Genomic DNA, 111,380 nt, shown 5'->3' with positions numbered 1-111,380 from the left:
GAGGACCCAAGTTTGATCCCCCAGTACCAAAAAACAACAAAAAACTAGTCCAGCTCCTCCCAGTGGTTAACATGTTAATACCACTGTAAAGCCATTTCAGTCCTTTGCAGCTGTGTTTATCTGTGCAAATTTGATCCAGGGCCTTTGTACTAAGCTACATTGCCTGTTCTTTTTTATATTTTTAAATTTTGAGATGGGGTCTCAGTTGCCCAGAATGGGCTTGAACTTTCAATCCTCCTGCCTCAGCCTTCCAGAGTGATGATTACACTGCTATTTTTGCTGCTGCTTTTTTACATAAGGAGATGCAGCTAAATGACCATCAAAACAACATGTTTGCCCCCCCCCCCAAATTGATGGGTTGGTATATGCCATTTAAAATGTACTAGTTTTTGGGCTGGGGACTTAGCTCAGTGGTGCCATGCCTGAGTTCGATCCCTGGTACCACCCCCCAAAAAAAGATAGAAAATGTACCTAGTTTTTGTTTCTTGATGGACAATTTGGAAAAAGATTTCCCCCAAAGTTTAGGACTATAGAAAAAATTTATGACCTTGGCCTCATTGGCAATCAGTTAAATCTAGGCCATATCCATAAGAGAATTATAAAATTTGAAAGTTTAAATTTGGATTTGAAATGTACTATGAACTTCCCTTATTAGACCTATTTAAAGAATAAGTATTTGAGTCTCAAAAAAGTGAGCATAGTGAGTATCACTACTTACTGGATGAAGAATCTAAGGCCACGGGTCCACAGACTTAAACTCACATTTCCCAGTTCCAAATTACCAGCTTTTGAGTAGTAGGGAAATCTCATAGAGATTTGCAATGTACTTGAACTACCCACAACATGGATAATTACATGTGGATGATGCAGAATTGGTTGTAATTCATTAATGGAGGACCTCAAAATTGCTGAGTTCTGTGTACAGCATTGTCTTCATTAGGTACTATTTATGTTAAATAGTAACTACTAGAGTAGGCTGAATTCATTCTAAATTCATACTGTGATCCAGAAAAAAAAAACAATTTGTGCTCATACACATTTGGAAACTACTTTGACAGGAAGCAATTGGGAGAAATTATTTTTGTCCTGGACATACACAGATAAGGAAAAGTAGAGAAAGCTATATTATCCCCAGTGTTCCAGAGACTGGTGACTCAAATCCTATTATTAAATATAACATCGTGAGATTTGTTTAGCCATTAGTTTGTTTTATTAAATCCTAATAGAAAATTTATTTAAAAAATCCTACCTTGACTTCTATTAACATTTATTGAGAACCTCCCTACTATAATGTATTAGGTATTGGAAATAAAGGTATGAACACACTTTGGCCTTTATATGGTCTGTAAAATGAATCCAGTGGGAAGAATCAGACAATAAACGTTCCCTTTAAACACTAGGTTAATGTATAAATGCACAAAACTCATGGAGCTTTAGAGAAAGGTGAGCTGTGCCTCTGAATCACATGTAGGAAGAAACATACTAAGGAAAAACTCTTAGCCTAGCTCTCTTAGGCTTTAGCTAGTAGGCTATAGGGTATAATAGAAAAGTAAAATTTGTATGTTCTATAATTATAATGTGCATTCTTCAAAGAACTTTGATTTTTTGTTTAAAAATATTAAAACGTGTCTTGTCTTAAATACACTTATTAGGAAAAGCAATGGTTTGTGGTTTGTAATTTGCTTTACCTTAATCTGCTATACATTATTTTAAAATAACAGTTTTTAGTAATAAGATAAATTTACATATTTTAGTTCTGCAATAAGGTAAGATCTTATGTGGAGTATTTTGCAAAGAACTGCCACTGCAACTTGTATTTTGTGCCTGTCATTAGATAAAAACGAAAGAGTAAAAGCATTTTACTCAGACATTTTCTCAGGCCATATGCAAGGAACCATGTCTCCAGCAACTGATACAGTTTGAGAGGACACCCTTGAGCATATAACTAAAAAGTAACAATAAAAAGTGAAGGTTATAGTCAAAAAGGATATTTGGTAATTTCTCCAGGAGATGGCACTGTTGAGCTGACTTTTCCGACAGTAAGACAATAGACCATTCATCTTTGTGTCGCCCAAACAAAGAAATACTCCTTTATACCGCCCCCCCCCCCCCGCCAGCTTGTCACATGCTACTGGAACTGACTGTCTTGTGATTGACTCCATAGTTGGTATAGATTTTTAAAAAGTAATCTGTATTTTAAGTAACCTGACACATAGTAATTACAGAGTAACACATTGTTCATCAGTTTTCATCAGCTTTGTCTTGTCAGTCCAGTAGTTGAGAACTTCAAAGAACTATTCTGGAAATTTTACTATCCTGCCCAGAACTTTTTACTTCTCCCATCTTACTATCATTGTTTTGGGGAGAAAGTATAAATTTGTAAATCTTTTTGTTTGCAAGTTTACGTGACCAGTATTTTGATGTAAACACCGGGTTAGGTACACTGCACTATTTTAATCTACAATGAATATATTCTCAAGTTTAATACCAGTTTATAGTTAAAGGTAATTTTCAGTTGGTTATGTAACATTTTGAGTATTTTGTCTTTTTTTTTTTTTTTTTTGGTGGTGGTGGTACTAGAAATTGAACTCAGAAAACATATTACACAAGTGCTACTCCACTGAACTATATCCACCGGCCTTTAAAATTTTTTTGTTTGGAGACAGTCTCCCTGAGTTGCCCAGGCTATCTTCAAACTTTCTATCCTGCCTCAGCCTCCCCAGTGGCAGACATTAGGAGTGTCACCAAGCCCGACTATTGGTTACATTTTCTACTGAACAACCTCGAGCAGTGGGAAATGATGGAGTTAGTGAGGTTAAGGATTCAGAACTGGTTTTACCTGTATTGCATGTGCGAAGCTTCTGCAGTAAGTGTCGTAGGGACCTTATTTATTGGAAGCAAGGTGCTAATTTAGGAGACATCATATACTGGAACCAAACTTGTGCGAAGCACTCAGTAGGGTTGAGGCACTTTAGTAAAGATAAATGTGCATCTACAAAATGATCATGTATAAATTAGGTATCGATCAATTCTCTTGCCCCCCTTTACCTGCCCCTAATGCCCAAGCTACATTTGGATTCCAGAAAAACCAGTGAGTTAATTCCTCCTTTGGCCTATTCTCCCTGCAGAAGAGGGCAAACGTGGTGGACAGACTTTTCTTCGGGGTTGTATGAGTCACGGGTGTCCTGGTGTCTATTTGCCTCCGTAGGATCTGCCCCACACCAGGCTGCTTCAGCAGACAATGGATACTCGCTCCGGTGAGCCGGGTTTAAAAACCTGAAGCACCAGTTCGGTTCATGAGGAAGCCCCCTTTTCCAGCTGAGCGAGTTCAGGGACTTCCCCGAAGAGTTTTTTTCCTGCGCTGTCTCAATTAGGAATTTTAGGAGTGTTGGGGGAGGGATTTTGAGGGTGCCAGAAAGAGCAGCGAGGGGGTCCTGAGGCCTCGGAGCCAGGGGGCTCGCGGGAAGGTGGGGAAAGCCCCTCAGACAACTCTGGAAGTCGGGCCCCGGAGACGCTGCGCGAGGGTGGGGAATGACCTCAGCCGTCTCTGCCACGTTCCAGCCAATCAGTCCCGCGTCTTGGCATCCGAATCCAAGACCCCCGAAGCCGGAGGCGACGCGAGCCAATGGGAAGTGGGCCGGGGAAGAAGGACAGGCGGCCGGCCAATGGGGGCGGAGAGGCCCGGCTGCGCGTATCCAAGGAGCGCGGCGCTCGGGCTCGGGGGTGTGGTGCGGCGGGGGCGGGCGGGCGCGCCGGGTGGCAGGTGTCAGCGGCGTCGGCGTTCGGCGACTATGGAGCGGCCCCGGGGAGCTGCGGACGGCCTCTCGCGCCGGCCCCACGGCCTCGGCCTCCTCCTCCTCCTCCTCCTCCTCCTGCTGCAGCTCCTGCAGCCGGTGACCCTCGGCCAGGACCGGCTGGACTCGCCCCCGCCGCCCCCGGCTCGGACGTTGCACTGGCCGGGCCCCGTCGGGGTGAGCTGGGGGCCGCGCGCAGACCCGGGCCCGATCCCCCGCGGCGGCCGTTGGCGCCGCAGCGCGCTCGGCGAGGACGAGGACTGCGGCCAGGTCCGGGACTTCGTCGCCAGGCTGGCCAACAACACTCACCAGGTGAGCGGGCGCCGGGCCCGGGCAACGCCCGGACTGCGCGGTGCGGCCCCAGCCCCTCGCGGCGACCCCTCGCTGTCCCGCGCGCCTCGCGCTTCCCCGCGGGCGACCCGGGCGGCGGCCCCGGAACGGCGGCCGGCGAAGGGGGGGGGGGGGGGGGGGGACGCTGCGGCCCGTGGGCTGTATTCCGTCACAACGGAGACAATCCTACACTCTCACCACATTCTTTTTTTTTTTAAGTTGTCAAAATCTGAGCGTCATTGTTTCCGTCTGTATAAATAATCATGTCCAGTAACGTTACTACCTATCAGGAAGCTGGAGGAATAATTACCTCTTAAGTGCTTGCAGGAGAAGTTGGGCTGCGCAGAAGCAGAGGACTGTCCTCTCTGGGTCAGTACTTCCAGAGTGGTGAGGCTAGTGTTCAGAATGCCCAAGGCAGTGTGGTTCGGTCACAGTGTGTATTTTAATGTTAAAGGAACAAGCACAGAAATGAAATGACATTGAAACAGAGCCATAAAACAACTTCCTTGCCCCCTAAAAACTGTTCAGGCTGATTTACGGGATGGAGGTTGCAGAACCTTAAAACTGGACCCAAAATGACCTTGAGAGGCTGTTAGAACCACAAGTTGCTTAAGAAGAAGCTAAGGAACAGAACAGGGCCTCTGGACCCAGATTATGAGCTAGGGGTGCCAGGGTAATTGCAGGACAGACCAGAATTATCCACAAGTTCCACCTGGGCTCACTGACTGGCTGTTGCACCAGGCCACTTAAATTTTTGTTACTGGCCCATCCAGTAGCCTCCCGTTTTCTGGTCATTTAACTTACAGTAAAGCTCTTTTTCTTTGTAAAACCCCATGCCATAGTATTGGCTTCTGTGAGCCTCCAGCAGCAAGCCCTAGCTTAATCGTAATATTATGTATGTGCTTTCTCTTATTTCTTCAGAATTGACCTTCTGTCTTGGTATTGAGCTCTGACTGGGATGTCTCTATCTTATTGTAACAAGATTTTCAATCGCTAAGAAACACATTGCAGATATTCTGCTTTATGCCAGTTCCTGGTCAAAAGACTTAGAGCAGCTCAACCTTTGGCACACTGCTGGACTGAGAAAATTGTTAGGACCTCTGGCTCCTTGCTTCAGTACAACTTGAGTGTCTTCCTCATGTCTTTTTTCTTAAAATTATTGGACTAACATTTGCGAAATGTATTTTCAATTCAATATGTTTTCTCTCTTGTGTCTTTCCCCCTTTCAAAGAGAACTGCATATGGAGGTGGAGATGGGTGGTTAATATTCTGTACCTGCACTCATCCTTATATAACTACATTTCACTCCAGTATCAGCCAACTCTTACTGTTCCTTTGGACTGTGTGGACCATCCTTATTACCTGTGACTTAATTACTTGGGAACACATGACACTTGAAGTTAAGGGACAAATATTCAAAGAAAACTGCATTATCATGTAGTCCAAGCATTGGCTGTATGAAGGTAGCTAACGGTAGGGTAGGTTGGTTGCAGATAGGGTGGAATAAGCACTAGGACGTCTTTCTGTTTGAGAAAAAAAAAAATTGTGTAGACTTCTTTTCACTGTGGGGAGTTGGGAAAGGGTCTCTAACTGATGCTTAATTTATACAGGGACTACATCTTCTTTGGACCAGCCTAACACTCCATCCATATTTCATTCTCACTCCGTATTTCAGATTCTTCTCTTGCTGGTTGACCTACCTTAGATCTGCTGCTACTTCTGGATTTATTCATTTAGTCAAGTCTTCTTGGTTGGTTTGAATTGATAGTCATTTGTAATATGTTGATTCTAAAACAGGAGGTTGAGAAAACGGGCTCAGGTGGATCTGAAAGTACTCATTCTTTGAAGAACGTATGTAAAGAAACCACCCTCTCTTTCATTTTATTTAGCTTCCATTTCTGATCAATCTTTTTTGCTTTATTTTTCGGTCTTCTTTAATCTTATTTAAGATTTTTGCTGTTGTTACTCATCCAAAGTCTGTTCTTCAGAGATTTCATCCTTTTCATAATTTGTATTCTGGTTTTTTAAAAAGTGCAGCTGTTGTTAATACCTTCGTCTTAGAAAATGATTGAATAAAATACGTAACTCTGAAAGGTTCCGCTTCCTTAACCAAGAATTGTTTCATAGTGGTCTGTTCTGCTTTTTAGTTCTATATTTTTAGAAGTCATAATAAGTAATTTTGAACTTTATTGAAGAGATATAGTATTTGGGGGCCTTTTATAAACAGTGTAAAATGAAAGTATCAGCATGACAAAACAATTTTTTATCATAAATATTGTATATTTTTGTATAGCCAAGGAAGGAAACTGCTATTTAGAGTAGTTTTTCATATATAATATGACAGGAGTCAATTCCCAAGAAAAATCAAAAGTTCTTGGTTCTTTTATTTCTTATAACTCAATGCTGTTCTTTTCAAGCCACATTAATCCATAAAATCATTGTACGTGAATACCCTCCAAAGGCCCAGATCTGGGGAAGAACATTGCCAATTACAAAGAAAAGATAATTCAGACAGGAGAATAAAAAACCTCAAAAGGTTTTAACAAATCTCCTAGACCTGTTTCTGTGGCTTCTGAGAATATATCAGCATTTAACTAATCTTAAGAAAACAAAGTAAAACTAGAGCTGGAGAGTGCTTTTATAGTAAAGTGTTAAGAGACCTGTGCCCCAGTGCTGTAGCTCAGGCTTCTTCACTCGTGAAACCCAACAGGCTCTCTTTGCCCAAGCCTCCCTGCTTCTCTCTAGGGGGGCTTCTTTTATATCCTTTCTTTTCCATCTTGGCTTTAAATCTATTTCAGTTGTATTTGGTCTATTGTGGACAGTACTGTATATATTTTTTTCACATAGAAGTCACATTGATTGAGTGTCCTGTTTTGGGATTTGAGGGAGAAGAGGAAAATAATTTTTCTAACTATAGTATTGTAAATATAATAGACTCATAGAACAGTAGAAATAAAAACGATTGGCTGTAACTAAAAACAGAAAACAAAAGGCATGACAGGAAAACAAAGAAAAATAACTACTTATATCTTAACAAAAATTATGCTTCCTAATTTTGTTCTGAGGGTTTGACATGCCATGGAAAGGAGGGAATGTAGTGCTGTGGGGGCGGGCTCCAAGGCCAGCTTGTCTGGGTTTGAATCCTGTCGTGTTACTTATCAGCTGTGTTATAGTTGATAAATTACTTAAGCCCTCTGTGTCTCAGTTTCTAATCTGTAAAATGGAGATAATAAGGCCACTTAATACATAGGGTTTTTGTGAGAAATAAATGAGTATGTATAATGTATTTACATTAGAACAATGTCTGACACTTAACACTCAATAATTAGCTATCATTTTTATTATTACTGATCATTCATAAATACTGTTTTTTAGACTTGGTAGTCTTCCTTTTGCTTTTAATCCAGACTGTTTTCAGGCACCCTTTTAACTGATTCTTTCCTTCAAGTGGTTGAACTGTTCACACATGTATAAACTTTGTACATGAGAGAAATTGAGCAGGGCCAGAAGATTTTATTAATGTTAGTTGCTAAGTTGGGTTGCTTCAAAATATTTCCCCTATAAGCACCCCTTTGAGGGTAGGCATGAAACTCCGCCTTGAAGAAACAGTTGAATTGCCTTGGCCAGAGTTACAGTGGTGGCTGACATAATTTCCTTACTTCTCATTCCTGTGTACAGACCATTTGACAATTTCCTTAAAACATTTTAAACTTCCGATTAATAAAGCCAGAACTGTTGCTCATTTTCTCTCCTCCTCCTGCTCCTGTCACTGACTACTTCTTTATGCACAGCTTCCCACCTTCTACCCCAACATCAAAGCATATGGTTTCTTAAATAAACAGGCCCTGTAGAGAGGCTGTGTTGTATATGCCGTCAGCTCTGAGAAGAATGTGTGTGTTTGTTTGCGGCACTCGCAGGCCTGAATCCAGGCTGACAGGACTGAATGTGCCTGTTGGAGACTTCAGGGAGCTGCTGCTTACAGCCTGTTGTTGAGGATCACCAGACCTTTTTAACACCCGGAAATCTGAAGGTCACTCAGCGCCTTTAACTGCCCCAGAACTTCCTAACTGCCTCATTTATTCCAGTACTTGGCCTCTCTTCATCCTACCTTCCCCAGCACTGGCTTTCACCCTTTAATTTAATCTTGCATTCGTTTTTGGTCAAGGCATAGGAATTGTGGAGGCTCTGCTTGGTTGAGTAGAGTGAACAAAATCCTCATGAAGAATCCTCTCCTTTGCAGTACATCTTGGTCACACCTTTAATGCCCCAAGGCATGTTAAAATGATCTGAGTACATCAGGGATTCCAGTAAGAACTATCAGCAGATTGGATGAAGTCTAATTTATCTGGGGAGATGTTAGTCTTCATCTGAGGTTTGGTTGGGGTAAAAGTAGAATGCCAGCCAGGTATGACAAATGGCTCAAAGGAAACACAGTGTGACAGTTAGGTAAGCTCTGCTGAGTCAACTATTTGACTGTGTGCATACTGATTTTTAATTAGAAATTTGATTTTTTCTCTGCTGTAAACATTTGGAAGAGAACACATGTTCTGGTCAGTTTCTAATAGCTTTTTTTTTTTCTGTAATAGTGATAATAATAGGCTCTCCACCTTGTTGTGAATAGTTTCTTCCTCACTCTGCCCATTTTCAGTCTCTTGTCTCTTAGTGGGTAACTACAGAGGCAGTGCTTCCCAGCTTGTCCTAGTTGGCCTGGTACCCTCATGTGATCATTGCGTATCACGCAGTGCTCAGCACCCAGTTGTAAGGATCATTGAGAGAGAAGGTTTCCTCCTCTTCTTCCCTTCCTATCTATCCCTCAATTTCTGTCTTTTATGGGCTGGGGATTTAGCTCAGTGGTTCCGCCACCTGACTCGGCAGCGGAGGGACCCGAGTTCAATCCCCGGTACCAAAAAAAACCGAAACAATTTCTGTCTTTTTTTTTTCTGAGACATGGTCTTGCTATGCAGTTTAGGCTGGCTTGAACTCACTAAGTAGCCCAGGCTGGCCTCCAACTCTTGGCCATCCTCCTGCCTCTGCCTCCCAAGTGCTGGGATTACAGGCGTGCACAACCACACCCAGCCTTCAATTTCTGTCTTTACAGAAAGTGAAGTGCATTTTGAGGCTGGAGAAATGTCATAAGTGATGTTTTATATGGTTAAAAGCTAATATTAAGGCAGAAAAAACATCAAATGTGATACATAAGTAGCTCTAGAAAGAGCTACTGCATTTGTAAATTTATGTAAGTTTTCTGTTCCTTTTCTCTGCCTTTATAAGCAGGTTTCAATTACATCCTTTGGTCATAGAAATTCGTTCTTTCTCCTTCTGTGACCTCATGATCTGAAGGTAGGTGGGTTTGAGGAATAATGGTTCTTGAGGAATAAGCCGATCAATTTCAGCCAGCTCTAGGTAACTTTTCTGTTGTTTAATGATGATTACAGTCAAAATTGGACTAGTAATATGTGCTTTGAGCTTGTTAGATTGAAGGAATTGTTATGACAGATCTTCATATCTGTAAAGATTGGTAGGTGAATGTTGGACATGTAGGTTTATTTAAAGATTGAAGCTGTTTTTCCTTCTCTACCCTCAACTAGGAAACCACAGTAAAAACAAAATCCTTCCATTCAGAACCCGTGGTGTTCGCTGAGAAAATTTTCTGTGAACGTGATTTATTTTTTGTTTTGTGTTTCAGTCTCTGGCCTTCAATTCCTCATCTACAACATGAGAAATTTTGGGCTAGCTTTAAAATGTCTTTAAAAAGTTCTATGATTCATATGGAAGAAGAGGAGCCCAGAGGTTGTGATCACAAATGTTTATTGGTTGATTCCAAATTTAGAAGCAAATTGTGGTTGTTCAGCTCCCCAGTCAAACTTGTCTTGTACTCAGCATGGATTTCACATCTGGGGGTAATTTGTTACCACCTCTGGAGCTTGCTTCAGTGAAATATTAGTGTTCTTAAAAGATAGCAGGAATATTTTCTATATAACTATGAAAGACATTTGTCTCATATTTTGGGTTATACTTTATTTTTCCTTGTTAGCTAAAAATATGTAACGCTAATAAAATCTACCTTGTATAGTCCTAAGCAAATCCAGTAGATGTGTAGGATAAATATTGGGGTTTTTTTCCCCTTTCCCTTTTCTAATGTGTTCTGGAGGAGCTTTTTTTTCTTTCCTTTTTGTTTTTCCTGGATGCCTGTGTGTTTGATACATAGATGGTCAGTTTAGTTTATACTCACACGTAGAAGCTTATACGTAATTAATAGACTTGATTTATTTTCATCAGAAGAAAATGTATATTTGTTCCTTCTAAAGCTTACAAATACTATTCCTCTTATGTTTGCTTTTGTTAAGGTTTTTGTTCTTTTGTTTGTTCTAAAACAATAATAATTAATTTCTCATGTTGTACTAGTGCCATTTTGCAGAGCTGGTTCAGTAGTACAATCACTCTGATGAACCAAGAGAAACTGAACTAGGAAGGGGAATTTTAATTTACTTTAATACTTCTCAGAAAAGCTAGTTCAGAACATATTTTCTACCCCCCCCTTTCTTTTTCTTTTTTTTTTTAAACATGTACTAGCATGTTTAAGACAACTCAGAAAAGTATAATGACTAGATGGAATCTACTGTATGATAAAAATGCTACAAACACCATTTAGTTGTCAATAAGAAGTTTACTTGTTTTTAAAAAATCCAAATGCTGGCATTGTACAGAAAAATTTAACAGGTTTATTTATAATTGTTATAAAGTTGAACTGCTGAAACTTGTTCACTGAAACATTTTGACTTACATTAATGCTTTACATCCCCACATTAATATTAAAAATTCACACACAAATGAAAATGGAAAAACTGCCAATACCTGATTTCTGTCCCCTATTTTCCACTCACCATCATGTACTTAGGTACCTTTTGACCCCATGGAAAAAAAATATCTAACATTCAGAACTACAGGAAGAAGAGAAAAAAATTTTTTTGAGAATGAAATGTTTTCCACCATAATGGACTCTTAAGCATGTTCTCCACGTATGTGGCATGCTAGTTGGATATCTTTTGGCATAATTGTTACACGTTTGCCATGGATAGCACACAGGTTGGTGTCTTCAAACAGGCCAGCCAGATAGGCCTCACTTGCCTCCAGCAAAGCACCAGTAGCTGCACTCTGGAAGCGCAGATCTGTTTTGAAGTCCTGAGCAATTTCTCGCACCAGACACTGGAAAGGGAGTTTGCAAATCAGTTCAGTGGACTTCTGATAATGTCTAATTTCACCGAGTGCCACAGTCCCAGGCCTGTGATGATGAGGTTTTTTCACCCCTCCAGTAGAGGGCACACTCTTGCGAGTGGCTTTTGTAGCCAGTTGTTTCCTGGGCGCTTTACCACCAGTGGATTTGCGGGCAGTCTGCTTTGTACGAGCCATGGTACAGGGACCTCCTTACCCCCTTCTCCGGCTGGAGCTCGGGGAGCTAGAGGCGGCGCTGGAGTTGGAGAGCGACGGCGGCGCGGCGGCAGCTGCGAACACAATTCTACCCCCCCTTTTTCTGGTCCCAGGGATCAAACTCAGGACCTTGCACTTGCCAGGCAGATGCAGCACCACTGAGCCACATCCCCACCCCTGGTTCAGATCAAATGTTTATACGGTACTTGCTATTTGTCATAAAGGATTAAAAGCATAGATATGTTGCATACATTATTCAAAAGAGATATCTCAATACCCAGATTAGAGTTCTGGGTCTGCTGGGTCATAACTGTACTATGATGGACAATCACCACTCTGACCTTTATAGTTGTTTCTTTTTTTTTTTTTTTGGTACCAGGGATCAAACTCAGGACCTCGTGCTTTCGAGGCAGGAGGCAGAACCACTGAGCTAAATCCCGGGCCCTATAGTTGTTTCTTAAACTAGAGAATCAGGCATAGGGTTGCTTATCAGAATGTTTTGTTAAATGTGGACTATTATATAGATTCATTCATTTAAACGCTTACTGAGCAAGACATGGCAAACTCCTGTAATCTCAGCACTCTGGAGAGCTGAGATAGGAAGATCGAAAGTTTGAGCTAGGCTGGGCAATTTAGTAAGACTCTATCTCAAAATAAAATGAATAGAAAGGGCTGGTGGAGGGTAGCTAAATGTGAAGTGCTGGGTTCAGTCTTCAGTACTGCAAAAACAAATAAGTAAACAAACACTTAGCTCCCCGCTATGAACTGAGTGGAGTCCAGGCCTGTGTGTAAACAAAGCTAAATACTGCTACCATCTTAAGGATTTATGTGTTCAGAAACTGCTTGCTGGGAGTTTGAAAGAAGATACGATTACTCCCCAGTGTAGTGGTCTAAAAAGGCCTCCTTGATCAAGAGAGAATCAAGGCGGAGATAATTCTTAGGAAGATCTGTGAAGGCATTGAGGTAGGAAGATCCAAGACATGCTCAAATAGCCAGTAGACACTATTTTAGAGAGTTATTTGACAAGAAATATAACTGAAGTTTACATGAAGACATACTGTATAGAGAAGTTTTTAAAAAAGCTCTTTAAGGAAGTGAAAAGAGAGGAGACAGTGTGGATAGGGAGTTAGGCAACGTGGGAGCTAAAAGTGCTTTACTAGATAGTGCTAGACATGTGGCCAGAGCTGGAAAAAAACAGAAGTGGCAATAGGGAACCAAGAGAAGTTGCCCTTTCAGAGGCTGGTCATTGCTCTGGATTTGGAACCATATACCCAACAGAAGAGCAGAATAGAGGGCAGGGCTAACTTGAAATGTCAGAGGTTTTAAGGAACACTCCCAGACTTCTAGACATTGTTGAAGGAGAATGTGAGCCAAGCCATGAGAAACCTAGATGCCTATTATAAACAGAGCTCTCTTTTCTGAACACTTATGAACCAGGATAGGTTGAACAATGGCTAAAAATGTGCTTAACAGCTTGAATCAAATTTGTTAATTTCTTGAACTCTTTAGCTGGTCACATTCCGTACTTTTACTGATGAGGCTAGATGACTTGCTTGTGGGACAAGAGCTAGAAGTAAATCCCAGCTGTCTCAGTGTGGTGCTACATAGAGATGCTTAAATCAATGCATTTGCTCTAGGAATAAGGCAAGCTATAGATCCCCATTATATAATTATGAGTTCTACTCTGCTTCCCAAGGTCATAGGACCCTCAACAGAATTCAGTTAGCCTTTCTAAGCTTCAGTTCCCCATCGTGTAAAATGTAGCATTACTGTGAGGCTTTGAAAAGAAAATGTATATGAAAATATTTTAAAAACCTTGAAGTACCATGTAAGTATGACTTGTGTAATTTCTTAATAAGCCTGTTCATCTGTTATAGCCTCCATAGGGCCCAATTATCCGCCAAATGATCCCGATAAATACAGCCCTTGAACTCACTACCTAGGTACATGTGCGTAAAAGGAGACAGATGCGGCACAAATGCATTGGTTTTATCACTTGGCAGGGTTGGGTGACAGGCCTGGGAGTGGGTGTCAAGAATGAGAGTGAGGGGCTGGGGATTTAGCTCAGTGGTTCCACCGCCTGCCTCACAAGCAGAAGGACCCGAGTTCAATGCCCGGTACCAAAAAAAAAAAAACAAACTCCAACTATCATTTGGGCCGGGGAGTTAGCTCAGTGGTTCCCCTGCCTGCCTCGCAAGCGCAAGGTCCCAAGTTCGATCCCTGGTACCAAAAAAAAAAAAAAAACCTGAAGAATGAGAGTGAGTCAAAACTGGTACAGAAATGTTAGAAGTGTTACGTGGTAGTATTCTTTTTTAAACTTTTGTGATTATATCAAAGTTTTAACTTGTTAATATGATTGTTAGTTCTTTGAGGTAATGGTTTGGGTAAGGGTAGCAGTATCTCAGATATCAGACCTGGATTCAAACTTCACTGATGACTATGGACAAATTAGTTTCTCTGGCTAGCCTGAATTACAGAGCAAGACCCTGTCTCAAAAAAATAAATAAATAAATAATAGTCTCTCAGAGCTTTAAGTGTTTTCATCGATAAAATGGGAGGGAGACTAAGAGTCTGCAGGATTTAGTGTGTATTTATCTTTTATTGAGTGTTTCTTGTGATTACCTCTATAAAGTTTCTGATACATTACCAGTTAGATGCTTAAATATTTGTTTATGTGCCTAAAATTTTTTCATAGCAGTAATATTCCTAGAGAAATAATATGGTTATCCATGGAAACCAAATCTATCTATCTATCTATCTATCTATCTATATATATATACACATACATACATACAGTTGACTCTCAATATCTTTGCCTCACACAGTGCTGGAAAAAGTGTATTTAAGTGTCTCATCTGGTGTTGAACAGACATGAATTCAAAACTCTTAACCAGCTGTGTGACTGAACTTCTCTGGGCTGCCTGCTTCATTTAACAAGTAGCAATGATGCCCTAATATAGAATACTAATTTAATAAGTGCTGATTAAAGGTTGAATACTATTATTATTCTTTAATTCAACAGTGGTTTATTGAGCACTTACATGTGTTAGGTATTGTGTTGGGTCTTTGGTCCTGAGAACTAGTGTGGAACACAACCTCTGCTTTTGTGGAGCTTAATGAACCAATAGAGAAAATAGCCACTAAACAATATTTAATTATAAATATGATAAGTACCAAGCAGAAAGAAGTAACCACTGGAGAATAATTGACAGAGGTCTTTTTCTCTGGGGCATTAGGAGGGATTTGCTAAGAAGTTATTTAAACTGATACTTGAAAATGAATAAAATTGTTCTGGAAGGAGTATCTCAGGCAGAGAACAGTGTGTTCATAAGGCCCAGGTCTAGAAAAAGCTTGGCATATTCAAAGATCTGGAGGAAGGCCAGTGTGGTAGTAGAAGAGGAAGTGAGTCTTCACTCCCAGTGGGTGAGCTTTGTGGTTCTAGCAGCTCATTCTACTGGCAACAGGATCATATCTTTTCCTTGAAATGAGACTAAAGTCTATGACCATACTACCCTGAACACAGCTAATCTCATCTGAAAGGAGACTGAAAAATCAAGTATGAGAGGAGAAAAAATGGTACAGTGGTGATCAGCAATGAAACTCAGCCTCTGCAAGATCTAGAATCCAGATATTGGAAAATAACTTGGCAAAGAAGAAAAAATAGGAGAAGTAGATCACTGGGACTTGAGAAGGAGCTGACAGGAAAATTAATTAGAACTACGGAGAAGTTAGAGAGACAGTCCACAATGCAGAGAAAAGAACAAAACGATCTGGACTCTCTACCCAGCTTGTGGCTCACAAGGAGGGGAAACTGGCTCCTGAGAACCAAGATAAGTGACCAGGGCTAGGAGATCCAGGGAGAAATGGAGGGGGTGGAACCCAGTGCTATTGTGAAATGCAAAAGCAGTGCAGGGTTTTGCACCAAGGAACTCCTTCAACACAGCAGGCAACATCCAGAGAGGGATTCCGGCAGGGGATGTCTGCATATTGCCAAAGAGTATTTAATCAGTTGCCCTTTTGGGAAGGGGTTGATTATTTAAATTGGAACTCAGAACAACTTAAAAACAACTTCTCTTCAGGGCTCCCAGTGTTGCCCTCCCACAGTGACTGGGCAAGAGACAGCCATGGGAGATAGCTGTGGAAAAGCAGCAGGCTAGAAACAGATCCCCTAAGAAGTTTAATATCAGGCCAGGAATGACACTGGGCCCTCTCCCCACAGTAAGAAGGAAGGCTCAGCTGAGTGGTGCTCAGAAGCAGCTGGGCTTGAAAGTGCCCACGTTAAGTATTTGAGTCCTTGCCCTGCTGCCCATATCTAGCACAGAGCTGAGGTCTCAGTGCCTTCCCTATCTATAAACCTGAGCAAGGACACATCTTGGGATGGATATTGCCACAGTCTGGGGTAAATAGAAGGGCCCCTGGAATAAGGGGAGCACCTCACAAACCCACAGCTATAAAAGTAGATGGAGAAAACCATGGCTTGCTGGACTCCAAAACTGGGATTCTGGAAGGAAACTATATATTCAAAAACACAAAGAAATTTTTTTTCTGTTTTGGGGCTCCTCCTCCTTCTCCTTCTCCTCTCCCTCGTTCACCTCCTCCTCCTCCTCCTTTTTCCTTTTTCCTCTTGTTCATTGATTTATTGGGGTTTGGTGAATTTTCCATTCTCCTATTTTTCTTCTTTTTCTTACTCTTTGTCCTTTTAATTTTTTTCTAATTTTTATCCTTCATAGTATTTCTCTTTTTCCTCCCTTTTTATGTTCTATTTCTTGTTCGTTATTTTTCCTACTTCCCTCATCTAATTCTATAAATATCTTTCTATTCTACTCTTAAAAGCATCCTTTATCTCACTTCTCTCTCTTCCTTCTCATCTCCCATTGTTTAATTTTTCAGATTTTTCTCGTATTCTCCCATTCCCCACATCCTATATCTTTAATAGAATAACCATTAAACATTATTAATCATTAATAGTTAATGCTGTGTTGCTACTCTTGAATTCTTTTCTATCATTAGTGGAGGTATAGTTTTCCATTTAGTATGTATTTGTTGTATGCCACTATTTGGTTTGTCTTACTGTTTATACTATAATAAGGCATAAAAAACTTGTTTACAGATATAATAACAAAACTTTCAAAATATAGGGAAAGAATTAAACATACAGATAAGCAAGGCATATAGAAATCCAAATAGCTACAGTCAAACAAGAACGTCCCTACATCACATTATAGTCAAAATCCCAGAAGTCCAGCTCAGGGACAGAATCATAAAAACTGTTTGAGAAAAGCAACAAATCACTTATAAAAGTGAACCCATCAGAATTGCAGTAGACACAATCCTTAAAGGCCAGGAGAGCTTGGAGCGAAGTGTTTCAAGCCCTAAAAGATAATAACTTAAGACCTAGACTTACATATACTACAAAACTTTTTTCTTTCAAAATTGATGAAGTAATGAGGTATTTCCATGACAAAGAACACCTGATGAAATTCACAACCACAAAACCAACACTTCAAGAAATTGTAAAGGATATCCTAGAAAGACACAGTGAAGCCAACAATGCCCCCAAATCCAGTAGAATGAATATACCATGCAGGGTGAGCAGTTAAATAAAAAGGAGGAGAAAAAGAAAGAAATCAGCAACAAGAAAATAATGCAGTGACATTTTATAAGTCCGTACCTATCAGTAATCACTTCCAATATGAATGGTCTCAGTTCCCTGATCAAAAGACATAAATTGACAGAATGGATCAAGAAACAAAACCCAATGATGTGCAGTATATAAGAAACATATTTAACCCAAAAAGAAATACACAGATTAAAAATCAAAGGATAGAAAACAATATCCCATACACTAGAATCCTGGAAAAAAATAGGAATGGCTATGCAAATTTCAGTCAAAGTAGATTTCAAGCCAGAACTAGTCAGAACAGGGAAAAAAACGTCCCTACATACTGATTAAGGGATATTCAACAGGAAGAGATAAGAATTTATAAACATATATGCACCAAATACTGATGTGTCTGATATCATAAAACACTCCTGGACATAAAAAATCAGATAAATGCTAACACAGTTATAATAAGGGACCTCAAGAATCCCACTGTCACAAATAGGTCAATTACACAAAAAAAATCACCAAATCTTTGAACAAATGGACTTAATAGATATCTGGTGTTCCATCCAACAATAGAATATACATTCCTTTCAACAGCACATGAGGTTTTCTCCACATGCTAGTTCATAAAGCAAGTGTAAATAACTGCAAAAGAATCAGAGTTATACCATGCACATTATTACATCATAGGTCAATGGAACTAGAACTCAATGACAAAAGAAGCCACAGAAAGTATGCAAAAACATGGAAATTAAACAGTACACTCTTGAAAAATCAGTGGGTCATAGAAGAAATCCAGGAAGAAATTAGTGCCTAGAATCAAACAATAATGCCAGTACAACATACCAGAATTTATGTGACACAATGAAAGTGATTCTAAAAGAAAAGTTTATATCCCACATCAGAAAACAGAGTGAGTCCAAATAACCTAATTATGTACTTCAAGATCCTAGAGAAACAACAGTCCAAATCCAAACCTGTACTAGGAAAGAAATTATAACGATTAGAGCAAAAATTAATGAAATTGTGACAAAAAAAAATACAAAGAATCAATAAATCAAAAGAGCTGGCTCTTTGGAAGAATAAATAAGACAAACCCCTAACAAATCTTACCAAAAAAGAGAAAGGACCCAAATCAATACAATTAAAAATAAAGGTGAGGGCCAGAGATTTAGCCCAGTGGTTCTGCTGCCTGCCTTGCAAGCACAAGGACCTGAGTTTGATCCCCGGTAACCCCCCAAAAATAAAATAAAGTAAAGATGAAATAACAATGGATTCTGCCAAGATCCAGAGTATTATTAGAAAATCTCTACACTAATGGAGAATTCAGAAGAAATGAGTAGATTCGTAGATACATATTGTTATTGCCTGGCTGATATGCTTTTCTCTCAACCCAGAAAGAATTACAAGGCAGAGAGTCAAGAAAGAAACGAGCAAAGGCATTTATTGGAGAGTGAAACCAGAAAGCTTCCAATACCTAGAAGGGACCTGAGTAGGTTGCCATGAGAACTCTGTCTAGGAATTTTTATACACAAAAATGACTACATCCCAGACCACTGTGGGCCAAGTTGAGGTCAACCTATGGGATGACAAACAGGAAAGTTTGACCAGAAGTGGGCCTATAGGAACTTGGGTTATGTAGCAAGTGTACTTTTGTAAGCCCCATTAATTGTAACTTTTGTAAAATTAGGAACAAAGGCACTCTTCAGAGCGATATGAATAGAGGCCTGGGTGGTACTGGTTATCTATCACCTTGTTTTTATCACATTCCTAGACAGGAAGATCCCACTAGTTTAACATGGCACCCTTGTTTATCAGACCAACGGAGCCCTGGCTTTGGCCATAGGGTCCTCATCCTGGTGTCTGGCCTTTTTTTAGCCCTCAGTCCCAGGATTCATCTCATCTTGTCCTTCACTGAGTCATCTTGACTCCCTCTGGGCTTGGCTTTTTCCTGACTGCCTGTCCTGCCTTCTGAATTACCTCCCCTAGAATATTCTGCTCCCCTCATGTGCCAGCATCACTCTGGAAAGTCTTCTCACCTTCCCACAGGGCTCTGCTCATCCTCAATATCTTTCAGTACACACCATGTTTCACTGGAACTGATTATCTAAACCACTGTTCTGTACCTCTTCTCAGAGAAACAGTACCCAAGTCTTAAGAAAACAAAACCTAAGCCCAGTTGTGCATGGGCAGAGGGCTCTTGGTTTATCTTTTCCAGGTCTATCCACCATTTCCTTGTTTCATATATGAACATCTGAAGCTGAACCAAGAAGATAGAAAAACCTTGAATAATCCAATATCAGGTAATGAGATTGAAGAAGTAATTAAAAAAAAAAAGTAAGGAAAGCCCAGATCTTGATGGATTCACAGCCAAATTCTACAAAAATTTTAGGGAAGCTCTAACACCAATAGTCCTCAAACTCTTTAAATGAAATCAAAAGGGAAGGAGTACTCCCAAAGTCTTTCCTAGAACCTAGCATTACCCTGATTCCAAAACCAGACAAGGATCCAACCAAAGGAGAGAACTATATATAGGCAAATCTCTTCGATGAACATTGATGCAAAAATCCTCAACAAGATACTGGCAGACTGTGCAAAAAATCATCAAAAATATATATCATGACCAAGTAGAATTCATCCCAGGGATGCAGGGATAGTTCAACATATCTAAATCAATACAAGTAATACATCACATAAACAGAAACAAGGACAAAAGTCACATGATCATCTCAATTGATGCAAAAAAAAGCTTTGACAAAATTTAACATTCTTTCATTATAAAAACACTGAATAAAATAGATGTAAAAGGACCTTATCTCAAGCTAATGAAAGCCATTTATGACAAACCAATGACCAGCATCATACTAAATGGGGAGAAGCGGAAATCTTTCCTTCTAAAATTAGGAACAAGACAGTGATGTCCACTGTCACCACTTCTGTTCAATGTAGCTAATGGAACATTATCAGGAAGAAGTTAATTTTTTTTGGTACCGGGGATCAAACTTGGGACCTTGCACTTGTAAGGCAGGCAGCGGAACCACTGAGCTAAATCCCTGGCCCAAGAAGTTAATTTCTTTTTGAGACCAGGTCTCACTGTGTAGTTCAGACTGGCCTTAAACTCACTATGTAGCCTAGGCTAACCTTGAAGTCTCAGCAATCCTCTTGCCTCAGCCTCCCAAGTGCTAGGATCACAGGCATGCAAAAGCACACCCAGCAAGAAGTTCAATTAACATTATGTACAGATGACCTGATCCTCTACATAGAAGACCCAGAAACTCCTAGAATTAATAACCAATTTCATTAGTGTGGTAGGATTCAAAGTCAGCACACAAAAATCAATAGTGTTCCTGTATATCAGTAATAAACTCACCAAGAAATAAATTAGAGAAACAATACCTTAACATAATAGCATCAAGAAAAATTAAATACCTAGGAATTAAGCTAAGAAAGGAGGTGAAAGATCTCTATAACAAAGTCTACAGTACTTTGAAAAAAGATTTTAGAGAACATCAAAAAAAGGAAAGAGGGCTGGGGATTTAGCTCAGTGGTTCCACCACCTGCCCCACAAGCACAAGGACTGGAGTTCGATCCCCAGTACCAAAAAAAAAAAAAAAAAAAGGGAAAGATACCTTCTGTTCTTGGATAGGCAGAAGCAAGATCATCAAAATGGCCATACTCCAAAATTGATAAACAGATTTAACACAATCCCAATCAAAATATCAATAGCATTCCTCACAGAACTAGAGAAAACACCCTTAAATTAAAATGGAACCAGAAGAGACCTAGAATACCAAGCAATCCTGGGCAACAGGAGCAAGGCAGGAGGCATCATAATTCCAGACTTAAGGTGATACTACAAAGCTACAGTAATAAAAATGGCATGGTATTGGGGGGAAAAACACATGTGGATCAGTGGAACAGAGTAGAGTGTGCAGAAACAACACCAGGCACATTCACCTAACTGATCTCTGACAAAGGGGCCATAAACTTAGCTGGAGGAAAGGAGGACCAGGAGATGGAAGGAGGGTGGAGGGAGGGGAGGGGAAGAAGAAAAAAAAAAAAAGATGTGTTATGTACGTGTACCAACTGCCCACAAGGAATATGATCATTATGTAGTAGAAATATGTACCAATGAAAAAAATCAAATGCTAAAAATTTTGAAATTTAGCTCATTTATGGGGCATGATTACAAATTAATTATTTCATGGAAATGAATTTTTCAAAAACTAAGCCTGCCCCTTTAAGTGCCAGATATTTTTGTTGTTGTATTTTTTTTTTTTTTTTTCTGGTACCAGGGATCAAACTCCGGACCTTGCGCTTGCAAGCAGGTGGCGGAACCACTGAGTTAAATCCCCGGCCCTTTGTTGTTGTATTTTAATGGAAATCTTTCTAAAACATTTTTCTTACTTCTTAGTCTACAGTGTGACCCTGGATCACTAAGGAGATTAGGTTTTGCTATTCCATTACTCGCATTATTTTAATATGATATAATATTCAATGGCCACAGGACTATTTAGATATATGGAGCTATTTTTTTCCATTTTCAGTGATTCATATTTATAAGTTTAGTGTCAGTGTCTGCTTGTTTAAGTTTGCTCTTTTTTGTTGTTATTGTTGTTCTCTAGAAGTGATATTCCCTCTGAGGATCTAGTTCATCTTTCCTTCTGTCCCTGTCTGTCTCTAGATATACTCTTCAGCAAATTTGCTTCCTCCGTGAGTTAGGACAGCAGATTTTTAATATTTGGTAATTGTAACAAATTTAGTAAGTTGAAGTAGATTGATGGTGTGCAGATTTTTCATGGAGGTTGAAAGCATAGATTTTTAATGCCTAAATAGTGTTGCATTGGAAGTCTCCGTTGCTTCCTTTCATTAGTGTCTGGGTTGTTATATCTAGATAATGGGGTTGCTATTGTAACGTGGGTCTTGTGGAACAGGGAGCTGGTTTATTGTTCTTTATAGACAGATACATAGCAGTAGAAAGGCAAACTGAGTGGATAAAATATTGATGAACCATAGAGTTTTACAGCTTAGAGGGACTTGAAAAGTCATCATTCCAGACCTGTGCCCCATAGTGATGTTAGGTTGTACTGCCCATGTTTACACAGCTTTTGGCAGAGTTGGAAATAAAATTAAGGATGACTGATTATTAGCCAGTGTTCTCTTCTGTATCATCCTGCCTCTCAGAAAACTCTGAATAATTGAATAGATTTTAAAACTTGTACTTTTTTATGTTTAGCTTTTTCATTTCTGAGAATAGTCTCCATAGAACTGGAACATTTGTGATCTTATTTTTGGCTCATGTTTTATGAGCTTTGAAGTGCCTTATAACAGAACTGTATTCTGTAAAGATTCTCTTCCTGCCTGCAAAAGCATCACCCATGTTGTGTTCCATACCTCTCTTGCACATCACTGTTAGGACCCCTAATCCTAGATTCCCAGTCTTTACAGGATCACCAATAGCCTTGCCTGTATGCTACTTCATTTGATTTGTGTTATTTCCATAAATGAAGGAGCATAATTCATTTTTACCCCTGAGGAAATAAATTGTCAAGAGATAAAATGAGTTGTACTTACTTTCCCTACCAGTTATTTAATAGAAGAGCTCAATGCTTTTTTGTAGGTTCTCCCCCACTCCCACCCCACCCCCATTTTAGGCTGTCTCCTATGTAGATTAAATGCATAGTATTTTTAACCTTAATGTGTAGCCTTCTACAGAAGACTGTTTATAGAATGTATGCTCCATGAGCTCTAATCATCCATCATCATTGCTGTTTCCTCAGTGCCCAGATAGGGTCCAGCATGTGATAAGTGCACAGGGATATAGTTAGACCTTTGCATCTGCAGGTTCTACAGCCACAGATTCAACCCATGTTGAATTGAAAATATTTGGGAAAAATTTGCCTCTGTATTGAATATGTATAGACTTTTTTCTTGTCCCTGTACTCTAAGCAACACAGTACAACTATTTACATAGCATTTATGTTGTATTAGGTATTATAAGTAATCTAGAGATGATATAAAGTATACAGGATTATGTGTTTAGGTTATGGCTTGAACATTATGCCATTGGGTACAGAGGACTTGAGGATTGTGGATTGTGGAATGGGGAGAAGAGAGCAGGAATCAATCCCCCATGGATACAGAGGGAAGACTATTTGTTGAAAGAAGGAATGTTTGTGGTATGCCATCATTGCACTCTTGATTGTCGGGAGAGGCGGCTCCTGATGGTGAGATAGTGGGGCCTTCTGCAGGTGGCTCTTTGCCTGCCATGGGAAACTGACCCTGCTCTGTGTGCCAGGGTTGGTTCTTTCCATACTTTACTTTTAATCAAGTGTGTAACTAAAAATAGGCACAGGTTTCTCATGACTGATTTATTCCCCAAGCTACACAGACTCTTGAGACCAACTTGAAATTTCTTTCTTTTTTTAAAAAATTTCCTACTTTATATTAATAGTAATTAAAATTCCTGTTTAATTAGATGTGAAGATGAAGTTATTTCTGTACAGAATGTTGTGTTTTGAGGCTTTCTTCCTTTCTGGACAAAATGAGGAATTATCTACATGAGAGTAGGTCTGGACATTTGTTGATTAAAAGAGTCTAAAGTGTATAGACCTCCTGTATTAAGATGACAGGAAAGCTAGGCATGATGGTGCAAGCCTGTAATCCCAGTACTTAGGAAGCTGAGGCAGGAGCATCACTGTAGGTTCAAGGCCAGCCTGGGCTACATAGTGCATTCAGGGCCATAGTGAGATCCTGTCTAAACAAAACAAAACAACAGCAGCAGCAACAACAGATGGTAGAGTGGTAAGAGGCAGCAAAATTCAGCCTCCTTGAGATCCTGAGTCTAGACACTGGAAAATAACTTGGGAAAGAAAGAGAAGTAGATCACTGGGAATTGGGACAGAACTGACAGGAAAATTAAAAGCTACAAAGAAGCTAGAGGGATGGACCACAGTGCAGAGAAGGAAATGAAACAGTCTGAACTGTCTACCTGGCTCCTGGCTTGTAGCTCATGGGAAGGGGAGCCTAGCTCTGCAGAAGCAAGGTGAGTACTGGGGGTTCCAGAGAGAAACAGCAGTGGCAGACTGGGCCAGCAACACAGGCTCCATGGGGAGGCCACAGTTGTGATCTGCAGGGACAGCACAAAGTTTAACTCCCAAGGCACTCTCTCAACACAAGAGGAAACAGTCAGATAGGGATCTGAGCACAGTAGCTTGCCATATTGCCAGAGAGTGCATGTTCTAGCACCATTCCAGGAAGGGTTGATTGAATCTGGGACTCAGAACAGCTGGAGGACAGCTTCACTTCAGGGTTCCCAGTGTTACCTTCCCATAGTGACTGGGTGAGAGACAGCTACAAGAGACAGCTGGGGACAGAGCTGGGATGAACATGAGTCCTATACCCATGGTAGCCGGCCAGGCCCAGCCTGAGTTGCACTGGGTCTCTAAGTGCTGGCATTGAGTACTTGAGCCCTCACCCTACTGCCTGCACCCAGCATAGATCTGGGGTCTGATTGCCTTTTTTATCTACCAGTGAAAGCAAGGACACATCTCTGCTTGATTATTGCCATAGCCTGGGGCAACAGAGGGCCCTCTGGAATAGTGGAGGCGCCTTGCAAACCCACACCTCTGCTAACAGCCATGAAGCCACTAATTGGAGGCCAGCCTGGGTTATGTAATTCATAGGTCTAGAATTTTTCTAATCTAACTTTTTTACATTTAAATTTTTGCTATATCTAGAATTCATTTGAGAGTGGGGTTAAGAAAATTATAAATTCAATTTTTCTTTTTCTTTTTCCAAGTAACCTGTTTTTCCAGTGCTCTTGGAAACATTGGAAAGTGCTTCCACTAACTCGAAATGCTAGCTTTGTCATGTGCTAAGGGAAATCTTGTCCATTCTTGGACTCTGTTTTGTTCCATTGATCTGTCATGTTCTAGTCCTATGCCAGTAACTGAGCCAGGGGATTAATAAATTACTCTGGAAGCTGCAGTAGTTTCATGTTCATCTGCTCCTGAAAGACTCAAGTTGATATTTCACCCAAGTCGTCTTAAACTTTTTGGTGTCTGAGCTTCCTATCCTACAGTATGATTCAGTAATATCAATTACTATATTTATGTGTTCACTCTTTGGCCCTTCTGGATACAGGCTTTTAGACTGTTAATCAGAAAAACAGTGTGTTGATGTAGTTTCTTTTCGTTTTGACCTGTTTCTGTTTCATACCTGAGACTGGCTGACCAGATTATGTTCTGTTTGTATACTGAATAATCTGCCTCTTAAGCATTCTACATTAGAGCAATAAGTTGTTGTGTACCAGAAATAAGACATCCTTCAACTCTCCCTACACATTCCATTTTAATAGTCATATATACAACTGATGCATCTTTTTTGTAACAGTCCTTGAAATGTAGACATTCACTCTTCTCTATGCTGACTCCCTATTCCTATTTTTATATGGTTCAGTATTTTAATATTGTAGAATATTTTTAGTAATATTGTATGAGAGATCGCTTCTCAGCCTTTTGTCTAAGATCAAGTGTAATATTGTGTGAGAGACTTTGAGTTCTCCTTTCCTAAGGGGATTATTCTGCCTTTGAGTTCTTTCTAGCCACAAAGCTTTATTGTCTGCTCATATTTCTTTTATTCCTCTTACTTTGCCCTGATTAGAGCAATTGAACCAATTGGTTGATTTTGTTCAACTCTGTGTACTATTGGGAACTGGTTCTGTCAGAGTAAGTGATCCTGTGGCCTCATCTCAGCTTTCTTTGGGTCTTTCAAACAGAAATATTATTTCTAAAGTGTCAAATGTATTTCCTTTTCTCTGTTTTTATTTTCCTTCTATTTCAACCTTAACTTTGTTTATCCTGCTCTTGAAATTCTTATTTTTTTTCTTAAGTTCTTTTATTGGTACATTTTAGGTATACAATTCATTTACATTTATCATTGGGTGTTTGTACCTGTACATGATGTATCTTCTTATTTTTTCCCCATTCCCTGTGCACCCTTCACCCCCTCCACCCTTCCCTATTTACATAGATTTCATTTCCTTTTTTTTTCTTTTCTCATAGTTTTTCCTTTCCCTCCTTTCCTTTCCCCTTCCCCTCCCTTCACCCCTACATCTTTGGACCTTTTTTCCTATTTCAAATTATCAATTATTCATTTTAATCATTTTAACCCTTGTTTACACTATCAGTTTCTCACACTAGAGAAACTATTCAGTATTTACATGTGTGTGTCCTATTTAATGAAATTCTTATTTATTTTAACAATTGCTTAATGGCATCAAAGTACACAGATACTTAACACATTAGTAGTTGGTGACAGCAATAAAATATTATTTGTGTTACCCTTTGAAATTTTTCAAAATACTTACATGTTTGTTTCTATAACTACCTCATACCACCATCTGCTCCAACCTTTGTAAGCTTTGCTTAAGTCTCAGTATATAAGCCTTTATTTCTTTATACTCAGATATTTTAATTTCTCTTCTGTGTAGACTACCCCTGGCCAATGCCTCTAGACACCTTTGTGTTTACACATCTCAACCAATTTTAACTATATGGAGTTGATGTTAACTACAATGGAAAAGAGAGGAGTAAGATCACTAACATATGTGTGAACACCCAAGAATGGATACTAGCGTTTAACAGTGTTTTGGCTGGCTAAAAGTGGAAAGGAATAAACTATTATTTTGGTAACTGAAATAGAAAGATTATATATAGATCAATAATGTTGATAGCAGGATTTGTAGATACTGTAGACTTTTACAGAGATGTTTTTGCAGCACTTAAAATATATAAGACCTTGCACTGGGCCAGGGATTTAGCTCAGTGGCACCACACCTGCCTGGCAAGCGAAAGGTCCTGAGTTCAATTCCCAGTACAAAAAAAAAAAGACCTTGCACTAGGCCCGATGGGTCATAGCAGATCATGTGTTTGTCTTTATGAATTCATAGCATAGAGCTGGGGATGTAGCTCAGCAGGAGAATGCATACCAAGCTTGCACAAGGCTCTGGCTTTGGTCCCCAGTACTGCAAAATGAAAAAAATCATAGCATAATTTGAGAAGATAATCATGTAAATAGTTATAATACAAGGAATTACCATGAGTGCTATGAGAATAATACCTAGGAAGAGAAGATCACTTTGAACTGTGATAATCAGAGACCAGAATGGTTGATTTGGCAGAAAGGTTGGACTACAGCTGTCTTTTAGATCTTTTGCATTGATGTAGTCCCTCCCTTGTGGCTTCAGAAAGAAGCATCCACCATACAATACTGAGGAGCAATAGAAAATGTAGAACAGATTTTTTTCTTTTTGAAACCTGCATTTTTTTTGACAATGATTTAAGACCTTTATTAACAGGTGCTTGCAGTTTGTTGACTTTTTTGAAAAAATCAAGTTGTAAACTTTTATTACAAATTAAAAATGAAGTTCTTAAAAATCTCAACTTGACCAGATACGAAACAGTTTAAAAACCTTTAAAGGTGTATTGAGAAAAACCAGGCTTTTTAAAAAAAAAACACATTTGTTATTACCAAAAAGAGACGTCTTTAGGTAAAAATAATAAAAACCCCATGCTGCATAGATAATGCAGATAATTCTAGTTATCTGGTCAATGGGCTAAAAGCAAGCACTTAAGGTCTTCAGTTCCCATTCTTTTCTTCATTTCTTATTGCTGGAATTTCATATTCCTTTCTTCTTGCTGAATGACTAAACCGGATGATGGTAGAGATGTTAAGCCGGCATTTACTCAGCCCCGCCCTGGTCAGCCTCAGGAGCGGACGAATTCTCAGCTGGTGGATAGGCTGCTTTTTGTCTCTTTGCCATCTTGTGGTTTAAGGTTCTCTGGGCGTTTTGCGTCGGTAATTGAAGTTGCTGAAGTTGAGGTGGCTGCTGACCTTGGGTCTCGTCTCCTTTGATTTTCCTTATCCTCTTCATTGCTGTCCTCTCTAGGCTGTCTTTGGCGAGGAGGGCCCCTGCGAAATCGTGGTCTATAACCTCGATACATACTCTGTCTCACTTGTCTACCTTGTTCTCCTGCACCCTGGTTGTCAGCACCCTCCATCACTTCTCCCTGCACGGGAGGGTTGGAATACTGTGGTTGACGCCCCATAGGGTCTCCGCATGTAGTAAGGTGGGAACCTTCGCCTGCAATTGGGCCGGCGTTGGGCCTGGCCTTCAGGAGCGCCCTCCAATCCCTCATTCTTTTCCCCACTCTCACTATTCTGGTAATTCTGCTGGTAATTGCGTGGAGGACCCCAACCACGTGGATAGCGTCTATAATGGTTACGGTCTGCTGCGTATTTACTGCCTTGAACTGGAGCTGCACCAGGGCCTGTACCATTTGCCGCCTCCGCACCCTTTTCTCCTTCAACAACATCAAACTCCACAGTCTCTCCATCTCCTACACTGCGAAGGTACTTCCTGGGGTTATTCCTCTTTATGGCAGTCTGGTGTACAAATACATCTTCCTTGGTGTCATTCCTGTTGATGAAACCATATCCGTTTCTTACATTGAACCATTTTACTGTTCCCAAAACCTTCGTTGCGATGACTTTCTTGCCACCAATGTGAGGCCGCCCGGGCCTCCGCTCCCTGCGCCGCTGCCCGTGGTGCCGGGCTTGGTGTCGGCAGCGCTGAGGGCAGGGGCGGCGGGCGGCTGCTGGGTCTCGGCCTCGCTCCTTACGGTTGCGGTGATGGTAACTGGGGCGGGCTGCGGCAGTTGCGGCTCCTCCCGGGGTGTGATGGGAACTAGGCCGGTGGCGAGGGTGGGGCTGCTCCCGCCTCTCCGGGGTTTGCTTTCTGCTCCCGCTACAGATCAAGCTGAAACCTGCATTTTTAAAAGGTGTTTTCGGTAGGCATGGACTAAAAAATTGGCAGTTTTTTGCCAATACTTTGAAAATATTGCTCTACTGCTTTCTGGGGTTTTTTTGTTTGTTTGTTTGGTACTGGGGCTCGAACGTGGGTCCTTTCACTTGTGCAGCAGGCGGCTAAACCACTGAGCTAAATTCCCGCCCCTGGTTGGTTTTTGAAACAGGGTCTTACATTGTTGCCCACTCTGACCTTGAACTCATGAACTCATGCAAGCCTCCCAAGATACAGGCATATGCCACTATGCCGCTGTGCTCTGGACTCTCCTGTCCTCTAGATTGTATTGTCTCTGAAAAAAGTCTACTACTATTCTTTGTTCCTTTATATGTAAATGTATTCTGGATATTTTGAGGATTTTTCTCTACCACTAGTTTCAGACAGTTTGAATGTGATAAGCTTTAGGGTAGTTTTCATCATGTTTCTTGAGCTTGGGGTTTATAAATTTCTTGGCTCTCAGGCTTTAGAGTTTTTGTCAAGTTTGGGGAATTGGGCTATTATTTCATCAATGTTTTTTCTGTCTATGCCTGACCCAACCTCCTCCAGAGATTCTGATTGTATATGTAGTAGAATGCTTGAAGCTGTTATACAAATCAATGATGCTCCATTTATTATTTTTCTCTGTTTTCACTTTGCATAGTTTATCTTTTATGTCTTCAAAGTCACTAATCTGTAATGCCTAATCTCATGTTAATCTTATCCCATTGTGGTTTTCATCTCGGACATTGTAATTCTAGTTTCTACAAGTCCTATTTGGGTCTTTTTCACTTTCTTTTTTTTTGCGATGCTGGAGATTGAACCCAGGACATTTACACGTGCTAGGCAAGCACTCTCCACTGTGCTATATCCCAGCCCCAGATTTAGGTCTCTTAAAAATATACCATTTGCATTTAAATTTGGCATATTCAATCTCTTCTCTAATTCTTAAACATATAGAATATAGTTATAACTGTTTCAATGTCCTTGCTACTAATGCTATTATTTGTGCTATTTCTGGGTCAGTTTGATCTTTCTTTTCCTTCTGGGTTTTGTTTTCTTGTTTCTTGCGTGCCTATTTTTTATTTAATGTTGTATATGATAAATTTTATTTTGTTGAGTGCTAGTTATTTTTATATTCTTACAGATATTTTTACTTGGAAATAGGCTGCCTGAAAACAGTTTGATCCTTTTTTGGTCTTGCTTTTCAGCTTTTTAAGGCAAGACCGTAACAGCATTTATTCTAGGGTTAATTTTTCTCTACTACTAGAGTAAACTTTTCTTAATACTTCACTTAAACTATAAGTTTTTTCTACTGTGGTTATTAGGAACAGAAATTACTGCTGGTCCTGTGTAAGATTCAGATACTGTTTTCTCTAGTCCTTGATTCTTTCTTGGCATCAGGTAGTTTCCTCACATCCATGTGCTGACCAGTATTCAGTTGAAGTCTTAGCTAAAAGGTTGGGAAGCACCCCCCAACCTGTCATTTTAGCCAGTTTTCTGTTGCTATAACTGAATACCCAGAGTAGGTATTTTATTAAAAAATAGAGGTTTATTTAGGTCACAGTTCTAGAGACAGAAAGTCTAAGAGGTACTGAGGTCTGACACTGGAATCTAGTGAGGACCTTCTTCTGCATCATAACATGGCTAAGAGTATCATGTGGTAGGACAGAGAAGTGCAGTAGCTGGGGTCTTTCCCCTCTTCCACCTTCTCTCCTCCTCTTTCTCTTCTTCTTCCCCTTCTTTCTCCCATTACCCTTCCCCTCCCTCTCCTCGTGTGTGTGTGTGTGTGTGTGTGTGTGTGTGTGTGTGTGTGTCTAGGGATTGAACTCATGGATCTTTTCCCATTATTTTGAGATAATCTTGCTAAATTTCCTAAGCTGGACTTGAATTTGTGATCTTCCTGCCTCAGCCTCGCAGGGTGATGGGATTACAGTTGTTTGCCCCCAGGCCTTTCTCCCTCTTTTTATAAAATCACTAATGCTAACCTCAGGAACTCATCTAATCCTCATTACTTCCCAAAGACACCCATCTCCAAATACCATTATCATATAAATTTGAGGCTTGGATTTCCAGTACATGAACCCTTGGAAGCCACATTCAAACCCTAATACTCCCTCTGCAGATCTCCAGAATTCTCTTCCTCTGTAGCTTTCTCCTCAGTAGTCCTTTACCCTACAAACTCTGACTTCTTTGGCTTCTGTACACTGCCAGTTTCATTTCTCCTGGGCTCCCTTTCCCCTGCACCGTGGCCTGGAAATTCTTTCCATGTAGAAAGCTGGGGGCAGCAGTTTTAGGGCCCTCATTGTTTCATTGTTCATTTCCTGTTTTTCAGGGATCATCATTTTTCGTTGCCCACTGTCCAGTTCTTGAAAATGGTTGTTTCATATATTCTGTGTTTTTTTAGTTGTTTCAGGTAGGAGTTTAGATCTGATCCCTTCCTACTCCTTCTTGGCCAGAAGCAGAAGTTTTCCCAGAACAGAACTTTTTTATTTCATACTCATTTCTGTCATCAGAAAATTAGTGATTCTGGTCTTAGTTTCTTACTTCATCATCCTCCTTTGCAGAGCTTTACCAATAGTTCTTTTAAAAAATTGATTCAATGAGAAAATAGAGTCATTTATAGCTAAATGGATGCGTATTGAGGCCATACTCTTAAGTGAAATAAATAGGACATGTGTAAATACCAAGTAGTTTCTCTGGTATGAGAAACTGAGAGTATAAATAAGGGTTAAAATGATTAAAATGAATAATTGATAATTTGAAATAGAAAGAAAAGGTCCAAAGGGGTAGGAGAAGTGTGTTGGGAAGTAGAAAGGAAAGAAGGGAAAGGAAAAATTATAAGAAAAGGAAAAAATGGAAACAAAGTCTTTGTAAATAGGGAAGGGAGCACAGGGAATGGAGAAAAATAAGAACCAAGATACATCATGTACAGGTACAAGCACCCAATGATAAATGTAAACGTATTGTACACCTAAAATGTACCAATAAAAGAATTTAAGCAAAAAAAAATTGATTCAATATTTGTTGAGTGCCTACCTATACTACATTATATGTTAGTTGCTAAAATGTATAGCCTCAAATCCCTGGACCAGATAAGTTTCAGGACAGAGTTCTTGTTATAATTAAAAGTAATAAATTTTGAAAGATCAAAAATGCCACTACAGTGTAAAGTAACAAATGTATATTGTGCTAACTATGATAAATGTTCAGACATTAGAATTGATGACCTTTACTAACAGAAATGAATTCTGTCACTAACCACGAGCAGGTTAACCACCCTTTCCTTGCCATCTGTGTTCCTTCTCCCACCATAAAAGTAGCATTGATTTATATCAGTGATGGAGAACCTTTTAGAGCTTTCAGTGATAACAAATAGCCTGCTGTGGCACATGTGCCATAGGTTCGCCACCACTGATCTATACTGTTGGTCCTCTGTCTCTCCCGAATTCCTCTCCTTTCATATGATCTTTTCTTTCCCTTTGAGTACTGTTCATGCTGTTAGACCTGACTTCATTTTCCCATTTACTTTTGGGAGTGTAAGCATGGTAAAGACTGAAATATAGCACATTACCACATTAGTTACATTTTCTGTAGGCAGATACATTTTTCAGGTCGTACATTCTCAAAAGCAAATGTTAATTGGTTAATGTGGGGGGGATAGAAGGTTGAAGGTATCAGAAAACCTCAATTACAGTTAATCTGGTCTGTATTTCCAAAGGAACTCTTTGGATGATGAATGAGGTCAGTTATCATTTCAGTTGTGTAGGTGAAGCTGAAGGTTGCTGGTGACATCCTGTGATCCTTGCCCTGTGACAGAGCAGTAGGAAAATGAGGGAAATGCTAGTGTGCACTGAGAGGGTCAGGTGTATAGAGCATTGCCTGAAAAGTAAAAGGTGCAGGTCCTGATTGGTTCTATGCCAACTATATTGTGGCCTGATCATGAGAACCAAGAATTCCAGAGCCACAGTTGATAGAATTTTTCATTTATTCTGGTTAGTTGTTGTGATCAAAAGCTTTCTTGGAAAAATATCCTATGTTTAGATGACTATGTGGTCTGTCTGGAGCTTGCGGAAGCTCTGGATATTCCTGCTCCTCCTCAAGGAACTCACTGATATAATTTCAGACACTGTCTCCTCCAGAGAACATGTGGTCTTACTTTGTGTGAAACACTGTATCTTACAAGACACTCTGCTGTGTCAGTTTGTAAGCTTCTGGTTCCAGGCGTCTCTAGCAGCCCTACTTTTTCTCAGATGCTTGGCGAGCCTCCATGTATGAATAGCCCTTCTGTCCTGCAGAGGCTTCGAGAAGCTCTGCCTGAGTATTTGACAGTCAACCAGCATTTACTGAGCAAGCACTATGTGAGGCACTAATTTAAAACTTACAGAGGTTGTGCAGGAGGGTCTTTTGACCTCAAAAGTACTTTTAGTCCAGAGGGGAAATAGCATAGGTGAATTTAGAGGCCCATTTAGGAGGACATGAGAAAATTAGAAGATAAGCAAAACTGCATGTTTTGTTTGAGTTCTGTCTCTGCAGTATTCTCTGTCAGCATTGGTGGCTTGAGTAACCAAGTGGCTGGCATACTACCGTTTATAGGCAAGTTCTATTTTGATATTGAATTTGTGGTTTGGGTAGGATACATTATAATCATTTTCAACAAATGATTATTGAGTATGCTAAGTATCCCTGTGGTAGGCACAGGGAGTACCACGAACTACAAAGTTAACATCCTCTGCTTATAATGAGTTTTTCATATTTGGAAAGATATGTTTAATATCTTTTTAAAAACTTAAGATATATCTTCTTCAGAAAAAAAGTATAGTCACATTATGGCTTGTGTTTAGATGTCCCCCCAAAGCCTCCTGGGGATGAGGTGGGTCTTTCTTTTTCAAAGGTGGCTGAATCTAGACTGTATGATGCTGAGATTAAGGGTGTGTCATTACTAAACCACTACACATGAGTGATTGGTTTGGCACCGCCCTGATCCCCGTAGGCTGGATGGGAGAAAAGGGGCAGAAAGATGCTGTTGAGGTCCCTTATTGCTTTTGCTGCTTCCACTGCCATGAACTGTTTCCCTCTGCCACCCTGCCTTAGAGCCAGCCAATTATGGACTGAAACCTCTACAAACTGTAAGCCAAATAAAGCTTTCCCCCTTTAACTTGGGTGTCAGGTATTTTGTCTCAGTAATGAGAGAAAAGTAACTAACACAATCACCAACATTTAATAGAAATATAAACTGTACTAAACTATTAATTGAGCAGTGGGACTTAGGGTGATGGGCATGTGTCAGGAAAAGGGAAGAACCTTCACTTTTTGTTATAGACATTGTGTATAGTATATAATTTCTGTGTTGCTAGAATTTATTTTTATCAACCAAGGGTATTACCTCTTTGGAATTTTTATTTTTTAATCAGTTAAAAATGATATAAACTAAAAGATTGTACAATATTAACCTAAAATATCTATGGTGAGATTATGAATAATTTCATTTTCTTTGTTATACATCCTTATAATTATCTATATTATCTATAATAAATATATATTTTATAAATATGAAAAGAAAGCAGTTGGGGAAACTCCAAGAACACTACAACAATTTAGGGGTTATTTCTTTTGTTTTTTTGAGACAGGGTCTTGGTATGTAGTTCAGGCTGGCCTTGAACACAGTATGTAGGCCAGGCTGCCCTCAAACTCATGGTAATCCTCCTGCATCAGCCTCCCAAGTACTGCACCACTGTGCCTGGCTATAACAATTATAGTAGTAACTGTATTTTAACATGAGTACTGCATTTTGAATATAATATACCAGCTTTCCCATTTTTACTCCCCTCTTCCACCACAGTCTCAGTAGTTTATTATTATTTTATACTATTGTTATTGAATAAAAAGATAAATTAAGGCTGTTTGCTTTCTCGCTTTTGCTTCTTGTCCTTTTCGTGAGTTAGCCTGGAACAAAAGGAATCCAGCTAGTGACTATTCAGCTGTATTGTGAAGAACTGCCTAGAAAAATGTGAATTATGCTGATTGGGTTATAATTATGTCTGTCATTGTGGGCTCTGATCTCTTGTTTTAGAGCACCCTAAGAATACTTTGCTCTATCTTTATATTTAGTCATGTTGGAGAAAGCAATTAGATTATCCCATCTCCCCATATGGTACAGTGAAGAAAATTCATCTGCTTGGCTTACTTTGTGCTAGAGAGAATTTAAATTTCCGAGTTATTTGTGATTCAGGTTAAGTAGTTAAATCTTGTTTCTCCCAAACTTTGTTCTGGGAATCTCTGTTCCCTTATAGTTATGAGCTTAATTACTCAGAACAGTGATAAAGTTCTAAATTATATGAGAAAATCAAAAATTGTAGGAGAGTGGATGACATTTCTAAATGAATTTCATTTGTTCTTCCCATTATAGCATGTGTTTGATGATCTCAGTGGCTCAGTGTCCTTGTCTTGGGTTGGAGATCGCACTGGGGTAAGTAATATTTTGAATCTATTTTAGTCTAGTAAGAAGATGTAGATTGGGGGCAGAAGCACTGAATGTCATTACTTTCTGAAATACTTTTCAACCTCAATTGGAGAAAATGCATGTTTGCAGGACAGACTTTCAGAAAGTTGTAGTTGGTGTGGTTTTGCTTTAGAACTGGGAACACCTTTTGACCACCTTCTATAATAAGAAGTTAGACATTTTTGTTTGTTTGTTTGTTTTTTGAGTCAGAGTCTCACTATGTAGTTCAGGCTGGCCTTGAACTCATTATGTAGCCCAGACTGACCTTAAACTTGCAATGATCCTCCTGCCTCAGCCTCCTGAGAGCTGGGATTACAGGTGTGCACCACCACACCCAGCTAAGGTAGACACTATTTTAGTCTTCAGTGGCTCCTTAGCATCAAATGACCAAGCAGAAGAAAGTGGAAACAGAGTGCTATGTGTTGAGACAATGCTTGGGAAAAACCCCTGTGTAAAAGCAGAAGAGGGTACATCATACATCTTGGTATTTTTTTCCCTCTCAACTGTAGTTTTCCTGTATTCTTTCCTACAGTTGTGTTAAAGGACTGTGGCACCCTGGTTATTCAATTCTATTATCCCTGTCCATTTAAAAAGGAGGTATTGCAAGGACTGGGGGAATGGAAGGGAAGCAGTCAGCTCCTTATCCCTCCTAGTGTGCAGGTGGCACCTTGCTAGGATGGTATGCTGAGGATACATGGATCTCAGGCCTGGAGTGGGGGGTTGGTTCTGTTATGGGCCATTTCATGTGCCTCCTCATAGTCCAGGAATCATAGCTTTGAGGCACATGATAGCTATATTAGAAGCCTAAGGAAATACATTTTGGTTTTGAAAAACAAGTTCTCATTTTAATTACTTTTAAATTTCCAGTAGAATTGCTGTAAGCTTGTCTAAGTTTCTTCTAAAATTTGGGTTATTACCCTAATTTTCACAGTTTACCCATTTGGTTGGTATCTTCAAGATTTCTTGTGATATGGCTTTTTGAGGCTCCTTAGACTCTTAATACTAATCTAACCAAGATCTTTTTCTAATGTCTACTTTTTGTAAACAAGTAATTATTTATAAAATGAATTTCGTGGAGACCTAACAGTAAGAACAAGATAGACAGATACATGTGACACAGTGACTTCTATGAGAACACCCACAGTATTTTAACCTCTGTAGGCAGGAAAATAAAAGAGATTGTTCTTGCCTAAGAATATCTTATGATAATTTGCATACAAAAGTAGTTAAATCCTTCTTTATTATAATGTGTATTTGAGTAGCTCTGTTGCACTGCCTTGGATATAGGGGTATTGGGTTCCATCCCAATGAAGTGAGTTGAGGATATCTGGACATATAACGATAAATCCTAGAAATTTTGTCCTCATCATTTTTTAAAAAATATACTGCAATATAGGCTGCTACAATTAGGGCTGTGACCAGTCTTTCAGGTGTGGTTTAATTTCATCATATGCCATCATGTAATTGGAGTATGTTATTGACAGAATGCTTTTGTTTCTCTCCAGGTTATTCTAGTCCTCACTACCTTCCATGTACCACTGGTAATTATGACCTTTGGACAGTCCAAGTTATATCGAAGGTGAGATCACTGATCTATGTTAGAGATATTTGACCAAGTAATACATTAGAAATATACACTCCCCCTTCTCTGGACACAGTGGAGTCTAATGATTGATTTTAAAATATTCCAGCCATCTTAAATTTTCACCAGACTGTCACAGTCAGCATACTTCTTTTTTTTTTTTGGTATCAGGGATCGAACTCAGGACCTTGGCACTTATGAGGCAGGTGAGGCGCCACTGAGCTAAACCCCCAGCCCCAGCATGCTTCTTAATGTCTGTTTAACAGCCCAAAGGGCCATACTTCCAGGGAAACTAGGTCACCCTGACTGAGGGATAGAACAGTAAAGGAAGGTGAAGGAAGAGTCTATGGGAATGGGTATTAATGTTAATTTACATAGATACTTAATTTATAGGGCAGTAGCATGGATTTTATGCCTCTTTTGATTATGAACACAGATTTTTTTAAATATCCTTGAAATTAACATCTTAATTGCACCTTCCAAACAAATATTATTTATATAAGTTTTTGAGATCTAGACAGATTGTTTCTCTATAAGATGGAGAGTCTCAGGGGATTGTTTTTAGATGAGGAGGTTCTCAGGTCAGACCTACCAGAGTACCCAGTAGTATTCACATTGGTAATGGCAGTGGGAATGTGTTGTCTGTAACATTCATGTTTCAGAGTTGTTTTCTCAGAGGTACAGCTTCATTAAATAGTAAGTCCCTTCCTTACCAATAAGATTCACGACCAGCTAACTCCCCAAAATTACTGATTATCTTTTCAATCTTTGCATCTATCCCATTGCCATTCCCAAGACACCTAAAGAAATGACTTCCTAGTAGCCAGAGTGCCTCCCAGGAGTCATGTTAGTTTATAAGAGTTCTTATTTATTCATCCTGAACTATATCCCTGGCCTGGTTTTTTTTGTTGTTTTTTGAGACAATGTCTTGCTAAGTCACTGAGTTGCCCAGTTGAGCTCTAACTTACAGCCTTCCTGCCTCATCCTCCAGAGTGCTAGCACTGTAGGCATGTACCACCACGCTCAGCTTTTAAGCGTGCTTTATTTGACTGCTGGTCTTGGCCCACATGGGAAGGAACCCATGCTGAAGTTCTGAAATGAATCATCTTACCTTCCCTTCCCAAATAGAGATGATCCTTTACTGCTACTCCTGGGCCTAGAGCCAGAGCTCCCTGCCCTTCAACATGGTGCTGTTGGCTTAAAATAAGCAGATTTTCCTTGAGGCCAAGACAGGACTGCCATCTTGCAATTGCTATAAGTTTGGTGTAGGCAAGGCTGTTTCCTACCTTGGGGTTCTCTAGCATCTAGCCAAATGACTGATACGTAGTAAACTGGCAGTAAATGTTAACTGAATGAATTAATGCTTTGGCTTCTCTATAACTTTAACTTGATAATATATTTTGTTTGTTTTGTATGGAATTGACAATGTATTATAGAATCCTAGTGCTAGAAAGGGCTACAGTAGGTGTTTTGTTTATTCAGTTAGATTCAATTTGTGATTGAATCATTTCAGACATATGAAATCTCTTGTTTTAGAAGGAAAAATGTATTTAAAACTTTGTAACTTTATTTTAGTAACTGTAGTATTTAAGAATCCTTGCTATTTTAAAATGTTTCCTCATGATGCAGTTTTCCTTGCCAATTTATCTTATAAAAGCAATACAATTATATTATAAAACATTTGGAAATTCTGTGGGAAAGAAAAAATTCACTCTACAGCATAGAGTAATCTTAGTTTATTTACAGCTTATTATATTGATTTTCCGCTTTAATGTTATATCATATGGCTGGATAGTTTTGGAGAAGCAACACAGAACAGCAAAAAGCTGCCAAGTTTTCTTGAAAAGTATGCATGGGATTGAACCTCAGCACTGTCATTTGCAAATAGAATGAACTTGGGCAAGTGATTTAACCTCCTAAGTCTTTTCTGTTACCTATAAAAGAACAATAATGCCAGGCTTGGTGGCACAAGTCTAATCTTAGCACTCTGGGAGGCTGAGAGGCAGGAGGATTGCAAGTTCAAGCCTAACCTGGGCAATTTAACGTGGCAAGACCCTCCTGTTTCAAACTAAAAGGTAAAAAAATGGGCTGGAAATATAGTTCAGTGTGAAGGCCCTGGTTTCAGACCCCAGTCCTGAAACCAGGAAGGAAGGATGGAAGGAAAGGAAGGAGGAAAAGAGGGAGGGAGGGAGGAGGAAGAAAGGAAAAGGGAGAGGGAGAAGGAAATAATGTCCATCTCAGAGCTGTTGCTTTAATGTTCTCCAGTGTCTTGGCATGAAGTAAGAGTTGGGTGCTATTAGCTGTGTGTCTTCCCAATTTCAAAGATGGCACACAGCCATTGTATGCCGGCACTGCTACACCGATTGTTAGAATGACACCAGTTGGTAAAAAGTAATTGCCTGCCCCAGAACTCTTCCACAGCTTCTACACCCCCACCCTGTCAACATGCAAGTGTTACTAACACTTGGCATCACATTACACCCATTCTGATGAGTCAGTGCTCATACCGCCCTCTCTACTAGTAACCCCTTGTTTTTGTTAGATTGACATAATTTACTTAATCATCACTCCATTGGACAGTTAGATTATAGCTGAGTTTTTCACTGTAACTACTGTGACTGTGATAACTGTCATAAATATTTATGTCATAAAGGATGCTCATTTCCAGTTAATACTTGGAGTAGCAAATGAAAACCTTCTTCTCTTTGATATCTGCATGTTTTGGAGGCAATTTATTGAACTTTCCTTCCTCTCCAGGTGGACTAATCTATACCTAATGCATAAACCATTTTTGTCTTTGTTTTCTGAATTTACTTATTCTGTACCTTGTTCTTTAGTTACATGGATGGAATTGGACCTAACTTCCTGAGTCAGACTCATGGAAGTGAAAGTTTTTCACAACTTTTTTTTCCAACTTTTTGCTTTTCAACATTGTGCTTAAAACAAACAAAACCATAACAACCAGCATCACTGTTACTGTTTAAATACCTACCGCCATCTGACTCAGCCCCTTTTCATTCTTTGTTCTTTTGAAATTCCTCTTTCCTAACATATATTTTCCTAGAAAGCAATCCTATTTGTTTCTGATACATGTTACAAAAGTTATTTTTCTTCATGTTGCACAGCAGTATTGTTGTTTCAACCACAGTCTCTTTGAATATTAATTATCTCTTCCCTGCTGTGAAAAGAAATCTGATTTTTACCCTCTTTCAGAGTTTAAGTAGAAACCATAAATGTGCCTTGTTGCTTCTTTAGCTGGGCAAAGTTGGCTGAAATGACTCACATTATTGAACACACTAGCCAATGACCACCTGTTGCTTCAGAAATGGAAAAGGGGGCCCGGGGATTTAGCTCAGTGGTTTCTCTGCCAGCTGCGCAAGCGCAAGGACCCAAGTTCGATCCCCGGTATCAAAAAAAAAAAAAAAAAAGTACTAATAGAAACCGAAAAGGGGAGGGGATAGTTTAATTAAGGTCCTTCTTATGCTCCTGTCACCCAATTACAAATAAAACAAAAACTACTAATTCCACTCTGAACACCAAAATAAAAAAATAAAATTTAAAAAAATTCTACCCTGGGGCCAGGGATTTAGCTCAGTGGTTTTGCCACCTGCTGCGCAAGCGCAAGGACCCGAATTCAATCCCTGGTACCAAAAAAAAAAAAAAAATTCTACCCTGGCTTGGTGGCACACCTGTAATCCGAGCACTCAGGAGGCTGAGGTAGGAGGCCACAAGTTCAAGGCCAGCCTAGGCTACATAGTACATTCAAAACCAGCCTAAACTACATAGTGAGCCCCTGTTTCAAAAAACTATAAATATATGCATATATACATACATACACTTTGAAGACTTCTATTTTTCACAGCATTGACTATATTATTTATTGGATTACCTTTGTCTACTAAATCTGATCAAAAGTTTATTTAGGATGCAAATAAAGGATAACTAATCAAGTGCCACCTGCTATGTGTGGTAAGGTCTGAAGGCTCACCAGAATAAATGGAGGTTGTCTCTGTTCCATATACAGAGTTAGAAGAAATATCCTGGTTTAGGTTCTGAAAAACAATTGTCGAAGGATTTAGGAGATAATAGAGTCCTAAGGATATTAATGATTAGATAAATTTGAGAGAATATATTAATACTGTCAATTTAAAGAAATTGTGTTCAGGTCCCAGTATAAATTTTAATTCTCTGTTAAGGAATATTAGTTTGTATAATAGATTATAAAGTATATTTGTCTCTCACTTGCCAGTATGAAGTTTAAGAAAAATAAATTGCTTGTACTTCAGATGATAATTTGATTTTTGGCAAGTAAAAAATATTGCCCATCTTTTTGTTTTATGGTTTCTTGAATCTAACTTTTCAGTGTAAGATGTACTTAGTGATATAAATAGAAGCATTATTCTACACCAGAATTCTGCACCTAATCACTGCAGATCTGGTGGTCATTCCTGGTTTTTATTTTCTGTTAAGAGTTGATCAGATTTTGAAAACTAACAAGCGAATCTCTAAGAGATTTCACATAAAAATTTATTCCATAATCAATATAAATTTTTTAGGATGCTGTTTGAGTTTTTAAAAAAAATAACTTATAGTTGTACAACAGGAAAAAAAAAGAAAGTGGTACAGAAAGTCAGCTTCAGGCATCTGTGTGACAGCAGTGAGGTGCTCAGTTTAGTTTTCACTGTGGTATATTATTAACAATGACTGCATATTTCACATACAAGGTTAGCATAAATTACATTTACAAAATATATTTTCCTGCTTTTTAAAAAAAGTTTAAGTGTATGGTGTTGGCAGATTTCCTTTAATACAACATTTACAAACTGTTGTCAGTCAGAGCAAAATATGTAAGGATCTCAGATGCTCATATTCCTTCTGATTAAAAGTTCTGTGATTTTTATTTGTGTATCTTTATATATTTGTATTCTCTTTATTTTTCACTTGTATTTTTTAAATTTCTATAGAAAACATGTATTTTTTCTAATAATTAAAAAACACAAAATATTAAAATAAAAATGCAAGATGTCACACAGTGAAAAAACAAACCAGAATATTGGGAATTAAGTTTTATGTGACTTCAAAGTCTGTCATTTTTACTTGGCAGGTATTTTAGGTCCATGATTCTTCTGGCACATTTTAGTAAGGTCCATCCTCCTTATTGGCATTTTAACTAGAAACCTCAATACATTTTGTTCTCCTTATTTATGATAGTTATGTTCTACAAAGTTGCCACAAACACTGAATTTGTGAATACTGAACCATTGTTTCTAGGGAAAATACAGGGTTAGTTTTCTGCAAGTCTTTGGTCACATTTGTCAACTGATCAGTACATAACCACGTTTTATGTATATTTCTATTCAAACTCACCATATATGCTTTGTTAAAATTTAGCTCATGGCCAATAGCACTATAACCTTTGCCCAAATGAAGCTTGTCTAAGAAAAGTATTTCCTCTCTGAGGCATATCAAAGTCTTCTTGTGCTTAGAAACACCAAATAGCATGTCAGCACTACATATGGAGGCCATTTTAAACAGCAAAATCACCAGTAAAAACTAAAAAAATGTGAAAATATGATACTAAAATAGGCCATGATAAGGGTGCTTGTTTACAGCATAAAAGCTGAAACAAGAAGACAGAGCACCCTTATTTGACCTCAGCTGGAAATGTATGCATTGAGTGACTCGGGTTTTTCGTTACTTCATGTAGGTCTGCAAACAACTGTGAAACCACCATGGGTATTGGTTTCAGGGTCGCAAATGAATTTAACCAAGTAGGCAAATTCACAAATACAGAATGTGTGAATGGGGCGGGGGGGGGGGGGGTCAACTGTACAAGCTTTCCCAATTAGTGAAAACTACAAAACTTTTTGCTTTTATGTTACACTTTATAGTGGTTTAATCATGGCAAAATAGAATGTAGGAATAGAGAGAATGGGTAGAGGTTGAAAGAGTTTCAAGGTGCTTGCTAGAAAATGCCTAGATTCTATGAATGACATTTTAAAGGTCTATTGAGGACTAAGAAAGAAAAAAGAGCTATAGAAAAAGCTCCTCTTAAAGAATACCTAAGTAATCCAAGACAGTGTGTTAGTAAAACTATGGGCAATAAAGACCTAATTGATGAGGTTTTAGAAGTGTGACACACATTTTTGGACAATGGGGAAAAAAATCTGTGTTATGAAGTGGCAAAGAAGTTGGCTGAATTGTGGTCATACTGTAGTGTTACTTAGAAGGTAGAATTTACAGAGGTTAAAATTGGAAATTTAAACTGGTCATGGTGGCACATGCCTGTAATCCCAACGTTTGGGAGGCTGAGACAGGAAGATCACCGCAAGTTTGAGTCCAACCTGGGTTATATAATAAGTTCAAAGGCGGCCTGAACTATATAGCAAGACCCTGTCTCAAAAAAGAAAGAAAGATAGATAGGTATTGGAAATTTAAACTAGACATGGTGGCACATGCCTGTAATCCCAGCACGAAGCTAAGGCAGAAAGATCACAACTTCAAGCCCAGACTGGGCAATTTAGCAATTTAGTGAGACCCTGTCTCAAAATAAAATAAAAAATGTTTAGAGACATTGCTTGGTGCAGAGCAATCCTCAGTACTGCAAAAAAGAAAAATTGGAAATTTGGTTGAAGAGATTTCTAATCACAGTGTTGAAGTTGCAGCTTGGCTCCTCCTATTAGTAAAATGAAAGAAGAGAGAAATTACTTGAAGACAGAATTGTTAAGCAAAAGAAATACAGAACTTAAAAATTCTCACTCTACCCATTTCACAAAAATTGTGAACACTAAGGATGTGGTCAGGAGACCATTTGATAAACAGGTTAGTATGCTTGTAAGCCACAAATGTAATTAACCACCTAGCAGGAGGGCTGCCAGTTTGAATTTAAGAGAAAGGAGACAGAAAGGAATGAAGGACCCACTGAGCTACATCCCTGGCCCTGAGCTACCACTTTTCTGGAATTTGGTGGGTAGAACCATTGTAAATATGTACTGTTCTTCAAGACAAGGGAAGAATGGTCCCCAAAGCAATTCAGAGATAATCAAGGCTACCTCCTCAGTTTCAAAATGGAGGAAAGTGGGGCTAGGGATTTAGCTCAGTGGTTCCATCGCTTGCCTTGCAAACGCAAGGACCCAAGTTCGATCCCGGGTACCAAAACAAACAAACAAACAAAAACAAAATGGAGGAAAGAGGCATCACCTTGCTTTCAATAGGCCAGGTGGCTTCCACCCAGATATGGGTGCCAGGCCACCCAGAGCTTGGGGGCCCAGTCCCTGCCTGGCAAAGCTGCAGAGGCAGAACCATCAACTTAGTGGATCTGGAGGGCACAGCATTGAATCAGTGAGGATTATTCTCAAGCCTTAATGTCTCATAGAATTTGCCTTGTGGTTTAGACTCTCTTAAGATCCCCTTTCTTCTTTCCCATTTCTCCCTTTTGGAATGGAAATATCTATCCTGTGCCTGACTTACTGTATTTTGGAAGCCCATGGCTTGTTTGGTTTCACAGGTTCGTGGCTAGAGAGGAGTTTGCTTAAGAGAAGAGTTTGCTTCAGGATGAATCATTTCTTGAGTCTCAATTATGTCTGATTCAGATGATATTCAGGTGACACTTTGGATTTTAGATTTCAAAATGATATAAGGATAAGTTAAGACTTTAGGGGCTGTTGGAAGTGCATGTGAGAAGGACATGAGTTTTGTGAGACCAGGGGCAGAATGCTGTAGACTGAATGTGTCCCCCTCAAATTCATGTTAGAATCCAATATGATGGTATTAGTGAGGCCTTTGGTATGTGATTACAACATGAGAGCAGAGCCCTCATAAAATAATATCAGCGCCATTATAACAGAGAACCAAGCGAACTCCCTTGGCCTTTCTGCCTTATAAGGTTGCAGTGATAAGACAGCAATTTGTGAACCAGGAAGTGGCACTCACCAGACACCAAATCTGCCAGTGACCTGATCTTGGATTTCCTAGCCTCCAGAACTGTGAGAAATAAAAATCTGTTGTTTGTACACCACCTACTCTGAGGAATTCTGTTGTTGCAGCCCACATGGATTAATACATGTATATTTGCATTTTAGCATTATTATCTTGAATAATAAATGTGGAAATTCACATTCTTATTTATACCACAAATATATACAGATGTGACATTTATTTTTGGAAACTTCTAGTTGATATTAGGATTGATTCATAGAATTGTTATTAAAAAGACTTATTTCCTTTTGTTAATAATTTATTGTGAGTAAGAAAGACTGGCTAATGGTAGTTTTCAGTAAAAACCTTTACAAGACCATTGCATCACAAATTTACAGACACTATAAAAACTGTGTCATGGTGGTTTTGGTTCTAAACGGGTATGCAGAAGGTCCCCATTACACTTTCCAATAATGAAAAATGTTTATAATTCTAAAATACGGCAACCCATTTAATACATGTGCATGTAACAGATCTTTCCTCTTCCTGTATGTACAGCTAGAAATAAATGATTATAATGAAATGTGTTAATGAAATGTCATACTTCATGGAAAAGAACATATAGTGAAACCCTGGTTATATTAAAATCAGGGTGCTAGATCATGACACACCACCTGAATCCAGCTGGAAACAAATGCACAAAATATCTTGAAAATCTAGTTAAAAATATGAAAATTCAAATCTGTACATAAAATTTACAAAAAAAGAGACAAGAAAAATTAAAACAATCAAATCTATATAAATACAGAAATCATGCTAACAAGATGGTAGGACTGATTTTTGTTTCATTTTAACGCAGACAAATGTAAATACAAAAAGATATTCAGAAATGGCACAGCCAATGAGAATCTCACCCAATTACAGTAGGTTAGGACACTGGAAATGGCTAACATATCAAGAGCCGCGTGATTCAGTGCAACCATGCCCATTTTAGCTCACCGAAAACCACTTACCCACTGCTGCAAAGAACAATGCAGAGTATAATTTCTAGGTTCATTAAATTCCAGGCACTTTAGGGGGGAGTTTGAGCATCAGACTTCTGCATGTTGTTGGGGATCCAGTGGAGGAATTGTCACTTCTGCAAAGTGGCCATTGTCTTCACTCTCATAGTCACTCATCATGACCTCAGACAAAAAGACTTATTTCTGAAACAGATTATTTCACTTGTTAGCTTATCATTTGACTGCTATTTATAATTCTATTAGTTGTCATAAGGAGTTTGAAGAGTAGATTTCATTTTCAAAATGTTTTATTGATTTCCTCTTCCATAATGCATGTTATATCCATGTGTATACTGATAAAAAAAAATAAGGTCATGTTTAAACAGAGCCCTTTGTTAAAATGCTCTATATATCTAGAGCAAAAGCAGCCTTGAAAGAGTCCTGCTTACCTCCCAGCAGGTGATGTGAGTCCTTTTTCTCCGTTTGTTTAACTGGCTAAAGTACCAGAGGTTTGCTGCAGTTGATATTTTGTTCTTCTCATGTTGCTTTTTCTGAAGGGCAGGGATATGTTTGTTGTGCCAAGTTCTTAAAAAGTGTACAGGCTTACCAACAGGTTTGCTGAGTTCCTTGGGGTTGTCATAAAGGAGGGGAGATTTGTAAACCAATGATAATCAAAAAGCTGCAACTCCTTGGAAGTCTGTCTGGTGTGTGCCCCACAGAGGTGGGAATTGTTGATGCACATCTTTTGCTGGTTGTCAGGAAGATAAGAACTAATCTTGTACTCCAAAACCAAAGATAAGGAATATAGGGATCTATTGGGTGGCACCCAAAGCCTATTTTATTTATCTAGGAATTTTCTCTATGCCTGTGCGAAGGGAGGAGAGGAGGCATTCAGACAGCTTAAAGATGTGTAATTTGCTTTGTCATGCTATCAGGGACTTTGGCATACAGACAGGCACCAACATGTCCCTCTTATCTCCAGCTTCTTCTTAGCTAATCTCTATTGCCAGATCACAAACTCTAGCAAGAGAGAGGAAAAACCAGGTTATAAGGGGATAAAAACTCCTCACAAATAGTTGAAAGTAGTCTCTAGTTTAGGGGTGAGAATTAAGAGAATTGGACTGTGGTTTCAGTTTTGTCTTTAATTAACTATTTGACTTTTGCTAAGTTTTCTGCCCTTGCGACTCCTATGACCTAAGGGAGTTGGACAAGATACTCTCCTCAGTTCCTTGTATCTCTCATGTTTTATCATTCTTGATTCTATCTTGAAGCTGCTGCTGAGATTTATATGATCCTTTTAAACCATAAATTCTATCAGTGAAGAACACTTCAGGTTGTCTTTATCACTGGACAACTACTGCAGTGCACAGCAGTCTTCACTGGTGGATACTTAAATTGAATAGATACTAAGATTTAGCATTCTGTGTCATCCTTTGGGATAGGATAGGGAGAGAAAGGGGAAGTAAAAAGTATTAAGATGCATTATGTTTTTGTACCAACTCCCCACAGTGAATGTTCTGTAAACATGTACTAATAAAAATTTTTTAAATAAAAATATTTTTTAAAAAAAGCAACATGTAGTAGTAACCCTGTCGGAGTAAATGGCTGCTGATATTAACTATTATTTCTCAAAATCTAAACAAGGGTTAAAATACCTCTCAAAGATATTGTTGGAATGAACTTTTTGAGAAAAGCTGTGAGAAACCAAGAGTTGAGGTTGTTTGTTTTTCCTCGTTGTATTTTGTGTGCTATGTGCACTAAAAACTTGTGCGTAGGGATGGTAACTTATAGCAGGAAAAACTTCAAGACTTTTTATTAGCTTATAGCTGTATCATAAGTATGATGGATGAACCGGTTAGTTAGGAGGCCTTTGGCTTCATTTAGTGGAGCTCCTAACTCAAGCTGGCTTGAGTTTTATCTCACTGGTTTAACCTAGTCGCTCCTCCTTCCTGAGGCAATCACTAGGGGAGCATTGAGATTCCCTCAGACTAATCAGTTCTCCATTGGATAAAATCAAGAAAAAGGGGACTAGAAGCTGAATGGGGAATCCAACAACATACATGACTAATGTACTCTAAATTTGCCTCTTTTTTTTTCTTCCCTTCAGTGAAGACTATGGAAAAAACTTTAAGGATATTACAAATCTCATCAATAACACCTTCATTCGTACTGAATTTGGCATTGCTATTGGTCCCGAAAATTCTGGAAAGGTGAGACTCTTACACATGGAAAGCTGGTGTTCAGTGGCACATGCCGTGCTGCTGGATGTTACTCCAGTGATGCACAGTATTTTATTTTAGTTTCTTTGTAAATTTGAAATTTATTTGAAAATTAAATATAGTTTATTTAATACTGATCACAAAAGAATGGAATTCAACACACAGATTTTTGTTTTTGGTCCCTGGCCAAGATGTACCAAACCCTTCATACTTATGGGACAGTTATTTAGAATTACAATATTTAGTCCCTATGACAACATTGTAGTCTTCGGGAAACTGACCAGGCTCAAAATTGCAAGTATGATGTACTAGCTCAATTCAGGATGTTATATTTTGTTAAGACCAAGACTTGAGTAGAGTGAAGCAACTAATCTGTATAACTCTTCTTACATTTGGAACTAAAATTCTTGTGACTAATATCTGATAAAAATGATGCAAGAACTTTCTGTGCTGAATCTGATCTTTCTTCTTCCTAATCAGGTGATATTAACGGCAGAGGTATCTGGAGGAAGTCATGGAGGAAGAATCTTCAGGTCATCAGATTTTGCAAAGAATTTTGTACAGACAGATCTCCCTTTTCATCCTCTGACTCAAATGATGTATAGCCCTCAGAATTCTGATTACCTTTTAGCCCTCAGCACTGAAGTAAGTCTAGTTGAGGAATTTGACTTGGCTTTTACTTACTTAAAGTCTTAAATATATTGTTTTAAAAAGATTCTGTAGAGAATGCTTTTATATTGACCTTCTCTCCAGTCTTCTTACACATGAAGTATATTTTTTTTTCATTTTTTTCCCATTTGGTAAAGGTTCCAATTTCTGTATGCTCTCTATTCCAGGTAAGTAGGAGGTATAGTCATAATTTTTTTAAGTGAATAGTTGTGTGCTATTGGAGTAATGAGGTAGAAAACAGTTTAAAGTAATCATACAAGGGACAAGCATAAATTGTCAAATTCCTAATATTGTTATTGTTCCTTTCCTATGAACAAACCATCTTTATTTTTTCTTTTCTGTGAATTCCTCAGTATATAAAGCATATTGGTTTCTGTCTTTGATACTCATGTATTAGATATCCAAAATCTCAAATCCCAGCACTTCTTACCACATTCCAGTACTTTCCCCAGAAATTGGTGTCCCTCCCAAACCATCCTGCCTCTCTAAAAGTTCCTCAAGGAGCACATTTGGCTTTTCCTTTCCTGGAAGACCTGTCTCCTTTTATGGAGTTAGAGGCCCAGAGTGGCTACATGGCTAGACTGTGATAGTCACAATTATCTTTATGTTTATGTGGCTTTTCTCATGAAGATTCTTAGTGTGGTCTGCTGAGCAGCAGCGTCAAATGGAAATACCTGAGAAGCTAGTTGAAATGCAATTCCCTAGGTCCCAATATAGATATAATAAAACATTAACTTCTGTGTAGAGCAGCTGTATTTTTAACAAGCTCCCCAGGTATTTGAAAGCCATTGTTGTACAGACTGTTCTGGGGACAGAAACAACCACCAACTGTGGACCAGTCAGGCCAAGCAAATGGGGCATAGGGAGGGTGAAGGGCATGAGAAGAGAGGTCTGGGTGCTGCACCTTCTGTGGAAAGATGTTTGAGCAGAGGAGTGGCTGGGCACACCACAGTTTATGCCTAGCTAGTGGAGACCAGAAAAAGGAAACTAGCTTGCAGGACAAGGTGGAGAGGGCCTGCTGACAGGTGGTGTTCAGATCTTAGAGAAATTAGTTCTTAGAAGTTTGAGCTGAAAGCTCTACAAAGGGAGCCAAGAGACCTCCACAGAAATAGACAAAACCATATATCTGCCCTTTGACCACCTTATCTCCATTACCAAGTATCCTAAGGTTGTTAAAATAAGGCTATCTTCAACAGTGGACAGATTCAATCCTATAATTTGCTCTTCTACCTGAAAATTTCTTCCAATTAAGGGTAAATTTGAAATATGAATAATTGGAGTGGAGAAGATGGGCCAATTTAGATTAAAATGCAAATAAATGATATCAGACCCTCTCTTGTGCCTGTACATAGAATTAGGTAAATTAGAAATGGTGGAATAAGGGATATTACCAGAGGAGAGGAATTTGAAGGAGAATGGTGGGTGAGAATGGTGAGCACTGCAGAGTAATCCTGCCTAGATTGTGCAGATAAGTGCATGTCGCCAATATAATTGACATTGTTCAGTCTTCATGTTATTAAGTCTGCTGCATTTCAAAATATTGGCCAATCCCTCCTTTGGGGAACTCCAGTTGCTTGACTCTGTGACATCATTCACTTCATGTATTCTGCCTTCCTGGCCATTCTTCCTGGTCTCTTAAACTTCTTTCAATTTGCGCTTTAAATGACTACTCATTTCTTTCTGATCAGTCTCTTCCACTCTTACTTTTTACCACTTACAATGTAAGATTCTCAAATCCTTATCTCTAGCCCTGGCTTCCTATAAGTCATCAAATTGCTTATCTTGGTGAGTATCTCTATAACTGGGTGCCCTATAGGTACCTCAAACTCAATTCAAAACTCAGCCTCTTTCCTGGTCTTCTCTCAGACATGCTCTTCTTCCCTGAACCTTACACTAGTGGATGCATTGTTGTGTATCTTATACCCCAGTACAAAACCAAGAGAGATTGAGATACACATACATGTGCACACACATACAACCCATCCAACCTGCCCTACCTAAAAGGCATCCACTTTTATTGTACCTTCTAAACTCTTGCTGATCCTATTCCTCAAAGCCACAATCCAAGACCTCATTAACTCTTACTGAATTAATATGTCACTTATTCACTACCTGTCCTAGTTAGGGCTCTCTGACTAGTTCAGACTTTCGTATTCTCATATAAGTACACCAAAATAAAAAATGGTCCTTTTGGACCATTTTCCTGAGTATGCCTTTTATATGGTGAAAACCAGACTCCTCAGCCTGCCCTGGAAGGAAGGCTTTCCACCTTAACTCTTCTCCCAAGCATTAACTCCACACTTATTCACCTTAGAACTTGTGCTCCAGTAACATCTGATGGGTTTTATCTCCTTGCAGACATGATAGTATTTTATCATCTCCCTGCCTTTGCTAGTACTGGACTTTCTTTGTAGCAACTCATCTCCTGCATGCCTTCTTTTGGTTGCATTGCTCATCATCTCAGGGTCGGTGCAGCTATCTTCTTCAGGATGCAAAAGACCTCCTCTCCCTATGTCTATACTAGACTCTTTCCATAACACATACCACATGGTATTGACCTTTCTTATCTGTGGCCTTTGTTAAACTGTGAGATCCTTGAGAGCAGGGGTTGTGTCTTATTCGTCTTTATCCCCAGTGTAACGTCTGGTATAGTGCCTGCCATATAGTGGGCACTTTATATGCATTTGTTATTCTGAGCTTCAGAGATCCTGAAGGGGCCCAAATAAACCATGTGTGTGTCTGTGGAGCCAGGCAGCTCTAATAGAACTTCAGTGTATTTTTACAGTCCTGAATGATTGAATATGAATTATTAAAGGTCAAACAAGCAGCTGCACAGGATAAAGCTAGAATTTTGATAAGTCATTTATAATCTTTCAGAATGGCCTGTGGGTGTCCAAGAATTTTGGGGGAAAATGGGAAGAAATCCACAAAGCAGTATGTTTGGCCAAATGGTGAGTAACAGAAGATTCCATCTGTGCAGAGCCCTAAACCTTTCCTTATAGTACTGCCAAAAGTCACATGAGTAAATATTGAGCACATACTATGTGCCAAGTACTTACTCTGCAGGGTTCCACAAGGGATACAAGAGAGGGGTATGACACAAATCTTGACCTGGAGGAACTTCTACTTATGCTGGAGAAGAAGACTTAGAGTATAACAAAGGCATCTGACCGAGTAGCTGCTGCCTGCAAAAGATTTTTTCTGTGTATCTGGTGATGACATCAGTTAGAATATAACAAAATACAACTTTAATTTGAGGATTTAAATATGTCTGTGCACCAAGATTTACACTCTTTTGTCTAGCAATCCATTTCAGTTATGTAGGATATAAAAAGATAGCAGAAAGAAAACTGAAAAAGCTTCTAGATTGCCAGTCACACCATCCACACGCCAAAACTCACTTCTCTGGACCGGATGCCCTGTCCCCATCAGGTGCATGTGTGAAGATGATGGAGTGAAGGTAGCTCCTAACTTGTGAGCTGGTCACCTTGGTTCTAATCTGGCTCTGCTGCTGGTCAGTAGTTTAACCTCTCTGGGCTTTAGTTTTTCTTTCTGTGGTTTGGGGATATGAGGAGATGATTGAACTAATAACTTTCATACCTCCAAATTCTTATTAGGCTCAGTCACTTGTTCAGAGTCTTCTTTATCAAATTTGTTAATCTGATTCCCCAATTTATAGCAGATTTCTGCCAGAGATGAGTTCTGTGGCTGCTAGCAACAAACACATTACAGCATAAGAATTGCAGCCTGAGAGCTGGAAGGAGGCAGAAAAATTATAAAAGAACAAACAAAACCTTAGGATTTTACAGTATGAAATTGCTTAGTGCTAGATAAAGAAAGGACATATCCTTCAGTAACTTCTAATGGGAACATTGTATTGTGCTTTGATATAATCGGTGTTCATGATGATGACCTATAAATGTAAGAGTTTAATGTGTTCTACCTAGGGCATCAGGAAATATATAATATAGATTTGAACTATAGCTATCAAAATTAATTAAAATATTAAATATGTTACTTAAATAAGGTGGACTTTTTCCAGAAATCCTCATTAAATGAAGTTTTCACAATATCCCTGCAGCACACATGCCGTATCTTCTTTCATTTTATGTATTTCCATGAATTATATTTGTACCATGTAAGGTCTTATCAGGAAGGAAGTGCTTTTTAAGGTGGTAAGTTAACAAATCATTTCACTACTGATGGACCTAAAATATGTAGGATGTGTTTAAGTAAGACTATAGTAATTTTGATTATTAAAATTCACTTTTAAAAATGAAAATTATTTTCAAATGTTATTTTATTTTATATCGTATACAAGGTTTTTTATTTTTCATTCTTCTTTTTTTTTTTTTTTTTGGTACCGGGGATCAAACTCAGGACCTTGCACTTCCAAGGCAGGCGGCGGAACCACTGAGCTAAATCCCTGACTCTATAAGGTTTTTTATTTTTATAGTACTGCATTGCTTTGCACTAAATATAACTGGGCTACTTTTTTTGGTACTGGGGATTGAAATCAGGACCTTGTGCTTGTCAGGCCGGTACAGCACCACTGAGCTACATCCCCAGCCCAAAAGCTCATTATTATTATTATTATTTATTTTATTTATTTATTTTTTGGTACTGGGGATTGAACTCGGATCATTGCGCTTATGAGACAGGTGGTGGAACCACTGAGCTAAATCCCCAGCCCCTCATTATTATTATTATAATTTTTTTTTTTTTTTGGTACCAGGGATTGAACTCGGGACCTTGCACTTGCAAGGCAAGCTGTGGAACCACTGAACTAAATCCCCGGCCCTACCAATAACTCTTTAATCACCTTTTAGATCTTTGATCTCTAGGAATTTATAACCTAAAGTATTGAAGGAACATGCTCAAACCCAGCACCTAAGTGCTATTGGGATCTGAATCTTGTTCCCTGAAAACTCCCTTTCTTGATTACATTTTAAATAATTCAACTTCTGACCTAGTTGTCTGTTTGAGATGAAAGAACTAAATTATTTAGGTGTACCACTAAGCTACATTCTGAAGCGAAACAACGTACCTGACCTGAAGAAGCCAATTGGTATAGTAGGAGAGATAGGTCACACAGTATGCAAAGTAACTAAATGGGAGGCCAGTGAATGCCCAGTGGCTATTATAGAAAGAAATTGCTCCACAGCAAGATTTCTGAACCTCATCACTATCAACATATTGGGCTGGGTAACTTGTTTTTGAGGGGGCTGTTCTGAACATTGTAAGATGTTTTGCAGCATCCTTGGCCTGCACCCACTAGATGCTACTAACAACTCTTTCCTGCCCCATTTGTGACAACCAAAAATGTCTCCAAACATTGCCAAATGTCCCCTGGAAGGCAGAATCACCCCTGCTTGAGAAACCACTGTTCTAGAAGTTTGTAGCACAGAAGCCTTCATTAAAATGGCCAATGAAGGCTTCACAGGAAAGCTAGATTTTAAGCTGGAATGGGAAGATTATGAGAGTACAGTTTGGTTAAATGAGAGAAAAGCATTTTAGGGGAGAAAAAGTATAATACACAAGGCAGATTTGGAGACCAGTATGACCAGTTGGAAGAATGATGCGTAATGAATCAGTGGACTGTGGAAAGTGCATGGGGTCAGGGTGTAGGACCTTGACTGATAGGCCGTGGGGAATCCAATGCACAGCTCCTGAGAGGGTTGTGTCAGCTGGTATGATGGAGGAGGCTTGTTAGACATGCCAGGGCCTTTGTGACCAAGGGTGGCACATCCTGTAGCAGGCTTAAACCATTCTTTTCCCTGTCTTTACTTCTTTGTAGGGGATCAGAAAATACCATCTTCTTTACCACCTATGTGAATGGCTCCTGCAGTAAGTATATTTTAGTTCCAGAACAGATCATCATGCTGTTCATTCATGATAGAGGGTTCTGGGTTATGCAAGGTGGAAACAAAAGATCTTTTTTTTCTCCTGAAATTGTAATACCTATTAATGATTTTTGAAATCTTGAAAGTACAACTGAATTACCACATGCTGTCCAGACCCAATAAAAATATAGGTTATTCAGGGAGGCAGTGTACTTAACCTTAGCAATGTATTTATATAAAGCAAATATTAAGCTAATAGTGAATTAAAAGGTATGATTTCTGCAAGAGTATGAATTATGTTTGTGTTGGTAGAGCCATTGGCTTCCCAGTGAGTGGGATTCCAAAGAAAAATCTTTCATTATTCATTCTGAATACTTGCTATATGCTAAACACTGTTCTAAGGTTGGAGAAAACAAAACATTCAAGGCCTGCGCTCATAAAACATAAATTCATGTTGGGATGTTTAATGATAAACAAGAAAACAAAAACTCAAACAAGATGATTTAAAAGAGAACAAGATAATTTTCAAGTGTACCATGAAGAAAGGGAAGTAATATCATGTGGTTGTGCTATTTTTATGCAACACTATATTAGAATTAAGAGAACTCTATATTTCTATCCAGAATAAAATCTCACATTTGTAAAATAAAACCCAAATGTGAATTCCCTATATCTGGTGCTATATTGACCAGCATGGAAAGGATTAAAAATACGTTTGCTATAAAATTAAGAGCAATTCTAAAGTAACTGTATTGAATTAGACTCATCAGTAAATGAAATTTTAATTGATATTTGGTCTTGTTTAAGAAGCTGACCTTGGAGCACTGGAATTATGGAGAACTGCAGACTTAGGGAAAACCTTCAAAACCATTGGTGTGAAAATCTACTCATTTGGTCTTGGAGGACGTTTCCTTTTTGCCTCTGTGATGGCTGATAAGGTAAGTAGTGGCCTCTTTTCTCTGGGGTGTCATATCTCTGTAGATGTACCTTGCATAGATTTCTTTTATGCTTAATACTGACAGAGTTTCTTGTCTTTTTGCAGTATTCAATGTCACTATAAGGTTTGAGGTGACTTTACAGAGGCTTGATTGATCCTCATGGGCAATTTTGCCCTGTTTGTCACCATGTAAATTCTGTTATTGTATTTTAGTTTTGGAGACCCAGAATTTGGGCTTGACCCTGATGCAGATATCAGGGAAAAAAAGCAAACTACTTGTGCAGTATCCAGTAATAGTAATAAAAATCAAAATAGGTAACACAAAATGACTACTATATACTTATTGCTATTCTAGTTCCCTGAAATATAGCAGTGGACAAAATAGATAAATTTCCTGCTTTCAGGGCTTATTTTCAAATTGGGAAATAGATACTAAGTAAATAAGGGTAACAAGTAGTAATAAAGCTGTGAAGCAGTCTAAAGCAGTGTGAGGAAACAAAGCCACAGAAATTGGGGCAGTGCATTTAAAGACAGGTTGGTTGGGTGGGCTCTCAGAGACCTGTGGAGTGAGAGCATGACCATGTGGACATCTGGGAGCAGGCTGAGGAACACCCAGCACACAGACAGACCCCCTGGCTGGAACATGTCCATCTACTGCAGAAGAGGAGAGAAGAGCAGTGTGGCTGGAGCACAGGGGAGAATGTTCAGTCGTGATCCAGAAAGGGAGCCAGCAGCCAGATTGTACAGGGCCTTTCTAGGTCACAGTAAAGACGTTGGATTTTATTTTTTATGTTTACTCTTTTATGTGCCGTGAGCAGGGGTGTGATGTGCTTTGGCTGGCCTTTTAACAGAATGTGTATGGGCAGATAGCCTGAGAGAGGAGAGAATAGAAGCAGCAAAGGCAGCTGGGAGCTACTGCAGTGACCAAGTAAGAGAGATGGTGGCTGGGAGCAGGCTATAAGCAGTGGGGGAGGGGAGCAGTAGTGAGATTGTAGATATATTTTCAAATATATTACTAATAGGACTTGCTGATGGATTAAGTGTGCACTGTGGGCTGAGCATGGTGGTGCACACGTGTAATCCCAGCCCTCAGGAGGCTGAGACAGGAGGATTGCAAGTTTAAAGCCGGCCTGAACTACATAGCAAGACCCTGTCTTAAAAAAAAAAAAAAAAAAAAGGTACACTGTGTGACGATAAGTGAAAGGATAATTTTGGAGTCTTTGGCCTGAGATGTTGGATGGTTGGAATTGCCCTTTTTCTGAGATGGCAAAGCCTGCAGGAGGAGCAGGGTTTTGGAAGAAAAATCAAGAATTCAGAATTGGGTGTGAGATGCCTGTTGGATATCTAAGAGGACATGTCAAGTAAGCATTTGGGTATATAAATCTCATAAAATTATATGGTATTTAAAACCATGAGACTAGATGTTTTCTTAGGAGGAATGAGTAGGTAGGAGAGATGAGAGGATCAGGGAAGCCCTGAAGGCACCACAACACCGCAAATTGGAAAGAGAAGAATCTAGCACAGACTAGGAGGGGGAGATCAGTGAGGTTAAGGGAAATCCGGCCAGTGTGATACCACAAAAGACAAGGGAAAAAAGTGTTTCAGGAGGAGGAAGTGATCAGCTTTGGTAAACTCAAGTTAGCCGAGTTGGATGAGTTTTGAGAATTTCCTGTGAGAGTTGGCAAAATGAGATTGTTGGTGACCTTAACAAAAACAGTGTCATTGGAGTAGTGAGGTTAAAAGACTGATTGCAGTGGCTTTGGAGAGAACTGAAGTTGAGGAAGTAGCACAGTAAGCACAGACAACTCAAGCGATTTTGTAATAATCCTCCCAACAACCCTATGAGCCAATACTTTAATGTTAGTTTTATAAGTGAAGAAGTTGGGTGACATATATAGGGTCACCCAGTGCTGGTACCTGGTGCGCTGGTGGAAATCAGACTGTCAGATTCCAGATGTAGCCTCCTCAGACTCCTGTGCTACTATTTATTAAAAAATTCTTAAAAAAAAAAAAAAAAAAAGAAAAGAAAGAAACATAAAAAATTTCTGCCAAGTGTTTTTGTTTTTGTTTTTTTGGTACCGGGGATCGAACTTGGGTCCTTGTCCTTGCAAGGCAGGCAGTGGAACCACTGAGCTAAATCCCCAGCCCTGCCAAGTGTTTTTGAACTCTAGTTTCTACTTCAAGCAGTGAGAATAAGATACAAAGCAATTAGATATCACAGTATAAGTTAAATAAATAACTTAAATATTCTTATCATTGAACTTTAAAGAGTACTTAACCTAAAGAAGCCAGAAATTAATTCTCATGCCCTGGCTAACTGTATATTTGGTAGCTCTTTTTAAACTGTCAATCCAGGTGTGGTGGCACATACTTGTAATTGAGAAGGATTGTCAGTTTGAGGCCAGCCTGGGCTACAGAGCGAGTTTGAAGACCAGTCTGGATGTAATAGTAAGACCCTGTCTCAAAAACAATCAGAGAGTAGTCTATAATTGCCTTTGTAATATACTCTGTTACCAAATACTCTCTGATCATTTCCTTGTAGTAATTAAGACTCTTCCTTGGCCTGTTCCCAGCCCATGCATGTTTCCTTCATCATGGCTATTCTGCAGGTCCCAAGCGTGGGTTTCATCTCCATTTTCTAATTTCTTTGTCTAATTCTTTGGGTTATGTGAGGACTGTCTGAAAGGGACCAAACTTTTATTCAGCAATCATCATTTTTAGAATTATCTGAGTAAATATATGCAAATAACTGTAAAGCTAAGTCAATGATGGTCCCATCAAATCCTTAGCTCTGCTGAAGGAGATGGGCTATCAGAGATTTGGAGGATCATCGGAATGAAGGGACCAGAGAGAAAACCAAGACAGCTTTACTTCTAATAGAATGGATTGCTCCATAGCCTGGAAGGAGTTAGAAATTGCTTTGATAATTGGTACTGTGACCTTTCTCACAATTGTACCCACTGGGGAAATGAATAATAGTAACTATTAAAAATGTTTCTGTTCATGTCCCCACACATGGCTCTTGACAGAAAATGTAAGGTAGATGTTGGCATATTTTTCTAGGATACAACAAGAAGGATCCACGTGTCAACAGATCAAGGGGACACGTGGAGCATGGCCCAACTTCCTTCTGTGGGACAGGAACAATTCTATTCTATTCTGGCAGCTAATGATGACATGGTATTCATGCATGTAGATGAACCTGGAGGTAAGAATCTTTTAGTCTTTGAATGCATAGAGATTTAAGCTTTAAGCCCTGCTATAAGAAGCTTTCCTTTTTATATGTCAACTTTTCCTGTCATTCCTAGACATTTATTAACATCCTACTGATCGTGAAGATAATGTGTTGCCTCTTTAGTTTTTAGTCTTGCTTTGTAGTTCAGGCTGGCCTTGAACTCTTGGCAATCCTTCTCCCTCAGCCTCCCAAGTGCTGGGATTACAAGCAAGCGCCACCATGCCTGGCTGTGTTGCCTCTTTAAAAGGCCACTTGTATTGATAGTCGCTGTGGTTGGTGTATTCCAGAACAAGTGTTTTAGCAGTGAGCTGCTCAGAATAGTCTGCAGTATTGGCAGGCTTGGTATTGATTTGCTGTTATCAGGAAAGGAATTCAGAGCATTTAGAAACAGCCATTTGACAAAGTAATTTTATATCTGTTGAATCTAATGATAATAAATTGAGGGCATATATTTCATTTATCTTTTCTGTTTTCATTTTTCTGGTGAATATTTTATAAAAGCATCAGTTTATGACATACTGAAATTTAAAAAATTGAATCTTCAGCACAGATAGTTTACAAACAATGTTCTAGAGAATAAAGATGTAGAAATAAAATATGAATCTAAATACAATGCCTCTACCAGCAAAATATATCTGCAAAGAACTTTTCTGTGGCATCTGAGTAATTCATTCAATATGCAGCATTTTTCATATTTCAGACACTAGAACTAAAGTTGGGCATGAAGATCTTGAATATCAAACCTTGATGAATTCTTAGGACTGAATCTCCATCATGGAGACAGCTGTTTGGGTGAACGATCTGGGCCAATCAGTTATGTGCATAGCTATACTATTGTTTTTTTCTATTCCTTACCAAGACTTTGGTTGTTTGTTTGCCCATTTCAGATACTGGATTTGGCACAATCTTTACCTCTGATGATCGAGGCATTGTCTATTCCAAATCTTTGGACCGACATCTCTATACTACCACAGGTGGAGAAACAGACTTTACCAATGTAACCTCCCTCCGTGGAGTCTACATAACAAGCATGCTCTCAGAAGGTGAGTCTTGCCACAGCTGTCCTGTCCTGCTCCTCCAGCTCAGTGTTAGGATTTGAGGCCTTTGGGGAGCCTGATGGCCCTGTCCTCCAGTAATGTGCTTTCCTAGCCAACAAGCCTACCCATGTATATTCTGGCTCCCTATTTTAAATAAGTTATGGTAACTAGACCTAGGAAAGAGGAAAGCAATGGCAGGTAGAAAGAAAAATGTTTTAGAGTCAGTGTTGCTTACCTTGTGAGTCTTCCATTGGGATGTTTAAGCTGACGGGAATGAGCCTGGAGTTTATAGACATAGCAATAACCAGCCAAGATTCTTCTAGAGTTCTGTTCCATGGCTCTGTAGGGCTTACCTCTACTAAGGCACAGATATGCAAATAAACAAAGAGTCTTGGTTAGTTGGTTGGTTGACTGATTGATTGGAAGTAGGATGTTTGTTTTTATTTTGTAAAGTCCTTGCAATGGCCTACAAGGCATTAAGTGACATTGGCTCCCTTCCTCTTTGCTGACCTTACCTCCAGCACTTCTCTCTTTCATTTGCTCTGGACCTCTCACACTAAGCCCTTCCAGTCCTCAACACATCAGGCACACACACTCCTTGGTTACAGATTTGCACTGCCAGTTCTGTCTTATCCCTGGATATCTGCAAGGCTGAGCACTTGTTCTTCAAGTCTTTGCTTTTATGTTCCTTTTGGAATAGGCCTGCCCTGACTGTTTTATTTTGAATTCCAACATGCCCTCCCCCTTGCCTGCATACTCCCAATCCACTTTTAGCTGTGCAAGTGCTTTTCCATAGCACTTATTTTCTGACATACTATATAATTTACTGATTTACTATGTCTAGTGCTTGTCTCACTCTACCAGAATGTGTATTTCACAAGATTTTTTTGTTGTTGTTCACTAGAACATTCCTAAAGGGTTACAATAGTTTTCACTTGGTAGGCACTTATAAATGTTTGTGGAATAAATGAATTTTCTTTTACTTGCTTTCCTAGTTGATATTCCTTGGAATGCTCAAGCATATTATCTCTGAATGTAAACGTGCAACAGTTTTATCATTGAAAATAGAAAATGAGGAAATGGATATAAGGGAATAAAGTAAAGTATAAGGAATAATGGGATATGGGTAGCGGAGAAATGACAATTAGAAATATTAGTCCAGCACACATATTCAAATCTTGAGTTAGGCATGGTGGTGCCCACCTGTAATCCCAGCCCTTGGGAGGCTAAGGCAGGCAGATTGCTGAGAGTTTGAGGCCAGCCTGGGCTATGTAGTAAGTTCAAAACCAGTCCAAACTACATTTTTGTCTCAAAAAACAAAAACAGATCTTGACAGTCCCAAAACCTTGTCATGACCTTGTCCAAATAGAGATGAGGATTCCTTCCCATGCTAGATTTTTCTTCTAAGTCATCAGACAGAGGAGAATGTGCATCAGCATGTTCATGTTAGTCAGGAGTTATCTTTCAGTTACTGTAACAAAATACCTAAAGTAATCACCTTACAAAAGAGAAAAGGTTTATTTTGACTCACAGTTTGGACAGTTTTAGTCTATAGTTAGTTGTCCCTGTTCTTCTGAGCCTATTGGAGCACATCATGGCAGAAACATGTCGTGGAGGAAGCCTCTTCACCTTATAGAGAGGAAGAAGAAGGAACCAGTGTCTCAATTATCCCCTTAAGGGCCCCCCAGTGACATAACTTCTTCCCAGTAGGCCCAGTTTCTTAAAGCTATCCTCAGCTGCTAATAATGCCACAGACTGGTGCCAACCCTTTAAGACACGGACCTCGGGGACATTTAAGATCTAAACTATAACATAAAAGCTATCTTTTTCTAATAGTATCACTCCCAAATGGTTTCCGGAATTCATTCAGTCCTTCTCAGGTGGTAAGCCTTTTACTTTTTAAAGTGCTACTCAGTTCCTCACCATCACTGAGCCATTTTTGTGAGACATTAAAAGCTTCTGGGACTTCTGGGATTAAATGGTGTTCTCTGGTCTCAAGAGCAAGTTGTACAGTGATAAACTAACTGTGAGTGGTGCTTCCAGTGTGTCAGACTGGTGGTCATTCTTTCCCCATTCAGATAATTCTATCCAGACAATGATCACTTTTGACCAAGGAGGAAGGTGGAAGCACCTGCGGAAGCCTGAAAACAGCGAGTGCGATGCTACTGCCAAAAACAAGAATGAGGTTTGTGTGCGCCAGCGTTAGATGTGTGTGCAGAAAAGCAGCCAAGCCAAGCTTCTGAGAAATTAAGTTCATACTAGTTAGGGTCCACAGTTTAAGATGGAAAGTTTGGAAATAAAAGTAACGAAATTAACTTAGATTTGGGTACATAGGAACTGTGCAGAAAGGTGAAAATATTATAGATTGTCTTTTAAAGAGCAAAACCAATGGCTAACAATTTGTTTTACTAACCTGCAGAATGAAAACAGAATAGACAGATGTACTAGTTAGGGGTCAGCATGGTAGTGATGAGGCTTTAGGAACCCTAAGCCAACAAGCGGCCATCCATGTACACTGCAGAGACAGGCTGAACAGAAAAAGTGAAAGGCATTGGCCTTCCTTCCCCTTCCATCTGGTGACAGAGCTGGTGAAGCAGGGGAAGCCCCTCTGAGGATGGGCCTGGAGGTAGAAACAAATGTGCCACAGAGGCAAGACATATGCAGAGTACTCAGGGACTGGCATGTGTAGGTCAGGGATACAACGGGCAGGAACAGTGCAGGACCACTGCAGGAGGTCCCCGATCCCAGGAGTGACAGGCCTTGACAGGCAAAAGAAAAAAGGACGCTTTGTATCTGGCTCTTAACAGAATCTCAGAGGAGCTTAGGGCACTCTGGGTGTCCTCTTCAAAATACAGTGATGCTGGTGGCTCCTGACCTCTCAGAGCACCTGCAGCTGCCATGCTGTCTGCTTTCTAGACTTTCCTAGTCTTTGTGTAAGAGCCTTAGGCGGTGTGAGGTAAAGTATACCTGCACTGCTCCCAGCACACCCTCCTTTCTTCCTCCCTGTAAGTGCTAAGACTACTACCTTCTCGTCCCTTTTCCCATCCTCTGCCTTGGCCTTGCCCTCTACCTCCCCACCTCACCTTCAGCCACAGTACATACAGTGGCCTCTTCACTGATCTTGTTACCTTGTGCCCCGTCCCTCTTCCCAACACTCTTCATGGTTCCCCTTGCCCTGGAATAGTCTGTGTCCTGGACCTGTTGAATGAAGATTCTCTTCTGTCAGGCTCTCTCTGCCTTTTCACTGTTCCTGCCAGTTGTATCCCTGATCTACACATGCCAGTCCCCGAATACTCTGCATATGTCTTGCCTCTGTGGCCTTCCCCAAAGTGTTTCCAGTGGAAGTTGGGCCTGTCTCCCTGAATCCCAGTTAATTAGGATCAGTGGAAATCCTAACCCTCCTCAGTCCCCATCAGTTAGAACTAATCATTCCTCTTCGTAAATAATTTGCTTGAAACTCTCTTTTTTTAAATTATAATAAAAAACACACAAAACACTACTGGTATTTACAATTTTAACCATTTAAAACCTCTTTTAGAGTACTTTCATTCTACTTTATATACCTCAACTACTTCCTAAATTTATTTATTTTCTTTTCTTCTCAGCTTCTTTTCTTGAAGTATTTTTGATAAATAAAAATGGTATATATTTATAGTGTACAGTGTGATGTTTGGCTATACGTATACATTGTGAAATGACTACCACAATCAAGCTAATTAACATACCCATTACCCCACAGTTACCTTTTTATTGTGTGTGGTAAATTTAGGATCTACTCTCTAATCAAATTTCAAACATGCCATATGTTATTACTGACCATAGTCACCATGCTGCACATTAGATCACCAGAATTTACTCATCTTGCATAACTGAATCTTTGTGCCCTTTGGCCAATATTGCCCATTCTTCCCCTTCCCTTCTAATCCCTGGCAGCCACCCTTCTAGTCTCTGCTTGTATGAGTTCAACTTTTTCAGATTCCATACATAAATGAAATCATACACTGTGTTTCTGTGCCGGGCTTATTTGACTTAACTGGATGTCTTCCAGATTCATCCATATTGTTGCAAATGGCAGGATTTCCTTTTTTAAGGCTGAACAATATTCCACTGTATATATAAACCACGTTTTAACCATTCATTCATTAAAAGACACAGCGTGATTCTCTATCTTGGCTCTTATGAATAATGCTGGAGGGGCAGGGATATAGCTCAGTGGCACCGTGCCTGCCTGGCAAGCACAAGGTCGTGAGTTTGATCCCCGTTACCAAAAAAAAAAAAGAAAAGAAAAATGAACAGTGCTGAAGTGGGAGTGTACATGTCTCAAGATTCTGATTTCATTTCCTTTGGATGAATACCCAGAAGTGAGATTGGTAGTATTTCTTTCTTTAATTTCTTGTTTTTTGTTTTTGTTGGGGGTTTTTGTTTTTGTTTTGTTTTTGAGAAAGTATCTCACTGTGTAGCTCAGGCTGGCCTTGAACTCACTGTGTAAGCCACGCTGGCCTTGAACTCATAGAAATCTTCCTGCCTCAACTCCCCAGGTGCTGGAATTACAGGCATGTGCCACCATATCTGGCTGTATCTTTAATTTTTTAAGGAAATTCTATACCATTTTGCATGATGACTGTAACAATTTACATTTCAACCAGTACAGTACGAGGGCTCCCTTTTCTCCACATCCTTGTTAACAGTTCTTATTTGTTTGTCTTTTTGATAATAGCCATTCTAACAGTTATGAGGAGATACCTCATTGTGGATTTTTTTTTTTTGGCACTGGGGATTGAACTCTGGTCCTTGCGCTTACAGGGCAGGTGGCAGAACCACTGAGCTAAATCCCCGTCCATCACTGTGTTTTTTATATGCATTTTCATGAGGATTAGTGATGTTGAGCATTTTTTCATATACTTGTTGGCTATTTGTATGTTTTTTGAAAATAGCTATTCATGCCTTTGCCTGTTTTTAAAAATGGTGTTATTTTCTTGTAATTGAGTTGTTTGTATATTAATCCCTGTCAGATGTATAGTTTGCAAGTATTTTCACCCATTCTTAGTTGCTGTTTAATGCTTTTAAATGTTTCCTTTGCTTTACAGAAGCGTTTAAGTTTGAAGCAACCCAAAAAAAGTTATTTGTGAAGGATATTTGTACACACATGTACATATGGCAACATTATTCATAATAGGCAAAAAGATAGAGAAGCTCAAGTATCTAACAGTAGATGAAGAGGTTAGAAAAACATGGTATCACACACAGCAATATCATTCAGTCTTTGAAAGGAAGGAAATTCTGACATACGCTGCTATACAGATGAATCTTGAAAACATTATGTTAAATAAAATGAACCAGTCACAAAAAGAGAAGTGCTATAGATTTCAGTTATATGAAGTACCTGGAATAATCAAAAAGCAGAGATAGGAAGCAGAACAGTAGTCGCCCGGGTTTTGCGTAACAAGGGGGGAGTTGTTGCTTAAAGGGTGATGTTTGAGTTTAGCAATATGCAAAAGTTCTGAAGATTGGTTGCACAAAGGAGAGGATATACTTAACACTCCTAAACTGTACATTTAAAAAGTTAAGATGGTGATTTTATAAAATATGTATTTGACCGCAGTTTCTATTAAAAGGTCTCACTGAGGTATGAGTTAAGTTTCAGGCTTTATCAGACAGCTCTGTGAGATGAGTAAGGACATTGTATCTTTGGTTTCTTTTCACAGTGCAGCCTTCATATTCATGCTTCCTACAGCATCTCCCAGAAACTAAATGTGCCAATGGCACCACTCTCTGAGCCTAATGCTGTGGGCATAGTCATCGCTCATGGTAAGGAGCCCTTCCTCTTACCACCATGGGTAGAAGTAGTGGAGTACACTGAGACTCAGCCATGACATTTCACCCTTATTAAAAACAAAACAAAAGCCCATTACTGTGCCTTTTATGCCTGTGGTAGAATGTCTTGCATTATAACAATGCTTAGGGAGTTTCGTAGAGTCCCATCTGAGAATGCAACATCACTTCTCCTCTTCCCAAGTTTTGGTGGCCCTTTTGTCTGCCGCAAGAGGCCTGATGGGAAATAATCAGAAAGTCATTCAAAATGATCTTCTTGCCAAGCGTGGTGTGCACACCTGTAATCTCAGCACTTGGGAGGCTGAGGCAGGAGGATCACGATGAATTTGAGGCCAGCCTGGGTTACATAGTGAGTTCAAGGGCAGCCTGAACTACATAGTGAGATCCTGTCTTTAAAAAAAAAAAAAAAATCCTCTTGCCAGTAAATCCTCTCTGTTTCACTGCTGATGAGATGATGGATTATGTTGCAGGTAGTGTGGGGGATGCCATCTCAGTGATGGTCCCAGATGTTTACATCTCAGATGATGGGGGTTACTCCTGGATGAAGATGCTGGAAGGACCCCACTATTACACCATCCTGGATTCCGGAGGCATCATTGTGGCCATTGAGCACAGCAGCCATCCTATCAATGTGATTAAGTATGCATGAGCTCAGCTCCACACACAGTATCTGCATAGAGGGCAGCTGTGGGAATGTTCTTTGGTTTATTGAGGGGAAAAAGTCTCAGGCCCTAATTCAGTTTTGCATTCTCCAAAACTGTAGGAGAGATTCTAGAAGGGGTTGTATGTTAGAGCAACTCAGATTAGTTGGCATTGGTATTTCTTCTAACACATTTTATCATTTTTTAAACTTCTTCTTTCTCATCACAAAAAATTTATGGAAATGTCCAAGCACTGTGGATTGGAAATGACTTCTTAAACACAAGTTTTTATAGAGTAATTTGAGTTTGTTAATTTAGAACCCCATTCTCACATGAGTCAGTGCCCTCTCCTTCTGTACATTTTCAGAATGAATCATTTTCCCTACACTGTTAACCATAGGCATTAAAAATGAAAGAAGCTGTCAGCCATTGCTTAAGCCATCACCTAAATCTGAGGTTTTCCTATGAATATTGAACAGCCAGAGTGTTTTTGTGATATTCCCAGTACTTGTTGAACCTCTGTTAAGATCTTTCTCTAATTAATGTTGCAGGTTCTCCACAGATGAAGGTCAGTGCTGGCAAATCTACACGTTCACAAGAGAACCCATTTACTTCACTGGCCTAGCTTCAGAGCCTGGAGCCAGATCCATGAATATCAGCATTTGGGGCTTCACAGAATCTTTCCTAACCCGCCAATGGGTCTCCTACACCATTGATTTTAAAGATATCCTTGAAAGGAACTGTGAGTATCTCTTTTGACATTTCTGCCAGAAACTTTGCAATTCCTTTTCCTAGGTAATAGATTCAGTTTACTTTCTTTTAGCTGGGATCAGCAAATGCATATGCATAGAAAAGGAAATTGGAGGTTATTCCATGTAGGTCGTGAAGCAATAGAATGGTATCAAAAAGCATTTTCCTTCTTGGGACTAGCACTGTTCAAGAAAAATGAAGGCACATATGTAAGTTAAACTATCATGTCAGCTATATAATAACAGTAAAAAGAAAAGTGAAATGCATTTTAATGATAGAATTATATTCATATATCCAAAACATTATAATTTCAACATGTGACCAATATTAAAAATTACGGAGATATTTTACATTTTTGTCTTCTAAGTCTTTGAAATCTGGTATGCCCTTTAATGCTTATACTTACAGGAAGTCTCAATTCAGACCAGCCACATGTGAGTAGGGCTACTGTATGGGACATTATAACTTTGCATTCACTTTTTATGAGACTTTTTTCCCAGCTTAAAATAGTACATATGTATGTTTGTCTACAACTGTTGCATAACAATTCAAGGGTCTTTTCTCTGATTAGGCAAATATGCTGGTATTGTAAAGAGGAAACTTTAGAGGAAAGTATTTGCAAGAGCATCAAATTGATTGTGTCACTTCAAAATGTTGAAATAAAGAAATTCTCATGCAAAAGACTTTTGGCTTCAATGCCAATCACAGGTGAGGCTCTAGAGTGACCACTGGCCAGGTGTGAAGCCGACACTGACCTCCTCCAGGCTCTGTACCTTTGCACTGAAAGACACAGCAAAGGCCCAGAAAATGGCTTCAGAAAAAGATTGACCATGTGCAGTGCACAGTGCTCCCAAGTGCCACAGGCAAACCCAGACCCAGTGCCAAAGATGTTGACATTATACTGAGAAATAGGAAGGATAATAGAAAACACTAGAAAAAAGTAACCTGTACCGCCATGTTGGTGTAACACAATCCAAGATTTAAAAGTTTCAAGGCATTTTATTTGAATTTTGATCCTATTAGACATTTTTATGGGTCCATTTCCTCAGAGTGTTAATTCACTGGCTCCTAAGGAAGCAGAGCTCCTGATTTGGACTTTGCCTTTCTACAAGGTAATGATTTCAGACCTGAGGTCTTCAGTCATCTAAATTCATTAGAGAGACTGTAAAGGAGCTGGCTTATGAGTGTTACTCTCAGCAGTCAGTTCTACCATATCCCTGAAGTTCAGCATCATTAAGAGATTTGCTAAGCACTTGTTCTCTAATAGGCTTGTGCTGGTCTTCATATCCTGAAGGATAAAAACCTAACCTAGTCTTTAGGTCATAGTCTTTGAGTTATTTTTCCAGGAGTAGATGATACGATTTTCAGAGCCAGAAACTGTTGTCATAAACAATCCACATTTGGGCTGGGGATTTAGCTCAGTGGTTCCAGTGCCTGCCTTGCAAGGACAAGGTCCTGAGTTTGATCTCTGGTACCAAAAAAAAGAAATCCACATTTGAGAGCCAGTTGAGTAGAGCTAGAATTCTAGAAAGAGGCTGTTTTCATTCTGATTGAAACAAATCAACATGTCGTGAAATTGAACCTGTGCTCTTCAGTAGTTAGTATCCAATCCTAAGCAAAGAGCCCCTGGAGTGGAAATACCTGGTTCCTCACTTCTGACAACTTCTGTGAAATGGGGCACAGATAGGTGAGCAACACACAGCAGCCTCTCAGTTTGGAGAGAACTCTAGAACTTTCCTGTATAGCTTCCCACTTCAAAACAAAACAGGTTTTTCCTAATCCTTAGATGGATGGTGAGAGAGGAATGATCATCTTTTTGAATAAGGAAATACAATTGCCACTAGGCTATAGACTAATGTAATGTTTTGTTTTCGATTCCAAATAGGAATAATAGCTTGAGTCAGACTGCCTTCCTGCTCCTCATTCTTCTGCTTTCTGTGGGTGGGCTCTGGGTTATACACCTTCCTGGACCATCTGTCTGTCCTCTAGGTGAAGAGAGGGACTATACCATATGGCTGGCACACTCCACAGACCCTGGAGATTATGAAGATGGCTGCATTCTGGGCTATCGGGAACAGTACCTACGGCTACGGAAGTCATCTGTCTGTCAGAATGGTCGAGACTATGTTGTGACCAAGCAGCCGTCCATCTGTCCCTGTTCCCTGGAGGACTTTCTCTGGTATCAACACTTCTCAGACCCCTCTGTCAGCATCTGTCCCATATAGAAAGGGTGAAAGTAATTGTCTTATAGAGCCAAAAATACTGAAATCCTTTTTCCCAAGAGTAGAGAACTGCTGCTTCTTATCCAGGAAACTGAGGCCCAGAAAGAGGGAACTAACATTGTGAATAATTAGACAGATAGTATAATCTTACTGGATAATCATTGGGCAGAATGAGCAACCAACCCCAGAAATCTTAACTTGATAATGGTAGAAGAAAAGAAGCTATAGAGGGCCGGGGATTTAGCTCAGTGGTTCGGCGCCTGCCTTGCAAGCACAAGGTCCTGAGTTCAATCCCCGATACCAAAAAAAAAGAAAAAGAAAAGAAAAGAAGCTATAGAATGAAGAAAATAAAACAGCAACATCTATAGCTAGTGACAAGACAAAAACACCAAGAAAAGTGGTGCAGATACGAAGGGAAAATTAATTTTAGAGAGCAGCCTGATGGTTTGAGTACTAGGTTTCAGTTCCTCTGCAAGGCTGATGGCAGAGAGATAGTGGTTTGGTCCTGAGACTAGAGGTGACATCAGAATGTTCGTGGTCTTTATGCCCTTTTGAGGTTTATAGGCTGTCAGGGTGGACTCCTTGGAGTTCAGGGCCCTTCAGACTTAAAAATTAGTTACTTAGCTGCATAGGGTTAGTTGATTATATAAAAGGGCAAGGGAGTCCCTTGTGTAGCTTAAATGAGGTAATTTTAGGGGAAATAAGAGGGAGTGCTTCACATCATAGATAATAATTTTTTGGAGTTTGCTATGTAACAATAGATACTTACAGGAGGTAAAAGTGTATCCTAAAGGATTTGGACAAAATGCCAAGCAGATAGCAGTCATGTCCTCCCCTTTGGTGTAGTCTTGAACTGCAGGTGACAGCTGAATGCAGGTCTAAGGGAAACATGGGTCTGACCCTGTGTAGCTCACATCTATATGTTGAATAGTCAAGGGTCCTTCCTTATCCCTTTGCACAAGGAAAACACCACTCACATCACCTTGGTGTTACAGTAGGGCCACAGGTTGTTGATGTGGAGTTTAGGATGGATGACCTGTACAAGTGTAAAAGTTTGTAACCTGTCCTTGACTCCAAATACACCAGGCTCTTTCCCTGAACGTCTTCTTTTTTTCCAAGTATTCTGTGATTCTTCAGAGCTCCAGCCACTGTGTCAGGTGTTTCCTCTGCCTGGAAGTCTGTCCACATTCTTCACAGGACCCCCACGCCTGCCTGGCTTCTACTTGGCCTTAATACTAAGCTCTGATAGCACCACTTTAAAGTCTCTCCCATTCTCCTTCCTCTAAGCTCCCACAGCACCCCTACATTGGCACTTACTGTGTTTTAATGATGGTTTATAGGTTTGGCTCCACCATTAAACCCAAAGTCCTTGAGAGTGTACAGTATTACATGTGATAATAATAATATACTAGTAATGATAGCAGCTAACATTATTGAGCACTAACTCTGCAGTTGGCACTGTCCTAAACAATTTATATTTAAATTTACAACAGAAAAGTTGTGACTAACAGGTCTGGGGGAAGTGGCAGAGCTGGGATACCTAAAATTCTTTCCTGAAATTTCTCCCTGCTGTTAGAGGGGTGATGTCTTTTGCATCTTTTGCTCTCTTTTCCCTCTCCCCTAAATACTCATAAGAAAACCCTTAAACTACAAGTGGCATCTGTATAGTCCCCAAATATTCATTCAGTGCCAACACAAAGTGATAATGGAAGGTTTGCTGTAGACTTTCTAGATAAAGTGTACCTTAATTTTGACACAAAACAAAGGGGATAATTGCCCTGCAGATTTAGAGAAGGGAGGGAAGACTCCATGTAGAGCTGAAAAGAGGTGGATTGAAGAAGGCTAAGTTTAGGAGGTGGCATTTTGGCTGAGTACTGATAAATAGTAGGATTTGACCATGCACATCAGGGAAGAAAACGGGTCATTAAAGCCAGTGGACCACTGTGAGAATAGACACACAATAGCACAGGAAGGGTGTGCCAGATGATAGCCTGTGAGAAGTCAGAGTCATGATTCAGAAGTAAGGAGGGTCCAGATAGAGGATGCCAAGGCTAAACTTTCCACTTCGATGGTGGAAGGAAGGTAATAGCAGGGACAGACATGTGGAAGTGATAAGGAGGGGGTGGCACAGGGAAGAAAACGTGCTATGTTTTGACCATTTTATTCATTTGAGATTCTGTCAGCATAGTTAGGTGGTGACATACAACAGGCATTTGGAAATGTAGGATTAGGGCTCAAGAGAGGCAAAGCGTGGAAATTTCAGCAGTAAATACTACTAAAATTGTGTTCACCGAAGGAGGGAAGATTCAGAGAAAGTAAAAGAAGGAATTATACAGCCCTAGCAAAGTCTGCATTTATGGGTAGGAAGAAAGAAGCACAGCCATGGCCACAGAAACAGCTGTGAAGTAAAGTTTGCCGCCACCAAGGTGGGGAGGGGCACAGTGGTGTGTTGGATGAAACAACAGGTGACAGAGGTGGTAGCACAGAGAGGGCTCTTCTGGGTTTGATGACTAGCAAACTTTGGAGTTCCTTTTCAAGGCTGCAGAGAGGGCTGAAGACAAAATACATGGAATAGAAAGTAAATGAGTAAAATAGGGCAGGGAATATTCTTATAAGAAATTGGGCCAGTAAAGATGGGGCCAATGATGCACATCTGTAATCCCAGCTACTTGGAATATTGTGGCAGAAAGGTTACAACTGAACAACTTAGTGAGACCCTATTCAAACACTTTTTTGAAAAGGAAGAAGTCTGGAGGAGTAGCTCAGTGGTAGACTGTTTGCCTAGCATATGCAAGGCCCTGGATTCAGTCCCCAGTACCACAAAAGAAGAAGTGGGGGTGGGGGGGATAGGGGAAAGAAAAAGAAGAAGGAGAAGAGAGAAAAAGAAAAAAACAAAGAAAAAAATCGGTCCACTAAAGGAAAGAAGGATGAAGGCAGTAATTTCCGGGATAGAGATACATGTAGACTAGGGAGAAGCCGCCAGTTGGATGGGAAAGACTGATTGTCCCCTGTGCTGTCTGTGACGCAAGAGCCCAGGACTGGTAGGAAGAGTGAGACCAACAGTAAGGATGCTCTGGGCCGGGGGTTTAGCTCGGTGGTTCCAGCGCCTGCCTCACAAGCGCAAGGTCCCGAGTTCGATCCCCCGTACCAAAAAAAAAAGAGGATGCTCATGTAGTGATGTCAACCTCAGAGTTTCCCTATGGGGAAAGCAGAAAAGGAGAGCAGTTGAAAGGTGCTAGGAAGAGATGAGATGGAATGGAGGGCAGGAAGGGGTGTTTCCATTGGAAGCAAAGACTGTCTGATAAACTAAGAGACAGAAGAGGGGAAAATAGAATTTGATATATACCCCCAAGGGCAAAATAAATTACATTTGGAAGTAAAGAATTAGTAAATTTCCTGATTTTAGGTGTGTTTCCTGTGCCTATCTTTGTCTTAGTTGCACAGGCCCTTGCCCCACTGTAAGCTGCATTCAGTACCTTCCCTGAACCTGAGCTGTCTCAGAACTCCAGGCCTGACTCATAAGCTTTCTTTTCTTCTCAGCAGAGGCTTGTCCATATGCCTCAGAGACATTTCCTAAATGGCTGAGTTAATCAGCTTTCTGTCATAACAGATACCTGAGATGATCAAAGGGAAAAGGTTTATAACGAGAAAGTCCATGATTGATTGGCCCTGTTGTTTTAGGCCTGTGGCAGGGCAGCACTTCAAGGTAGGGTACGTGGTAGAGCAAAACTGCTTGCCTCACGGACAGAAAGCAAAAAGAAGAGGGGAAGGGGCTGGGGCTCCCCGATGACCCAAATACCTCCTACTAGATCCCACTTCCCAGGAATGCCATACTGGGGACCAAGCCATCAAGACATGGGCTTTGGGGAACACAGATTCAAATTATAGAATAGACCTTCTCTAGAGATGTCACGGACCTTCCTGAGCTGATAACAACTCTTCTAGTCTGGAATGTTAACCATCCATTGCCCCCATAAAACCTTCATTGATGATCACACTGTCCTTCCTAAACTTTGAAAATTACCTTATTTGTTGACTCTTACAGTGATTTTGGCTACTTTCGTCCAGAGAATGACTCAAAGTGTGTGGAACAGCCAGAACTGAAGGGGCATGACCTAGAGTTTTGTCTGTATGGACGAGAAGAACACCTGACGACAAACGGGTGAGATGGCCTTTCCGCTTTGTGGCAGATGAATCTTCCTGGTTAAGGGAGAAAGCTGTTTCTCTCCACACAGAGAGCCAAGTAGTGCTCAGGATACTCTCAAAAGCACCACCTAGGAGAACTTTCTGCAGTCATGAGAATGCTCTGTGACCTGCTGTGTCCCATATGGTAACCACTAGCCACACAGAGCTGTTGACATGAGCACAGCTGAAGAACAGAATTTTTCATTTTAATTAATTTGGATTTAAATGGATGCCATATGGACAGTACAACTCCAGAGGAGCCTCATTACCTCTCCTTGGATAAATTCGCCACCCCCTCTCCATTGTGTACTGCTTATTAATGAACTTTCTCTATGTCACAGCCTCTTGAGGTAGAAGGGACAGACATATCTCCAACAGCTAGGAACAGAGGTGCTTAGTCAATTCAGTAAACCTGTGGACATTCCTCAGGGCCTGAAAGATGACATGTTGCCAAATCAGTTTTGCTTTGCTTACCATACACAATGCTAACCATTGCCAACAAGGAGTTTTTTGAAAGGGAAAGTTTATTCCTGGGGTGGCCAGATCTGTCTCCCTGACAGTATGGTTCAGGATGTTCATGGGATAAAGAAGCAGGGTGATTTAAGGCATGGGAAAAGGTGATTGGAAGTGAGGTAATCAGTGATCTGCACATGTGGTCTTCATAGCTCTTTGTAGGATGCATGTTCAGAAAATGGCAATGATAGCATGATCTGAGGGTGGAGTTTGTGACCATCAAATTGTAACTCCCCAAAAATATGTTATGCAAAATGTCACCCGTCCATCACCTGCTCAGACACGAAAGTGAAGAGTTCGTGGTTTCAACAAAAGGGGCTTTCAAGTTCCTGAAAAGTACTCTAGGCAACTGTTGTCATCATGACCCACACATAAGATATGACATCTACACCAAACCTAATAGGAAACTGAGAAAATATTGCTCAGCTGAATGACCCCAAAGTTAATGATTTTTAAAAGTCAACTAAAAGCAAATGTGGCTAGAGGGTTTATTCAGGTTTTCCCTTGGTTACAGAAGTTCTCCAATCTTGTTTGCAGGAAGTAGGCAAGAGTCCAGGAATATATCTTTGTATTCTGTTAATAAACTAACTTTCCTTCCTTTCTCCTTCTGCTCTCCCTTCCTCCCTCTCTTCCTCCCTCCTCTCTTTCATTTTCACAGCTCTGAGTCATTTTATTATAAAAGCTAGAAAAGTAAGAGGAAAAAAAGTTGGTACTCTTATACATAAACTAATAACACAGGGGCCGGGGATTTAGCTCAGTGGTTCCAGTGCCTGCCTCACAAGCTCAAGGTCCCAAGTTCGATCCCTGGCACCAAAAAAACAAAAACTAATAACACAGAAGATTCATCATCCATTTACTTCATTTTTTCATTTGACCTCCTACCAGATCTTCAGCTGCATTGATTTTTGGCCACTATATAAGGAGATTCTTCTTTGTCTGTATGAGCCCTGATTTGTTGATGAGCATCTCTCATTCTTTATTAGCAGTAGGGTTTACACCTAGCATTAATGCTGCTTCCTGTTTTGTTATTTTGAGTTCAAACCCACCACTGTAATAGCCATGATGGAAGGTAGATTTTGGTAGACTTTGAGAATATTTGGGGCTCTGTGTGTTTCATGGCTTGCCAAACATAAGGCCTAAAACTCTTGCTGCAGCAGTTGTCAGTCTAGCTGCTGCCAACATACTGGCCATGACCTGGGCTTGGCTTCCCTGCCTCTGCCAGGAGCACTGTGCATCCCAACCCAGAGGCAACGTCACCAACTATACACCTTGAGCGGCAAGCAGCACAACCACTACCAGCAAGCACAAAACTGTAAGCAAATCTCTGACTTTCAGGTACCGGAAAATTCCAGGAGACAAATGCCAAGGTGGGGTGAATCCAGCTCGAGAAGTAAAAGACTTGAAAAAGAAATGCACAAGCAATTTTTTGAGTCCCAAAATGCAGGTACATTACAGTACATCTAAGTTTTATGTACAAGTGGGGTTTCGTATTCTGTCAGGATGAATCAAAGTTATAGCATCAAAAATTGTGTTACTGATACAAAGTGGCCAAACTGCTTCTACAGGCTTCCCTTTGCACAGGAAACTCTTAGGATAAAGGATAAGCTACAGAACCCAGTGATAAGCTCATTTCACTGAAAGCCCTTTTGGTTCGGGAAAAGATGTCCTATAAAGTTGTAAACATCTTAGAAGCAGAAAGTTGTGGAAATTTCCGAGGCTCAAAGTCCTTTAGGAAAAAGACTCAAGAAGGCTGGCTGTCAGTGCATGCTCTGTGCATGCGTTTAAATGCCACAATGCACCCCATTAATATGTACAATTATAACCTGTTGGCCAAAAACTTTAAAATGAATTTTTAAAAAGAGAGAAGGTTGGCTGTCAAAAGGCCATGGCCTAGGGTTCTGCACGTGTGGAGAAAAGTGTTGGACGGTAGGTAGGATAGGGTAGGTAGGGTAGATCTTTTCTGTATGAGTCCTGCCAGTATATTCAGAATGAGAAGCTAATCTATGGTAATAATGGGTGGTGTTGATTTAAAGGCAGTTTATGAGGCTGACTTCAAATTGTGGTAATGAATTATCTGGTTGGGATCTGGAAATACAGTGAAGAGGAACCCTCTTGATACAGAAGCACTGGACTAGTAATATGACTTGCGGAGACAAAGTGGGGCCCCTGCTTCCTAATCTGTAATATGAGAGGTTGAGCTGGACAGTCTGCAGGTGCTTGCCCTCTGCTGTTTTAAGGGAGGAGAGACTGACAAAGGGTGGGATTAGGAAGGCAAGGGGAGAAGAGTGTGTGGGTGTGTGTATTTGTAAGGGGACCAGTTTCCCCCTTCTCTGCACCCCCGCCCTGGGCTCCTGGTGGCTGTCCTCAGAGTGTTTGTGTGTGTGATTGCACAGGACTCCCGCCCACAGGGACACAGCTTGTCCCAGAATCCAGCTCCGCCTCCTCTTGGATACACTGAAAACACACACTTCCTATCTCCCACCCAGAAGCAGGTAGGTTACACAAAAACAATGATATGATAAGGCTTATTTGTAAACATTCCAAAAATTGAGTAAAAACATAAACCTGGTGACATAGGATGGCCTGCCTATATAGCACTGACACAGCATCATCCAGATGATGATTTTGTTCTAGGTTAATTCATCCCACTATTATCATAGTGTCCCTTTCCTGCTCTGCCCTTCAGCTCCAAGACTTGTAAACAGGGATGTGGAACTGTCAGGATCACCATATTTCATTCATCTAGGCAGTCATCAAGGCTTCCAGGATAGCTTTGACTTTGAAGCCCATTTGTAGCCTCCAGGCAATAGAGTTCAGATCCCCCTGCCTGCTGTGGTTCTCTCCTGGTAACAGAGATGGTACATCTTTGGATGGGGTTGGAAAAGTCACACCATTAAGTGCCTCAGGGTGTAAATGGCTCAGAGAAAGTAGGGGAATGAGCAGCCACTTTGAATGCAGTCCTAGAACATGCATGCCTAAAAGCTTTTGTGTTTTATGTTTTAATTTATCAAGAATTCCAAGTCAAATTCTGTTCCAATTATCCTGGCCATCGTGGGATTGATGCTGGTCACAGTTGTAGCAGGGGTGCTCATCGTGAAGAAATATGTCTGTGGTGGAAGGTAAGGAATGTGGAAGGGATTCAGAGGTACTGAATTCAAACCATAAAGTCCAGCACATAGAGTGGAGTATGCCCTTGGCTAACACTAGGTAGTTGAAGTGATGTTCCTAAAAAGTCAGGTCCAAATCTTCTCATAGCTTATATTTTTCCATATGTCAACTGTTGTCCGTGTTGCCTGTTTGTGACTCACTCATGAGTGTATAAACCCTGAGTATGTAAGAAACACACCTTGCTTACCACGTGCTTCCATCGACAGGTTCCTGGTGCATCGATATTCTGTGCTACAGCAGCATGCAGAAGCCGATGGTGTGGACACTCTGGACACAGCCTCCCATGCTAATAAGAGTGGTTATCATGATGACTCAGATGAGGTGAGACTATTTCTTCTGGAGGTGTGCTCCAAAAATACAAAAAAAAACCAAACCAATTCTACTCACCATCAAAACAATTGAAGCAAAGGAAGGCATAATTCAAAAGCAGAACATTAATACCTGCAGGATTTGGCGAGCCCAAAAACTAGATGATTGCTTTCAAAGTATGAATATTTTAATCTGTCAGTAATATGGCATGTGTCTTTCTTTCAGGACCTCCTGGAATAGCTCTTCCAAGGAGCTGGGACCCGGCACGGAGAGTGGAACCTCAGTACCTCTTACACTCCCTGTGTCTCCAACTTGGGGAAGTAAATTTCCCATTTCAAGGGACCCAGCTCTGTTTCTGCTATTTCCATCAAAGCCAAAAGGACCTACACTAAAGAACTGCTGGGTGGGGTGGGAAACCCTGAACACTCTTGAGATTGGCTCTGAACGGGCAAATTTTAAGTTCTTTAACTTTTTTATTTCTAGTTCTTTTTTTTAATATAGGCTTTGGCTTTGTTTGGGTTTTGGTTTCTTTGGGGATTTTGTTTTTGTTTATTTGTTTTGTTTTTTAAAGGAAATGAAATGGAATTCGAAGGGATTGTTTCCTCACTCTTGCCTGTTCTGTGTGGAGCCCACCCCAGAGCATCTACTGACTCCAGCATCAACTCACAATGTCCGCGGTGCTGTCCTGGGGCTCTGTCTGCCATGTGAAGCAGCCTTGGAGAGGAAAACAGGCTGCAGTGACTGGTACAGCCTGGCCAGCTTTTCTCCATCTGGGGACAGCTCTGATCCAGGAACATTTTATACCATCTCACACAGATCCTGACGCTGCTTTTATTTTCCCCCAAAGACCATAGACCACGCTGATTTTTCTTTTCCTCTGTTTAGGCAGTACCCTTGTTAATTGCCCTTTGGCAACTAACTTACCCATGTGCTTCCAAGATACTAAATCAGGAAAACTTACAGGGCAATATTTTTAACTTGGGGCAAGAATAAGGGAGCAACAGAGAATTGACTAGATTTAGTACCTATTAAAGGCGAAACTCTGGCTGGTTCTGAGATGGTCGAAACTGTGCTTTGTGTGTGTGCCAGTAGACTTGCTCAAGGACAGGGTACAGGCTTGGCCTGGAAGTCTGCCCAGCTCAACCATCTCTGCTAGAGTGGATTAGTGAGCACACAGTGCAGCCCTGAGGACTGACATCTGCAGTCTTCCATTTTGCCTTTGCACCTGACATGTTGGCTCATGATTGAGCCATAAAGGCTGCTTTATTTGCTTCCTCCTAGGATGCTATTGTACATGGAGCCAGGACTAGAGATGTTTTCAGATTCATAGATTTTTTTAATCAGCATTTTATTACTGGGCCCTTATCCTCACCTCTTTTCCCAGTTTTGCCAAGTCATTTGTTGACATGAAACTTTTGGCTGAACCAATTGAAAACACACTTCTGGTCTTCATGCTTTGCTTGATACATTGTGTTCATATTTTAAATTTAAGGAAGTTTCCCATTTGATATTTTTCCAAATTAAATGAATCACAGAATGTTGTTGGATTGATTTTGGAGTGGCCATATAATAATGGAAAGCTGCAATAATTAGTTTTAATACAGCTTAAATATTTGCTACACAGGAATATAGTGTGGTCAGTCTTTGGTTTACTATACCTTCCTACTATGCTGATCACAGTTTCTCTCAATAATTGTGATTAGGACATTCTTTGATGGATGCCATTTTGCTGCTAGTTCATTGTGTGGCTAGTAAGTCAGTAAAAAGTAAATGTGCCAAAATAACTTCTGTCAGAATTCGTGAGCAGATGGCTAACTTCTCTCCTCCCCAAAATGGATGAACAGCAGCAGGGAAAGAGGGGGAGGAACTGGATAGAGAATTTTAGAAACTTTGAAACTGCAGTAAAATTAAATGAGTCAGGGAACTTCTGTTAGAAAATGAAGTTAGGACAGTTTTGTGAAGAGAGTATTTGTAAGGGCTAGAAAATACTAGCTTTAAGCTCATTTTGCATGGTTTTAAATTTTTAAATAATTCCAAAGATATATACTAGCTCACAAATGATAAAAGTGTCAGCCTCTGTCTCCCACCCTTACCGTCTGCCCACAGTGAATTTGATGCCAAGAAACGACTATTTATACCGCATATCTTTTCTCCCAGCATATACCTAGATGGATGTGGATTAAGATGTGCCAATATACAATAATCCTTTTATTTTAAGATGTAGGAAAGTTAATATTCATCTCTAAACGTATAAGATTAGAGCTCTTTGCTTATAATAATATGTTAGATTTCTACAGAATTGACAATTTTCATAGCACTTTCACTTGTATTATGTCATTTGAGCCTCCAATGTTCTTGTGATGGAAATAAGCAGCCAAACTTAAGTCAGTTGGAGGTGACTTGCTGTTCTTTAGGACAGGGGTCAGGCATTGCTTTCAGAGCATTGTTTAGCACCTTTTTGTTTTCTTTTTGAAAAACAGAAAATTTTATTCTTCTGTTTTTCATGGCTGAAAACAAAAGTAATGGTAATTTTGAATGTGTCTTCAGGGACAGCCCCTCCCCTGGTGAAGGATCACTGTTGAGGAGCAGAAGTGTGAGTCTCCGTGGACGGGTCCCCTCTCCATCCTTTTGCTCCTACCGTGGGCTGGTGACTTTGTTGCCTTAGGATTGCCTGCTAGCCTGGCTCTTCCTTTTATTGGCTCGTTAGCTTTCTTAGCAGTCTCACAAATGTGTCCCCTCCACCAGAGACTAAAACAGCCTAAATCTATTACAGCTTCTAAAATAAAAAGATTTCTGGTTTGTCCTACACAGGTTAGGAGCATCACCTTTGACATTAAAACCTAACATATCATCCATAAACTCCCAGGTGGCAGGAGAGATTTCTGGAGGTTTGAGCAATGGAACTTAGCGTTGTTAGGTAGAGTAGACATAATCAGACAGTCCAAAGTGATCTAAGCTCTGAAATCCAGAATCCTCCCTATTCCCTATAGGATATTCCCTATCCTAGTGGATTTTTTATTTTTCTTGAGAGCAGAGACCTGGGTGTAATAGCCTAAGCTGTGAATTGAGTGGAAACACTACTTGGAAGACTAGAAGCCTTTGGAGGGTTGTGGTAGCTGTGGGGCTTAGGACATATGACAGCATCCATATACCTGAACCTGGGAATTGGCGTCTGTCTCTGGATAGGCTAGGCTTCCAGTATGTATCTTTCTTACTCTTAGGTTTGCCTCTGAGTCTCAGTATGCCTAAACTAGCCTTTCATCCTTGACAAATTAGTAATATGCTGGCCGCCTCCGGCTTCTGCCCCGTGCCTATAAACTGTAGCTGGCCTTCCTCATGATACTAAGATATATAGAGAGGTACAGGGTGATCTATACCAGCCCCAGGGTGCCAGGGCTGGCCTGGCTTTCCAGCCAAAGCATCTAGCCAGAGTCTCATTCTTTTTAAGAGTGCTCTGAAGAGCCCTGCCCCTGTACACAGTAGCTAAAAGCTCATCTGCTCGTTGTCAGCACAGCCCTCTCATCTCCATATTAAGCTAGGAAGCTTGGAACTGCTAAAATAGGAAGAGATGCACTTTTTCAACTTTCTGCCACCTTTCCAACAGGGAAATTAACATGGACTTAAATGTCCTTTAAACAAAACCAAAGTTTAAGATTTGCCATGTGATATAGTAAAAGGGAGGGCCAGAGACATCAGGGCCAGACTTCTGTTCCATGTGCCACTGATTGACCCAGGGCAGGCAGCTCTAGGAGCACCATCCTGCCCTAGCAGAGTCCAGCCCCACCCTCAGGAAGGATAATTGAAATAGTGGGAGCATGCCGATTTCCTTGTCATATTGATAACAATAAGAATTAGAACATTAATTTGAAATTATTTTCAACAACTTGCTGTATGCATTTTTTCACACTCCAATACATCCTTAAGCATTCTTGTTTATATGGAATAACAAACTAATCTGTATCTTTTTATATATATATATATATATATATGTACATATATACATGTATAAACTGTATAGTGTACATGTTAATGATTTATTGATATGCCCCAAATCTTTAATGCAGTTCTCATCCTCTGCATGCCCTCAATTGTGGTTGGGTGACCTAATGTCCCCTGGTGGTTATGCCCACCTCCTGTGTTTGAACCTCTGGGGAGGAGGGTTTAGGTCGTACTCTCTTATCCTCGTGCACAGAAATGCTCAGGGTCCCCGTGTGCCTGTTATTCATTCCTCTCTTGTCTCTTGTTCCCTTTCTGAGCATGTGGTCCCTCCCAAGTCATGAGACAGTTGCCTTCTTTTGAAAGTGTTAAGCAGTATTAAGATCATTACTGCATGTGTGCTGAAAATCCAAGTTTTCTGTTCCCTTGGGGCAGAAAATTGCATGTAAAAGGTGAGATAATCAAGTTTCAGTGACCCATGTCAATTACACAGCAAAACCAGACCCCACAATGAAACCCCACAAAATGGAGATAAAACTCAAATTTCTTTAGCATTGTGTAAATAAATCTGATGTGTTTAACTTTGTACTGGTAATTTTCTGTATATTTGCAATATTTGGGTTAGAAATAAAACAGACTAGACTTTGTTACTTGACCGACTGAGATGACTAAGCTATAGTTTATTAATATGACAGATTTTCCAGGCTTCTAGCTTTGAAAAATCAAACCCCAGGGACCCATAAAGAAGCCATTTAGAGAGTCAGGACCGTGCATTTCTACAATGAAAAATATTAGATAATCTGTGTTGAAAATGACTCCCCATAAATTATCTGATTTTTTTTGTTCTCCATTATCTTGTTCTTTATGTTCATAAAGATCTACCTCTCCTGGCATTTATTCTCACCTTCAGAAACTCCAGCAGACCTGCCTACATACCTAGGCTTTCTCTTGCTACTCTCTTCCTTCTCAATACACCAAGTATCTTTACTGTCCTGAATTGTGTTCCTTGTGGCAGGCTTGACAAATGACAGCATTAAAATTTAACCTTCATAGCTTTTAACCTTCATGGTCTACTCCTTTTAGATTTTTCTTGCTGCACTTATTCACGGTCCTTCAAAGAGCAGCAGCTTTCTTCTCTTCCAAGTGTTGCCTGTAGGAGACTTCCTGCCCACCTGCCTAGAGCCTTTAGCCATTCTGCTCTGCTGTTCTGGGCCATTATTTCCATTTAATGCTGCAGCACCTTGGTCTGGAGATGACAGGGCAAAGCCCTTATTCTTAAAGAGACCACCCTCTGGTGGGAGAGTACCTACCCCACAGGATTATCTATGGCAGTTTTTGTTTAAAGAATTTTAACATAGGGCCAGGAATTTTGCTCAGTGGTTCTGCCACCTGCCTCACAAGCAGAGGACCTGAGTTCGATCCCTGGTACCAAAGAAATAAAAAAGCTAACATAATGTTCTAAGATTTACAATGTTCAGAACCAATAGGTTGCTTTCTTAAAAGTGCAGATTCCTGGATTCTAGCCCAGACCTACTGAATTAAGACTTTACAATGGGAAGACCCAAGAAATCTGCATCTTACCTTCCTTGCAACAAAGGTCTAAGACTGAAAGTTTGGTCCAATCCAATTTCCTCACCAAAACAGGGTTGAGTGTAGTATGACAAGGGGATCCCCTCAAATGACAATTACTCATACTTCTAGGGGATTTGGCTGGGTCAGACAAGAGAAATAGGTCAGGGAGACCATCGTATTAGTTCTGAGAGGCAGAAATCTAGCCTTTTACCAATCAAACGAGACCCAGAAGTCAACCTACTCAGCTGCCCTTTTCTGCCATCCCAGGGCCTGACAAATATGTTCCTGACTCTGCAGTATATCTATAGGTTGTCCTAGACCATAGACCCTATGTAGATTACAAAGGGGCTGGGCTTCTGTCACTCCAAGATAATAACAAAGGCTCCAGGAATCTACTGACTGCACCCCCAAGTTGGGAGCGAGAATAAGTAAGGAGCCCATGCATTCTACAACACTGATCCCCCCCACCGCACCCATGGAAAAAAGGGCATGGGGGAGGGAAATATGGGCACCCTGCTTCCACTCAACTTTGCTGTGACCCTAAAACTGCTTTAAAAGTATATTTTTTAAAAAAAATACAGAGGAGATGCTGACTTCTGGAGACAGGAAAGTGGGAATATGACAGGAAACCAAATAATTTGGATGGAGTATAAGACACATGTAGAACAAGGGTTGGGTACACCAGGAAACCATATGGGCCTTTAGTGCATAACTAGCACCTACTATGGGCTGGCCACTTTCCTGTATTTTATCATTGTATCCTCTATGATCATGACATCAGCGTCCCTTGATTCATACATAGAACTGTGGCTCAGAGCACCAGCTGGTGACTGAGTGGTACAGCCAGAAGTGGTACAGCAGAGCTCTCTTCCCTCCACCCCTGCTGCCTCCCACTTCATTTATGCTGTATCTCAGGAAGGGAGCCATTGACAGCTTTCAAAGGGAGAAATGATGGCCTGACCTAAAAATAGCTTCCATTTATCAGGCACTTTGTCAGCTACACTCTACTAAGCGCTTTACAGAGATTACCTCTTTTAATCCTCACAATAACCTTATGGTTATTATTATCTCCATTTTACAGATGAAAATACAGACTTAAGAGACTAAGGGCTGGGGATATAGCTCAATAGTAGAACACTTGTCTAGCATGCTGTGTTCAACCTCCAGCATGAAAGAGAGAGACTGTTGTGTTGGAAGTCACACAGGTAGGTGTCACAAAGCCCATATACAGTCCAGGTAGTCTGACCACAGGGTGCAGACTCTACCCACCAGTGCAGGCACTGCCTTTGAAGGGTGATGTTACAAAGAGAGTGAGCAGAGGGATTGAAGCAGGTCCTGAAGGTCAAAGTAGTGAGACACTACTGAATGTGGGAGCAGCTAAAGGTGTGCCTGTGAATCAGCGGATCTTGGGATCTGAATGCCTTTCTGGATGAGCCAGAGGTCAGGAGCTGAGATGTCACCTGGTCCTCCCAACAGAAGCCAGAGGTCCCTTTTGGATGTTCTGTGCTCAAGCTCTTTCCTCCCTCCCTAGCACTGTGAGGGGTGTCATCTCTCTCCCAAGATAACAGAGCCACCTCGGCCCTCTTCCTGTGGCTATTCTGGGCTTCTCTCTGATCCTCCTCTCTTCCCCTAACCCATACTTCACCCTTCTGCTGGGGGTAGGTAGGTGGGGAAAAACCAGCCCACTTACATAAGCCTGTGGCTGGGACCCCAGAGGCCAGTCTGCAGAGCAGGTGCTCAGCCCCTCCCTCACCAACAGTGACAGTCGTCTGCTGGAGCCCAGCCTCTGGGTTGGCCCAACATGGAGTCAGCCACAACTCCAGAGGTGGCCTTAGGCTCCAAGCTGAAAGTGGAAGAAGCCCGCCCAGCCGATGCTGAAGGACCTCGGGTTTCACCTCAGCAGGGGCCGTGCAGCCCCACTCCCCAGCTCCTGCCTCAAATAGAAGGTGACTCACGGCTGTTGGTGAGGGGTGGGGGCCAGGTAGTAGGAGTTGGAGGGGGTCTTTCCTACTGCCCTGACTATACTTCCTTAGGTTTTTGAAAAGCTTAACATCTTTTGGGGATCTGTACTTAGGATACAGGCTTATTCTCTGGAGACCCCGACCTCTTCCTTGAATTCTTACTTGCTGCTCAAGTGTCTTTGCTGTGTTTGGGCTTTTTAGCTAAGAAGCCAGTGAATGTAGTTTGTGGCACTTTACAGTGACTAAAAATGATATGTTGACATTTTTACCTTTAAAAGGTGTCTGTCACAGGGCTGGGAAGACCTGATATACTAATGACCAGTCAGGAAGGGCATGAGGGGTGAGACAGTGGCTGTCTGCTGTAGGAGAAGAGGGAATCCAAAAGCTGTTGGCACTGGGAGGCTATCAAACAGCAGTGACACTCAGCTGCTCCCTGGGCAGTATCACGGCACTGGGACCCACTCCGACACCTCCACTGGCTCCCATAGGAAAATCCTGGCCTCTCAAGTTGGAGAAGTGGAGCCCTTCTGGGATGAGCTAGATTTCCCTTTCATGATGGTCTCAGCAAAAAGGTATTCTGAAGCCAGCAGGTGCTTGGTGCCTCTTCCAACCCCCACTGCCCTGTTGCCATCCCCAGCCCTAATTTTCCTGGCCAAGGCCTCCGTAGCTCACCTGGCAGCCCCCAGGAGCCAAGAACAGGTAGTTCACTTGCTGCACGTGGTTCAGCACACCAGAGAGAGAAGGTAGAAGCCAGCTCCTCCCTCCTGCATGATAATTTTCAGAAGCAGCCACAGGGCTATAATGAATGTGTACTAGAGCTGCTAAAAGAACTAGCTTTCAGCACTTGAAGTCTTAAGTGCAAACCATGCAAAGACCACAAACGAGAGACCCATGGATTCCCAGGGTGTGTAGGAGGAAAAGAGGCATTCTGGACTTGAAGGCTACAATCTGGGTTCCATTCCCAGTGCTGCCTCTAACAGATCTGTGACCTTAGACAAGTCAATTAACTGCTCAGTTTCAGTTTCCTTTCTGTAAAATAGTGATTGAGAAACATCTACCTAGTAGGGTAGTTGAAAGGATTGCTGAGATAACCCAAAGTCCCTTGAAAGAGGCTAAACCAAAACACGAATAGATAATACTTCCAAGTCAGGGACAAAAGCCAAAAGTTCTACCTCCAAACAGGGTCATGTGAAAAAGCTCTCTATCTTTTGTCATCCTAATGGAAGATACTGGGTTTGTAAAAGTCACTGGAATGTCAAGGACAGAGAGTTGGTCGAGTTCATCCCATTTGAAGAAGAGCTGCGAGGAGCAGAAGTTGTTGTGAACATATCAAGGTGAGGTGATTGAGGCAGAATACCAATTTCTTCTTCTAGAATGAGCAGAGAATAGGTCCCAGGCAGAGAGTGAGACCAGGACTGCTGACTCCCCATCTCTCTCTGCTGGTCTCCCCAAAGCCCTGGGGCAGCACTCACCTCGCCCAGGCTCTGCTCTCAGTTTCAGGGTGTGACCGTGATGGGAGCAGCTAGCCTTGACAGCCCCTGGCCACCTGGAGCCCTCTGTCTTCGTGTGTGGCAGCAATGTACACTACAGGCCTCAGGGCCACCAGGCGGTGGCTCAACTGAGTCGTATCCCAGAGGTGACTGGTAAGGACAGTCTTTGACACTCTGATTGACCAATTGAATGACTGATGCATTGATTGATTGATGTCTTTTGAACAGGGTCTCATTCTGTAGTTCAGGCTGACCCTGAACTCACTATGTAGCCCAGGCTGACCTCAAACCCATAGCAATCCTCCTCCCTCAGCCTCCCCAGCTCTGGGATTACAGGCATGTGCCACCTCAGCCAGCAACACTTTGTAAAGTATGTGTCCATCTGTTAGCTTCTTGGAAAAAGAAGACAAATTCAAGTCCTAGCTCTGTTCTGCCACCCTCTAAGCTGATCAATCCACCTCTCTGGGCTCCATGTTTCTCCATCTGTAAACTGAAAAGTTGACCTAAATCTGTATCTTAACCTTTTTAATGGCTGTGGGCTGCTATGAAAACTTTGGACTTTCACCCCAGGAAAAACACACCAAAAAAGTTCAGGGAGTCCTCAGAGCCTCTGATGTCCATCCAAAGATTCTTCAAGATGCCAGGCACCTGGACCAGATAGCCTCTAAGTTCTCTGTGAGCTCCAAAGACTTTCTTCTTCCTAATTCTCCTCTTACTCATAAAGGGCTCTGGGTCTGAGATGGGCACTACGATGAGCAGTGAGAGTTTGAGAAATTTGCAAGATCAAAATAAACTGCCACCAACCAACAATAAACCTTCAGTAGAGCAAGCCTACTTAATGTCTAAACAAGCAGGACTAGGTGGCCACCACTGGTAACCAGTTCTTTGCTCAGCACAACACTCAGGCACTGTGTCCTGCTTGGCAGGGGCCAGAGGGTGCTTCTAAAACAGTGAGAGGTTACATCCCTGACATGGAGAAGATGAGACCCTGAGACAGAAGAGGGGGTGCCCAGCTACTGGTTTTAGCAAAATCGCTTCCCATCTTCCAATCTGAACTGTTCTGCATCTTCCAGGCATAGGAAGGTGAATCTCAACCCTGCGAACAAGTTTTTCCTTCCTCCCTCCTTTCCTTCCTTTCTTCTGTCTCTTTTCTTTCCATATTTATTTTTATACCTATTATGTGCCAGGTAATGTTCTAGGTACCAGAGTTACAGAAATGTACAAAATAGGCAAGAATTATCACCCTTGGAGAGGCTATATTCTACTGGAGAGAGACAATAAATAAACAAGTAAAAAGTATGTCAGATGGTGATAAATGCTATGCCAAAAATAACGCAGGCAAAGGGATAGAAAGTTCTGGGGACTAGAAGCATGCAAGCTTCCTGTTTCAAACAGGACATCAGTGAAAGCCTCACTAAGAAGGTGGTATTTGAACAGCAGTGTAACAGAGGTGAAGGAGCAATACACAAGCACAACAAATGCGAAGACCCTGAAACAGAGGTGACCTTTCTGGGTTGGAGCCACTGTGGCTGCAGCCCAGTGAGGGAGACAGTGGTAAGATTGGGGCAGAGAGTTAATAGGGCCATTGTGAAGAGTTGGATTTGACTCAGAGACAGATGGGCAACCAGTGCAGAGTTTCAAGTCAGGACTGACGTGATCAGATACAGGTTTTAGGGATTTTTCTGGTTACTGTGCTAAGAATAAATGTTAAGTAGGTCTGAGACACTAGCAAAATCAACATAGAAGGAGAAAGGTTGAGGGGGTTTTAGAAGAGGAAGGTGTGCACCAGTCACCCAAAAGAACATGACGTCAAGTGAACTTGGGAAGTCTAATAGAATTGTCAGGGTCCATTGGGAGGCAGTGTTCACTGTTACTGGCCATGCAGTTTGAGCTGGCACCCTATGGTATGCCATGTGTGTCTCTGCTTATGCAGCACTGAGGGGGTGGAAACTTTAAGCAGAGTTGGGTATTCCAGGAGGATGCAATAAAGTGAAAAAGCATTAAGGAATTTGAGTATGCAAGAGAACATCATAATGACCATAGACTCCAAGTTGGATGGGAAAGGAAATGATAACATGGGAGATAAACTAGATAGTGGAAGAGAGGGAGAATCAAAGACATCAGTGGTGCTAAAAAAATTGCTGATGCTGCAGCATTAGAGGAAATCAGCTAAAGGAATAGAGATTGCATTAGGTGGGGTTGATGAAACAAATCTCAGAAATAATAGATTTTTTTTTTAACATCTAAGAACTGAAAACAAGTGTGCCTCTTCAGTGGATAGTTCTCCATGCAGCAATTTAGGGACATGGATTTTTTTTCTGTGGTAGGTTTGCCATTCCTAAAGGTACTGTGATTGTCTGCATACAGAGAGCAGAAGGGGAACATAAAGTACTTACTTCTTAGAGTCCTTGGCCCAGAAATGATTCCCACCATTTCCACTCATTGTCCATTATTAAGAACTAGTTTCCTGTTCTACAGCAAGGGGGATGGGAAATGTGCCCAGCTGGGCAGCTACTGTACTTCTCAAAAATGACTACTCTTTGGAAGGGAGAAGATCAGTTTTGGTGGACAGTTAGCTGACTGTTATAAAGGCAGTGAGGGGGTGGGATGCTTCCAATTCAGATCACAGAGGGGCTGCAGTTTCTGGAGTAGAGAATGACCATTGGGTCCGGTGGCTAACAGGACAAAGGCAATGGCAGACCAGAATGTGAGAGGGCATGCAGAGGTTGGAAGAAAGCATTGAAATCACTAGGAAGGAGGACTACAGCAGAGTTGGAGATACAGGCAGTAAGCCAGGACTAAAACCACCAACCATGAGGGCAAGACTAATGGTGGGGCTTGAGGGTAGAAGTAGCAGAGTCTTTCTCTCAGAGAATGTTCCCTGTTTCTCTGCCTCTTATTTTTCTGACCTTCATGATCTTCGAGGAGATGCCACTCTTGTCCTTCACAAGATTCTTCTGAGATCACCACACTCCTTTCTCATCACAGTCCTTCAGACAGTTTTCCAAGGCCAAGACCACATCCTAGACATTTACAAATGTTTCTCTAAAAAATGCTGGTACTTCTGGGATCCCTGGAAATGTTGAGTTTCAAAGCTACAGCTGGTCTTGGGCATTGTCCTTTTTTTTTTTTTTTTTTTTTGGTACCAGGGATGGAACTCAAGTCCTTGCGCTTGTGAGGCAGGCAGTGGAACCACTCAGCCAAATCCCTGGCCCTATTGTCCTTTTTTGGTAACCATATTCTCATACAGGCACGTGTTTGTGTATTTGCACACACTCATACAAACAGACATACACCTCCAACATGTCTGACTTCCTTCTTCACTCTCAGGCCATAGTCAATAACATCAGTCTGAATGACATGGCCTTTGGGAACTGCTGGAGGAAAGTCTCTAACCATTTGAAAAGAAATTATGAAGCTCAATCCCTGGTACCAAAAAAAAAAAAGAAAAAGAAATTATGAGAGGGTATTTATCAATTATTAACAATTATTACCCATGGGAATAGAATAATAAAATCCACATAAATTTCAGCAGAATGAAATTAGAAAAATTAGGAATTTTCTAGTCAGGAGGAGTCAAGATCTTTGGACTTGAAATTATCTTCTCTAATAATTGTTGAGGACAAATTAGACAACATTCTGTCTGAGAGAAAAAGAGTGCTGAGAGCAACACACCTCAGAAGTCAATGGCTCTCAAAGGACTTTTCAAAATGCCTTTTCCCCCAAGACTGTGTGAAGGCAGAAAACCAAACTGTGTCTATCACAGACCTAGTCTGGAAAACTGGGGCTCTGGGCTTTGGCTCATATCCCCCTGGCATCTGAATAGGAGACAGACCTTGGGTGTCAGAGGAAGCTATGCCTCCCCAAGGTCAGTATGATTTACACCTAGTTTGACTGTGGATGTGTGAAAAGGGATGCCTCAGTGAGCCCTCATGTTAACATTCTGAACTAAGGGTCAGATTGCTGCCTGGGTTAAGTTAGGAAGCGACTGGAGAACTTGCTGCTGAACAGGCATCTAGAGCTCTCAAACCCTCTTCTGCACCTCAGGTACTCTGTGGGCTGTGTCACCTGCAACCCCATCCTCTGCCCCCGTGGTGGCCTGGCTCCCTGCTGAGAGTAGAACCTTCTCCTACTCACCCTCTAAGAGCTAGAACACTCGGGTGACATCAGTTCCATTGACTTGTCTGGGAATCTCATTTATGAAGGACCAGAATGGGAGTCCTCCAGGGGGCAAACTCACTGCCTCCACTAGAGTCTTTCTCCCCAGCCCTGCCCCAACTGGGCTTCCCTTGAGATCTCAAAGACCCCTCTGCAAATCCTCCCCCACACTCCCACCAGAGCTTATGTTCTACACAAACTTATTCCATTCATTGTTCTCCTTAATTCAGGTGAAAGAATTTTCCAAGGTATTTTTCTAAGAAACAAAAGAAACACTAAGTGGAAACAAACATGTTCACTACACACACCTATCCATCAAAGTCTAGGCCCTCCTGAGGTCTGGGCAGAGTAGAGCTCATTGGCACATCTTTCAGGCCTAGGTGAAGGCCTGGATTCCTTCCTCACCTCAACCCTTTGCAGTCCTAGTCTAGACCTCTGCCTTCCCTCCCTTGCGTGCTCCTCCCTCCAGGTCACTGAAGGTCACATCAGAGCCCTGCCTCAGTGCCCAGCCATCAGGAGACACAGGAGTCAGTGAGTAGACAGATAGGACATGCTCAGAGAATGGGTCCTTCTGATAACAGTGCTAGATGGGAAGGCAAGTGTCTTGATGCCAGGCACAACTTCACAACTAGGCAGGAGGTTCCCAGAAAGTCAGTTGCTCTCTCTGAGCCTGTTTTCTCCCAGGCATCTCCTCGTCCTGGGTGTTCACTACAGTCCTGCATATCTCTGCCCATTCCTTTTGGCAGCACAAGAAAGAGCAGTCTTCTCTCCAGCCCTCTCCCCAGCAAGAATGAAGGGTTATTTCCCCACCTAACAGAGGGGAACCAAACTCAACAAGACCAGGGTTTGACCCCCTTTCCAATTACAGTCCTTTTTTCAAAAAACTCTCAACTCACATCCGCCTGTTTCCAACTCCTTGGTTGCTTGCCAAGATGGCCACAGGAGAGGAACTCATCATACAACACTTGCTCTGTTCTTCCCTCCCAACCCCCAACCCCCAACCCCCAAAGTCAGCAGAGGACACCAAGATCACCACCAGGACCACTGGGCAGCCTGTGGCTCTGCTGAGCAGTTCTCACTGAGAACATTCACCTCCCCGCCGGCACACAGGTCCTGAGGTATAGTCCAGCCCAGGTGAAAACAGGAAAAGCAACAAAAAACAAAACTAGAGAAATGAAATGGTACTGTGTATTTGTATTCATTTTTTAATTTTGTTGGTACATTTTAAATATACACAATGGTCACATTCATCATAGGGAATTTGTACCTGTACATAATATCTTCCTCTTCTTACTTACAAACATTTTGTTTCCATTTTTTTCCTGCTAGTCTTTTTTTTTTCTAGTTCCTTCCTTCTTTTGCCCCTCCCCCCTCCCTTGTTCCCCTTCCCATTTGAACATTTTCTTCCCATTTCCCAATATCTATTATACATTTTGGTCCTTATTTACACTTTTGGTTTCTTATACCCAGAGAAACAATGCAGTATTCAAATGCGTGTCTGATTTATTTCACTTAAGAGTATGATCTCAAGGTGCATCCAGTTAGCTAGAAATGTCTCAAGCTTATCCTTCTTTATGGCAGAGTAGTACTCCACTGCATTAAAAAAAACCACATCATCTTTATCCATTCATCGGTTGATGGACATTGGGCTGTTTCCAAGATTTAGCTATTACAAACTATGCTGCTATAAGCATGGGTGTGCATATATTACTGTAATATGATGCTTTTAATTCTTTCAGGAAGATACCAAGAATACCTGGGTCAAATGGAACCACCAGTTTTAGTTTTTTGAGGAATCTCCACACAGATTTCCAAGTGTTTGCACCAGTCTACACTACCACCAACATGGAGAAGGGTTCCTTTTTCCCCACAGCCCCACCAGCATTTGTTATTGGCTGATTTCTTGATAATAGCCATTTTTTCTGGAGTAAGATGAACTCTCAGCATTGTTTTAATTTTGCACCTCTGGAATGACCAGTGATGTTGAACATTTTTTCATATATTTAGTTTGTGTCTACTTCTTCATCTGAGAAGTGTCTACTCATTTCAAATGTCCATTTTTGGATTGGGTTTTTAAATTTGGGGAGTGTGGTTTTTTTAAAAAGTTCTTTATATGTTCTAGATATTTGTCCTTTATCTAGGGAAGGCCAGCAAAATTTTTTCCCATACTGTGGGTTGTCTCTTCACTCTGTTGTTGGTTTCTTTTGCTATGCAAAAGCTTTTTAGCTGGGTGTGGTGGCACACACCTATGGTCCCAGCACTCGGGAGGCTGAGGTAAGAAGAGTGCCAAGAGTTGGAGGCCAGGCTGGGCTACATAGTGAATTCAAGGCTACTCTGGATTACAGAGCAAGATCCTGTCTCCAAAAAAATACCAAAACAAAACAAAACAAAAAATTGTAAAGCTTTTTAATAAGATGAGATCCCAGTTTATTCCTTGTGATATTTCCTGTGCCATCAGAGTTTTGTTCATAAAGTCTTTGCCTACACCAGTGTCTTCAAGAGTTCTATCTATTCTCTCTTCTAGCAGATTTAGTGTTTCTGTTTTAATATTTAGATATTTGATCCTTTTTATTTTAGTGTAGTGCATAGTGAAAGATACTGGTCTAGTTTTAATCTTTGACAGGTGAAAGGCCAGTTTTTCCAGCACCATTTATTAAAAAGGCTATCTTTCTTCCAGTGAAGGTATTTGGCTCCTTTGTCAAAGATAAGGTGGCTAAGTGTGTTTGGAATTGTTTCTGCATCTTCTAATCAGTTCTATTGATCTTCGGGTTTGTTTTTTTGTCAGTAGCATACTGTTTTTATCACAGTAGCTTTGTAGTATAATTTCAAATCAGGGATTGTGATGTCCCACCTTGCCTTTGTTGCCCAGAATTGCTTTTACCATTCTAGGCCTCTTCTTTTTCCAAATGAATTTTAGGATTGTTTTCTCTAATTCTGTGAGATATGCTATTGGTATTTTGATCAGGATTGCATTAAATCTGTATAACAATTTTGGAAGTATGGCCATTTTCACTATTTTGATTCTTCCTACCCAAGAACAAGGAATATCCTTCCCTTTTCTAATAGCTGCTTTGATCTCCTTTTTCAGAGTACTGTAGTTTTCAACGTAGAGGGCTTTCACTTCCTTTGTTAGATTGATTCCTAGGTATTTTTTTTTTGGATGCTATTATGAGAGATGTTGTTTCCCTAATTCCTTTCTCAATAATATTATTAATTTTTGAGTGTTAACTTTGTATCTAGCTATGCTACTGAATTTGGTTATTAAATCTAGAAGTCCTTTGGTGGAGTTTTTGGGATCTTCTATGTAAAGTATCATGTCATCCACAGATAATGATAATTTAACTTCTTCCTTTCCTATTCTTATTCCTTTTATTTCTTTCTCTTGTCTAATTGCTCTGGCCAATGTTTCTAGAACTATATTGAATAAGAGTAGTGATAGTGCACATCCTTATCTTGTTCCTGATTTTAGAGGGAAAGCTTTCAGTTTTTGACCATTTAGTATGACATTGGCTATTGGTTTATTATAGATTTCTTTTGTCAGATTGAGATAAAGACCATCTATTCCAATTTTCAGTAAGTTTTTTTTTTTTATCATGAATGGGTGTTAGACATTGTCAAATGCTTTTTCTGCATCTTGAAATGATGGTTTTTGTCTTTAGCTCTGTGAATATAATGTATTACATTTATTGATTTGTATATGTTGAAGCATCCCTGGAATGAATCCTACTTGGTCATGGTGTATAATCTTGATGATTTGCTGCATTCTGTTTGCCAGTATCTTACTGAGGATTTCTGTGTCTATGTTCATTAAGAAGATTGGCCTATAGTTTTCTTTTTGGGTTGGATCCTTCTCTGGTTTTGGTATCTGGATAATGCTTGCTTCCAGAAATGAATTTGGGAGTATTACTTCCCTTTCAGTTTCATTAAAGAGTTTGAGAAGTAGCAGCAGTAGGTCTTCTGTAAATTTCTTGTAGAATTCAGCAGTGAATCCATTAGGACCTGGGCTTTTTTTGTGTCATTAGGTTTTTACTTACATCTTCAATTTCATTGGCTGATATTGGTTTATTTAGAATTTTTATATCTTCTTGATTCCACTTTGGTAATTCATATGTATCTAGGAATCTGTCTATTTCTTCTGTGTTTTCAATCTTATTAAAATGCAGTTTCTGGAAGTAGGTACGGATGATCTTCAGATATCTTCAGGATCTGTTGTTATGATTTCACCTTTTTCATTCCTAATTGCATGAATTTGAGTCTTTTGTTTCCTTTTTTGATAAGGTTGGCTAAGGTTTATCAATTTTATTTAATCTTTCAAAGAACCAACTCTTCAATTCATTGATTCTTTGTATTTTTTTCTTAGTCTCCATTGCATTAATTTCTGCTCTGATCTTTACAATTTTCTCCCTTGTGTGAATTTTAGGCTTGACTTGCTCTTTTATCTAGAAGCTTGGAGTTCAACATTAGGTTGTTTATTTGAGCTCACTTTGTTTTTCTGACATGGGAATTCACCGCTGTAATTTCCCTCATAGGACTGTTTTCACTGTGTCCCATAAAGTTCGGTACGTTGTATTGGCATTACGTTTAATTGTAGATACTGTCTAATTTCTCCTTTAATTTCATCTGTGAACCCTTGGTTGTTTAGGAGAGTGTTATTTAATTTTCATGTGTTTATGAAATTTTTGTGGTTTCTTTTACCATTGATTTCCAATTTCATTGCACTATAGTCTGATAATATGCATGAGATAATTTCAGTTCCTCTGCATTTACTTAAGCATGTTATATGAGTTAGTATGTGGTCTATTCTGGAAAACATCCCATGTGCAGCTGAGAAGAATGTGTATCCTGATGATGTTCATTTATAAAGGACAAGTGATCTTGGTATAGGAATGCAGGGACTTGCCTAGCAATTGAGGTCCATAAAGAAGATAGTAGGACCTCTGTTTATTTTATTTTATTTTATTTTTAAATTTAATTTTTTGGTACTGGGGATCAAACGCAGGACCTTGCACTTGCAAGGCAGGTGCAGTACCACTGAACTAAATCCCCGGCCCTGTTTATTTTATTTTAAATGTCATCACTTAAATCTTTGCTTTATATAGTGTACATCTTTATTGTTTCAGATTTTGTTTGTTTTATTGTTCTTTAGTTAATTGTCCAGGGCCAGGGATGTAGCCCAGTGGTTCCGCAGCCTGCCTCGCCTGCCTCGCCTGCCTTGCAAGGGCAAGGTCCCATGTTCAATCCCCAGTACCAAAAAACAAAAAGATAATTATCCAGACTGACCTTAAATTCATGATCCTCTGGTCACAGCTTCCCAGATGGCTGGGATTACAGACATGCACCACCACATCCAGCAGTAATTTACATATTTACACAGTTTAATCTATAAGTAAACATACTTGTGAATGCTCAGGAATGTATTTACAGGGAAATGTGCATTATCAAAAAGTTTGGAATCTGCTATCAAGTAGTCATGTTCTTTGCCACAGGAATGTACCAGGGGTGGAGTTTTTCCAACAGCTAGGAATGAATTTTGGCAGGGAAGCCTGAGTTGTTGGTGAGAACTGAAGCCTGTTACATTCTACTTAAGGCAACAGCAGCAGGGAACTGTCTTTGCTTGAGAAGGGAAGAAACAGCAGTCCTAGGAAAAGCCTGGAAAGTGGTATCTGTCTCCCAGGCCCCCCAGGGAACCCTGGCAGGATGTCTGTTGCAGCCAAGGTAGCCTGAGGAATCACTGAGAAGAGAGAAATGACACCTAGGCATTCTCAAAACCTCACATGAAGCATCTCCTGTCTTCATCTGGGAAGCAAATACATGCCATCCAATCTTCACTTCTCACTGGAACAAGCCTGGGAGCTCAAGGGAAAGTGAACGGTGGACTTAATCTTTCCCAGATTTGTACAAAGTGATCCTCCACCAACTGGAAGAATACCACACAGGTGCCAGGGAGCAGAGCTGCCACCAGAGGAAGGGCCCCAGACACTGGCTCCTTCTGTGATGACGTCAGTGCTGTCTCAGTAAGAGGCTGCTGGAGTCTCAGTGTTGACTCTGCCTGCAGAATGGAAAGCATTCTCCTAAGTCCACACAAACCGGAATGAATACTGCCTGCAAGCAGCCTTGATGCAAATAATGTTATTAAGGACCCATAGAAAAGGGTTGGTAAGATAAGCTATACAGACTGGACTGGTCTGTGCACAAACAGAAACAAAATCCCAGCTGATGGAAAGTTATGAATTAAAAGAAATAAACATCGGGCTCACATTTCCATGCTCTTTCTGCAGACTTCAACTCTTTCCTTCAGCCAGTTACTTATCCCTCAATACCAGCAAGACAATGGGACTGGGCTGGGAGTGTAGCTCAGTGGTAGAGCATTTTCCTATCATGTTTGAAGCTCTGGGTTCAATCTCTAGCACTACAAAAAATAATAGTAATAATGGAAGCAATCTTTGCACACCTAAGACAGAGGCTTCGTTTGGTGCAGGGTGCCTGAGCTACCACCCACAGAATGCAACTGGATAAAGTATCTACTTCTTCTGAATATTTATCTCCTGTTTTCTCTCTCTCCATCACTCAGAGCACCCCAAGATCCGGTTACCTTCAGCCCTGAGGCAGACCTACATCCGGAAGGTTGGAGACACAGTGAATCTACTAATCCCATTCCAGGTGATGAATCTAGCCCTCACTGGAACCAGAATCAGGTTTTGATTTGGAAACAAGTACCAAGAGTCCTACTAGCAGTGGGGTAGTCTTCCTGGCCTTGAATGGAAGGGGCCACATCACTAGAATTCTGAAGCTAAATGATCCATGCATACTGCACTCCTGAGGGTGGGCTTGGTTAAAGTCAGGTGTGCCCTGTGAGAGGCGATAAAACTAATCCCTGCCCTCCTGTCTGAAAGGTCTGGAAGTTCTCAGTTTGGGAGTTTGGATAGCTATTTAGTTGGTTCCAGCCCCTCTGGGTGTCCCTAATCTAAACTCTCAGAGGGCAGGAGACTCAAAGCCATCCCTTTTTCAACTGTTGCTGAAAGGAGGAAGTCCTCTGAAAGAGCCCACCAACCTCTAGATCAAGAAATTTTCAATTACAACTCAGGTTACCCTGTGGAGCTGGGGTGGATTTGACCCCTACTGCAACAGGGAAGCTCCGGAAAGCTGTCGGGCTCCTCAAGCCCTATCCCCATTCCTCAGGGTAAACCCAAACCTCAAGCCACCTGGACACATGACGGACATGCCTTGGACACCACTCGAGTGAGTGTGAGGAATGGGATACAAGACTCCATCCTCTTCATCCGAGAAGCTCAACGTGCTGACTCAGGCCGCTACCAACTCTGTGTGCAGCTGGGTGGACTAGAGGCCACTGTCACTGTTAACATCCTGGTGATCGGTAGGTTGGGGGGAGTGGGAGGTGAGGTGATCCCCAGGAGCTCCTCCTGCTGAAGAGGCACCATCAGAGGGTGCTGGGGGAGCTGGGGTGACATCCCCCCACTCTGAGTCTGGGCAAGAGTAGAGGTCTGGGAAAAGGATGGAGTCAGGGGCACTCTTGAAGTGATTTCAATACTTACCACTTGTACTGTGTCACTGCTGTGGCTTTGTTCTTTCAGAGAAGCCAGGCCCTCCGCAGAGTATTAAGTTGGTGGACGTTTGGGGCTCTAACGCTAACCTGGAATGGTCAGCTCCCCAGGATACAGGCAATACAGCACTCCAGGGATACACAGTGCAGAAGGCTGACACAAGATCTGGGGTGAGGCTCAGCTGGGAAGTTGGTGGGGAGGAATGGGGCATTCTGGACCAGGCATCTGGCAGCTCCACAAAACAAGCATCACATATGGTGTCTTCTGGGGTCCCTGCAGCTGTGGTTCACTGTGCTGGAACATTATCACCGCACCAGCTGCATTGTCTCTGACCTCATCGTGGGCAACTCCTATGCCTTTCGCGTCTTTGCTGAAAACCAGTGTGGACTCAGTGAAACAGCCCCTGTCACTGCCGACCTTGCTCACATCCAAAAAGCAGGTAAGGAAGGCATAGAGGACACATGCTGGGAAGAATTGGAGAAAAGGAGTTGAAGAGGTATGGGGATCTCAGATGCTATATCATATCATGGCCTCTCTTGTGCCTACAGCTACTGTTTACAAGACCAAGAGTTTTGTTCAGCGAGACTTCTCTGAACCCCCAAAGTTTACCCAGCCTCTGGCAGACTGCACTACAATCACTGGCTATGATACCCAGCTCTTCTGCTCTGTTCGAGCCTCTCCCAAGGTGAGTGGGGAACTGGGGGAGGAGTGCTGCTTCCTGCTCCTGTCCCATCCTAACTTTAGCCGTGTTGCAAAGCATTCTAATTTAATATCTACTGCTGTTGCCACCATCTGCCTCTTGAACAGCAAGTTATTTTGGAACAGTTAGGGCATTTGTAGTTCAAGCTGAGCTGATACAAATGTGTTTCCTTTTAGTACCTCACAAAGATACCACTTCCTGACCTGCTGCCATTGTATTGTTTATCTGGTAGGAGAGCTGAAGTCCTACTGGTTTCTCCTTACTCACCTACCCATACCTTTTCTGGGCAGGGCCATGCCCCTGCAAGCTGCCTAGCTGAGCCACTGCCTACTACTCTGAGTGAGGCTTTTGATTTATAATCTGGTCACCATATTCCACATCATTAACAAGATTTACCAACTACCTTTTGGATTCTGAGTGCTGTTCATACTACACGGAGGTAGCATCCTGGAAGGGGAATCTCAATAAGCCCACTCTACAAACTACTTTCTAACTAGAGGGAAAAAAACTACTCACAAGCCAACAATGGGTGCAGCATATGAATAGGTCTCAATACACATATATACAGTATATACATAAGACCCCAGGCATCAGCCTTTTATGATCCATGAAGGGTTGCTCAAGTAGTGAGAATAAAGTTATCACCTCTCTTTCAGTCAAGAATAACTTGATGGAAAGCTGGGGATTTAGCTCAGTGGCATAGCACCTGCCTGGCAAGGGCAAAGTCCTGAGTTCGATCCCTAGTACCAAAAAAAGAAAGGAATAACAGGCTGGGCATGGTGGCGCACACCTGTAATTCCAGCATTTGGGAGGCTGAGGCAGGAGGATTGCCAGGAGTTCGAGGCCAGCCTGAACTATATAGTAAGACCGTGTCTCAAAAAAAAAGAATAACTTGATGGAGAAGGGACAGTTTTAGGTGCTCTTTTCTTTCTTTCTTTCTTTCTTTTTGGTGCCGGGGATCAAACTCGGGTCCTTGTGCTTGCACAGCAGGCGGTGAAACCACTGAGCTAAATCCCCGGCCCCTAGGTGTTCTTTTCAACCAAGAGGATCTTGGAGGACTGTGGAAGGTACTAGAAGGGGAATCCCTTCTCATATCAGGAACAGGGAGTCCCTACAAATCTTGTAGGCAAAGAATCCCAAATGCTGAAGAAAAAGTAATTGGTCCTTACTTCCCTTTGCTACCTCTTCATCTTTATCTTCCAGCCCAAGATCATCTGGCTGAAGAACAAGATCAAAATCCAAGGCAACCCTAAATACAGAGCCCTCAGTCACCTGGGAATCTGCTCCCTAGAAATTCGAAAGCCTGGTCCCTTTGATGGAGGGATCTATACTTGCAAAGCAATTAATGCCCTGGGAGAGGCATCTGTAGACTGTCGGGTGGATGTGAAAGGTAAGGGCAGGAGGTGTCCTGGTGCCTTAGGCCATGGTCATCTTGCTCTGCTGATGGAAAAGTCAGCAGCTAGAGACACAGGCCAAGGTGGAGGAGGGCTTCCTTCTCCGGGCCCTCTTATTACCGTCAGAATATACTTCCATGTATTTGAGGAGCCATTTTTTATTATTTGTTTTGCTTCTCTCCATTATAATTCTGTAATATAGAAAGAATGGTTATTTCCATTTGCAAAGGAGAAACCTGAGGTACACAGAGGTAACTGGTTTACCCAAGGTTTCCAGTGTCAGTGAGATGAGGAGCTGGCCCAGTGGAAGAAGAGAGCCCAAGTCCGTTCCTCACTCAGATCCTTTTTCTTTAACCTATACAGTCTTTTAACTCAGTCTCAGAAAGCTACAGCTGTTTTCTCACTTTCTTTTACATTTTCTTCTGGTTTGAAAGTGATCACTTCCTCCTTACCTCTTTAAAGTAGCTATTCAGCCAGGTGTGGTGACCCATGCCAGTAATCCCAGCACCTGGGAGGCTGAGGGAGGATGCAAGTTTGAGGCCAATCTGGGCAACTCTGTGAGCTCAAGGCAAGCCTGGACTACATAGTAAGACCTTGTATCAAATCACAACAACAACAACAATAACAACAACAATAATAATTTATTCATTTATCCATTCCTAGCACCTTGTTTAAATCTCCTTTACTGCATTTAAGATATTGTTTTATAATTTTCTATTTATAGAGCAGTTTTACTATTTAACTATAAGCATGATGAGAGCAGGGGCAGTGTCCAGCCTTGTTTCTGACACACAATGGGCACTAAGTGTTTGTTGCATGGATGAGGAATGAATGGGCTTTTATATGTCCTATTTTTCTTTATGTATAGACTTCCTAACTATCACCACGGACTCCCCAAAGCTTAAACTAGAATATCCCTCTCTAATGCTCTGAAAGAAGGTTTCCCAGAGATTTCTGAGATGTTAACATTGAGAAATGTCTGCATTCTTGCAGCTCCTTATTGAGACAACTGACAAGGACCCAGTGCCTGAGAAAGGTAAGGAAAGAAGGACAGGGCATCTCAATAGATTATTGTTGTCCAATCTCGGACAGATATTCCTGAGCCTCTCAACTATATACCCCTTGGTGGCCACTTTTTAAAAAACTAATACTATTAGCCCTGTGGAGGGAATTTGTCATAGATGAAGTCTGATTTTGTCACATCGTTTATATGTCTGTACTCCCCAAGTTGGTCACAGGAATCAAACCTGATGGTCCTCTGAAGAAGGGTAAGAATTTCTACCTAATTGTGAGGGGTCCGTGGGAGGATGTGGGCAGGTACTGTGAGAAAAGATGTCAAGAGAATGGTTAAGAGTGAAGGAATAAGAGCTGGGGATTTAGCTCAGTGGCTCCATGCCTGCCTCGCAAGCACAAGGTCCTAAGTTCAATCCCTGGTACCAAAAAAAAAAAGAGTGAAGGAATAGACAAGAGTATTCACCACAGGGTACCAGAGTGAATAGGGACAGGATTAAGTATTTCTACCTCAGTTTTATAAAGGTAACTACAGATTAACTTGTTTATATTTTACATTTCACAGCACTTTAAATTTCATACATTCTTTCCTAAGAGAAGCATAGCACTTTTTTTTTTCTTTTTGAGACAGGGTCTCACTGTGTAGTCCAGGCTAGCCTCAAACTCACTATGTAGCTCAGGCTAGCCTCAAACTAGCGCCAATCCTCCTGTCTCAGCCTCCCAAGTGCTGGGATTATAGATGTGCACCACCACACCCGGATCACCATTTTTATTATATGTTAACAATAATTTAACATTTGATTAGGAGGTTCCCAAACAGCTCATTATTGGCCAAGGGCTGACAGATCATCATTTCGAATCTGGTAGCTCCTTCAAATTCTAAATGATTCACGGTAAAAAAAAAATGTGTTAAATTGATGAGTCAGATGGAGGAAAAAAGAAGCTTGTGAGAGAATGAAAGAGAGCTAGCTCTCAATGTCTCCTCTGCCTTGTAGCTCCTGGCTGAGGAAAACTGAGAATCAATTCAATCCCCTAAGCCATTTATTTAAGCCCATCTTTGATACAGGCAAATAAAAACCCTAAGAGATGCATTAAAAGCATAAATTCTCCTCAGGAGAGCTCACTCTGCCAGCTGGCTTGGGAAGACAGTTCTGTCCTCTCTGCTCACTCTGGGTTAGTGCTGTGTTGCATCGGTGCTCATGTTAGCTCCCCGCCCCCATCTCGGTACCCAGCGATGATGGGGACAGTAGTAAGTAATGAATCCATAGCACAGGACCGAGGGAGGGGCCATGAGGAAGGACAGCTCCGCATCCCACACATGCTCTTGCTGTTTGCTACGATGGCTACAACACACCCTCTCTTTTCAGGGTCCCTAGGAAGCCTACTTGGGACAAGACTGTATTCTTGACACACTTGAACACAATATCTGATTTGGAATAATCTAAATAAATGTGTGGATCCTCAGTGTATAAGTGTTCTGTTTAAGATGTTCCATATGGGGAAAACATTTAGAAAGTTGGAATCCTTTAGGCAAACTCTATGAAGTTCCAAGACCCTAAGGCTCCTCTTTCTCTTCCCATATCCACATTCTCTTCCATAGAGGCTCTTACACTGTCCTAGACAGTCTATGACAGAATGAATTCAACTCTACAGTAGGAGATGCTGGAAAGAGGAGAAAATGACTTGCTCTCTTCCTCTATGGGCTTTCCACTATAAGTGGTGGTAACAGGGTGCACATCCACCACAAAGCAGCAAACAGCAGAACACATACACACATACACACACATGCATACATAGCTAATTAAAGACATACCCCTAAGCCCTGAGGGCTGGAATGTGAGTTTCCCTTGCTTATATTTGTTTTCATTCTTAGAACAAATAAGACATTGAAGGCTGCTGGACATGGTGCCACATGCTGAAGCAGGAGGATCACAAGTTCAAACCCAGACTGGGCAACTTAGCCATTTAGAGGGACTCTATCCCAAAATAAAAAATAAAAAAGGCCTGGGGATATAATTCAGTATGAAAGTCTTGGGTTCAACCCCTCCCTTGAAAAAAGATACTGTGATGGGCTCTGCAAAAGTTGGCAACAGTTCATCCCATCCTTGTAGGGCCAGGCACTCCTCCCATCAAGAGCTGTGCTCTGTTTCCCCTTCTCCTGAGTCACGTGACTTCTGTGGCAAAAGTAACACCTAGCTCAGGTAATGCTGTAACAATTCCGGGTCTGGTGCAGGGGTGCAGTAGCTTTACTATTTAAGGTGTAATAGTTTTTTCTTTTGTTCTTGGAAGTCAGCTCTCATACAAAGACTCTCAGGCTCCATTACTGAATTATGACTGGCCACACAGGGGACATCAAAACACGAAAGACACCAAAGCATCTGACAGCCGGCACCATGGCGCCAGACACCCGGCCACATAAGATCCTTCAGGCCTGGTCAGGCCTAATCAACCTTGTGGACTTGAGACAACTTATCCCTGCAGAGCCCTCCCTATGTATAAAATCATGAACAAATGAATAGCTGCTGTTGTTTCAGGTCACTACTTTTGGAAGTGGTTTATTACATAATAATAGATAACTGTGGCTAAGGAACAGCTCAGTGATACAGAACTTACCTACCAAGCTCAAGTTAAGGCCCTAGGTTTGATCCTTCACATCGCAAAAATAAAACAAACATACAAGAAACTGAAACAGCCTTCTTTGCATCACATACTGAATTAAATGCTTTATCTCTTTTAATCTGTATTTTACAAATGAAGAAGTTGAAGTTCATAAATCTCCCAAGTCATGTAACTGGTAAGCAGCAGAGCTGGGATTTAACTCCAAGGCTTTTGTGTTTCCTCTCATCTCTTTCACCTAGTGGGTATGGGTTGGAATTATCAGTTTAAGAAAGAAAAATTTTTCCAGGCGACTATAAATATTAAGCAAGATTTTGAATAGGAAAGAGATGTGATTTGGTTAAGAAGAGTGCACAAAAGTTTTTTCTGTTCAGACCAAATGTCCAGTCTCAGTTGAGCCAAAGTGCCTTTCCCATGAGGAGGAGTTTCATGAGAACTAAGCCTGTGTCACAAGGCATCCACTGTATGTCATAAGTTAACTTCTTCCTATGCATCTAGGATGTTAATGAGATGGGAGATTAAGGTGTGGCAAACCGGCTGAGCAAGTGAGCATGACCTGTCAATAAGGGAGATCCATGAAATGCACAGAAAAGCAGTTCCCAAAGCCTTGCACCTGGGACCAATTAGAGGATGCTATCTTTAGTTCCTCCAGCAAGACGGAAGCAGGCTTTTGACAGGACAGCTTAGAGCTGATGTCAGCCGAGGAGTGGGTAGATAAAAAAAACAGCTGCCATTGAGCTCTTGGCCACTGTGTTCTTCCTTTCACAAGTGGCCCGCTCTCAGCCTGCAGAGGGTACTTCTTTTTCTACTTTTCATTGGCCCACATTTGCTCTTCAGAGCATGTTTCTTTTCCTACCTTTAATAAATATAATACTTTGCTACCTTTTGCACTTGTTTTGTCCAATTCTTTATTCAGGACAAGAAGAATTTAGAAAGAATCTCTGGGAGGGCTGCAGCTTTAGCTCAGTGGCGCTGTGCCTGACTGGCAAGTGCAAGATACTGAGTTCAAGCCCTGGTACTGAGGGGAAAAAAAAAAAGAATCTCTAGGAGTCCTCAGAGCCAGCTACCCAAGCACACTATGGCAAAGAAGCCTACCTCTGCTGAAGCAGGTAGATCCGGAGCACTGGAATACCCCACTCTGATGTCCCAAATATGGATCAGTCAGACCTCAGGCCGCTCTTTGCTAAATTATTCAGGGTCCTCCCTTTAAAGGTCCTGCATTCTCAACCTTCCTGGTAAAGGAATAAAATCTTCACAGTAAGCAAGACCTCCAGTCACAGTTAATCCTTTGGCATTTAAGAAATCCTGCCCAGAAATCCTTTTTTGTTTATGCATTAGACATGTATATAACTTCTGAGTTAAGGCCTACTATGTGCCTGAGAGAGAGTGTAATTTCATTGAGTCATTATTTATCCAAAATCTTAAACAGTTGCTCCTACATATCATTTTGAGATTGAATGGGTTGGTGACAAATATCAATATTTCTCGTAGTAGTAGCCTTATGCTAGGTGACAAATTCTTGTGCCTAAAGTCTGTATTTTCTGGCTTTGTTGTTCTGATGGAGGGAAAAGTAGCTTCATTGCTTCTTTCCCCTGGTACTGCAACAAGTGTCAGACTAACTTCCAATTGCTAACCCCGGAGGCCACTGGTAGGTAAAGAGGCTTGGAGTGCCCTGCTCAGGCTGCTCCTAGGGCAAGAAAGAATGCAGACAATCCACAGCACCTTCCCCTCTCATTGGTGCCACTACTTGCCTGAGAGAGGGAAGCTACTGGCTGTGGTTTTCCAACCCTACGTACACCCCAAGTATTGCAAGGAACTAAAACTCCATCTGGTCCAGCAGAGAGGTGCCATCCTCTGCGCTCGCTCAGAGTTCTGGGCCTTTCTTTAGCGCCTGGCTAAATTCCAAGGCTCCTTTGCTCCCTGAAACATATATTTGCCTCTGAGCTCATCACCTCAACTTCACAGCCAAAACCTAGAAAGGAAACAAAAAAGCCAAAATAATGGTCAAAACTTTGTTTACAGGAAAGCTCCTCTGCCACTCTCAGGGCCTTTTCGCTTTAAATTTTTAGAATGTTTCTAAGACTCTGTATTAACTGCTAACCGATACCCACCCACATTTAGAGAACGTATCTAGTCAGGCATCTTACAGCTTTTAGTTCCCAAAGTACTAGTTAAAAGCACCCCCTCAAAAGTCCATAAAGGGACATGGTATACCATCTGATGTTTGTAATTCTCTTCATCCTGTAACTTCGAGGACCACGATCTTCGTATCACAAATAAGCACACGGAAGCCAAAGAGGGCAAATGTGCTCAAGCCTACCCTGCTTGTAAGCAGGCGTCATGACTGCATTTGAATCCAGACCTCCCAGTGTGGAAAGCCAGTTTTGTTTTGATTTTTTACACGTTGGATGCTTTCGCTGTTTTCTTTGCACCCTTCTCAGTCATAAGAAGATAGATCCCGAATGTTCTTACCTAAAAAGGCAATGGAGGATGTACTTCTCAACCTCCTTAAATCTAAAATAGAAATGCTTAGGTGCTTCCTTAACTTGGAAAAGTCATCGAGGAAACAGCAAATGTAACGCTTTCCTATTCAACTGGCCGGGCGGAAACCGCTCTCCCTAGGGAGCTCGGCGGCCCAGCAACCCCTCTCTCCACAGCCTGCAGCAGGAGGTGGAAGAGGGCAGGAGGGGCGTGGCGCGAAGCCCATTCTCATTGGTGCTTCCCCTCGCGCGCAGCCACGAGGCCCCGCCCCCAGAGGCCCCCCACCCTCTACTCCGGTCCCCGCCTGGGAGCAAAAGGGGAGGGGGCTCCTGGGCACGCGCGGCCACTCAGGGCCTCCCCCAGTGGCCCCATTTCGGCCCAGAGGGAAGATGTTTTTCTGAGGTTTCTCCGGCGCCCCCCTCCACAGCCCTCACCAGCCGACTTCCGGCCGGATCCGCCAATCACTGCTCACATCTGGCAGGAGTGGGTGGGGCCTGAGAAATTCGAAAAGAGCCCCGCCCCCTGGGAGCTGATTCCTGGGACCAGGCTTTTGGGAAGAAAGCTTTTCGGTGGAAGGTGAGGTAGGGCGGGAAGTGGGAACTGAGGAGGTGTGGCGTGGGTGTGGTGCCGGGGGTGTGGAAAGGTGGCTCCGGGGGAGAAAAATCCTAGGGGACAGTGGCGAGGAGGAAGAGGGGGCCTTCAAACCGTGGCCAGTGAGGAGAGAGGAGGACGCGGGTCACCTGGCGGAGGCAGGAGCACGCTGCACCTTTCCCGGAGGTAACACATGCTTGCAGGAAGGTGCAACTCCTGGGCACTCGCCTGCCTCCTGCATACCCCCGTCTCCTGGCGGCACTAGGGTGAGCTGGGAGTCTTGGGCAGGAAAAATATGTTTTCTCTCCAGCTCAGCTCTCAGCTGACCCTCTCCAGCTGTCGGGACATGGAGGATTCAGACGAAGGTAAGCAACCCCTGGGGGAAGAATGAGGCTCTGCATTGTAACGCCATTGTCAGGGACCAGTGGTTAGCATTCATTCTTCTTTCCCCTTCAGATGTCAAATTTATCGTGGATGAGACCTTGGACTTTGGAAGGCTGTCCCCATCTGACAGGTACCAGCCACTTTATCGCACTATTTCCCTCAATGGCACTTTGGCTCGAACCTTTTACTTATTGGCCTCTAGAGATGAGGTTGGTAACTTAGCAAGGTATGGTGCACTTGGGCTGCAGAGTAGCTGGTGGACTCGGGCCTCTAGGGCGCTGTTGGTGAGAGGGAGCGGAGGGGGAGCAGGAATGAGATTTCAGGGTGTTAAGGATAAGTGGATTCGCTGCATCTCCATCTTGGCTTCACTTCCAAAGTCATAGATACTCAAGGCCTGTTGGAACCAGCTGTCTCGTCACCTAGAGGCCAGATGTCACTCCCGGAATGGGCATCAGTGTTTGGGCTTGTGTCCCTGGCCTTGTTGCAGGGATCTTTCAGCCTGCCTTGCAGTTTCTGCTCTTTTGTGTGGGCATGGTGTCTTGTTTGTTTTCTGTCTCAGTCGTGAGGAGGAAGACATAGCAGCATTGGCGACTCCAGAGAAACCACTCCGACGGGGCCTCTCCCATCGAAGTAACCCAAATATGGCGGCCCCTGCTCCCCAGGGTGTGAGGTTCAGCTTAGGCCCTCTCAGCCCAGAGAAGCTGGAAGAGATCCTTGATGAGGCCAATCGGCTGGCAGCTCAGCTGGAGCAGTGTGCCCTGCAGGAGCGGGAGAGCTCAGCAGAGGGCCCAGGGCCTCGACGAGGGAAGCCCAGCCCTAGGAGGGAGACCTTTGTGCTGAAGGACAGTCCTGTCCGAGATCTGCTGCCCACTGTGAGCTCTTTGGCTTGGAGCACACCCTCACCAGGGAGCCTTACACCTCGACTCCGGAGCATCGATAAGAAGGGGTCAGCCAGGGCTCTTCGGGTGACATCTGGGAAGAGGCCTTCCACTGTGAAGAGGGTGAGTTTGGATGGTTGAGTTGCATGTGTGTCCCCAAAACAGTGTATGACATGTGACAGGCACACAGTGTTTTCCTCACTGGCCAAATGGGGATAGTAATTCTACCTCTGGAACTGTGGGAATTAAATAAGATACCATAAGCCAAGCATTTACCACAGTATCTGTCTATAGACTCTCTAATGACTATAATAAACTCAGTAAGAGTGGTATTGGTGCCAGGCATGGTGGCACATGCCTGTAATCCCAGATCTCTGGAAGGCTGAGGCAGGAGGATCACAAATTTGAGCCCAGCCTGGACAATTTAGTGATTTAGCGAGACCCTTTCCAAAAATAAAAATAAAAAGGGCTAGAAATGTAGCTCATTGCAAAGGGCCTGGGTTGAGTCACAGTACTATGCCAAAAAAAGGGGGGGGGGGAGTGACACTGGTGCTAGTGATGGTGGTGATGATGTTGTGGCAGCTAACTTCCGCTTTTCCTCACTGTGCTGTAGACAACAACCTGCTTCTCTTCCTTAATCCCTTAAACCAGCAGAGCAGATTCTTTCTCCATTCTTGTCCTTTTTTTTTTTTTTTTTCTTTTGTGTGTTTCAGGAGTCGCCCACTTGCAATCTGCTCCCTGCATCCAAAAGCTCGGCACTGTCTCCTCTTATACAATCAACTCCTCCACTCCGATCAACTCCTCCACTCCGATCAACTCCTCCGCTCCGATCAACTCCTCCACTTCGATCCACTCCACCACCACGATCAACTCCTCCTCTCCGATCCACTCCTCCTCTCCGATCCACTCCTCCACTCCGACCCACTCCTCCACTCCGATCCACTCCTCCACTCCGATCCACTCCACCACGGGGAAAAACTGGGGCCAGTCTGAGGACAACAGCAAGTGAGACTCAGGCGGGAAAGCGATGGGTGACAGGGATAGGGAGGAAGTGGAACTTACCCTGGAATCCTACTCCTTTCCAGCAGGTCCACCTACCCCAGTCAGACCAGTCCTGGGCCCACAGCCTTCAACTAGCAACTCTCAACGCCTATCCAGGCCACAGGGAGCAGCTGCTAAGTCTTCCAGTCGACTGCCCATCCCCTCGGCCATCCCCAGGCCCTCCAGCCGAATGCCACTCACCAAACGGAGTGTACCACCTGGCAAAGGTGCCCTACCTCCTGATTCTCTGTCGACCCGGAAAGGGCTTCCAAGATCAAGTGCTGCAGGACACAGAGGTGAGGAAAAGTGGACGTAAGGGTAAGAAATGAGAGGAAAAATACTGACCCTGGCATAGCTTTACCTCAGCATTCCAGAGTTGTCAATAATGACCACTTTCACCACTTCCTTAAAATTCCATTTGAATATGGGGAGACTGAATTGAGAGAATGTGGGCCTTCATTTCTAAGTACCTCATGGTTTTTACCTGGCAGGAGAGGCAGTCTGCCTTCAGCTAGTATTTCTTCTCAAGAAGGTCAGTTGAACTTTCTGCTAACTCATTTCTTTTGTTATCCCCCATCAAGCTCCTTTTTCCCAGCAACCAAATCTTCCTGGTGCCACTCGAAGCAGTCTGCAGCCTCCCAGGAAAGTTGCAGTCCCTGGGCCCACCAGGTAAGATGGTCCCTCTACCCCATCCTCTGGGCTCCCAGCTGCTGTGCACAGCAGCCTTGAGTTCTTTATGGAAAGATTAGGAATGAGAAGGAGAGCCTGGAGCAGACTATGGGGAGGGGGGGGGCTTCTGTTTCCTCAATCCCTGAGGAGCTTGGATTTAGCAGGGAAACAGATGAGCTTGAAGGAGAGCTCTTTAAAGCAGTTCCTCCTTTATCTCTTCAGGTAAAGAGATCAGGACAACGGGCATGAGTTCAGTAGCAAACCACTACAGTCACTGCATGGATTCAGCTGTACCAGCAGGGGCCAACTCCAGGATTCTGGCCTGGAACGGGAGAAAGAGATGCCGCTGGGGCCAATCCCCAGGAATAGAGACCATATGAGTTGGGATGGATTCAGGTTGAGCTGGAGGAGACCCAAACTCTCTGAGCTGAAAGAAGATGAGGGGAAAAGAGGTCACCTCCCAGCAGTGAGATTAACAAACAAAATGAGAAATGCAGACAAGTGGCTTTTCCTCTTCTATCCCTACTCTTGTGCTCAGCCCTGGAGAGTCTGATCTTCTTCCCAGGCCTTGGTTTGCTGGACACATTTACAAGTGAATGGCTTCTGTAGCCAGCCCCTGATCTCTGAGGAGAGGTCTTTCTGCATCACATCCTCCACTGGACTTGGGCCTCCTGTTTGGAGAGGGGAAGCAGGCACCTGGTCTTCAGAGCTTGTTTCCTGTGAATTCTGTGACTCCTTACAGGCCAGTTGATGATAAGCTTACTCTGTCAGTCTGCATTTTTAAAAAATAAAGGGAATGTATTTTTATATTTTCTGCATATCTGAAAGTGGACTCTGGTCTAACTTCTAACAAATTTAGAGTAAGCTTCTGTGTAATTCTAGTGAGACAGCCAGGATAGGCCTCCCAGGTAGGGGCTTAAAGAGGTCCTAGGCCCTTGAGCTTTCCAGCTCATCAGGCTGTTACTAACTAGCCCCCTTGTTGGCATCTGATGGGAACAGGCTGCCTCTTCATGGATTCAGATAATAGAGAGGCAGGTCAAAATGAGGGTAGCTTAAATCAGTGTGCGAGGCTCTTACGCTAAGAGCTATGTAAATTATTCATATCCTACACCTGAATGTCCTTTGCTGCCAAGACAACAGAGGCTTCTGGGAACTTCCTGGCTACGTCTCTGCTGTGGTTGTGGGATAAGGAGGCCCCTTGGCGTCCCTGATCATCCCACATGGAAGATGCTGGGACGCCATGTCACATTTTCCCTCACATTATTAGAATTGCTTGTCTTCTCTCATCTTCCCTACTAGACTCGAGTGCTGGCACCAGAATTTATACACCTCTGCGGTACCCTAGTGTTGTGCCTGTGGCCGAGCATTTCAT

General features: G+C 41.3%; 4 protein-coding genes and 2 pseudogenes across 20 annotated transcripts; 3 read left to right on the top strand and 3 right to left on the bottom strand.

The window, feature by feature from the left end:
* The first annotated feature begins 3,735 nt into the window (after window positions 1–3,735).
* Window positions 3,736–82,088, top strand: Sort1 (sortilin 1). Of its 4 annotated transcripts, none has more exons than XM_004853626.3 (21): window positions 3,736–4,106; window positions 35,412–35,471; window positions 37,010–37,083; window positions 48,112–48,214; window positions 48,704–48,868; window positions 51,770–51,843; window positions 54,690–54,739; window positions 55,546–55,673; window positions 58,736–58,880; window positions 59,795–59,950; window positions 62,023–62,129; window positions 65,650–65,752; window positions 66,247–66,415; window positions 66,969–67,159; window positions 69,157–69,346; window positions 73,435–73,551; window positions 75,423–75,531; window positions 76,481–76,579; window positions 77,100–77,206; window positions 77,462–77,576; window positions 77,790–82,088. In XM_004853626.3, the coding sequence occupies exons 1-21, from the start codon at window positions 3,792–3,794 to the stop codon at window positions 77,802–77,804; spliced, it is 2,592 nt and encodes an 863-aa protein (XP_004853683.2). In that variant the 5' UTR covers window positions 3,736–3,791; the 3' UTR covers window positions 77,805–82,088. The 4 variants fall into 4 exon arrangements, with proteins under 4 accessions (XP_004853683.2, XP_004853682.2, XP_004853684.2 ...); XM_004853625.3 differs by having other exon boundaries at window positions 3,737–4,106; window positions 55,543–55,673; XM_004853627.3 differs by lacking the exon at window positions 76,481–76,579 and having other exon boundaries at window positions 3,737–4,106.
* On the bottom strand, window positions 11,127–11,619 carry LOC147827717 (histone H3.3A-like). The gene has a single exon (XM_087213233.1). It carries the CDS (start codon window positions 11,532–11,534, stop codon window positions 11,127–11,129), a length of 408 nt encoding a protein of 135 aa, XP_087069359.1. The 5' UTR covers window positions 11,535–11,619.
* LOC106010092 (Y-box-binding protein 1 pseudogene) lies at window positions 27,644–28,976 on the bottom strand (annotated as a pseudogene).
* Window positions 74,819–75,278, bottom strand: LOC101697633 (mitochondrial import inner membrane translocase subunit TIM14 pseudogene; annotated as a pseudogene).
* Window positions 82,089–82,309: 221 nt separating the features above from the next.
* Window positions 82,310–104,850, top strand: Mybphl (myosin binding protein H like). Of its 6 annotated transcripts, none has more exons than XM_087213232.1 (9): window positions 82,310–85,018; window positions 97,253–97,341; window positions 97,861–98,056; window positions 98,274–98,413; window positions 98,523–98,682; window positions 98,792–98,928; window positions 100,147–100,333; window positions 101,331–101,373; window positions 103,642–104,850. In XM_087213232.1, exons 1-8 carry the CDS (start codon window positions 84,874–84,876, stop codon window positions 101,339–101,341), a joined length of 1,065 nt encoding a protein of 354 aa, XP_087069358.1. In that variant the 5' UTR covers window positions 82,310–84,873; the 3' UTR covers window positions 101,342–101,373; window positions 103,642–104,850. The 6 variants fall into 6 exon arrangements, with proteins under 6 accessions (XP_087069358.1, XP_087069357.1, XP_087069356.1 ...); XM_087213231.1 differs by having other exon boundaries at window positions 103,638–104,850; XM_087213230.1 differs by having other exon boundaries at window positions 103,222–104,850.
* A 1,908-nt stretch (window positions 104,851–106,758) lies between these two features.
* Window positions 106,759–110,826, top strand: Psrc1 (proline and serine rich coiled-coil 1). 9 transcript variants are annotated; one of them, XM_087213226.1, is made up of 8 exons: window positions 106,759–107,021; window positions 107,347–107,401; window positions 107,493–107,550; window positions 107,980–108,421; window positions 109,012–109,303; window positions 109,387–109,635; window positions 109,921–110,008; window positions 110,231–110,826. In XM_087213226.1, exons 2-8 carry the CDS (start codon window positions 107,383–107,385, stop codon window positions 110,232–110,234), a joined length of 1,152 nt encoding a protein of 383 aa, XP_087069352.1. In that variant the 5' UTR covers window positions 106,759–107,021; window positions 107,347–107,382; the 3' UTR covers window positions 110,235–110,826. The 9 variants fall into 9 exon arrangements, with proteins under 9 accessions (XP_087069352.1, XP_012930897.2, XP_012930896.2 ...); XM_013075443.3 differs by having other exon boundaries at window positions 106,771–107,021; window positions 109,384–109,635; XM_013075442.3 differs by having other exon boundaries at window positions 107,002–107,222; window positions 109,384–109,635.
* Window positions 110,827–111,380: the final 554 nt, after the last annotated feature.

Source organism: Heterocephalus glaber, unplaced genomic scaffold, assembly GCF_053883595.1.
Source record: "Heterocephalus glaber isolate CG9 unplaced genomic scaffold, H.glaber_assembly_v1.0 deba00001442, whole genome shotgun sequence".
Classification (NCBI taxonomy): Eukaryota; Metazoa; Chordata; class Mammalia; order Rodentia; family Bathyergidae; genus Heterocephalus; species Heterocephalus glaber.
This window is presented reverse-complemented; position numbering and strand designations above follow the sequence as displayed.

Bases quoted from the DNA above. Each gene is read 5' to 3' on its own strand.
- Psrc1 (XM_021265606.2), top strand. From the start codon at position 107,332: ATGTTTTCTCTCCAGCTCAGCTCTCAGCTGACCCTCTCCAGCTGTCGG. The intron at 107,551-107,979 runs GTACCAGCCACT...TTTCTGTCTCAG, and splicing joins AGGCTGTCCCCATCTGACAG to TCGTGAGGAGGAAGACATAG. The intron at 109,304-109,383 runs GTGAGACTCAGG...ACTCCTTTCCAG, and splicing joins CAGTCTGAGGACAACAGCAA to CAGGTCCACCTACCCCAGTC.
- Sort1 (XM_004853625.3), top strand. From the start codon at position 3,792: ATGGAGCGGCCCCGGGGAGCTGCGGACGGCCTCTCGCGCCGGCCCCAC. The intron at 59,951-62,022 runs GTGAGTCTTGCC...TTCCCCATTCAG, and splicing joins AACAAGCATGCTCTCAGAAG to ATAATTCTATCCAGACAATG. The intron at 77,207-77,461 runs GTAAGGAATGTG...TTCCATCGACAG, and splicing joins AAATATGTCTGTGGTGGAAG to GTTCCTGGTGCATCGATATT.
- LOC147827717 (XM_087213233.1), bottom strand. From the start codon at position 11,534: ATGGCTCGTACAAAGCAGACTGCCCGCAAATCCACTGGTGGTAAAGCG.
- Mybphl (XM_021265610.2), top strand. From the start codon at position 84,874: ATGGAGTCAGCCACAACTCCAGAGGTGGCCTTAGGCTCCAAGCTGAAA. The intron at 85,019-97,252 runs GTGACTCACGGC...TCCATCACTCAG, and splicing joins GCTCCTGCCTCAAATAGAAG to AGCACCCCAAGATCCGGTTA. The intron at 97,342-97,860 runs GTGATGAATCTA...CCCATTCCTCAG, and splicing joins ATCTACTAATCCCATTCCAG to GGTAAACCCAAACCTCAAGC.